The sequence below is a fragment of the Nelumbo nucifera genome, chromosome 1, assembly GCF_055504915.1.
Source record: "Nelumbo nucifera cultivar China Antique chromosome 1, China Antique-T2T, whole genome shotgun sequence".
NCBI classification, from domain to species: Eukaryota; Viridiplantae; Streptophyta; class Magnoliopsida; order Proteales; family Nelumbonaceae; genus Nelumbo; species Nelumbo nucifera.
This window is the reverse complement of record NC_142649.1, coordinates 178,596,239-178,715,203: the sequence shown is the minus strand read 5'-3', so window position 1 is coordinate 178,715,203 and position 118,965 is coordinate 178,596,239. Positions and strand designations below refer to the sequence as shown.

General features: G+C 36.6%; 4 protein-coding genes, 1 long non-coding RNA gene and 2 pseudogenes across 14 annotated transcripts; 5 read left to right on the top strand and 2 right to left on the bottom strand.

Annotated features, from left to right (window-relative positions):
* Nucleotides 1-13,375: 13,375 nt before the first annotated feature.
* Nucleotides 13,376-26,317, bottom strand: LOC104600351 (Pentatricopeptide repeat (PPR-like) superfamily protein). Of its 3 annotated transcripts, none has more exons than XR_016080723.1 (3): nucleotides 25,254-26,317; nucleotides 23,313-24,510; nucleotides 13,376-13,751 (listed from the first exon to the last, which is right to left on the bottom strand). XR_016080723.1 is itself a non-coding variant. In XM_010263246.2 (2 exons), the coding sequence occupies exons 1-2, from the start codon at nucleotides 26,162-26,164 to the stop codon at nucleotides 23,562-23,564; spliced, it is 1,860 nt and encodes a 619-aa protein (XP_010261548.1). In that variant the 5' UTR covers nucleotides 26,165-26,317; the 3' UTR covers nucleotides 23,199-23,561. The 3 variants fall into 3 exon arrangements, 1 of the variants encoding a protein (XP_010261548.1); XR_016080722.1 differs by lacking the exon at nucleotides 13,376-13,751 and adding an exon at nucleotides 19,658-22,566; XM_010263246.2 differs by lacking the exon at nucleotides 13,376-13,751 and having other exon boundaries at nucleotides 23,199-24,510.
* Nucleotides 14,294-19,552, top strand: LOC148804203 (UV-B-induced protein At3g17800, chloroplastic pseudogene; annotated as a pseudogene).
* On the top strand, nucleotides 16,967-19,261 carry LOC148804204 (uncharacterized). Its single transcript, XM_088900007.1, has 2 exons — nucleotides 16,967-17,030; nucleotides 18,528-19,261. The coding sequence occupies exons 1-2, from the start codon at nucleotides 16,967-16,969 to the stop codon at nucleotides 19,259-19,261; spliced, it is 798 nt and encodes a 265-aa protein (XP_088756133.1).
* A 22,406-nt stretch (nucleotides 26,318-48,723) lies between the features above and the next one.
* Nucleotides 48,724-79,805, top strand: LOC104600353 (bZIP transcription factor 1-B). Of its 7 annotated transcripts, none has more exons than XM_010263252.3 (15): nucleotides 48,732-48,878; nucleotides 48,984-49,053; nucleotides 49,216-49,305; nucleotides 49,395-49,497; nucleotides 49,607-49,663; nucleotides 49,743-49,829; nucleotides 65,689-65,778; nucleotides 65,880-65,939; nucleotides 66,024-66,193; nucleotides 66,305-66,359; nucleotides 69,044-69,083; nucleotides 69,172-69,473; nucleotides 78,426-78,503; nucleotides 78,600-78,725; nucleotides 79,206-79,805. In XM_010263252.3, exons 4-15 carry the CDS (start codon nucleotides 49,441-49,443, stop codon nucleotides 79,323-79,325), a joined length of 1,242 nt encoding a protein of 413 aa, XP_010261554.1. In that variant the 5' UTR covers nucleotides 48,732-48,878; nucleotides 48,984-49,053; nucleotides 49,216-49,305; nucleotides 49,395-49,440; the 3' UTR covers nucleotides 79,326-79,805. The 7 variants fall into 7 exon arrangements, with proteins under 7 accessions (XP_010261558.1, XP_088751548.1, XP_010261554.1 ...); XM_010263253.3 differs by having other exon boundaries at nucleotides 48,765-48,906; XM_088895423.1 differs by lacking the exon at nucleotides 49,216-49,305 and having other exon boundaries at nucleotides 69,181-69,473.
* Nucleotides 79,806-80,349: 544 nt separating this feature from the next.
* On the bottom strand, nucleotides 80,350-81,067 carry LOC148804202 (FAS1 domain-containing protein SELMODRAFT_448915-like; annotated as a pseudogene).
* A 9,311-nt stretch (nucleotides 81,068-90,378) lies between these two features.
* Nucleotides 90,379-115,653, top strand: LOC104600354 (UV-B-induced protein At3g17800, chloroplastic). Its single transcript, XM_010263258.3, has 3 exons — nucleotides 90,379-90,808; nucleotides 91,610-91,884; nucleotides 114,611-115,653. The coding sequence occupies exons 1-3, from the start codon at nucleotides 90,674-90,676 to the stop codon at nucleotides 115,428-115,430; spliced, it is 1,230 nt and encodes a 409-aa protein (XP_010261560.1). The 5' UTR covers nucleotides 90,379-90,673; the 3' UTR covers nucleotides 115,431-115,653.
* Nucleotides 115,654-116,329: 676 nt separating this feature from the next.
* LOC104600355 (uncharacterized) lies at nucleotides 116,330-117,901 on the top strand. Of its 2 annotated transcripts, none has more exons than XR_002022815.2 (2): nucleotides 116,330-117,147; nucleotides 117,228-117,901. It is a non-coding gene; the product is annotated as an uncharacterized LOC104600355 (long non-coding RNA). The 2 variants fall into 2 exon arrangements; XR_002022816.2 differs by having other exon boundaries at nucleotides 116,330-117,150.
* The last annotated feature ends 1,064 nt before the right edge of the window (nucleotides 117,902-118,965 follow it).

Here is a 118,965-nt window from a genome sequence, read left to right as displayed (position 1 = left end):
TACTGTGCATTGGGAATATCTTCCAATGATAATATCATTATCCGGAGATATTTCCAATACACAGAGGGAATGTGCTCTAGGACATTGTGAGAGACAATCTTGTAGGGGGCTGATTTAATCACAATCAATCAATACCAATTCATACTTTATAGCATGATAGAGGTCATATTGTTATATATGTTGGATCTCATAACCTACTTTAACCCTCAAGGTTGAATATTGTTATATATGTTGGGTTGATAAGTATTATATTGTTATACAAGTTGGTTGTTGGGCGTGGGCCGAAATAACCAAACTGTTTTTTTTGTTTTTTTTTGACATTTTTTATTTATTTTTATTTCTTTGTTAAGTAAAACTAAAATAAACTTTTATTTGGGAATTATTTGAAAAAATAAAAAATATAACAAAGAAATGAGAAAAAAAACTTAACCAAATAAGAAGTCAAGGAGACAAAGACTAAATTGAATAACAAATTGGAAGAAAAATGGGAATTTTATTTCATTTAAATTTGAATGATACAAAACATACAATGGTTGGATGAATGAAATATGAAAATTGGATAGTGGAATAAATTAATAAAATATAAAAAAATATAATATAGTTACAAATTGAAAATAAAAAACTATGTTATTAAAAATATCAAATAAATTAAATAAAATTAAAACAAAATTTACAATAATTTGAAAAAAAAAATGCTATACAACTATTTAGTATACAAAAATGTTGATTTCCATCATTTTCTCCTATTGTTCTTGACTTTAATCATCTACTTCAGGTGAAACATCAGTGTCATGCCCTCTTTTGTCTTGTAATCTATCTTCAGCATCCAACCAATCTTTAAAGTAGATGTACATCTCTAAACTTTCATCATTTATACATCTTCTCTTGTCGTCCAACACCCTAGCACTTGTACTAAAACAAGACTCTAAGGGAATTGTAAACACCAAAGGGGTTAGTAGATCACGTGCCATAGCGACGAGAACTGGATAATTTTTTGCATGTTCACTCCAATAGGCTAAAATATCAAAATTATTAATTCCTTCCAAGGTTAAGAAAGAATCAGATAAAGTAGAAAAATTTGCTTGTAAATAAAAATTAAGTTTAGTAAATGAACTTGTTGTCGAGGCAGTGGATTTTTGCCTCTTACTTATTAAATAAAAAAAGTATTTCTCTTCCACTCCTAGACTCAAGTTCAGAAGTAAAAGATGCAGCTGTACAAGTTATAGAATTTTTATTATTTCCTATTACTTCAAATTCATATAAATTATACATTTCAAATAATAAACTATTAACTTCTTCTTTTTTATTTCCAATTTCAATATTCATATTTTCACAATATGTTTCAAGTAAAATATCTAAACCATCTTTTCTAATCCTAGGATCTAATATTGTAGCTAAGTAGTAAAGAGGAGAAATATTCTCTCGATATTTTTTAAAATTTATTTTTTCATTATTTCAACAATACTTTTAAATTGTGGATTCTTTCTATATTTTGCAAAACAATCAATAATCATCATTAATTGATAAGTTAAATTACAACTAGTTGGATAATAAATACTCGATAACTCATTAGTTACATCATAAAAATGTTTTAAAAAAATCTCTTATACAAATTGCCACTTCTCAGTCTTCCTCAAATATAATATCAGTAGCCATTTTTGCATTACAAAAATCACTAAAAATTTGTTTATGAGAAATAAACTTTCCAACATAACATAGGTAGAATTTCATCTATGTTTAACATCTAATATAAAATGTTTATATTTTAAAACATAATTTTGACATAAATATTTAAATTCTTGTTTTTTGCTCCAAAACTTTTAATATATATATATATATATATATATATATATATATATATATATATATATATATATATATATATATATATATATATATATAAAATACAATTTCTAATTTTAGAAATATGAGTAGAAATAATATTTAAAGCATGCTAAATACGTAAATTTAAGATGTGATATGCACATCTAATATGAAATAATTTACCATTTAAACATGATTTTAATTAAGATTTTAAAACATTTATTGCTTTATCATTATTACTAGCACTATCAAAACTAATAGAAAAATAATTTATTGTTAATTACATAAGCATGTAAAGTATTTAAAATACTTGCAACAATAACCGGCTAGTATGTGGCCATTCAAGCCTAGTAAAACTTAAAATTCTTTTATTTAAAAGCCAATTTTCATCAATAAAATGACCAGTAACACAAATATAACTTATGTTAAACTTAGAAGTCCAAATATAAAAAATAATTACAACTTTAGAATTAAGATTTGATAACATATAAATTAAATTTTGTTTATATGAATAAAAAAAATTTTAAAGCATCTGATCTAATAGTATTCCTAGAAACTTTTTTAAATTGTGGATTTGCAGAATTACATAACCATTTTTCAAGTTTAGTATCTTTAGCTAACAAAAATGGTTGTTCAGCATGTACAATGTATTTTGTTAATTCTTGCCTCATTTTTTCTTGTGAATATTTAAAAGTATGGATAAGCAAATGTCTGCCCATGGGTAAGCAAATGTCTGCCCAAATGGCCAGTACCACCCTTGCTACAATAGCTAAAGTCTTTCCTACATTTTTGGCAAACAACTTTTTTTCCCTTCCCTTGAACCTCCTCTACTTTAAATATTTTCCAAACCAGGCTAATCAACTTAGTGGCCTTCTTTTTCTTTCCCCTAGTATCAGTACTAGGGGTAGAAGTTTCGTCAATATCAATAACATCCATATTGGTGCTAACACTACCATGCTACGACTGAATATTGTCAACATTGAACATGTTGGGGAATTGGTTTTGGGAGGAGCAAGCCATTTTTTTTAATTCTTAAATAAAAATTAATTTAATTGCACTTACCCGGATTGCTGGTTAGGAATCCCAACTTAATTTCGACGGTTGAAGCCTTTCAACTCCAAGAGTCCAAACCTCCCAAATTGCTAACTTGAGATACTTGAGTTATTGAGCAAACATTCTTTTTGAAACTTCAATAAAGTTGAGAATTGGAGAATCAGAGAATGTATGAGAGATTGAGAAATTGAGACTTGAGAGAGTATGGGAACTAGAGAAGAGATGAAGAGAATTGTTGAATTGGTGTGATGAGAATGGTGGAGGATATGGCTATTTATAGGAGTTGAAAATAATTCAATTGCCCAAAATACCCTAAAAACTAGTCAATTTTAGTTGCTATGAGGGGTACTTTGGTCATTGCAAAGTTATTTATCATTTTACCCAAAATGCCCCCAAACTAGCTATTATAGAGTTGTTAGGGGGGCATTTGTGTCATTCTTTCTCCCCCCAAAACCAAAATACATAAATACCCCCTAATGGCTGAAACTAGTCGTTGGGGACCCCCTAATGGATAGTTCATTAGGCAGGTTGAGCGTGACCTGCGGGCGGCACGACACGCCCAATCGTGCCGTGCCTTGTCGGGCCGGACCATGGGCAGCACGGTCCAATTTACACCTCTAGAGAGTAGAGACAAGTATGGGGAGTGAAGTCCCTACCCCATCCATGGTGAGGAACCCATTTCCATGGATTGGGGTCGGAGATATAGTGGATAAAGCTTGAATGATAATGATTGAAAGTGGTATGTCAATATTGGTTAGCTAAGTTAGGTTTGACAGGCACCCATGAGTTCTCGGAATTACCTTGGGACCTGGCTCCATCTGTGTAATGGATTTTTGGGGTAGAGCCCTTCTTCGTTAGGTTTTCTGTATAATAATAATAATCCACAGCTTGCATACAACTGTTATTTGAGGCTCTTTATAGTTGAAAACGACATTACATTAAAAATGCATGTTTAGATCTATGGTTCAAAGTTTCTCAACCTCTGAAATTTGCCCAGAAACATTCCAATTTTTTTCTCAGTTTGGAAAGAATACGAATACAAATATATATACAGTATAAATTCATACAAATTAATACAAAATATAAGATTTTGAACTTTACGTCTGAACCTAAAAAAAAAAGAAAAGAAGAAGAAAAGAAACAGCCCAATTTTAATTGTCTGAAAAACCATTTTAAAAGGATGTTATCGTAGGACGTGATATATAACTGGGGTTGAACTGGACGAATTCTTGGTTCAACTGTCCGAGTCAATGGCTCAACCCATAACATCAAGCACAACAAAAGTTTGAAAAAAAAATAAAATGAATTAAAAAAACCTGGTGACCTGGTAAACAGATCTGGCGGGTCTGGTTCAGCCAATTTGAGTCAATGAATCAATCAAGCCAATGTTTTTTTTATGTTAACCCAAATCTGAAGTATGACTGGGTCACCCGTTAAACCAGTTGGATCAACAACCGGTTGAAAGCAGTGGTTTAGTTGACTCAAGGATCAGGCCGCTTTTTGGCTCTGCAGGTGGTGCATGTAGGAGCGAGCGAGCGGGCAAGAGAGAGAGAGAATAAGGATGGAATGAAAAATTGAATGAAAAACAGGGGGCATCGTGGCATACACTTGGGCAGTGTTTGGTTTGAAGGAAAAGGTAGGAAAAGAAAGTTTCCAAATCAAATACAGCCTCAGGGATCATTTGGTTAATTGGGTCAATCAAATTGTTTATGATGTTTTTCCTTTTTTTTATAATTTTTTTCACTTTATTTTCTCAAAATTAGCTGAGATGGTAGGTTTAGATAGAGGTACTTATGGTTTGGTTAACCGAACCGTGGAACTATTTTTCAAACCAATCTGATATTACCAATTTTTGGAAAGCTGAGAACTGAAACCAAACTGAAGCCCACAGGTTAGCCAGTTGATCAGTTCAGTTTACAACTATTTTGGTTTGTAGGCTTTTAGATATTTATAATATATATTATATGTAAATATATAATAAAAATACTAGAAATATATATAATCTATTATATTATAAATAATAAATAATACATTAATATTATAATTATATATAATGCATATTTATTCATTATATATAAACAGTATAAAATATATAATATATATACCAGCTGGTTCAATTAATCGTAAATTATATTGGTTAACAACCAGAACTTTTTATTCGTAATTTCGTTTCATCAGCTAGATTTGGGTTTTTGGTTTTTTAATTTTTTATGATCACCTCTATATTTAGACTGCATTTAGGAATCCAAATCTGTTGGGATAATATGTTGATATTATTAATTTTAAAGGTAGCTTTTTCTACTGAATTGGAAAAGCTGAGTTGCTAATATTAGTTAATAAGCATTTCAGTAGGGTGTGATGAGTTTCTCATTTGCTGAATGCTGAATGCTGAATGGAATTTCGGCTTATCCACAAAAAGAGAAATGAATAAGCAGTCAATTCAACCAACTCCTTATTCGCTTTTTCAATAGGCAGACACCTTTTGTTCTTATTACAATTTATTCTTGTTTGCACATTCATTTTTAGGGATAGATCCTAATTCATTTTTTTTAAGAGATGAACGCTTCCTTCATTAATACATTTTTTTTTTGAAAGATGAGATTAATACCTCTGTGTTTGGTGAATTGAGATCTGTTCCTCATAGAGCGTTCCTCATCCCGACCTCACAGTTACATCCCATCATGTATTGGAAAAATCTCCCCATAAATAATAAATACTATCAAAGAAAACTTCAAGGTTTTCAATGGAAAGCAACCATAGGAATAACATAACACAGATTTTGATAATTGTTGATTCCTGCCAGTGAGGTTTAGTTGACAGATTTGCTGGTACATGATATTTAGATTAAGGAGATTTTTTGGTCATTAAAATCTCTAATTAGTTCAAGGCACCATCCCTTTTCTAAACCGTTGAGGAAAGGGGTCTCTACTTAGATCCTATAAGGTACCTATTAACATTGTTTGAGCTTTCAGTAATCTCAAAGTTTAATTAGTGAAAAAGCAAGCCCTAACCTCAACAATTTAGGGTTAATTTGATTTACAGTTAGAATTGGAATTGGAATCAGAATGATCTATTCCCATAATCTGTTTGATTCATACTGGAATGAGAATGAGAATTAAAATCAGCAGGAATGAGATTTCATTCTCAAAAAAGGGAGAGAGAATGGCCATTTTCCTCAAATGGGGAAATGCCATTCCAGTAGAAATGGAAATAAAATTCCGATTCCACTTAATCAAACAGTTGAAATCGAAATAATCCATTCCAATTCCGATTCTAAACCCTTATTCTTGTGAATCAAACGGGGCCTTATTGTCTTTTCTTAAAACATTTTAAAAAGGGTAAAAATGAGGCTTAGGCTCAAAGAGTGAAAATGCAATTATATACAGTAAAATATAAGGTTTAGAAACATCTTCTACAAGGTTTTGGACTGTAACTGAACATATTTGCATTTGCATTCTGAGGTCTTTATGTACAAGAAAATTAACTATCTCCATCCTCCAACATCGCCACAGGACTGTCATTAGCAATAGGCAGATCGGAATTTGAAACCATTGGCCTAAAAGAGCAATTCCAGGAGAATCTACAAATCCTTAGCCACGTGTTCGATAACAATTTTGGTCTATTGAAATTAGAAAAATCTAAAATATATTGGTTGATTGGTTACAAGTTTTTTCTCAATATCATTGTCGAATTGGAATCAAATTTTCGAGGTGGCATCTTTGGAAAATGAACTTTAATATGAACAGATCTGACCTGCCATGTAGACATGAATTTTGCCACATGTTAATCATCGCAAGTGAATCACCCGTGGATAAACTTGAAAGCTACCATTTCGTATATTTCAGCTATATTTGAAAGAACCAACCAAGGTTGTCTGTGCGACAGGCGACAGACCACAGGCAATTATAAATTTGCAATTTGTAATACTTTGCATTAATTAAGACTCATTTTGAAAGGAATCCAAATACAAATATGTATAGTATAAGACCTTGTATTTTGTATTAATTCATGGCGAGATATTTTTTATGTAGAGCTATGTAGTGGTTTGTTAGGAGCAGATAGTTATTCCTGTTATGAATACATTGGCACATAAAAACTTAGAGGAAGAATATGTCACAATAAGGCTCAATTCTCTTTTCGGTAAGTTATTTATTTGGATAAATGTATTAACTTAGGTAAGTATTTTTTAGGAAATACTCCCGTGTTCTTTTGTTTTTTAGGTAAATAAGAAAATGATCATTTTAGTCATAGAAAACCATTATTAAAAGAGGTAACTTTGTCTCATCTAAGTGTTGGCAACTTCCCCCACCTACCCACTTGGGAGATGAGTATCACTTACCCATAGGGCCATGGCATTAATTGGATCGGATTCAGCAAAATCCGATTACTAAAAACTTGATCCGAAATCCGATCAGATTTGAAGACCTCGGGTTCGAATTCAGATCTTATTGGATTCAAATTTAATTTGGCTCTACTTTATTTTTCTAAAATACCAAAAAAAATTATTTACTTTTCAACTTTTATATATAATAAATCAATGTAAATATAACATACTAGACTTACTATATATATATATATAAATTCATATATAATATAATATATAAAATATATATTTATATTATAAATATAATTATATAAAAATTACATATAATCAATAAATATTATAATATAATCGGATCGTATGTCAGATTAAGCCTTGGAATTTGGGTATCACTGATAGGCCTATTTACCCAGTTAAATAATACAGAGGAAAAATAAATTTTCCATAAATCTCACATAAATCTTAAAAAACACATAAATTTCTTGATTAATGAAAACCAAAAGCCTATTAAGAAATTTTTCCCCTCTCAAAATCCATAAAACGAACTGAACCTAAATGACCAATGCACCAGGTTAATGAATCCAACTACCGAGTCCCGATCTCCAGCTACTAACACACAAAAGCTGGGAACATTACAGTTATTATGTACCACCTATCCTCAACATATAAGATTCATCCACTTGTATGTAAGCAGCCTTGTTTTCTTTAATAGATCCTTACTCCCAACTACCACGGCCAACCACCAGGAGAGGCACTCTAGCCCAACTTCCCAGAAGACACACCACACGATGGTAGGGACGTAGGAATCTATCAACTTGCCGCAAAGGGACCAAATTTCTTAATCGGAATAAAACAGGGCTTAGAGTCCTTAGAGATATATGTCTGTTATATAACTCTGATACTTGCAGTACTTCAGACCACTCAACTTGTTCTATATAATGTTAAAAAAAGTACCACCACAATAAGAGAAATCTAATTCGCCTTTTTCTTGTCCATCTCGCAATAATGTTATTGAGACCAAATCAGCCCCCCACAAGATTGTCCCCTACAACGTTTCACATCACATTCCTGCCATGTATTGGAAATATTTTCCTGTGATAATATTAAAAATGATGATATCATCATCGGGAGATGTTTTTTATACACGACGAGAATATGCTGTGAAAAGTTGTGGGGGGCAATCTTGTGAGGGGCTGATTTGAACTCAATGTTATTATTGTTGGGGTAAGAGTTGAAAAATATAAACCCTATTTAACTTTGGATAAGGATTAGGTTAGGGTTGAGATCTTAGCCAAGTATGATATTTCTCTTTTGAAATACCATATATGGTTAATTGCTAAAGCATTATAACTTTGTCCAGGTATATGTGATGCCAAAATCAATGATTCTTTTTGATAAATTGCTATAACCTCCCTTGAAATTTGCTAGTTGTAATCATCTTCCTTGAACTTTTTGACATAGTTGCATATTGATCACCTTTGGTAGATTCTTCTAAAAGGAGATGAAAATGTCCAAAATACTCATACAATTACTTCTGATTAATTTGAAGGCAAAGCCTACAACATTTTTAAATTTGACATAGTTGATTTGCTTTTTTTTTTCAAATTTAACATTCATATCAATCATTCGAAGGCAAAGCCTACAACATTATATTATCCATTTGTTTTGTTGTTTATAAAATTTGTATTGTTTTTCTATAAAAACCAGCCTCAATGGTAATTGCATAGGTATTTTGGACATTTTGTGCCTCTTTTTAGAAGATTTTAAAGGGGGTCTACTTGCAACTGTATCAAAAAATTCAGAGAAGGTGATTGAAATTATCAAACTTGAGGAGGAGGTTTCAGTAATTTTTTAAAATGAAAACAATGAACTTTAAAGTTTAATCCACTATCTTGTAGTTTAAGAAAGGAAAACATTTTTAACAAAACGAAGCGAAGAAACAGAGCTAAACCATTCCAAATTACACCCCTAGCTATTGCTCAATGCTGATCCTATTGGAGTACTGGTCCGATGTCTTGGGATGGCAGAGTGTGTGTAATGATCCTAATCTCCAGACCAAGGTTCAAAATTTTGCAATGTATATGTATTGTTTCGGTACAAGTCCGATACACGAAACACAAAAATTATTTGTAGCATTCCTTTTCGTATGTATCAGTCCGTATCGGACCATTTCAGGCCTTGTATCAGACTATTTTGGGTCTGAATTGGACTATTTTGGGTTTGTATTGGCCGATACGGTTCCAAAACAGTCCGATACAGCCTGATACAAGTCCCCTTCTCTCTCATTAATTTCATTTAAATTATATTTAAGACCAAAAAATTACCTCTCATTGATTTTATACTTGCTCCTATATTTAAAGGGAAATTGTGAAAAACTAACCATGAGTTTTCAGCATTTCTCTTAAACTCACCACAACTTTTCAAAATATCTAAAACTCACCAACTCACTAAATTGAGGTTAAAGAGACTAATGGCTGTTAATATATTACCATTTTAACCTTCATAGAAAAATAAAAAATATATACATATATTTTAATATTTAGATATGAAAAAACGGAAAAATCTCAAAAAACATTTTCAAATATAAAATACATAAAAACACAGAACTTGCAAAAATATAAAAAATTATAGAAATTGCACACAAAATAAAAAAATTATTTTCAAATTATAGAAACTATAGAAATTGAAAAACAAAATCAGAAAATAAAATTGTAGAAAAAACACCAAAAATTATAGAAAAACACAGAAACTTCAAATAAATAACAAAAATACAGAAAATTTTATACATTGTAGAAAATAGAAAAATGTAAAAAATAGAAAAAATTGTAAAAAAAACAGAAATTATTAAAAAATATTAGAAATTATAACAAAACACTAAAATGTAAAAAAAATGAAAATGAAAAAAAAAACAGTAATTAATGCATAATTTTAAATTTGAATTCCAATTTAGCGCCTAATTGGAATTCTATTCTCATCAATTTCGTTAATTAATAACCCTCTTTCTCATTAAATTCGTTTTGTTGGTACAAAACTAAAAGTTAGCAGTAGCAAGATATGAACCTTAGCCATTAGACTTTAAGAACTAGAGGTACACCAATCACCACTAAGCCACACCCATTTGCTTACTATAGGTTTATGCATTTTTATTTTTAAGTAAATTTTCTCTTTTTCTTAGTATATGCTTATCAATAAATGTTAGAATTAATTATTAAAATTTATGTATTAATAAATATTAAGATAAACTATATTGATTCTTTTAAAACTAATGTATATCAATATGCATTTTATTTTTTTTCACGTTTTAGTTATTCCATCATTTGTCAATAGTTATTAAGTGTGTCTCGATATCTCGAATTTTATATAGACTATTGAGTTACAGTTTTTTTTACTTTTAAATAACTTATTTACCGTTATTAATATATTTTTAGGATTTATTTACACTTTTTAGCATATTTATACATATCATGATTTTTCTTCTGTATCTATACATATCCAAAACGTATCCTGATATATCTCTTAAAATTATTTTTCCGATACATCTTACGTTTCCGATACTTTAAACCTTGCTCCACACCCAAACTCTTGGCATCTTTGAAATGGAGTGGCTGCTCTTGGAACTCTGCATCCTCACAAAATTTTGCGAGGATGAAATCCGATCTCTGCTCTCGGACTCTTAACAGAGTGAGAGAACTTATTACTCATTGATAGGACCGTTAGACGTCAAGCTTTCACCGAGTTCGGACTGTGGAGTTGGTGTGGGGGAACCATTTTGTAATTTCATGAATCGAAGTCGGACCACTAGCATGGTAGCACCGATTGATCGGTTTCGATTCTTTCGTTGTTTATATTTATAACATATATTATAAATATATATAATAAATATAAATATATATACCAGTCAGTTTCATTAACCATATATTTTTGTTCGATTTTTCAGTTTTTTATGAGCACCCTAATGTCAGCTACTGGGTCATTCGCACAGCACCAACCGAAACCAATTTACTTAACAAGAGCATTCTAATCAAAACCATTGCTCTTTTATAACACTAGCTGAGAACGCACTTTCAAGTTTCAAGGGAAGAAATGGAGTATGGACACAACTTGGGCGGAGGAGAAAGAACACCGACACCTTAGATATGATAAATTAGTAAGAGAAGAGAAATGAAAAGAACAGGGTGGTAGCTCCAACTACACCACTCTACTCATGGAAATCTGTCGCAAGGACTGAGTGCATTGTTTATTTCTATGAACGGAACAGACTATCCTGTGGACCTTATAAATTACAATGAACCTATGGAGGATGTTCATTCTACGGAAGCCAAAGTTAGAGAATACAAAAGCAACTCCAGTTACAATTCCTAAATCCTAACCATTGAAGGTGATTCAGCAGACGACATTAGATGATGCCAAACTACAGGGAGTGGCCCCTGGAGACTGGTGTACCTCTGAAATGAAATAAGAGAAACTATAACAAACAAATCAAAACCAACTTGGATAAGATGCATCCCAGGAGAGCAGATAACTCAAGCCGATTATCTGACATTGAAACAATTAGAAGTTATATTTTGTTTAAGGCTTGCTTTAATTAGTTTAGATTTTAGAGGTGTAATGCCAAGGAAACTTCAGAATTCTGGTAAATTTTAACCCTTTTTTATTGGATTTGGAATTTATAATTGAAGATTAAAATACTTTGATTGTTGAATAATAATATAATATTCAAAGTGGAATATAGAAAGAGACTTGATAAGGAGGTTTGTTTTATTAGGAAACTAACTGGATGTGAATTAAAATTAGGGAAATTGTCTAAAACTCACCATGAGTTTTCAACATTTCTCTTAAAACTCACCACAACTATTCAAAATGTCTAAAACTCACCATTCAGTAAGTTTTTATTTTCCAAAATCACCTTCCGTTAGTGCACCATTAATGCTTCTTAACAGAGGTGTCCATGTCAGCATAAATAACAATTTTCATGACCAAATTACCCTTGAATGGTGAGTTAGAGGAAAAATGGTCATTTTCAGTTTTCAATTTTCTTGCTTTTTATGCAATTTTAGTGTTTTGTTATAATTTCTGTTTTTTTTACATTTTTCTAATTTCTACAATCTATAAATTTTCCTGTATTTTTGTTATTTATTTGCAATTTGTGTTTTTCTATAATTTTTGGTGTTTTTTCTACAATTTTTATTTCAATTTCTATAGTTTCTATAATTTGAAAATAATTTTTTATTTTGTTTGCAATTTCTATATTTTTTTATTTTTTTGTAACTTTTATGTTTTTATGTATTTTATATTTGAAAATATTTTTTGAACTTTTTCCTTTTTTTCATGTCTAAATATTAAAATGGTAATGTATTAACACCCGTTAATTTATTTTGTATATATTTTATATTTTTCTATGAAGATTAAAATAGTAATATATTAACACCCATTAGTCTGTTTAACGTCAAGTTAGTGACATGGTGAGTTCTACACATTTTGAAAAGTTGTGGTGAGTTTAAGAGAAATGCTGAAAACTCATGGTCAGTTTTACACAATTGCCCTTAAAATTAAGATATGGATTGTCCTAAATATATTATTTGGTAAGAGCTATATCAGCTGAACAATCATAGAAATGTACGAAGTTCAGATTCAATGAAATCTTTCTTTCCTAGTGGAAATGGGAATTAGAATGGCAAACTTGTCTTGGGTCTATGTTAAAAGGTCCTACATCACTGTGCATGTTTTTTTTTTTATTTTAAAAGAGCATGAGGCTCCCACCAATGCCGGGTCTGGGGAGGGACAGATGTATGCAGCCTTACCCTGCAGATACACAGAGAGGCTGTTTCCAATATCTGTACCCTGGTCACCCAGGTCAAAATGGAACAACCTAACCATTGCGCCAAGGCCCACCCTCAAGATTATTGAAAATAAACTTTTCTACAACTTTGGACTCTTAACCATATTGTGATGCCTAATGTGATCAAGAAATTGAATTTCACAAAGCACATGATTGTAAAGAGAAGCTTGTTGAAGGCAATTTCTCCTTACCTTGGCCAAAGAAGCTGTCCTGACCATGCTGTCCAAATTCAGGCCAAAGAGTAAGACAGAAGGAACCATAAATCAAGTTACCAAAAAAAGGAACCATATATCTTTTATTCATTCTAACAGATACAGTTTTCCAATTAATGCTTTAATAGAACCCGTAAAGGTCTTTAGTTTATGTTTACACAGTATTTTAGAGCACAATACATGGTAAGGTGTCATTACCATATGTAGTCTTGCCCATGCTGATAGTGCCACAAAGTCAGGAATTGGTATTTTGAACTTAAAAACTTGTTTTGAGACATAATTTGCATCCTCTAATATGACACCCAAATTCAGCCTCAGAATCCCAAACTGCAAATTTGTTTATAGGAGCAATTTTGCAAGAATTCTACTTAAACAACATTTACTCTGCCAACCAATCTACTGAATGTAGGAACTAAGCTGCTCAGACAAGTATTGTTTCTTACTGGAATGTAAGGCTCTTACCTATAGAAATTTCTTGCCACATTCAAAATCTATTTTCCACCTGAAAATTTATTATTTGGGAAAAAGAATTAGTTTGCTACAGTAAATTACAATCAAACAATTTAATATGAAGACCTTTCCTTAAGCTAATACCACATGTCTGAACCATTCATGTGGTTCTCTCTCTCTTGAAAGGAAAAAACTGAAACCATACAGGTGAGACAAAACCATCAGAGTAAGACTATATACTTGGGGCTCCTAGAGAATTATGAATTATAGACACTATAGTGAAGGTTCTGATTTTTAAGCTTCAAAGGAACATTCAATAATTGAGAGATATTATTCCAATTTCAAAAATATGTGGAATGCAATTCAAAAGGATTAACTTCCAAAGAGTTCCAATTATATGGGAAAATAATTAGGATATGAAAAATATAGAAGAGATAGGAGATAAAATCCATCAATAAAGCATTACTTAGGAAATAGCTTTGGAGGTATGGAATTGATAAGGATGAGCTATGACGAAAAGTGATACAGAGTAAATATAGCATCTCAAGCATAGATACAGTAACAACACTCATTCACAGCACATACGGCTCGGGCATGGGGAAGGGAATGATGAAAATAAAGGATGCTTTCTCTCCATACGTAATACTGAAACCAGGAAAGGTGACCAAGTATATTTCTCAAAGGATGCCTTTGGGTGAAACTTTCCCTGGACTGTTTACAATAGCACAAGAAAAGGACTGGGAGGCATATGAGGTTCAGACATTACTTGGATGACTTGGAGGTTGATGACCTGCTGGTGATGCTGGAGGAAATAGTCAAATTCAGGTTCAGCCATCAGGACAGCAGATGGAGGAAAGCTTAGAGGTTAGGTTCCTTTTCAGTTAATTCCTTTTAATAAAAGTTGGAAGCCAGAGGGATGGATGAATCTCGTGAAAATGGATATGGAATTCCACCACCCATCCAAAGTATCTTTCTTTGAACTGCTACATGGAGAAAATCCGGATGGTGGATCACCCTTTTGATTGGTAGTGGTTCACCATATCTCTAGAGGATTGACACTTGATAATTGTTTTCTTTGTGGCCAGAAGAGTAATTCAATTCAACAATTACTAATTCTTTGCAGTTTTGCAGTATCTGGCCACACTTTCTACAACTATTTGATAACAGTGGGTTATGACAAAAAAAATTAAAATGTCGTTTGATATATGGTGACTTACCATTTTATTTTAGCATGGAGCTGTTACTATTTAAAAGAACCCTCCCTATGATTGACCTCACCAAATTATATTGCAATCTAATTCATTCTCTACAGACCCAGCTATCTGAACTGACAAGGAAGAAAAATCATCCCTAATCTTGTAGAGGTAATGGAAAAGCCTCCAAAGTCCTCAAGAAATGCCAATATTTCACCTAACATCATTAGCTGAATCACCTTCAATGGTGGGAGAAGGTCACAATCTCAAAACAACCTACAATCCAATAGCAGAGCAACTATCTCTGTTTTAGTGCAATCTATTTTTTTAATACATCTGTTAATATACCAAAGTTCACTACATGAGATAAGTCATTAGGATGATGACAAGTGGTAATATGATGCACATGAACGCACTATTATTGGATATGAACCAATCTAATTTACCTTTATAAGCAAAATATACATGAACCTTTATAATTTATGTAAATCTATACTCAGGGTAATTCTATAAAATGCTTACACATGAACCCATTATTATATATTAATATACATAATGCATTCAAAGTTGAATAATATATTTTAATATATTTTAACTGTGAACTGTAAACCTTTTTCAAATTAACATACACAAACACACATATTTATATATAATATTAAATTTAATTTGTAAAAACAGAAAACCCTCAAATCAATCAGTTTAATATGCAAGATATTTATTCCTTCCACATTTTTAGAAGTACTAACATATAATTTAATATCATATTTTAATTACATTTAAAATGATATAAGTTTAATATGAAGCACTATTTAGATGTGTAGCAACCTGTATCAATCATGTGATATTGGTACTTTGAACCCTTTGCTTATTAATACCCAAAAAAAAACCTTGCTTATTGGTTGGTGAGATAAAACCATCAGGACTTACAAACTGAGTTGCAGGAAAAAAAGAAACAGAAAGCCCTTGAGGAGATAATCTACTGTTTGATTGTACAAAAATTCATGGAAATGCCATTTCAATGATACCACCAATATGAATGCCTTCTTCAGATCCTACTAGTAGGGTGGATTTATGGCCAAACAAAGAACGGAAACTGGAATCTGTTCACTCCCCTCAAGCCTTTGAGATGATTCAGAGCATCTCTTGTTCTTGGAGATTGGGTCCTCTTGATACTATTGTCCAAATCAGCAAGGTCAAACTTGGAAAGCTCTACGTGGCCTCTATAATGTATGGATATTTCCTCAAAAGATTTGATTAGAGGTTTCAACTTGAGAGAACCATGAAAGCCCTCCCTGATGATTTTAATGAAGATCATATAATTTATAAAGATCCAACACCTGAAAACCAGCTCTGGCTAGATAGTTTGATTTGGATCTCACCTGATGATGGTGACAGTGATGGCGATGGAGGTAATACTGGGTTCTAGTGAAACCAAGTCATACAGATTGAGGTCCTAAGTCATGTACTTGGATTCAGAGACACTGCAGAGGTATGCAACCATAAGGACTAACAACTAAGGAAGCTTCTTTGATAAAGTTGATTGGGAGTGTCTCCTGGAGGTTGAGGCTAATGAGATTTGGTAGAAGATGGATTTAGTGGGTGGATGGGTGTAAAAGCTCCATGTGGTTTTCAGCTCTGATTAACGGGCAGCCAAAAGGTTACTTCAATGCTAGCAGGGGCTTAGGCAAGGGTGCCCCCTCTCCCCTCTATTTTTTACTCTTGTGATGGAAATTTTTAGTCAACTTGTGAAGAGGCCAGAGGGCTAAGCTAACTCCTTGGGATTGGTGAGAGGTTATGAAGTTGGTAGAGAAGCTATTCAGATCTCGCGCCTTCAATTTGCTGATGACATTATTCTTTTTTTAGAGGCTAATGAGGACAATATTTCAAATGTGAAAAGGGTCATCACTTGTTTTGAGTGGGTCTTTAGACTTCAAGTTAATTTTTCTAAGAGCAGCATAGTAAGTCTGAACTTATCAGATGATCACTCCTTGAACAGTTTTACAGAGATGGTGAAGGCAGAGTTATTGGATTATATTCAGCTCCAATTCTAGGTGACTCCCTAAGGGCTGAGGTTATGGCTGTCATGGAAGGAGTGCAAAAGGCAAAGGAAATGGATGTTAAGAAGTTGATTATCAAAGGTGACTCAAAGTTAGTAGTGGAATGGTTGCAAAAGGAAGACAACGGTTTCTGGATCTACAGCAATGAGAAAGAAAAGATTTAAATGGCTGACTAAAGATATGAAAGTGCAATTCAGCTGGGTTAAAAGGACTGCAAATGCCTTTGCTGATGTTTTAGCTAAAGAAGGGGTGGGAAGGAATCATTTGTTTGGGGCTCAATTGTAATTGCATAGTTGTTGTGGAGAGGTAAGACGGTTTACCTCTCCCAATCCTGTAATTATTATTTTATAAATATAATGAATTTCAGTTATTGATAAAAAAAAAAAGATTTTGGGGTGTGAAGTGGAGAATCTCCCCATCTTTTACCCAGGGATGCCCTCTTGGAGGGAATCCAAAGAGTCAAAGTTTTTGGGACCCAATGCTGGAAAATGTGAGAAGAAACTGGCCACATGGAAAAGAAATTACTTTTCCAAAGGGAGGAGACTACTCTCATTAAAGCCTTTTTGGCCAGCTTGCCTATTTATTACCTTTCTACTTTTCGCTTGCCCGTCAAAATCTCTAACCAGCTGGAAAAACTTCAGAAAAACTTTCTTTGGGATGGAGGTGGGGAAAAGGGATCTCGCCTTGTGAGTTGATCTCAGGTGCGCAAATCTAAGGAGGGCGGTGGATTGGGAGTAGGTCACCTGAAAGAAAGAAATACAGCTCTTCTTAGTAAATGGCTTTGGAGATTCCCTCGGGAACCAAATGCTCTTTGGACTGCTGTCATCACTAGCAAGTACGAGAAGCATTCCAACGGTTGGGATAGCAATATTCACTTGAACCGGGTCAGAGACACCAACCTTTAGAAAGGTATAATCTCAACTTACAATTGTTTCATCTCTTCCATTAAACATAAAGTGGACAATGGGGATAGGATTAAGTTCTGGACAAATTTATGGTGGGGACTGGGACAGCTCTTCTTTGGCCAATTCCTTACCTTGTCTCTTCAGCCTTACTCTAAACCAAGGCGCTCACATCTCCCATGTTTTATCCTCAACCCTCCCCCAGTTCAACTGGGCTCTGAACCTTAGAAGACTGATAAGTGACTTAGAACTCAGCGAAGTGACTAGTTTTCTGCACACCCTTAGAGAGGTCTACCTCTCCCCTAACACCTCTGACCTTCAAGTCTGGACCCTTCACCCGGCAGGTAAGTTCTCAACCAAGTCTTGCTTCAAGGCTTTAATTTCCAAAGAGTAGACACCTGATCAGTTCCCCTTCAAGAGAGTTTGGTGCTCCATATCCCTTCTAGGGTTTGTTTTTTTGTGTGGGAAACCAACTTGAAGAGAATCAATACTTATGGCCTCCTTCAGAAAAAGAACCTTGGAAGATCTTATTTCTCCCCGCATGTTTGTTGCTTCTGTTTAAAGGGTGGGGAATAAGCCAACCATATCCTACTTCACTGTGAGGAAACCAGGAAACTTTGGAACTTCTTCCTCACCTTATTTGATTATAGTTGGGTTTTCCCAAAACATGTGGCAGACTTCTTAAGACAATGGATAGGGAGAGGATTCAATAAAAGAGGGAAGACATTGTGGCAATCTGTTGCAAATGCTACTCTTTGGAGTATCTGGGAAGAGAGAAACAACCGTGTGTTTAACAACAGAACTAGAAATCACAAGGAGCTCACTTCCATTATCTCCCACAGATGCTTCCTTTGGGCTACCAGTTCGGAGTATTTTAAAGGAATCTCTATCTCTAATCTTCATAGGAATGCAGCAAACTTTTTATTTTCCCAACATGTTTCCAACACTACCCCCCACAGTTTCAAAGTTGGGGAGGAAGCGCAGATAACCTTGTATTTCGATGGAACTGCTTTCAGTAATCCAGGTGAAGCAGGCATTGGAGGTGTTTTTAGAAGAAGAGATGGCAACATTAGTTGGGCTTTCAGTGGACCGATTGGGATAGTCTCTTCAACAAAGGCTGAAATCTTGGCAGCCTTAACTGGTATCCAGATAGCAAGAGACTTGGGTTATTCAAATATCACCATCAAAGGAGACTCAGCTAATACTTTCAATTGGTTAGCTGAACCTGAGAATGGCCCCTGGACTTTAGTTCATTACTTGACTGAAGTGAGAGACATCCTCTCCTCTTTGAATGCATACTTGGGCTGGATACCTAGGGAGCTAAACACTGTAGCTGATGGCCTAGCAAGGTCTGGTGTTCACAGGGATTACCTTTTTAATGGTAGCTCTCTCTTCCTGTATAACTATTAGAGTTATTAACCTCTTTTTGTACATCTTCTCATGTACTTTTTGTCTATTTTGAATGAAGTTACCTTTTTCTCAAAAAAAAAAGTAAACACAGGCCTTATATGGTAGGCCATATCATTTTTATGCTTATCTTGGAGGCAATTGCATTTTGATCATTTTTATGAGATGCGGAAAGTTATGTAGAACCCAAAGACGAGACTGTTACTAGTTGAGTAAAGTTTTAAGTGTAACTTTGTCTGCATCCTTGAAACGAATTGGCTTTCCAGTCTTAGGATAATGTTCAACTGTGTAAATATTGTAGTTGGTCCACTTGTTCACCCCTCCTCCCCCCCCCCCCCCCCCCCCCCCCCCACCTCCCCCAACCTGAAGTTTTCAGGTTGGGCTTGCATTTGGTTTGCGTTGAACTGATTTCTCTATTTCCCGTTTGTCCTCCTGGCCAACACTACTAGAAGGGAGAAGACCCTTTGGAGACCAATTTTTTTGGTTCTGTGTTGGTCTGTTTGGTTGGAGCACATAATAGAATCTTTGAAGGCAAAGTTAGCAGAATAGAGTTGATGATGGGGAACGTGGAAAGCTATATCCAAGCAATTTTCAAGGTCTTACATTTAAACACTTCCGATTTCATTAGAAGCAGATAATAGCAAAATGATTTTGCAGTGTGAGCTGGTCTTGTAGAGGAGTATAATTTTGAGAAAAGGTAAAGTATATGGTATTGTATTAGTATCAAAGATATATATCCTGTACAATGAGAGGCTGTGTAGATATAAAACCAATTAGGAACCCACCCTAAAAAAAGATGCAGAAAAGACATCATCTTTCAATACATTAGATATTAACATCTTTCAATGTTTAAGAACCCATCAGTTTCTGTAGAGCTGAGGTCTAGTCTTTTCCAAAAGTTGCAACACATCTGGTAAGGCTTTCTACATTTCAATCATCAACATCCCTTCTGAGCCGGGGAACCCAGATTTTCTGGTCTGCAACAGTCTCTTAACAGTCACTAATCTTGGCATCTTTATCCCAGGCTAAGGCAAAAATGTATGGAAATGCGTGACACATTGGCAATTTGGCGTCACATCACACCACTTTCCAGAAGCAAATGTTTTCACTGTTCCTGACTTTAAAGAGGACATGTTTGAAGAAGACTTCTTTGTTTTTGCATCACTCCTTTCCAGAGGCCTGTACCACAAGGTTCATTAATGGAGTTTGTTTTCCATCCCTGACCAGACTGCCCATACTTGTTCTTTATCAACACCCCCCCAAAATTCTGACTTTTCCGCCCCAAACCTCCACAACCACTTTGATAACAAGGCTATGTTTACTTGCTTTAGTGGTCTAATGCCCACACCCCCTTGATGTCTTGGCTTGCACACATCCTTCCGAGCAACCAAGTGGAACTTCTTTTTATCCTCTTCCTCATCCCAAAGAAAGTCTCTTCTAAGTTTTTCAAGGTAGGTGAGTAGGTAAAGTTGACAGCACACTTTGAATAAGAGTAATCTTCCCTCCTTCCGAAAGGTACCTCTTTTTCCGCCGGGCTAGCTTGTGTCTGACCCAATCAATCACTGGATCCCAAATATCTTGACTTGTAATTTTCCCCAAGAGGAAGTACAAGAAATTTGGCCAGGAGGGATCCAAATCTACAGCCCAAAACAGCTGCGAGTTCTTCAATGTTAGGTACCTCACCAACAGGAATCAATTCACTATTATGCAAGCTAATCTTGAGGCCTGATGCAGCCTCAAAGCAGATTAAAAAGACCAAAGCACCATTGGACATGGTTGTAAGCTTTATCCATATCTAATTTCACCCAAAATGTGTGCTTTAAGCCTTGAGTCAAAGCACTCGTTTTCCACTAGGGATCTGTCTAGAATTTGTCTCCCATCCACAAAGGCTCCAAGGGATGGAGAGATGATGGAACCCAGCACCCTTCTTAATCTATTGCTAGTACCTTAGAGATCACCTTGTATAAGCTTCCAATCAGGCTTATTGGCTGGTAGTCCTTAATGCCAGCCACCCCTTTCTTCTACGGGATTAAGGATATAAAAGTGGTTTTTGCTGCTTCAAACAGGTACACAGTGGCATGGGAATCCCAGCACTTCTTGTATAAAGGTATGGGGAAACCATCTGGCCTTGGGGCGTTTGTCTCCTACCAAATCATTCATGGTTTGCAAAACTTCAACCTCTTCAAAGGGCTTCTCCAGAAAATCAGCCTCATGATCAGAGATCTAAGAAAAGGAAATGACATCCAGCTTTGGTTAATGACATCATTTGCTGCAAATAAATTTTTATAGAACCTAACTATAGCCCGAGTTGCCTCCTTTTCTCCGTCATAATGGATATTGCCAATGTCAATCAGGTTTGTAGTGTTACACCTCTGTCTTGTGCTTGCCATCTTATTGGGAAAAGGATGTATTGCTATCACCAGCTTTCAGCCACTGGATCCTAGATCTTTGCCTCCATTGGATTTCTTCCATGTCGGCTAGACTACAATACTCCTCCTTTGCCAGCTCCCATTGCTTTTTGCCACCACCCTAGCAAAAAGGTTGACTTTTTAAAGGGGCAGCAGTTCCCCACATAGCTTTAAGGGAAATTCTGCCTTTGCTCTTCAATCAGGCCCTTGTAGAATTTCACTGAAAATAAACCTGAATTTTCCCATTCCCAGCTTCTTCAGTCCTCAGAAAGTAAGTCTAGTTGCTGGTTCTGGATCAAAGAGAGGAATTCATCCACTTGTTCCAGTTCCCAATCACTGAAGTTTCTTCTAAAAGCAGGATTGCACTACCTTGTTCCCCTCTAAATGATAACATTCTCCAGCCTTAGCTTGTTTGTTTTCATCAATATTGAAGTGTAGTGGAAATCTGTCTCCTAGATGTCTGTCTTTACACCAAGGGTCCAACCAAAATCTTAATTTGATTCCATCATCTACCTTGTATTTTACCCCTTTAATAAACTGTGGGTGGCTTTGTAAATACATTTCCACACACCACACCCATAAGACCAATGGGAGCCTTCTGCTTCCCCACCCAGTGACACTGGTTCCATACTTTCAAGCAATGATAGTTCTCCACAATTCAGTTTGTTCAGTTGAGAATTTCCAAAACCATCTTCCCAAAGTGCTATATTAAACTGTTTGACCTTTCTAATTCCCAAGCCACTGTGAGAAAAAGGTTTGCAGTTCTCATCTCAGTTGACCAAGTGGTTCTTGGAGGAGTCCTTCCAACCCATCCAAAGGAAATCTCTCACTTTTTTTTTTCTAGTCTGCCTGCCACCTCAGAAGGAATTGGGAAAAGGGACATGTAGAAAGCTTCGAGGGCTGCCAAAATACTCTTTATTAATCAATTCATTTTGTTCATTTTGTACATAAGCTGAAAAGGCAATCAATATATGAAACAGCTAACACCATGTAATTACATATTTGAGGAAAGTTCTCCCTCTAATTAATACAATATCCATTTGGCCTATCCAAAAGATAGGATATGAAGTACAGAATAACAAGAGACAGTGAAAGTTCATATAGGAGCAGTAAAGAAAAATGAGGGAGATGGCAAGGTGCCAACCATCTGGTTGGTAAGGTTTCCTGCTGGTTGTAGCAGAGACTTGGGATCGAATCCCACCAGCACCTGGGTTGGGAGGTTATGGGTTTGGGGATGGGCTACCCCCTGTTGTGTAGCCCTTCAAAAGAAATCAAAACAAGAAAAAGAAAAGAAAATGAAGGAAATGAGAGAAAGATATGGATTAAAAGAAATGTCAATTTTCTGCTAGATTTTTTTATCTGGAATTTGACCACAAAAAAAATTATGAAATTTTGGCCAGATTCTGGTGCAAAACCATGTTGTAACTTATAGCCTATTTGTAAACCAAAACTCAAAACCTTGATTAAAAGTAATCTAACCAAAACAAGTTTCAATCCATAACACCTCCCAACATACAGGTAACTGATTTATGTTTTTTTTTGGATCAATAACAGTAATTTTATTAAAAGAGATAGGTAACTGATTTATGTTATCAAATTGATGTAACATTAATCAAACTTATATTGGAGAGGAACCCAAACATTACCTGAATTGCTTTGTATGTCTCATCTGAGCAGATTACCTGTTTGTATTGGTACAATTTCCTTTTATCAAAGCAAACAACAATAACAACTTCCCAATTTTTTTGACCAAGCTGGCCCAAGCGCCAAGGCACTGTGACCTGGAGAGAGAACACATTCCCAACATATTATCTTGACCCACCAACCTGATAAAACCAACAACTCCAAGCATTTGATTTTACGGCCCTTCTCTTTGGTTGGGCAATGAAAGCTTCTCATAGAGAATCAACCTTTGGAATGTATTCCTCCATCTTCATCTCCTCATTCAGCAAGTCAATAACCTGGCAAATTTCTTGTGATCCAAGGCATACAGCGTCACCTGAACGAAATTCACGAACTTCATTTTCAACCTCAATCCAGCTACAACCAGGAGTCTTGGTGACTCCTTTCTCTCTCATCAATCCTCTCATCCTTGCTGAGTCATCCCACCTCTTCGAGTTTGCGAATAATTTTGATGAGATAATATAGTTTCCAGAGTTTGATGGCTCCAACTCTAGAAGAAGGTGCATTACTTGTTCACCAATCTCTACATCCCCAACATTCCGACAGGCAGCAAGAAGTGCCCCTAATGTGATTGCATCAGGCTTTTCTGGCATCTTCTTGACAAAATCCCATGCTTCATGCAAATATCCCGCACGTGCTAAAAGATCAACCATGCAAGAATAATGCTCAACTTTTGGCGCAACTCCAAAAACTTGCTCCATTAAATTAAACCAGTGAAGACCCTCATCAACAAATCCAACATGCACACAGGCAGAAAGGACTCCAACAAATGTGATGTCATCTGGCCGGACTGCACTGTCCTCTGACATGCGCTTAAATAGGGATATGGCTTCCAAGGCCCGTCCATTAAGCGCAAAGCCAGAGATCATGGCATTCCAAGAGACCACATTTTTCTGGGGCATATCTTCAAAGATTTTGATTGCATTATCTAGGCTTCCACACTTGGCATACATATCAATTAATCCAGTGGCAACATAGATATCATGGTTTAAGCCATTTTGTGATGCATATGCATCCACCCACCTCCCAATGTCAAGGGCCCCTACAGAGGCACTTGCTGACAACACTTCTATCAATGTAATGTTATTTGGGTTCACACCGGCCACTCTCATGTCATGGAATAGCATGATTGCTTTATCTGACGCTCCATTTTGTGCATATCTGTTTGGATCTGATGTAGTAAAAAGTTAGTATAAGTCAAAACAAAATTAACAGTTGTTCAACTAAAGAACATTATTATTCATTTTTGCTTTCCTGATTCAGTATTGCAGATTCTGCAAGGTTGGACAACTAAGGGCCTGAGCAGGAGCAAATTATTATGGAATACTTTCGGCACTGCCATCATTTGGGCAATTTGGAAGGAAAGAAACCATCGTATTTTTTTATAACAAATAATCTGATAAGGGAATTAAGAGTAATCTTATAGGTTTGCTTTGTTCTTGGTTGGATGTACAAAGAATATTCAGGGTGTCCAACTTTGTTCTTTTTTGCAAGTTGGACCTTTCTTTGGATAACTTTTCTATGCTTTCTTTTTGTATATTCCCAATGTACATGTTATCATTGTACATGGGTTGATGGACTGATGTACTCTCTTTTTGCATACTAAGATAATATAATACAGTACTTTACCTTCTTCAAAAAAAAAGGATAAAGCCTCCATTTTCAGACTGAAAATATGATTTCTTCAATAAATAGATGATAGATAATTAATTAATAATTGATAATCCTTCTGGTTTTCTTGGTCAAATAATCCTTCGGGTTTTCTTGGTCAAATAATCCTTCGGGTTTTCTTGGTCAAATAATCCTTCGGGTTTTTTTGGTCAAATAATCATTCGGTTAAAATTAAATAGAATCATCTTTTTAATACTAAAAAATCATTGAGGAGTCAAATATGAATTGCTTACCCGGTGATCATCGCATTCCACACGACTAGATTTTTCTTCGGCATTTTATCAAAAACTCTCTTTGCTGAATCCAAGTCCCCGCATTTCCCATACATACCAATCAATGAGGAGCCCACGAAAGAACTCAATTCAAACTTATTTGCATCCACAAATTCCTCGACCCACTTCCCCAAACTCAAATCCCCCAAATTCCCACACGCCCCAAGAACACTGGTAAGAGTCTTCTCATCTGGCTCAAAACCTGCTACCCTCATCCTCCTAAACAACCCCACCGCCTCACGTGCAAAACCCATTTTCGAGTACCCCGTTATCATCGAATTCCAAGAAACCAAGTCCCTATCCGTAATTTGGTCGAACACCATTCGTGCGGAACTCAACTCACCGCACATGGAGTACATAGTAATCAACGAATGCCTCACGTGAGAATCAGAGTTCAACCCAGTTTTGAAAATCATTGAGTGCGCGATCCTGCCTTGATCCAATGCCGCGAGGTTAGCACAAGACTTCAGTAGAAACGGGAAGGTAAATTTATTTGGCATTTGGTCCGAAAACTTCATGCGGTAATAGAACTCCAGTGCGAGAGAGAACTTGTGCCATGTATTTGTTAAGCCACGAATCATGACGTTGAAAGAGAAGTCATTGGGCTCGGGGATTTGAGAGAAGAGGAGAGAAGCGTACTCAAAATCTTTGAGGTCTACTAGTTTTGGGAGGAGGAAGTTGTCTAGCTGTATGGAGTTGATAAGCATTTGAGAGTGGATTTGTTTTAAGGATTCGGGGGAATCCGATTGCTTCAAAAGAGTTAAGAGTTTGTCTGCGAGAGATTCTTGTGGGTGGTATGGAGATAGATGGGATTTTTCGAACGTGAGAGACCGGGAAAAGGGATATAACATGGGTTTTGATTTAATGACCATTGTTTCAGGCCTAGCTTAGCTCGCTATCTTCCTCAGTTCTCAATTCTCGTAAACGTTGTCATTTCAAGTAGTCATGATTCATCCGAACGAGAGTCGGAAGATTCGGAACTGTGTAAGTGCAGCTAAGTGAAGGAGGTCAAGAATCAAGATATGGTCATATGGATATTAGTACGTAGACCTGTTCATAGGCCGGGCCGGGTCGGGCCGGGATTAGAAAATGTTCACGCCCGAGCCCGAAACTCCATCTGTATATAAAATGTCCTATTTTTTGTGTAATTTAATAAATTAATATTGTTTTTTGTGTAATTTTATTTACTATTAATTAATTGATAAATTAATAATTAAAAGTATTCAAAGTTATTATTAATATTTGAAATTTTAATAATTGTATTTTTCATTTAATGTTGATTTACAGAAAATAATTATTGTTAATTTAATAATAATATATCTAATTTTTTTGTCATTTATAGTAATTTTAATAACTTTTATTATTTTTAAATGAATTTTTGATTGACTTTAAATAAATAAAAATAATTACAAAAGCTAATATTTTTATTAATTTTACTAACAATTAACAATTATATAAGAATGGCAATGGAGCGGGTTTAGGGTAGGGCATCCCATCCCTGTCCCCACCTCTTACTCAAAATACTCTACCCCATCCCCGCCTCACCCCTAGTGTTAAGTGGATTCAAGGTAAGGCACCGCACCCTCTCCCCATTAGGAATGGGGAATCCTCGAATTTCCCCGCCTTGTCCTCCGTGTCAGGTGAGTTTAGGGCAAGGCACACACTCCTCATCAAGGATGGGAATCCTTGAATTTTCCCTATCCCATCCCTAATGTTGAGTGGATTCAAGACAAGACACCAACTCCCCGTCAACCCAATATTCAATTGGAAGATAAAAATGATCAAAATGATATATTGAGTATCAACCACATGGTAATGGTGTTCAGTAATGTGGAATGACCATGAAATATTGTGTTTTGGAACACACAACAATGATTTAGGGTGTTCAATTGGCCTGTGGCATAGACCAATCCACGCTATCTCGTGGATCAGTCCACACCATGAGCCAATTTTTCGTCCACAGATTTTTCTCGTGGATCAAAACACACTACCCCGTTGTATTCTATGAAGACTGATTCCATGCTTTGCATCTTATGTTTACTCTAACGTAAATCCATTTTTTTACCGTTATAACCTATCATACAGAGCACTACCATTGCCCCTTGCTTCTCCGCTCACCATTGTAACTTTAACCACCGCTGCTTGCTTCTCCCATTCTCCGATTCTCCGATTCTCTTCGTTCATTGAACTATAAAAAGCAATTAACAAATATTCTTTGCATTCGTAGAATGAAAAACGAAAGTCAGCAGCCCCATGGTGTTTTGGGTCCTTGATCTGAACTTAATATTGGGCTTTTGCAATTTACCTTTTGCCCCAACATCCAAAACCTACAAAAGGCTGGCACATAGTGTGATTATGGAAAGAGGCAGCCTTACTTTGTCAAGCATTTTACCTAAGGGTGTCAATGGACCGGTCCAAAATCATGGATTGGACGGACCAACAAGATATATTGGATTGGATCAATCCGGTCCAAAATATTAATTAGATTGGATTGGACGTGGTTCATCCACAACAAATTTATACTGGATTGAGTTGGATAAATCCAATATTTGGTCCATTGATATAAGACAAGAATACATGTGTCAATGGACTTGGGTTTGGGTTAAAACCAATCTAAATCAAAATGAATTTGAACAGATTGGATGGTCCAGACATTGAATTGGACCGGTCCAAAACATTCATTGGATTGGATTGGACCTTATCCATTTATAATGGACTCACAATGGACCGGATCAGATTGGACCAAATCCAATCCAATTGACACCCTTAATTTTACCTAGAAATCAAAACCCATCTTCACACTTACTCTGTGGGAGAAAGGGGCAACCTTCTATGACAAATGGGACCCGTTTATTTATCTTTACATGTTTTGTTTTGAATTTTCATGGGTAGTTTCAATATGAATTAAATGTTTAAGTCTTAGAGAGCCTTTGCCACAGCCATGGCTATGTATACAAACCATTTAACTCAGGTTTAGGTTTCCAAGTAAAATGCATGTGATAGATATCTGACATAGTATTCCTCATGTTAATTCCCTTTCATTATTGGTTCTCGCATACTAATCTTGGTGAAAATTTGATCACTAACTCTGTCTCTCCCTCTATTGGGACCCTATCAGTTCAACTATAAAGATGCAACCAACACTCCCAATTCTCTAGCTTAGTCGAGCTCGGGAATGTAATCTGAATTGAAATTTTCTGTTAAGGAGCTTCACTTTCTTAAAGGTTTTAAGAATTTGGTATCTAATTGAAGTTTTCTTTGAGGATGAATAAACTATGAAGGTCCACAATATACAATTAAAGTTAGAGTCTTGCATAATCTGAATTTTAGTTAGATTGGCTGTAATTTATAGTGTTTGATCTTGAGGTACAATTTGCTGTATGTAAGACTGTATACAATTTGATGTATGCAACAAATTACATGCTCCTTCTTTGAGGTTGGACAAACAATCATGATACTTATGCATTAGCTTAAATTTCTTGCAAGTTATATGTTTCTAATCCTCTGTGGCATGTTTTGTGAATATTATTTAGGTTCTTTTTATGCCTTCCATTTTCAACTTTTATTGGTATGATTTGGAAGCCGATACCCCTTGTCATTTGCTGGACCCTGTGGAAAGAACACAATCAGAGAGTGTTCAGTGAAAAAATCTCTCCCTGGAAGCAATAATAGGAAGAATGGAGAGATCCTACTTTTTGTGGGTGAGCATTTACAAGGAGTCCACATGCTTACAGTTTCCCTCTCTATCAGGTCATTGGCATCAAATCTTATGGGATGATTCATTCAATGTATTATGTGGTCTTTGTATGTTGCCTGTTAGTTGTTTGTGTTAGATGTTTTCTATTTTTCTTGTTGGTGTCTTATGTGGTCTTCGTATGTTGCCTGAGGAATGCTTTTCCTCCTTTTGATATATATAATTACCACCACTTCTCAAAAAAAAAAAAAAATCTCTACTTGGTGAATATAGAGCTAATAGTTTAGGAAACAAAGAAGAGAAATCTATTTGGATAACAACTACATTGAATTTCATTATGTTTGTAAATTAACTATGTATGAATAGCTACTAGATTTTTTGGTCGAGATTGCATCTTTGTTCATGCTTTGGTGGTGCATGTTATTTGGGGTAAGGTAGGTTAATAAGCATCTTATTTTTGGTAAGAAAAAGCATTTGATTAAAATCGAATTTCTGTTTAAATAATGTTAATTTATTAATAGTGAACTCTTCACTTCTTCACCTTTTCACCTCTTCACCTCTTCACTAATATTACTACTTAGTTCTAATTAATATTAATATCATTATTTGTTATTAAATATTAATGTTCTTACCAATTTATTAATACTTTTCTATTGTGTATATTACTAAAAATAAAATATTATTAGTGATTAATGGCATAGGTCATCTCAAATGTTGTAGCTGAAATGCAATGAATCAAACACAAGGTGTGGAGTGAAATGCACCACACCTTGTAAAACACTTGTGGAGGTGTGGTGTGGTTCGGTCCACACATTTTTGTCCATGGTGCAAAACTACTACCATGTTGAGGTATGGTGTGTTTTCACCCACAACACACTACTTATGGTGTGGATGAAAACACACCACCCAATTTCTTACCTACACGCTACAGAACACCCCCTAAAATTGTCTTTAATTTTCAAAAATGTAATTTTATGAAAATTTTAGAAAATTTATTACATTTGTGTAATTTTTAAATTTTTATTAAATAATTTATTTTCTTTTTAAGTGGTTTACTTATAGAATTACACTGATTTATCTTATATTTTCTAATATAAAATAATAAAGATTTTCTTTTTTTTTCCAATATTATACTAATTTATCTTAATAATTTGTGTAATTATTTGTTCAAATTATAATTTTCCCTTTCCCATATTCATTTATCTTTAATAATTTTCAATAATTTACAATGAAAATTACATAATTTTTCGATAGTTTTCCAAAATCTATCAAATGTAAAAAAATTCATATTTCCAAAATATTCCAATAATTTTCAATAATTATTTAATACATTTTAAATAAACTTTCAAAAATTTTATATCTTTTTATTTCCAAAATGTCATTTTACGAAAATGTACATTTATGATTTATTGAAAATTTTATTACATTTGTGTAATTATGGAGATTTTTTGAAAATTATTTTAAATTGTTATTAAATATTTATTTTTATTAGGTAGTTTACTAACAAAATTAAACTAATTTATCTTTTAATTTCCAATATAAATTATTAGTAGTTTCATTTTCCAATATTATAATATTTTGTTCATCTGCATTCGGTTATTAACTATAATAATAACAATAACTAAAACTTTATACTTTTGATAATTGTTAAATATAATTCTCAATTTTATATTAATTAAAGAGTTTTCAATTTATATAAAATGTTGTTAATTAATATGAATATAACAATATTTACCCAAAATACTTTAAAAAGTCATGATGAGTTAATTAATAACAATATTTATTAATTTTTGGTAATTTATTAAATTTTGGTAATAACACTGTTTAATAGTCATTCATTATGGGTTAGGTTAAATATTAACCATATTTAATTATTTATTAATTAATATGAATATTTTAAATGAGGGAGAGTGGATATAAATTGGGGGAGAGAGATTTTAGGAATATTTTTAGGTAATTGAGTTGGAAATGGTGACATGTCTTAACGGGAGTGGTGGGAAGAGGAGGGGAGAGAGAATTAAGGATAATGCATGGTGGGGGTAATGGAGCAAGGCATGAATCTTTTATATATATATATATAAGTTACTAATGAGAAAGAACTTTTTTCCTTATTTTGGATGACGAAGGATACGGGAAGATGAAGGAACTTTTAGACAAAAACCCCAACTTGAACGATCCCTCATCTCGTGTTGTAACATTTTCCATTTGAAGTAAGAAACAAAGAAACGTTTAAAAAAATAGAAAAGTAATTTTCTCTTTGACCTCGTTATTTTCCACACCAATAAAAGATGAGAAAGCAAAGAAAAAAAAATGGAGAGTGAAAGGCAGTTAAAAAAAAAAAAAACTAGCCCAACTCACTTCTAAAAGAATGCTTCTATCATGGTCGAACTCTTTTTTTTTTCTTTTTAGTTTTTCAGACTTCCTTTGGCAATATCAGATTTACTACTCACATGATGCTACACCTGAACATCACAAATATATTTTATGGTAAATCCATTAAACCCCCCTCAACTTTTTGACAAAGCCTTTAACCTCCCATCAATGTTGACCATTTGACATGCCCTTAAACCTCCTCTAACTTTTAGAGATAAAGGGATTTAAATAGGGCTGTTCATAAGAAGACCCAAACCGACCCAACTTGAGTTGGTCGGGTTTTCTTCAGCACCGGTCAGTTTCGGGTTATAAAAAATCATAAACTGACATGAAAACCGAAATCGACCCAAACCGAACCGACTTAGTAGCTTGTTCATAGTTAGTAGTTACAACCTACTTAGTTCCTACTTAACTAAGTTGTCTCTATCCTACTTACAACCTAACTTAATTTCTAGTCTTCTAGTTAGGAATGACATTAATGTCAAGTATTGTAAGACAATTAGACAATGAATCCCTAGTCCTGCATATTTTTGGAAAAGTTTAAAGAATAGAATCAAAGGATCCTAGTTTTTATGGTTTTTTACATCAAATAGGCAAACACTTACAATTAGAATTAGGTGTCCTTTTTTACTTAGATTAGAAGGTTTCTTGAAATATACAAATTTCAGTCTTCTTTCTCTAATAGAGTTTGACTTTCTATTTTCTTGATAACTTCTAACTTGGTCCACCCCTTAGCCCCTCAACTCAAGCACAATCTCTAATACAATTTGACTCTCAAGAATAAAAAATTTCAAATTTCAAATTCTCAAGTCTCAACTTCAAGACATCACTCGAACTTGGCTCTCCCAACTCCCATCTTCTCATTCTCTCAACTCAAGCTCAAGTCTCAACTCTCAACTTCTTAAGACTCAAGCAACAACTAACAAGCATCACATTCAGTCATTCAAAGGTTAGTATTTTTTATTCAATTTATTTAATTTAACTAATGTTACAAGTTGATATATTTTATTTGTGTTTTATTTAAGTTTAAGCTTTGAAAAAAATCCAGTTAATGATGATATATTTGCACAAAAAACTTCAGTTTTGTTCGAAAAACCTAATATATATAAATATATATTTCGGTTTTAATTTAAATATATTTTATATTTAAAACGGTTAAATAAAGATATTTCAGTTTTGCATAAAAACTGAAATATCTGAAAAAATCTATATCTAAAAATATATATTCTGAAATATGTCAGATATATATTTCCAGAAAATATATATTCCAATATATTTGTATGTATATTTTTGTATATATATATATATATATATATATATATATATATATATATATTTCTAAAATACATATTTCAGTTTTAAATATATTTTCAGAAAATATCTTAAAAACTTTAGTTTTCAGTTTTGTATGAAAAACCTAATCTATTTAAATATATATTTCGGTTTTAATTTAAATATATTTTATGCAAAACCGAAATATCTGAAAAAATATATATCTAAAAAGTATATATTCTGAAATATATCAGATATATATTTCCAGAAAATATATTTTTAAATATTATATATAATATGTGTATTTCCGAAATATATATATACTATGTGTTTTTATATTATTATATATTTCAGTTTTAATTTTTAAATATATTCCAGAAAATATATTCTAAAATTTTATATATAATATGTATATTTGTGAAATAAATAAATAAATATTATATATATATATTAAAACTGAAATATAGTAATATATATCTGAAATATATAATAAATAAATATATATATATATTTCCATAAATATATATCTGATATATTTCGGAATATATATTTTTCATATATATATTTGAAATATAGTAATAGATATTTATAGTAATTTCATAATTTGCACAAAAACTATGTATTTTTATATTATTATATATTTCAATTTTAAATATATTCCAGAAAATATATTCTGAAATTTTATATATAATATGTATATTTCCGAAATAAATAAATAAATATTATATATAAAGCGGAAATATAGGAATATATCTGAAATATATATATATATATATATATTAAAACTGAAATATAGTAATATATATCTGAAATATATAATAAATATATATATATTTCAATAAATATATATCTGATATATTTCGGAATATATATTTTTCATATATATATTTGAAATATAGTAATAGATATTTATAGTAATTTCATAATTTGCACAAAAACTATATATACTGAAATATATAAGATATATATATAATATAATATAATATCATATATATATTTCAAAATCTGAAACATATCAGATATATATAATATCAGAATATATATTTTGGAAACTGAAACATGTTTTAATTATTTTATATATTTCAGTTTTATTGATGTTAGATAAAAAAATAGCATATATAGTTTTTTATTATAACCAATTAGTTGCTTTTTTCTTAATTTGTTACATTAGGGATGTTCATCTTGAGAAACTCAATAATCATTATAAATTTATAATGGTATTTTGTTTTCAGATGGATCCTAAAATAAATGAAAATGTGCATGGGGTTGATGAAGTTGAAAATCCAGTAGCAATGGGCTCAAAGCAACAAGATTCTGATGCTGCAAATCCAGTAAAAAATCCCCATGGTCCTCGTAAAATTACTAGGACACACCCCACTAAGCAAAACAAAAGGCAAGGTTCTATATTAAAATCAGAAATTTGGGACCATTTCACTAAAATGGAGGATAAGGATGAACATAGGGTTGCATGTAACTATTGTGGCAAACACTACGCATGTGACACAAAAAATCATGGCACTAGTAACATGTGGAGTCATTTGCAACAACAGTGCATGAAATATCCCTATAGGATTGATAAAAGGCAAAAGACATTATCTTTTGAGCCTAAAAATGAAAGAGAAAAAGATGATTTCACTACTGGTAAGCTAAAAGTAGTGACTTTTAGTGTTGAGGAAGATAGAAATGAACTTGCTAAAATGGTTATAATTGATGAATTGCCTTTTAAGATTATGGAGGGGAAAGGATTTAAGAACTACTCTCGAGCTTTGCAACCTAAGTTTACAGTCCCATCCCGTATCACAGTTTCTAGAGATTGCATGAAAATTTTTCTTGATGAGAAGATGAAACTACAAAAAGTGATGAAAAATCAACGTATATGTCTTACCACTGATACTTGGTCATCAATCCAAAATTTAAATTATATGTACTTAACAGCACATTGAATTGATAGTGAATGGAATTTGAACAAAAAAAATTAAACTTTTGTCAAGTTCCTAATCACAAGGGAGAAACAATCGATAAGACTATTGAGGATTGCTTACTAGAATAGAGCATTGATGGAATTTTTACAATTACTGTTGATAATGCAATTTCTAATGATGGTGCAATTAAATATTTAAAAAGAAGAACTAGGATTGGAAATGCGCCATCTTAGAACATGAATTCGTGCATTTAAGATGTTCTGCTCATATTGTGAATTTGATAGTGAAAGAATGATTGGAAGACTTGCATGAGTCTATTCTCAAAATCCGAAATGTAGTAAGATATGTGAGATCATCCCCATCTAGGTTTCAAACTTTCAAAATGTGTGTTGAGAATGAGAAAATAGAAAATAATAATCTTGTATACCTTGATGTTGAGACTAAGTGGAATTCTACCTATTTGATGTTGAAAGTTGCTGAAAATTTTGAAAGAGCTTTTGACCGGTTAGGTGAGGATGACCCAAGATATCTCTTATAATTTGAAGGCAATGATGAGGATGAGAATGATGAGAGTGGAGGTGGGAATAGGAGAGGAAAAGGGAGAGGGAATAAGCATGTTGGGCCTCCTAATTATGATGGTTGAGATAACGGCAGATGTTTTGTGAAGTTTCTAAAGCTTTTTTATAATGTAACATTACGGTTTCCAGGATCTCTTTATGTTAATCAAATGCATTTTTTCATGAACTTGTGGTATTGCAAATTAGGTTGGTTCATTTGTCTAGAAGTGGAGACAGGCTCTTGAGTTCTATGGCAGAACGCATGAAACGAAAGTTTGATAAATATTGGGAGAACCTTGAAAATCTGAATTCCTTGTTATATGTTGCCATTGTTTTGGATCATTGGTACAAATTAAAATATGTGAAACTTTGTTTTGGTTAAATATATGATAGTTTGAGGGCTAGAGAGGTGACTAAGAGAGTAGAGGAAACTCTTAATCGTTTATATTATCATTATCCTGATCATGAATGCAATTCAAATTTGAATGTTGGACATGAAGCATCAAGTTCAAGTAAAGTTTATAATGAAATGGATTTTGATGATAATGAAAAAGATACATGGAGATTCTTAGCATCTTAATTTGCAAAAACACTTAGAAAGTAGAGATAGTGTAGAAAGTAAATATGAGGTTGCAAGGTATTTGTTAGAGAGTTGTGAAAAGCCAAGTGATTCATTTGACATTTTGATTTGGTGGAAAATGAATTTTCAAAAGTATCATATACTTTCTCAAATAGCAAGAGATGTCTTGGCCATGTCAATTTCTATAGTTGCTTCTAAATCGGCATTCAACACAAGTGGACGTTTACTTGATCCATTTAGGAGTCCACTATCTCCAAAAATGGTGGAGGCTCTTATATGTGGCCAAGATTGGTTACGGTCCAAACCAATCCCAATTGATGTTCGAAAAACTATAGATGAAGTGGAAAAATATGAAGAAATTGCATTAGGTAATATTTGTTATCTTGTAAATAAGCTTTATTTCATAATATTATTTATAACTTATGTAATTTTTTGGGTTACATACTAATATTTGTTTCTTTGTTTTAGATTTCTCATGAACAATGGAACAAGTGTAATTAAGTGATGATGATTGATATTTTGGTAAGACTTAATAATCTTTACAAGTGTAATTATTTTTTCTACAATTTAAAATTTCATTTTCCAAGTAATGTGACAATCTAAAACAAACTTTCATTGTTTGTTTCTTGATAGTTGAGTCATTAGCATTGTAGCATTTCTTCTTCAAACATGAAGTTCCAAAGCCCATTAGGCCACCTAGTTTTTTAATGGTTGCAAGCAACTTTGGATTAGTGATTAATGAACAACTTTTGTGATTCATTTATTTAAATTTTATCATAGGATATGGCTGAAATGATGTTCAATTTATGATTGTTTTTAAATCTTACTTGACACTTGTTTTTACATGAAGATTTATTCTTTACTTGAGTTGAATTCAGATTTGTCTTGGACTCTTGGGTAATGGGTTTGGATTGAAATGAAAGCTGGATTACAATTTTATTGATTGAGGATTCGGTAGTTCTTGTTTTTTGACAAATTTAACCATTGATTGTGGATGATTAATGATCATCTATAGCATATCCTATATATCTCTCATCTCTATAGTGCAAGTGGACAATAGTTAGCAAATAGTACTCTCAAACTCTGCTCCCTTCACAACTAGATCCATGGATGGGCCACAAAACATTAAGGAAATGTTGGTTTCCTTTGGGAATGTAGAGCAAAAAATGAACACTTGAACAACAACTAAGTCACCACTAAGTAGAGCCAAAACATATCCAAACCGACTCAAACCGACTAGGTCAGTTTTGCTTAACATAGGGTCGGTTTCGGTTTCAATTTTAGGTAACCCGACCAAGTCGGGTCAATTGGAAAAATCTTAGTAAACCAACCCAACCCGACCTGTGAACAACCCTAGATTTGAAGAGCCTTTTCATTATTTTTAAGTGGATAGAAACATTAAATGTCTATCATGCACATAGTAATTCTTTCTACCAAGTTAATAGATTTTTCCTAATTCCAACCTTATCCTTAAACTGTTAATGTGAGTAATATGTTTTAGTATTTTATTTTTTATAACATAAATAAACCCATTTTTGGGTAAAGTTTAAAAGGTTTTTTTGTTAAAGATTTACAATTTTTTATTCAAGATTTAAAGGTATTTTGGTCATCAACCATGTGATGATTTTAAAAAGGGCAAAATTGATATTATAATATATTTAAATCCATGACATCAGTAGTTGTTGTTAGATTCCTGACAGTGTAAAGTAATAGAAGGGGTGCATAAGTCCCTTTATCCCCGAAGGTAAGGAAAATCTTAATACCTTTATCCCCAAAGGTAAATTTTTATGATGGGGTTATAAGTTTTTAAACATTACTCCTTGCCAATATCATATGTGGATTCATTTTATTTTCTCATACTTTATTCATAAGATCACATTTGCTACATACATGATTTTACACCCGGACATCTCAAACGCTTTTCGCTATGTTGTTATAATGGGGTCCTCCATAACCATAAGACATGTTGTTGTAACATCCTGAAGACAACATCTTGTAGTTGTATTCCCATTGATGCAAGAAATTCTACAAATTAGGACATCCTGTTACTTTGAAGGTCAATCAGGAGTGCAAGTTGGGCGAACTCTGGACTGAATTCATACTTAACCTAGGCCAAATCCTAAGATTTGGGCCTAAGGTTTGAGCTCAAACCAAGCCTGATGTCAAGCCCAATGTTTCCAATCCGGGCCTAGGCTGAGTTTGGGTTGATCAATGAACCCACTCCAAAATATGTGTGCATGATTGTATTTATGCAAACCCAAAAAACAAAAAAGCCCAATGTCTTCGGCCTAGATTCAGCCTGAGGATCAAAAATCCAAGCTAGGCCTGTGTAGAAGTACGAACTAGGTTAATTTAGACTTTGGTTGGACTCGCTCGAGTTACATCCTTAGCATTAATACTCCTCCAAGATATGTACTAGTTCAATGCAACCATAGAGAATAAACAATATAAATGTGTATGCCCTTTGAATTGTGTGGTACACAATTTTTGCATATCATACATATTGATACCTTCAACTTTATTTTCTATTTCAAGTTCAAAATGATGCTAACTTGGTGTCCTAAAAAAAGTCATTCATTTTTAAATTGGAATGCCATATTTTGCATCAAGTTTGACACAAAGGGGCAATAAAAGAAACATCAAATAAGAAAAAAAAATTTGAGTTTTATGTTAAGATGTCTACCTCTATTGTCTGAAATACCACAATACCAATAAAAAGATGGTTGTTTACGTTGAACAACCACGTTGAATGTCATAGTACCAAGAGAAAAAAAATTTGAGTTTTCTGTTAAGATCTATCTATCAAAGATAGCAACATGCGGGTTTGAAGAGGGTTTTATAAATTTTAGACCCTATTCACTTCCTTAGATTTCCCAACCCATACCCTTCCAAAATCCATAACAGTTTGGATTTTTAAAATCTAAACTCTTTCCATGCATGAAAATGCAAATCCCTCCCTACATTTGACAGTGGACAGGTTGGGTCTAGAACCAACATCTAATTTCCTGTTATACATAAGCAATAAACAAGTAAAATAGCATAAACAAGCATCACATTTTCTAATTATTTGATTAAAAAACGTAGAAAACAAATAAGTTATTAATTGTCCTTCGCATGAAATTCAAAATATTATTAAATTCAATACCTAATACATAAGTTCACTTGCCTTTCAACAATATGTGGGTCGAGTAGGCTCGGGTTTAGCCTAATACTATATACCCTACCTATACCCGTACAAGTTGTGAAATCCCAAAACCTATACCCACCCCAAAATCTATTTTTCAAGAAAAAAAATCCAATTGAGATGGGTAAGGGTGGGAACCCACTATGGGTATCATTGTCAGCAACACCATCTTCCCTTGTTGGATCGGGGGCAATAGGGGGAGCATCCACAAAGGAGAAGATGTCCAATACTCCTCCGAAAGTGAGTTTCCTCAAATAGCCAGCTTATGAGCTGAACTAATTGAATCTCTATTTGCACAACAAAAGATAAGCCTGACATCTGAAAAAAACATACAAACTATGAAGTAGCGGCCAAACTTCAGGATCACAACCAAAAGACCTCTTGGATAACACATTAACGACATTATAGGAGTCACAAAAGATGCATAGGTTATGGAATCCAAAGTTTTTAGCAACAAAACAACTTTCAATAATTGCTATCGTTTTATCATAAAAAGCTGAAATCACTTTACACGGGCCACACTTTGCAAACAAAAACTCTTCATGACCATTTGCAAGCCATAAACCAAAACCATTGGGCGCCGAAGAGTTGAATTTACCATTAGTTAAGGCTTTAGCACCAAAAAAGTTGTTCCAATTATTCAAAAAACTAACTCTTGAGCCGGCTAATCTTTGAATAGACAACTAATTTTGGAGGGGAAACTCTCCTGACTTCCATCATCCACATGCAAATAGTAATTAGAAATATGTGTGGATTAGGCATGGAATTTTCAAAGACAATATCATTTATGGATTTCCAAATAAACTATAATATGATTGTCGAGTGCTCTAACACATAATCATCTGGGCCTTTGATGGAATCCTCTTGAGATAACCACCAGGCCCACCAATCAGTAAATGACCGCATTGGAAAAGAGCATGCATAATCTCTTAGAGGTTGTTCCACAAATTTTACATAGATCATCGGAAGAGACATTCCTTTTAAACAAGACATGATTCACAGCTATTCTATCTAGGCAACACCTCCATATGAAATGCTTCACTTTTTGGAGGGATCTTTAATCCCCAAGTTTTCTTCCAAAGTTTTGGGGTCATATTGAATGGAGACCTTCTTTGTAAAAGTTCTGAATTTTTGTTAACAACAAACCGGTATGCAAATTTAACAAAGAAATTTCCATTTGAATATGGGATCCAATTAAGATTATCTTCCCCCCACTTCTAGGGATATCCATTCTACAAATAGTATTAATTAAATTTTGATAAAAAAACTCTTGTAATTTTTGGACATCCCAAGTCTTAGAGGTATTATCAATTAAGTCTTTAACATAAATCCCATTTTCATTTTTGGGTCTTGGCCCCATTGGTTGAAAGTGTTGAGTCCCTTAGATCTAGGTCTCATCTCAAACATCAATCTCCTCACCATTCGCTATATTCCAACAAACCCCACCCCTTAGCACATCCCTTCCAACAAGATGACTCCTACAACCCCAATAACAATTTTGTGGAGATTCTAAACTCCATAAGTTTTTCCTATTGAAGTACCTCCCTTTGATAAATTTTCCCCATAAGCTCTCCTTATTGATGCAAAACCTCCAAGCTAGTTTAGCTAACAAATCCAAGTTAGAATATTGTTGGTCTTTGAATCCCAAACCACTCGTGAACTTATCTTACAGATATTAGCCCAACTAACCCAATTCATCCTTTTTTTTCTCTTTTGTCTCCCCCCACATAAACTTCCTTTGAATCATAGTTGGATTGTTACAAATAACTTTAGGATGTAAAAATCAAGACATAGCATACGAGGGGATAACTGATAGAACAACTTTTATCATGACTTATTTCCCTACATTGGACAAAAAACATGTTTTCCACCCCGAATATTTGGTTTATAGTCTTTCATAGAGGTAATTAAGGACATTGTTTTTTTTTTTTTTCAATTTTCCCAAAGAAGACCCAAATAATTTGATGGATGCTTAACTCTTTTAATTCCCAACATTATAGTTAGAATTTTTCAGAATCTTGGGTGAAATTTTGGACTAAAGTAGATTTCGGATTTTCAGTAGTTCACCTTTTGATCTGAGGCTTCACAATATTGTTTCAAAGATTTCCAGAATCACCCCTCATTCTACAATGTTTTTACTTGAGAAAATATAGGAGTCATTTGCAAAAAACATATGGGTGATGGCAGGACAATTTTGATTGATCTTGATGCCGGAGATACAACCTACTGAATGAGCATGGTTAAAAGTTAGAGATAACACTTCAGAGACTATTAGAAATAGGTAAGGAGATAGTGGATCCCCTTGTCTGACTTGAGGCCCCTACTTGGAAAAAAATTCTTACTAGGACTTCCATTAACAAGAAGTTGATATGAAATTGTGAAAATGCATATCATTACACACTTTACGAAAAGCTACCCAAAACCCATTTTTTCTAACACCCTTTTAATGAATTTCCACTCAACTCTATCATATGCCTTGTTCATGTTTAACTTTATTGCCTTGAAATTTTGTTTTTTTAGGGGGGGGGGGGGAGTTTTCATAAAATGTATAATCTCATGGAACTTCCAGGAACAAAAGCATTTTGGTTATGACTGATGAATTTTGAAATGATGGGCTTTAACCTATTAACCAAAATCTTTGCCATGGTTTTATACATTGTGTTACACAAGCTAATGGGCCTAAACTAATTTACACTTTTTGGGTGTTTGCATCTGCAGATAAGTGCTATGAATGTTTGTTGATTTTCCCATGGAACTTGCCTTCCTGAAAGAATTCCTTAATTGCTTCTTTGAAACTGGATCCCACGATGTTCTAATACTTTTGAGAAAATAAATTCGGATACCCATCGGGGCTTAGGGCTTTATTTGGCTTCATTTGAAAAAGAGCATCCTTAATATCCTCATCATCTATCTGCTTTTGCAACCAGAAGTTATCTTCTTCACTAATAACCTTCTGTATCACATTAAGAACTCCATTATCCACTCCAAGGTTTGAGGACTTAAACAAATCATCGGAATGGCTTACTAAAAGGTTGCTAATTTGATTTTCTCCATATATCCAATTCTCATTTTCATCATTTAGAGTTACAATTTTGTTTATGGCTCTTCTCCTTATTGTTGCTTGATGAAAATACTTGATGTTCTTGTCACCAAGCTTTAATTAGATTTGCCTAGATTTTTGAACCCACATAATTTCCTCTCTCGTAAGCTTTTCATCCAATTGGTGTTCAATTTCATTCACTCTAAACTGATTATAGGAACATCTTGGATCACTCTTCTAAAAGCTTAGTTGGGCTTGCAAAGCTTTGATTTTATCATGAATCTTTCCAAACATTGTTTTGTTCCACTTCCTTAACTCATATTGAATATTTTTTTACAAATTTTAATCATTAGCCTTTGACCTTCACTGTTCTCGACCTTTTTTCCAATTGTTTTCTATGATTATTGAGTAATCCTCATGAGTGACCTACACATTCTTGAACCTGAAAGGTCTTTTGAATTTTCTTTGTTCTGGAGACATGTCCAGAAGAATTGGAGTATGATTTGATCCTCCAAGAGCCATATGAATTACCCTTGCCTCTTGAAATAGTTCAATCCACTCTCCATTAGCCATTACTATATCTATTTTATCTCTCACATTATCCCAACCCTCTCTTTTATTATTCCAAGTAAATCTTGGTCCATAACTAGGCAAGGTTTTACAACCAATCTCTCTCAAAAAAAAAGAAGAAAAATTTGTTCATTCTTAAAACACTTATTCTCATAAGCCTCTCCTGTCTTTGCCCTCCCTTTTAAAAACTGCATTCATGTCTCCTATACACATCCAAGGACCATTAACTGAATCAGCCAAACATTTCCAATTTTGTAAGAAGTAATCTTTCTTTTTCTTATTCCGTTCACCATAAATAAAAGATACATACCATGGATCTACTATTCTATGATTTCAACAGTTATTAGTCTTTCACTTACTTTCTTAATTTTCAAATTTACATCCTTATTCCATAGCACCAATAAACCTCTAGCAAGACCTATTGCATCCACACCCCAGCAATCCCAAATATAGCATTTAGTTTCGATAAAAAAAATGATATTTGGTTTTACTTAAAAAAAAAGCTCTCCTTAAAGCTCGAACTGTCAAGCGGGAGCCCAGCCCTTGATAGTTCCAACTTATGATTAACAGTTTTCCTATGGGGGCTGAACTAGGGAAGCCTCCTACACCCTTTCCAGAGATACAAAGTTCATTCGATCAAAGTTTTTTATTGAACAAAATTCAGTTAATAATTTATAAGCTTCATGCATAGGTTTATTTTGCTTCCTATGGGACATTGTTTTATTCTAAGTTTCATGTTTTTTCACATATTTTAAAATTACCACTGTTTTTTCCCTCTCCTTCCATGTTTCTTATGATTTGATTTTTTCTTTTGAAAATTCTGTATTTTTTGTTTTTGATTTTTTCCAACATCCTGTCAATCACTTTCCTTTTCATTTTTTTTCCATTAGACATTTTATAGGTCTCTCCTTTCTCTTCTAGTAGACAATTTTGTATTTTTTTCATTCATTAACAAAAAAATGACAATAATATAACTTTGTGTTAGTGATGCATATCTCCATTTTTGTTGAGCCTTCGGTTTCACCTACATTCCTTTAGTCAATTGCTTCATGAGCCAGTTTCTATCTTAGTTTTGTTTCCTATTTCAACTCTTTCTTTCAACAGATCAGGCACTTGCATATCTTCATCAGAGCTTGAATAGAGACTATCCCTTTTCATTGGGTCCTCAGGTTCTTCGAGCATTAGTTGGGTGTCCAGAACATACTCCAGCTCAAGTCCTTCAGAAAATTCATCTTATTTTCTTTTCTTTAGTTCTTTCTACTCTCCTCATCACTAGAATCTATGCTTTCGGATCTAATCCTCTTATTGCCTTTTGTCAAATCCGATTTAGGTCCGACCCACTCTCTTCTTGGAAAACTCCTTCCCTCTGTCCCCAATATTTCTTTCTTTTATTACTTCTCCTTTTCCCTTTTCAATTGTCGATAGCCTTTCCTTTTCATTGGTACTTGTCACTCTTTTTATAGAGTCCCCGCCCCATTTATATTTTTCGTCCCCAAGAAAGTATATAGCACTTGAGTCATATCTAGGCCTTCTAGGTTTTGGTTATTCTTATTTCCTCCCAACTTCCCAGTTTGCATGGCTATAAGTCCTTTGGGTCATTGTCCAACAAGTAATCTAATAGTTTGATTTGTCTTCCTATCCACACAATCTTCCATTTGCCACTATTGATACCTGCTATCTCTATTTCTTAGAATTTTGTTGGCTGACTTGATGAGGGAAAAGATCACCTTGAAACTCGTTTCGATTGGAAAATTGGTTCAAACCGGTCTCAACATAGAACTTAGTTATTCAATGAACAATCTCCGGTGGGCTGGCGGTGATCCCTCTTTTGCTATAGGGTATAAATTGATCTCTCTCTCATTCTCGTGTGCGCACGCACATTGTTGTGTGTGTGTGTTGCAATCAGGTTACCTAGGGGTGCAAGTTGGGTGGGCTGGGTTGGGTTTTAGCTCAACCCAAGCCCAACCCACACTAAAATTTGATGCACTTGGGTTGGGTTCAGGCTCAGGCTGGGTTTGTGTTGGGCTTGGGTTGGTCAATTAGTTCGCACACTATATCTATATCTCTCTCTCTCTCTATACATACATACATACATACATATATTTTAAATCCACAATAAGAATTGATATACATGTGTGTATGCATATATGTATAGTTTTTTTTTTTTTTTTAAATGCATACATGTATATAATCAGGTTGGGCCATGTTAGAGCTTACCATGGGTTAATCCCAAGCTTAGCCTACAAATTTTAAAACCTGAACTTTTGTGCCCAAGCCCAACCTGAGGATTGAAAATTTAAGCCCAACTTGTGCAAAATTATTGGTGGGGACAAGGATTGGGAGTGGAAGTCCTCAACCCACCTCGATCTCAATTATATATATTAAATATACAATAGTATTTGTATTATATAAAAAATATTATTTATATTTTAATTTTTGAAAATAGCTATGTGCAATTATAATGCCACTACACAAATTTCAATTTATATGTTATTTATATTTTAATTTTTTTATTAAAAGTGAATATTTTCCCGAAAAGCATTTAATTAAAAAAATGAGGATTTGGGTCCTTGTTGGGGAGCCTATCTTCATTAGAGATCAGGGATTGAAGTTAATTTTTACCCTAATGAAAATTGTGATTGAGGACGGGGATTTACTTGAAAGTCAAGATCAAAGATGATGAAAATGATCCCCATCCTAAACCTGTGCCATTGCCGTTCCTATTGACATGCATGTGTGTATGCATATATTTATGTAAGCAAATGCTTATGCATAATTGCATATACACATATCTATTGTATATATATGCATATGCATATAATCATATTAGGTTAAGATTGGATTGGACTTGGGCTAGGGCCCATTCCCAACCCCAAAAAAAGTAAGAAAATCCCTAGTTCAAAAGTTTTGGGTCCAAAACTAGCCCAATGATTGAAATTATTATTCTAACTCACGTTAATTTTTTTTTGGTAAAATACAAAAAACCTCCCCTAAACTTTTTGACAATCATAAAAACCTCTCCTATAATTTCACTTTAACAAAAACCTCCATTTTATTTTTGAAAAATTCAACAAATACCTCCCTTCCATCAATGACCAAGATGAAAAACGTTAAAGAGATGATCATTTTTTCAAAATACCTATTTTACCCTTTTACGAATTAATGTGTATCTAATCCTCAAACATTGTTCATCTTTTTCAATTGATTCACCATTAAAGTGTTAGGTTTTGCCCTTCTTCGACAGAGGTAAATTTGTTGTGCCCACAACCTCAGCTTGTTCATTGCGGTTTCGCTTATTCGAAAGAGATAGTAGATCATAGACGGCCTTGAGAACTGGAGCAACAACAATAGCAGAAGAGAGACTCTTGCGACTTCGCTTTGTAGTGCCGGACCGGCTTGGAAGAAGCTGACATAGATTGAGAGTTGAAGTAGTTCTACCTGATGTAGTAGCAAAATCAGCCTGATCATCCATCTTCGGAGGAGGTAGGGCATTGGACACAGTGGAGGACGAGTTGTTCCTGGGTGTTGTGGTTGTTGAAGGGGGAGGATGAATACCACACCATTGTCTTTTCGGGGTGGCATCTCATGTGACTGAACAAGGACTTCATGGAGGGAAAGTGCTTTCCACAGATGGAACAAGTTTTTTGGTCATTGGATTGGCTGAGCCCGAGCCCAACCCAAGTGCATCAAATTTTAGTGCGGGTTGGGCTTGACATCGAGCTCAAGCTTTAGGCCCAATTTTTAGGGTTGGGGTTGGATTGAGCTAAAACCCAACCTAGTCCACCCAACTTTCACCCCTAGGTAACCTGACTTGCAACACACACACACATACAACAATGTGCACATGCGCATGCGCGTGAGAGAGAGAGAGAGAGAGATGGCAATTTCTACCCTATAGCAAAAGAGGGATCACCGCCAGCCCACCAGCGACTGTTCATGGAAGAACTGAATTCTATGCTGAGACCGGTCCAAACCAATTTCCCAATCGAAATGAAGGAAACATTACCTGCCCCCATTTACAGTTCCACTGAAGTTAGAGATTTTGATTGTTTTTCTTTTTCGGCCATCTCATGGGCCTCTTCTACTACAGTTCTATTTACATACACTATTTTAATATCAACAGAAAAAACTTGTTAGATGTTTGATGTGGTCCACCAGGTGCATCTAATGTTTCCCACAGTTCCTTTGAGATGAGATAGTACTGCCATAGCATCTGAAAACATAAAAGCTGTGGATATGTTGAGAGAGATTAGTTTCCTTAAGCCTCTTACAACTGCCCAGAGTTCATACTCGGCTGCTGAATTTGCTTGGCTAGGCTGTCCTTCTGCAATGCAAATGTTTTTTTTTCATAAGAATAAATGAGCAAACTTGAGGTGGCATAGTGTGTGTTGGTGTCACAAATGACTGTTTTGTGGAGGGCGACCATGTGGCTTCATCTGACTTTGGGATGCTAGCTACCAGACTCCCACTGTATGTGCTGCAAGTCAGGCATGTTGGAATAAGCGTTTGCTCTTCTGCTGACCTCCAGTCTCCAGGGGGATTTGGTTGCTTCCCTCTGAATGTTACTCAATTTTCTTGGGCTTTCGTGGTTTTGCAGCCACCAGTTCGTACATCCATTGTGTTTGACTCTATCAAAGATTCTGGCCGGATACAGATCTGTTCATGCAACCACACTGCTCTTGAGAAGTTGCACTCAAAGAAGAGGTGGAGTTGTGGCTCCAGATCGAGTCTTTTGTTCTAACAGCTTTATGATTGATAGTATTTCTAGAGGAGTATTTTGGCATCTGTGGGGAACTTGGAGCTTCCAGATCTCTTTCCATTTCATCTTGTTTTGGGAGGTCTGATTCTGATTAAAGGGTCTATAAGCCAATCGGAGTACTGAAAAGTCTCCATTGGTTGATCCTTTCCATAGGAGCCTGTCATGTTTGTTTTGAGGTGGGAGGGGAATTTGGGTGATCAAGTCAATACTTTCTTCTAGCGGCCCAAAAGGGCTTTGTTCCATACTCTTTAGGGAGTGGTGAAGTTGTTTAGGTTGCATTTGGAAACGATGTAAATGGAGTGTAAATCCGGTTCAGGGTAAATTTGTATTCTAGTTCACTTTTGATTGTGTTTGGCAATATTACATTTATGCATTGACAAATGACAGAAAACACATTTTCTAATGCATATTTATGTTGATAATAAGACTTTAAAGTATATCAATAAAAAAGAAGTAAATTTGCATTCAAGTGGCCTTTTGATAAAAAATACATGTTTTATTGGAATTCGTGTTTGCATCCATTACAGCTAAAAATCTGTTTGGTAAGAAGATAAATTTATTGATGCAAAACTAACCCAACTTTGCAATTTAGGCTGTGTTTGAAAACGATGCAAATAAGTGTGAATGCAAATATGTAGAGTGAAAAACGGTTTATACAAACTGTAAAATTAGGTTAATTTTGCACTAACAAATTTACCTTCTTACCAAACAGACTTTTAGCTGTAATGGATACAAACATGAATTCCAATAAAGATTAAGATTATTATTTTTATTTTTATTTTTTATCAAAGGCCCACTTGAATGCAAATTTACTTATTTTTTATTGATGCACTTTGACATCTTATTAATGTAAATATGCATTGATCTATCATTTATCAATGCATAAATATAATATTGCCAAACACGGGCAAAGTAAATAAGAGTACAAATTTACACTCTATATGTATCGTTTCCAAATACAACCTTATGTGGACCGTTTTACACTCTACATATTTACATTCACACTTATCAGTATCGTTGGGGCATTTCACCTGTGTTGGAGTAAGTTTGTGGTTTGGGATCCAAGGAATGCATGGATCGATGAGCGCATTCACCTGTGTTCCTACTCGTATCTGCCACAACATCTGAGAGCACCGTTGTTAAGTTAAATCAATCTGGTATGAGGTAGGCCCGCCCAAGTTGCATCTCTAATTCCTCTATTTATCAAGCACCTCCATGAATTTTATTTTTTACTTTTATCCCCAAGTAGGGATTTCATTTGATCACTGTGCTATCATTTTACTGGTACATCATACACGTGTTACAGTGTAATTTAAAAATGAAAATTAACCACTAACCAAAACAAAAAGGAGAGAAGTTCTATTTTCACTTTGTTTTTTGGTAATAAATATAAAAACCCTAGGTTTCTTGCCACCTCAGTGTCCAGTGTCCACTACCACTCTATAATTTATACAGTATATATTCTCTCCCAGTATTTCATGTACAGCTACATCTCGCGAGAGTATGTGGGAGGGAAGTAGTTAAAACAGACAAACAACACCAGTCGCTGAAGGATTTCACTCTCACTCTGAACTGAAATCCTATCGGCAACGGCGATGACGACGACAGCAATGGAATCTTCTCTTTGAAGAAGAAGTCTTAACCGTTTTTCCTTCCTTTCATCGTATTGTTCTTCATATTATTCAGTATGCTGGAATTAAATGTTTCCCGGTTCACGATTTTGCCCTAATTTGTTAGCAGATTTCGCCTCGTGTCGGGATTGCCTCATCGTTTCTCTTGTTATCCTTTAGGGAAAAGCTGCCATTTTCCAGTAAGTTTCAGCTATCTCGCGTATTTTTCTCAATTTCAATTGAATGAGCCTATTGGGCTTGCATTAGTTGCGTTCTTTGATCTGGAGTGGGTTGGGGTTCATACCTAGTCACGGAGCTGAAAGTTGCATTTTGTTTCGGCGTTACGGGTTCTGGTTTTGTAGTTTCTCCCCCTTCTCTCGTCAAGCGAATTTGAGACTATTTTGCGTTGTTCCTGATCGGTTGTAAAGTGTCTTGGTTGTTACTAATTATTTGTAAGGTTTCTGTTAAAATTTTTGGGCATCAATTTTTCAAATGGTTGCACACACATTAGAAACTAATTTAAGACATTCATGCTTCACAGAAACCTGATGTGTTGAGGGACATTTAATTGGAGTTGCTCTCAAGTTATGGGGAGCAGTGAGATGGATTCATCGTCAAAGGCGCCAAAGACGCCTACAACGCAGGTCTACTTCCTTGTAAAAGTTGTATTTCTTGGTTTCGTTTAACCATGATTTATGGTTTTATTATCTCAGGCGTTTTCTCAAACTGTTCTATATTTCATCTATTGTTCAGGAGCAGCCTTCTGCCACTACCACTGCCGCGGTTTATCCCGAGTGGGCTGGATTTCAGGTACTGGTGGAGAAAATTATCTTTTGGTCGTTCTATTTCGAGCTTCCTATTGTATTTAATCTTTTGGTTGGGGTAACAGGCATATTCGCCTCTTCCTCCACATGGCTTCTTTCATTCTTCGGTTGCATCTAGTCCCCAGGCTCACCCGTACATGTGGGGAGCTCAGGTATAAAATCTTTATCTTAGTTCCACTAATGGGGTTAGTACATCTAGATCCATATATTGATGCATATAATTTGCTTTATTTCACTTACAAAGCAGCTCGGTCTGGGAAAGGAAAGGAATGGAGTACATAAACCAGCTAAATGCACTCACATATTAACTACCTCATACTTGTATTGATTCTCTCCACAAGTCTTTAGACAATTGGGGCCATGTGGGTTTGACTTTAACCAGTAGAGGAAAAAATTCACTGGAAGAGATCTGCTGATTCTGCTCCTCTGTTATTTGGCCTCGTTCTTGCCTTTCTTCTTCTTAGTTTCTACATTGAACCTCCTTTTATGTTTCTCACTTCTATCAGGTGGAAGTTGAATCTATCAAGTGGAACACTTTCTTTAAAATTGGCTATTGCATGCTATTTCAAATTTTCAACTTGACCAGAAGCATCTGATAATCCCCATCCTGAGTTGAAAACCGGATCAAGGAAAAACTTCAATTATTTAAGTGACTTCATTATGTTGAAAATAATGTGATATACAGGGCTTGCAAATAATTGGATTAACCTATCTTCTGGAAGCTTTACAGGAATTGCACGAATAACCCCCTTCCAGATAACTCTTCATCTTCTGATTTCTAATACTGCAATTCTGATTTTTAGGGGTGGTTTCTAACAAAGCGTGCAATTTTTTTCAAGAAAACTTTTTTCTTGGTAACTTTAAGCTTTATTAATAATATCACCATTATCATAATTATAGAGAAGATTCAGGGCTTATGCAAATTCAGATTTGGTAGAGCTACTAAGTCCAATTGAGCTAGAGTCTACTGCTGCAATTTCCTCTCTCCAGTCCCTGAAGAGTGAAGAGATCCTCAGTACCTAATGGGCCAAGACCACCCCTGCTGCATCCAGCAAAGTTTAGTTTGACAATGTTCAATTCAGGGGGTCTCCAACATCTACTAGTGATATTGATTGCTGAAAATGAGTTTGCAACCCACTGCCAACCTGTAGTGATCTCATCCATGGTAACGTGGTGAAAGAGTTTTGTCTCAAGAACACAACATGTCACTCTAATCGTGATGCTTTCAATGATAGAGTCTCTTGATCTCTCTTTGTCATTAAATATCCTGTCGTTCCTCTCATCCCAAATGGTCCAAAGAATGATTTAAGGCTGCAAATGGATTGAATCAAATTCATATAGGAGTATATTTGAATTTAATTCGATAAAATATCCGCTAGATTCGAATTTGATAAGATCTGACAGATCTTCAAGATTAAGATTCAAATTTGATTCAACATCTTAATCAGATATAAGATTCGAACTCAATCATAGTAAAATTTTCATCTCATGAAGTTTACTGAAAATCTGAATAAATATATATGCAAAATACATATCCGGTTAAGCTATTAGCAGCCTCTGATTTTTCTAGAGTATCAGCTAGCATGTTTGCAGATCTGGGCACCCATTTGAATGAGATGCTTAAATTTTTGCTTAGGTTAAGTGCTGTCTCATCAAAGGTCTGTAACTCCACGGAATGTCCTCCCTTCCCTCCATCCAATAAGTTACGGTTTTACAATCTTGCTTCATTGTCACATCAGTCCAGCCATTTGTAATAATTAGCTTGAGACTTTGAATTAGTGAAGAACAGTCTCCTCTGCATCCTCACACAAGTAGCACCTTCCAGCTAAGTGAACACTTCTGCTCTGAATATGGTCTAAAGTCAAGATACTATCCAACACCACTGGCCATATAAATGCTTCTACCTTTGGAGGAATGGGGTTTCCCCAACCCAACCCCCGCCCTAACTCAAAACTTTCTGTTTCCATCCTCAGCAAAGCCTTGTAGAAGGATTTAACAGAGAACACCTCTTAACTCAGAACTTCCTATTTTTCTTACTCAATCTGTACTACTGAGGGCATTGACATTGGGTGGAACTACCCAAACACTCTCAAAAGGAATAAAGAAGTGTTTTCACACCTGAGTGGCATAGTGACAAGTCAAAAGGGGATGGTTAGTGTTTTCCCCACATTTCAAAGAATGCATACATGAGGTAGGGGAATAGGGGTATCCTATATAATTTGCTTTTATCATGCTTTTTATTTAGTTTTGAAGCTAATATCATTTCTCAAGACTTATGCCTTGCCAAATTTAATAAAATTTTTAACATATAAAGATTTATTTTTCTAGTATATATTCTAAAACATGCCATTTTGCATATTTCGAAAGTGTAAACACTATAAAATATATTTAGAAGTGTTCATGCTGTACTTGGTGTTTTATTGGGTATGTATTTTGTTTGACATTTGTGTGCTAGGCATGTACATATATCCATGTATAATTTATTCAAAAAAGTATAATTGCTCAGAATTCACTTTTGCAGAATTCATCGAGGTTCCAATTTTGTTCAAAGGTTGCTTTAGATGAACTAGAATGGAGCAATGATCTAAAATATAGATGTGTGAAATGAAGCACTAGGACCTTTAGATGCATGAGGCATATACCTCATGAATTAGCTAATTTTTTAAGAAAAACACGAAGCTTAAATGAGAAAGTGTAGTAATATAGGAGCCACTCCTTGCACTGTGATCATAAGGTGGAAGAGAGTTCTCCTTTTTGTATATCCAATCCAACTATCCTTTCTGTGAAAATGTAGTACAAGTTCTGTAGGTACTTTTTCTCAAAAAATTTCCGAAGTGAAGAAAACATTGGAGTAGCATGCTTTGAAAAAGGCAACCTAAAAACTAAAAAGGAATTGCAGTTGAAGTTGGTGGTGTATATTGTGAGGAGTTACTATATACAAAGTACAAGATCTTGGGGCTAGGAGATCATATCTGTGCTTTGGACATTGAAGTCAAGGAATTGAAAGAACAATTTGTCAAAACTTGTTGCAATGGAAGAATTGGAAATTATAGAAGAAAATGATGAATAATGATTCAATATTTATAACTTGCATATATATATATATATTTTTTTTTCTCAAAGAAAATATAGGAGGTGTTCATAATTAATATTATTTTTGATCAACAACAAAAACTTTTATTAATCATCATTAAAGAAACAAATATAATAAAGCAAGGGGAGAGGTAGACTCTGTTAACCCTCCCCGAAAAGAAATTCAAATTACAACAAAGCTCAAAACAAACAATCCCTTCCCACCCCTTGTTTTGTAAGTGTATCAACAAAAGAATTAGCACTTCTCTTTAGCCATTGCAATTTTATCTCCATGCCTTGGGTCAGTCACTTAAACTTTTTTTTTTTTTTTTTCATTAGCAATTTCCAAATTCCATTCTCCTCTTTTTGTAGCCAACATATGGCTAGCATTAAGTCACCTTCAACAATCAACTTTCTAATATAAGTTTCCTTTTCTCTTTTTGTTGCTTCCATTATTGCCAAGATCTCAACTCTAAATAAAGCAATAACTTTCCCTTCCTCATCCCTGAAAATTCTTTCAATGCTTGAAGGACCTAGGTTATCTTCATTGCTTCCATCAAAATTCAACTTAATGAAACCAACAACTGGTGTAGATCAAAGGGGACATCTCATGCTTTTGTGGGGGGCTAGACTAGCCACTTCCTCTAGTGCCTAAATAGTCCATTTGCAGAGATATCCTCGAAGATATCCAAATACTTCACCAAATAAGTGACTTTAATAGTAATGGTTTCAACAATGGCATCTCTACTTCTTTCCATTTTAGAAAAAATCCTTTGGTTCCTTTCTTCTCAAATTGTCCAGCAAGTAGCATCTGTTGCACATCTCCTTAATATTTTTACCCTCTTCTTTGACCACTTGACAGAGAAAGAAGCAAACGGGCTTTTTACATTTGGCAGGGGGTCCACCCGCAACCAAACAAAGATAGAAACCAATCCCAAATAACTGAGACAAAGGGGAATAGGGATTAACAAGTGATGGGAAGTCTCACCAGTAGCCTTACAAAGGATGCGCCAATTCAGGGATAAGCACCAAATAAGTCTTTTTCTTTGGAGTAAATAACATGTGTTGCGCCTTTCTAGGAAAGCTTCCTAACAAAATGCTCCAATCTTGGGTGGAACCGGTTTACCCCAAACTTCCTTAGTAGGGAAAGGTTGCTCACGGCCATCAAAGGGTTGAACTAGAGCTTTGAAGAAAGAGTTACAAGAAAAGGCACCGGATGAAAAGTCCAAATCCAGTTATCCACCCTTGAAGGGTCTAAAACCACCCCTTCCAATATTTGAATCAAGGCCAAAACATTGTTTAAGTCAAAGTCTCTGAGATCCCTCAATAAAGCTCAAATCGCACTCAAACTCATAACTTGAGTCAAAAGGACCCCCACCCAAATATGTTCCCAAAAGGAAGAGCTAGGCTGTTATGGGGAAAAGGATAAAGAGTTGAGGAAAAATCTGGAGGATATACTTTTTAAAGAAGAAATTAGTTGGAAGCAAAAATCTAGACACAAATGGGTGAAGGAAGGAGATAGGAACACGGAATTTTTCCATGCTATAGTTAATGGCAGAAGGAAGAAGAACTCCATTTCTAAGTTGGTGGTTGATGGTACAACTTTAACCCAACAGAATGAGATTGCAGGGGCTTTTGTGGATCATTTCAAATCTATTTTCAGAAGACCTCTAAATGAGAGATTAAGGGTTGAAGGCTTGGATTGGCCTAGGCTCCACGAAGAGTTGATTGAGTGGTTGGAAAGAGAGTTCGAGCTGGAAGAAATAAGGGATGCCATCTTTTCTATGGATAAAACTAAAGCCCTAAGACCTGATGGTTTCATGATGGCTTTTCATCAAGACTGCTAGGAGATAATTAAAGCTGGTATTCAAAGTGTGTTCTCAGAATTCTTTGAAAGAGGGGTGATAAATCCGGGTCTGAACTCTACGTTTATTTCCTTAATTCCAAAAAAAGAGGGAGCTTGCCACTCTAAAGAGTTCATCCATCGGATTGGTTAATAGCCTCTATAAGATCATTGCTAAGGTTTTATCCTGAAGAATTAGAGAGGTGCTTCCCTCAATCATTTCCTAATCAAGGTGCCTTTGTGAAGAATAGACAAATTGTGGATCAAATCTTAATAGCAAATGAGAGTGTGGAAGATTTAAAAAGAAGCAGGAAGAAAAGGGCTAGTGTGCAAATTGGATCTAGAAAAGGCTTATGATTTGGTTGATTAGTCTTTGTTGTTAGAAGTTCTAGAGTCCTTTGGTTTTGGGTAGAGGTGGTGTAATTGGATAAAAGGGTGTATCAGGACATGCCACTATTCCATACTAGTGAATGGTAAGGTGGTAGACCATTTCCCAGCTATTAGAGGTATTAGGCAAGGGGACCCCCTCCCCCTTCCTCTTTACCTTGATTACTGAAGTTGAAGTTTTAGGGAGGCTTATTGAGAGGGTAGATTCTAGGAGCTTGGTAAGTGGTTGGAGAGTTGGGAGGGACGGGGTTCCGGTCACTCATTTACAGTTTGCGGATGACACAATTCTGTTTTGTGGCGGGGATGAGATTAGGTGGGTTAGTAACTTAAAATGGGTGATTAATGTATTTGAACAAGTGACTAACCTTAAAGTCAACTTTGATAAGAGTTGCGTGATCGGCATTAATATGAGTGCTGGAGAGGTGGAAGAAAGGGCTCAAATATCGGGATGCGAGATTGCTCAGTGGCCATTGAAATATTTGGGGCTTCCACTAGGGGATAATCCTAGCAAAAGGAGCTTTTGGAATCCGGTGATTGATTGATTCACAAAAAGGCTAGCGTCATGGAAGAAAAACTACCTCTCTTTGGGTGGTAGGATAACTTTGATTAAATCAACCTTGGCAAACCTCCTTCTTTACTTTCTGTCTGTGTTTAAAATTCCTGAGGGAGTGTGTAGGGTGTTGGAAAAACTAATGAGGGATTTCCTATGGGAACCAGAGGAGGAGAAAAGGGACCATAGAGTTAGGTGGGATATGGTTACCAAAGCTAAAAGTGATGGTGGACTTGGTTTGGGTAACTTGCAGAAGAAGAATGAAGCTCTTTTGGGGAAATGGTTATGGAGATTGACAAAAGAAAGGGATAATCTGTGGTCTCAAGTAATCCTAAGTATTCATGGGCAAGAGGCAGATGGCTGGGATACGGGTGTTTCATCTAGGGCCACAAGAGCTTCTCCTTGGAAGTCTATTCATGCTATCCTTCCTTCCTTTTATCAGGTATGACTTTTGCTCTGGTAATTTTGTGAAATTTTGGGAACATATTTGGGTGGGAGACACTCCTTTGAAAGAGCAGTTCCCTTGTTTTTTTTTTTTTTTTTTGATAAATGAGTAAAATTTTATTAAATCAGCAAATAAGAGTTACATGCTACCCATGGAAAGGCACGAGATGTGACCTTTCCTTTAAAGCTAGTTACAGAATTATAAGTACAAAAGAAATTACACAGAAGCCCAAAATAAAGTATCCTGGAGAACCCCTTGTTTTGCAAGTGAATCAGCCATTGAGTTTGCTGATCTGCCTACCCACTGAACTCTGATTGTCATATTCCTTGTTAACCATTTAACCTTTTTGAGAAGATCTCTAAACCCCAAATCACCGTGTCCGGATCCTTCAGCCAACCCACTATCACTTGGGAATCCTCTTCAATAATCAGATGCTCTATGCCTAGTTGATTTGCAAGCTGGATTCCTTGTACAACAACAAGTAATTTGGCCCTTAAAGAGTCTCCCACACCCGCAAGACCCAAGTACAAAGATATAATGCTACTATCTTTGTTTCTAAGCACTCCTCCTATGCTTGAAGGTCTTGGATTTCCTCGGCTACTTCCGTCAAAGTTCAGCTTGATAAACCCCTCCCCTGGTGGCATCCATTCAACCCCATGTCTGTCCTTCCTGGTAGAAGTATTAGCCACTGCTAACCAGCTTCTCCATAGGTCATCAAAAGAGTATGCATCAAAGAGCTTTAGAGTTTTCAGCCACTGAATTTCCCTTGTCAGAATACATTCTTTAACTTCCGAGAAGTTCCTTTCTTTTTCACAAGAGATTCTGGTGTTCCTTTTCTTCCCAAACTGTCCACAACAAAGCTGCTCTTATGCACTTCCACATAATTCTCCCTCTTTTTGTGTGCCATTCAAAAATAGACAGACTAAACAACAAGCTAGTATTAGATGGCAGGTTCCACCTACACTCAAACAATGTAAGAATTCAATTCCATAAAGCTGTAGCAAAGGAGCAAGAGATCAGTAAGTGGTGATAGTCCTCATTCTGCGATTTACAAAGAACACACCAATTAGATAAGCACCAATTTGGTCTCCTCTTTTGTAGATTTTCAAAGGTATTAATTCTACCATAATAAACTTCCCAACAAAAGACAAAATCTTTGGGGGAATGGGCCTAGTCCAAAATTCTTTAACTGGGAAGTTTTGAGGTGCAGAAGTGGAGCAAAGGGACTTGAAGAAAGAGGAGCAAGTGAAAAAACCTTTTGGGTTAGGGGTCCAAAGTCTTGTGTCAGGTTTGAGGGGATCTAAACAAATAGACTCAAGCGAAGACAATATAGTTCTGAAACACAAGCACGTTCATCATCACATAACCCTCTATGGAAACCAAAATCCCAGTTTAGGGCCACATAAGAAGCTGGGGAGGAAATAAAACTAGAAACTGACTCTTCCTTATAAAGGGAAAGAGGGTAAAGAGAGGGAAAAAGGTCTTTAAGAGGTTGGTTGCCCACCCAAATGTCTTCCCAAAAAAGAACATTGTTTCCAGAATTAACATCATACCTGACCAGATTGAGAAAATGGGGTAGAATTCCGTGAATAGCCTTTTGGGGTGTTGCAAGAGTCACCCGTCGAGGTACCCCGACATCCCAACCATTCTGCAAATAGCCATGAATACTGTTCACTGCCTTGTGCCACAATCTCTCTCTCTCTAACGACCATCTCCAAAGCCACTTCCCTAGTAGAGCTTCATTCTTAAGAACTAGATTTCCCAATCCTAATCCCCCTTCTTCCTTACTTATGTTGACTATCTCCCACCTAATCAAATGATCCTTCTTCTCTTCCCTTGGCTCCCACAAGAAATCCCTCATCACCTTTTCTAGCTTCTTGGCTTCCCTTGGGGGTATCTTGAATATAGAAAGAAAATAAACCAGAAGACTAGCAAGTGTCGCCCTAATCAAGGTCACTCTACCCCCTATCGAAATGTAACTTTTTTTCCAAGAAGCCAGCCTCTTTTCAAACTTTTCCACAATTGGATACTAGAACCGATTTTTTTTTGGGTTACTCCTAAAGGAAGACCCAAGTAGGTTAAAGGCCAATCAGACATGGAACACTCTAGAGAACTTGCTATAGCCTCTACCTTCCAAACTTCCAAATTGATTACCACCACACAACTTTTGTCAAAGTTAACCATTAGGTTTGAAGCAAAGTCAAAGGATTTAATAAGATCTTTTAAGTTCCTCACTCTCCTTAAGTCTCCCCCTTCAAAAAAGATGATGATATCCTCAACAAACTGAAGATGAGTCACCGTGACATTATTCCTGCCTATCCTCCAACCACTTATTAGCCCTTCCCCTTCTACTTTAGAAATCATTCTACTGAGCACATCTGCCACAAGTGTGAACAAAAAGGGGGAAAGAGGATCTCCTTGCCTGAGCCCTCTACATGTTGAGAAGAAATCCTTGACCCCTCCATTAACTAGAACTGGAAATTGGCAAGATGTTATGCATCCGCTCATCCACTTGCACCATCTATCCCCAAATCCACATTTCCTTAGCACTTCTAATAGAAAATCCCAATCCATTGAGTCATAGGCCTTCTCAATGTCCAACTTACAAATAAAACCTTGATTGCCTGATCTCCTCATTTCCTCCACGCATTCATTTGCTATAAGGATTTGATCTATAATTTGCCTATCTTGGACAAAAGCTCCTTGGGTTTGAGTAATGACAAACTTCGAAGGACCTTTTTAATCCTTAAAGAAAGCACTTTTGCCACAATCTTATAGATGCTAGTCACCAAACTAATTGGTCTGAAATCTTTAGGGTGTTTGGCATCTGATCTCTTTGGGATGAGAGCTAAGAAAGTGACATTAACTCTGCAACTAATTACATGGTTGCTTTCAAACTCCCTAAACACCTCAAATAAATTTTCTTTAATAATGTCTCAACACTCCTGATAGAAAGCCATGGTAAAACCATCTGATCCAGGGGCCTTTGACTTGTTCATAGAGAAAACAACTTGTCTTATCTCTTCCTCTTCAAAGTCTCTTTCCAACCAAGCTGCCTCAACGACTGATAAACCTGGCCAATGTAGATCTTCCACTCTCACCCTTCTCTCCAGCAGCCTACTCGAAATGGATTTGAACTGAGTTATAAAGCAATTGGCTATCTCCTCTTGTGACTCAATTTCTACTCCTTCAACCTCAATCTTGGCCACAAAATTTTTTCTCCTCCTACCATTGGCCATAGCATGAAAGAACTTGGTATTCCCATCCTTCTTTGATCCATTCATGCCTAGATTTTTGCCTCCAAGATATCTCTTCCCTCAATAGGACCTCTTCCAAATCTTTCTTCAACTTCCATCTCAACTCTCTTTCTTGTGCACTCATGGTCCTTTGATGTTCCTTGAAATCTAAATCCTCAATTTGGGCTGTCAATTTGGCTTTTAACTCTTCCAATCTCCCAAATTCCTCTCTGTTCCAATCTCTTATTTTGGATCTTTGACTTTTTAATTTCTTGTGGAATCTAACCCCTTTCCACTTTACTCCCCTAATCTCTTCTCTCCACCACTCCTTCACTTTATGCACAAAGTCCTGGTGTGTCAACGACATGTTCTCGAACCTAAAGGGTTTAGGTATGGAACGAGTTAATACATGTGATCTACTTCAAAGAAAAAGACCCAACAGTTGTTTGTGTCCTCACTGGTGTGCTCTCTGCAAAGCTGATGGTGAGTCATTGATTTCTTGTCAGTTTACTAAAAGCATTTGGGAGTGGTGTACTTCTTTGTTTGGGTGCAAGTGGACCCTCCCTTTGAATGTGTAGAGTTTATTCAGGTTCATGCCGAGTAGGCCAACAAAAGGGGCCAAGGCTATGTGGAGATGTATGAGGGCTGCAGTATGCTAGACTGTTTGGGAGGAGAGGAACTCACGAATATTCTTAGAAGATGAGAGAACCTTGGAAGTAATTTTAGAGGTAATCCATATTAGGGTGATACATTGGCTGAAAATTTTGGCTTTGTTTGCAGATTTTTCAGTAGATGAGATGGTAAAAACTGGAAGGAAATTGCAGAATTAGCTTCAGCTAACAAGGCATCACTTTCTTGCTAGAGTCCTCCACCTAACGGCTTTATTAAACTGAATTTTGATGGAAGCAGTATGGGTAATCCAGGTCCATCTGGAATAGGGGGAGCAATAAGAGATGAACATGGAAATCTGTTAGCTATGTTTTCAGGATCAATTGGGGAAGGAGACTCCTTGAGGGCTGAGATTCTTGCAGCCCCTGAAGGGGTGCAAAGAGCCAAGGAGCTGCAAATTAGTAAGCTGATCATTGAAGGAGATTTTGAAGTGGTGGTGAACTGGTTAAAAGAGGATACTCAAGGATATGGAAGTACAACAATGAAAAAAGAAAATTTAAGTGGCTGGCTAAGATGTTGAAATTCAGTACAAATGGGTTAAGAGAAGTGCAAACTCACTGGCAGATGGTTTAGCTAGGCAAGGGGTTAATAGGAACTCTTTGTTTTGGGCTTTATTGTAATTGTATTTGCTACTCATAAACTGTTATAGGGAGCTAAGATTGTTTAGCCCCCTTGCTTTGTATTTTTTCTTAATATTAATTACTACATTTCACAGTTATTGATAAAAAAAAAATCTAAAGGGTTTAGGTCCAATCCCAAAGGTCTCTTGGCCTAGCTTTATAGGGCAATGATCCGAGGTAACTCTGGGCAGAGCTCTAGCCACCAAACCCCTCCAGTGTGCTGCCCAACTCCCTTCCACTTCACCCCTCTTAAATCTTCTCTCCACCATTCCCCAATCAAGTGCACCAAATTCGGGTGAGTTAACCACATATTCTCAAATCTAAAAGGCCGTGGACCAGAGGCTAGTGTTCTCTCAAGGTTTAAAAATGAGCATGTAGCCACCTTCCTAACCTTTTTCTAATTCTGCTTTTGATTGGAATTTGGGTTTTAGAAAGCGGGCTCTTAGAGACTCTGAATTGGACTCCATTTCTAATTTGCTTAAGATTCTGGATGAGGTAGTTATTGACCCCTCTAGATTGGATAGTAGGATTTGGGTTCCTACTCCTTTGGGTATCTTTTCTTGCTTGTCTTTTTTCAAAGAATTAACCCAATCCCATTCGGCCCTTGGTTTTCCTTTCCTAGTCTTGGAAGTTTGGGGTAGACCAATTCTTCCTAGAGTAGATGCTTTCTGCTGGGAAGCTATCTTAGAAAAGTGTTATACTTGTAACTTACTTCAAAAGAAAAGGCCTAATTGGTGTTTATCCCCGCACTGGTGCATCTTATGTAAGAATAATGGTGAGAACTGTTATCACTTATTAGTTTCCTGTCCTTTTGTATCAGAAATCTGGTTTTGTTTTTTCTCTCTTTTTTGGTTGCAGGTGGCCCTCCCCTCCAAGTGTGCACAGCTTGTTTAACTCTACTTTAGTGAGGGGTTTAAAAAAGAGAGGTAAAATTTTGTGGAGATGTGTTAGAGCAGCTGTATGCTGGACATTGTGGGAGGAAAGAAATCAATGAACTTTCCATGAAAAAGAAAAAAATAACGAAGCCATCATTGATTTAATCTATGTTAAGGTGGTTCATTGGGTCAAGACTATGAAACTCTTTGAAGGTTATTCGGCTGGAGATATTATTAGAAATTGGAAAGATAGCTTGGTCTGCTCCCTTGATTACTTCCCCTATTCCAGCTTGCACTCCTCCAACTTTGGGGTTCACTAAATTGAACTTTGATGGCAGCAGCGAAGTTAACCCAGACCCTTCAGGTATAGGTGGAGTGTTCAGGGATGAAGAAGGTCGAATTATTGCCATGTTTTCAGGCCCTATAGGTTGGGGGAATTCTTTGAGAGCTGAAATTTTGGCAGTTCTGGAAGGGAATAAAAGAGCCCAGCAGCTGAATATTATAAAACTGCTGGTGGAAGGCAACTCTAGGTTGGCTATTAAGTGGATGCAGAAGGAAGATTTCAGTCTGTGGAAGTTCTCAAATGAAAAAAAGAAAATTAACCAGCTTACTCAAAACATGCAAATTCAGGTTCAGTGGTCCAAGATGAGTGCTAATTCTCTAGTAGACTCTTTGGCCAAACAAGGGGTGGGAAGAGCTAGTTTCTTTTGGGCATTGTTGTAATTTGATATCTACTTTTAGGGAGGGTTAAGAGATTTTACCCCTCCCTTCCTGTTGTATTTTTCTCTCATCTTTTCTTCTTAATAAAAGTTTCTGTTATTGATAAAAAAGAATGTTCCCATAATTTTACAAGGTTTCTAGAGCACAGGTCATACCCAAGGTTCAAAATTTTGGTATGATACACCTCGTATTGTATTGTATCAGTGGCTTAACGATACGCCCCTACAGGGGTCCTATTGGTGTCTGACCTAGTTTAGGGGGTAGACCAGCCTTAGACTGATCCCTCTGAACCAGTTTCAAAGAAAAAAAGGGGAGAGCGAGCTTCAATACAGGCTGATATGCCCCTACCGGCATATCGGCCTGTGTCGATATTTTAAACCTTGGTCGTACCTGATAAAAGGCAAGAAGGGCGGAAGAATGACATAAATGGGTTTTCAAGGAGAAGCTTTTCTAGCCCTAGGCCCTAGCCAAAACTCCTGCATCCCAGCCATCAACTGCTAGCCCATGAATGCTGCAAATCATCTTGGCTCCAAACTTATCCCTATCCAATGTCAATCTCCACAACCATTTCCCCGGTAGAGCCTCATTTCTCTTTTGAATATTTCCTGTGCCTAACCCACCAACATTATTACTTTTAGTAACCACCTCCCAGTTGACTATGATCTCTTTTCTCTTCCCCTGGTTCCTGCAGGAAGTTTGTAATTAATACTTTCTTGGTAAATTGAAAATATAGATAACAGGACGATTTAGTTTTGTGGAACAGTTCTCTTGATAGCTAGTTAACTAGGTTTTTTGAACTGAGGCTTGGTAATCAGGTATGGGTCTTAAGGTCCGTTTGATAACAGCTGTAGTTGCTGAACTAAAAGACTTATTGCTTTGTCTTTTAGTTGGCATTTTGGCAAATAATTGAATATTAAAATTTTAGGGCATAGCAGTGATTTAAAAGGCGCGCCTAGGCGCTCAAGCGAGACGCATTTTAGGGTAGGCGCCTAAGTTAATATTTTTATTAATATTATGTTTTATAATTTTTTGATTTTTTTGATTTTTTTTTTAAATTGTGCGCCTTGTCTCAAAAAGGCGCGCGCCTCGCCTTGCGCTTTTTTGCGCCTTGCACTTTTAAAACACTGGGGCATAGTAATCTATTCAACACAAGTCTCAGCAATTAAGGAGCTCACGACCTCCTAAAAAACTTTTTTTTTTTTATCAGTAATGGTAATTTCATTAAGAAAATTAAGATGAGAAATAGTACAGAATCTGAGTAGCCTCGGCTACCCCACTAGCATTTAAAACTTTTCCACCCATTAACTTTGCCTTTCAGCCTTACAACTGAGCCCAAAAACAATATTCCCTGTTAACCCCTTGCTTCTCTAGCTGATCTGCAAAACCATTTGCTGCTCTTGGAGTCGTCCTCTACAACCAGCTTTCTCACTCCTTAAAAACTTAATATGACAAAGCAATAAGCTTTTCAGTTCAGCATCTTCAGCTTTTATCAAATGACCCCTTAGAGTCTGGTTATTGTTGGCTATTTTTCTGGAATTCTATAGGTGTCTGCACAGTCCTACAAAGAGGTAGGCTGGCTATCACAAGTCATCAAGATTTGTTAAATAAGAAACTGTTGACTCGAGTTGTGCTGAGCTTTAACTACTCTCATGTAGGGGGGGGGTCTATACATCTACAACTGCTCTCTCTCTCTCTCCTTCTCTCTATTATTATTTTTTTTTGATGAATGATAGAAATTTTATTGTAACGTAAAAATATCACATGATTACAGATTACAACCAGAGGAGGCGCGAGATGCAGCCCCAACTGGAGACAATATTACAAATGAGCTCAGAATAATTCAGATTTATGCACCCCCCATTTTGCAAAAACCTCAGCCATCCCATTAACTGATCCCCTCTCCTTCTCTCTATTATCTTTGCTTTACTTTAAATATTTCTTCGAACTCCTCTTTTATAGTTGATACCTTATACACACATATCCCTATTGTTTTGCTGGCATGTTTTATCCTTTATTTTTTCTTGATTTTGAAACTTATATTCTGCCGTGGTTGTATTTCTCTCATTATGCACCCTCCATTTTGCAAAAACATCAGCCATCCCATTAACTGATCCCCTCTCCTTCTCTCTATTATCTTTGTTTTACTTTAAATATTTCTTTGAACTCCTCTTTTATAGTTGACACCTTATACAATGGGCATGGATCAGTTCATCTCATACATTTTACAAATTACAACATTTGTTAAATGATTCTCTACTTACAAATCTTTTTTTTTTGACCAATAACAGTAACTTTTATTAAAAATATATACAAGAGAGATACAGTATAAAGGGAGAGGTAAAAACACTTAACCCTACTTACAAATCTCAGTCATAGAAGCATGTGTTTACCTGTCATTGGTAAGGTTGTTGTAGAATGTGGATGACATTAGGAAGTGGTTTGCTAATTAGGCACTATGTTCTTTTTTTTTTTTTTTTTGAAAAGGTAAGGTAAGGATTCAATCAAATAAGAGAAAGAGCAAGAAAATACAAGTAAAAGGAGTAACCCCAAAACCACAGCTGGGCCACACACTGCAAGAGCCAAAAACACTTTGACCTTACAACAAAGTGAAAAACAAAACCAGACCACAAAGGCCAACCACGGGAAAGACCTTATGAGAAACCCCAAAAAAATCTGGGCCAGCCCCAACCCTCACCACCTCACTGGGCACTATGTTCTTTACCCTTTTTGATACTACATATAGGCCAGGTCTTTGGTATTTTTTAACTACTGGCTCATCAATCATCACTGTTAGAAGTGGGAGTGGTGATGATGTTTTACACTGAGAGCTTGTGGGAATTCTGAGATTCTAAATAAGTCTTCTTCACCATAAACATCTCTCTCTCTCTCTCTCCCCTCCCTTTCTTCTGTATGATTGTTTGTGTTTTCATGTAGTTTACCATGATATTAGGTTCCTAGAGATGGGAAGAAGATTGTGGTGGAGGTTGGCCTTGTTTGGAACTTTGAAATTTTGGTTGTATTGTATTTGAGAAGAATGGTGATTTTAAATTGGTGGTGGGGTGGCTGCAAAGTAAGGAAGCAAAGATGTGTATTTGTAAGAATGAGTTAAAGAAGTATAGATGGTTGATGAAAGATATGGAAGTGAGACAATTTGTATCAAAGGGTTCTCCATCCAGCCCTTGGATGGTGGCAGATGTAATTTTTATCCATTATTATTAATGAAAGTTACAGTTTCCCATAAAAAAATGGAAGTGAGACTACATTGGATTAAGAGGAGTACAAACACTATGGCTGGCACACTTGCTAAACAAGGGGTAGGGAGAGACCATTTTTTTGGCACAATTGTAAGGAAAAGAAGGGATTTTGGGGGAGAGATAAGAGGGTTTATCTTTTTATAAAAAAAATAGATAAAGAGGGTTTATCTCACAATGATTGCTATACTTTGATGTAACTGTATCTTATTTTTGTCTAATTTAATGAATTTTATGGTTATCAATAAAAAAAGAGAATGATAATTATTTGGGTTCATCTTCTTCATTGCTTTAACCTTGCAATTTTTCTATTTAACTGTTTTTTTCCTCTTCTTTCTGGCAGCACCTTATGCCTCCATATGGGACCCCACCACCTCCATATGTTGCAATGTATCCCCATGGCGGGTTATATGCTCATCCATCCATTCCTCCGGTATTTTATTAGAGTCCTGTGGTTCTCAAATTTTATTACTGAGCCTTCTCCATTATATTGGTCTCTACTAACTTTTTGTCTCATGTGATAATATTGAACAGGGTTCTCATCCATTTGCTCCTTATGCAATGCCTTCTCCAAATGGCAATGCTGATGCTTCTGTGAGTAATCCAAACCACTGTGTTATTAGTAGACCTCTTTCTATATGAACAAAAGTGAGAAATAATACATGAAATATCTTTTAGGGAACTGCCCCTGGTGGGGCAGAGGCTGATGGTAAGTCTTCAGATGGTAAGGAAAGAAGTTCACTCAAAAGATCAAAGGAAAGTTTAGGGAGTTTGAATGTGATTACAGGAAAGAACAATGATCTAAGTAAAACAGCAGGAGCATCTGCAAATGGGGTCTTTTCCCAAAGGTATGTTGGATATGCCAAGTGGGTTATTTTCACAACAAGGAAACTTAAAGCTGCCAAGTCCTGCTAACACTGACAACTAGAACTGATATTGAAATTAAACATTGTCTTCAGTGCTGAGAGTGCAAGTGATGGTTCAAGTGAAGGAAGTGATGCCAACTCTCAGAATGTATGTATCAGTAAGCTTTGGCTTTTTTATTCTGCATGCTTGTTTTCTCTTGATGGTCAGGTTTGAGCTTGCTTGATTAGGAGAAATGCTCTATTGTCTATACACTATAAATGTGTACCAATTCTAAAATTGAAATACAACATAATGCTCTATACAATATAATTGTGTACCTTATAAAATTTTTCATGGATTAGTCACTTTCTTTATTAACATACTGCTTAGCTTGGGATATTTACAATTCAATTATTTCTATTATTTTTTGGATATTCAGACTGAAACCTGAAACTACAAAAAGCTTAGGTGGGGAAATGTTGACTCAATACTTCCCAGTCCTAAGTACATATGTTGTAGGACAGAGGGTGAAAAGTCCTACTAGGATGAACATGATGGATGAAGAAGGGGAAATTTAAGAATTGTGTTGTTTTAGGTACCACTGTAAAAATGTTGTTTGGGTTTGGGTGTTATCCAGCTGATTTAGGGGGATGCAAGATTTGTTGTATCCATAATTATGATTCTGATATATCAATAAAATTTTACAGCTACTGATCAAGAAAGGGGAAATTAAGAATTTGAATTATGAGAGAAAGAGGTTCAGATTTGAAATAGAGAAGAAAGGTTGCACCTTTTAGAAGAAAAAGGGAGGAAAGAGCTTAGGGTAACACAATAGGAAACCTTTCTTTTTTTAATGATAAAAATAATCCATACGTAATCCATATGGACACTCAAATAAGGACATCTGCTCCTAACTTAATAACACTTAAGTCCTACTATCAGAAATTGATAATTTGTGGTGTTGTCTTCTTTGGCTAAAATTATCCCTTCCATACCATGGAGCCCCCTATCCAAAATACAATCAAGATAACTTTGACGGATGCAGCTTAGGGAATCTAGGTCCCTAAGCTGTTGTTGACTTGTTGACTATAGATATTCTGTTTGGGCAGAATTTTGGGAAGTACTACATGGATTAGGGATGGAAAAATTCCTAAACTTAAGACATTTATTGACTGAAGGAGACCCAATGTGATCAGAGATGGATTAGAAACAGTATTGCAGGGCCATGGAAGTATAGATACATTTTGGAGATCAATGAGTTGGTATTGGAGCTGGGTACTAGCTACAATTTGACACCAAACTCTGCCAAAAGTCTTGCTGATGGACTGGCCAAAGCAAGGGTAAAGAGATATAGACATATTGGGGTTTAATCCCTCAAGGGGGTACTTGTAAATTTATTATGACAGCAAGTTGAGGGTAGATGCGTACAAGGGGTGTATGGCACATTATGGTTGTATTTATTTTCCTTAACACATCATTACCAAAAAAGTTAATTTCTGTTTCTCATGTGTGCTCCTGTATGCTTAATTTTAAGAGTATGATGTTTTCACAAAGGAATTGTGATCTTGGCCTCTTCATGCCTTTTCCTTTTAAATATCGGTATATTTCCTATTATGTATGCCACCAGAGGGATTGTTTAAATCAGTTTTTCCAAGAAGGCCATGTCTAATGCAGGAGTATCATTGTTGAAGACATCCCAAGAGTTTGCAGTGGATATTCCTAGTACTATTTGTAGTTCATTGGTTGGGCCAGCAAGTACAACCACAATATATATTGCCTCTTTATGGCCTTTTGATTTGTGCATGGGTCCCACATGGAAAGTGATAGAATGTAATCCTTTCTTGAATGGAATTACTTGGTATTAGTCAGCCTGGGGTTCACATGCATATTAAATTGTCGCAGATAGCTTCCTTTTCTTTTTGGGGATAGGAATTATTAAGAACTAAGAAGCTTTGTGAACCTTTTATTTTATTTCCTAGAGTGAGTAAATCAATGTAGTTTTAGGAGTTATATTTTAAGGAGAAATCTTGCACAGGAAGTCATACATAGGTTAGGTGTTTATTTCTTTGTTTGCAAGATTCCATTATTACTGGGAATCTTTAAATACATGTACTAGCCTGTCCAGCTGAAAACATTTTTAGAAAAGGACAATACATTGGCTCTTCTAGTTAAGGTTGGGACACCTCTTTTATTTTATCAGCTTTTTAAGGCTCTTTATTTGTCATCAAACAACATTGTTATTTAGTGCTGCAACAATCAAATAAAGTTTGACCTGTTTAAGTGGTGTTGTCATATAAAATACAGTCACATGCCAGGTTAAATACCAGCACCAAATGTCTTAATTGGTGGTATATTGTTTGATTTAAGCCATTAGCGGTTACATAACTATTTGTATTAGCTCTATTTATTATTTTCTTTTGCTGTTAGCTGTTTGCTATATTTTCTGCTAGGACCATTTTACATTACTGCATGGGTTTGATCCTTAAGCTTTTTAAGTAGCTCGACTACCCTCCATTGTTGTCCTGCTTCAGCCACACTAAATACACTTACACTATTGATTGGGCAATCCTGGACTTGCTGCAAGTCAAAATGATGAGCAATATTAGATATCTGGCCAAGACAAAAATGAATAAAACTGTGCAGCTACAGCATTCTTGCCATCAACACCCCCTCTCCCCAACAATAAAAGCCAAAGGCTTGAAAAGTCTACATCAATCAGTAGATGATTCATGAGTATCCTATAATTATGGTGGATAACATTTTCCTCACCCTCCATTTATTTGATGCAATTGCTTATAGTTTCCTCCTTGGCATTGATGTATCATATCTATAAATTTATTGCTTGTGTGCAGGATTCACAACAGAAAGCCAGTGAGCAAGATTCTATGGAAGGTAGAATTATTGTTCCTTTCACTGTGGGAAACATTTTAACAGCCAATGCTATTATTAATGAGAATATAGAAAATATTACAATATATAGGGGTCACAGGTGAGGCATCTCAGAATGGCAATGCAGCACGTGGTCCTCTCAATGGAGTACCTCGTACTCCACCAAGTGCAATGTTAAATCCAGCAGTGGCCATAATGCCAATACCAGCAGGAGCACCTGGAATGGTTGCTGGTCCGGCTACAAACTTAAATATTGGAATGGACTACTGGGGTGCCCCAACATCTTCTATCCCTGTACTACGTGGAAAGGTCCCTTCTGCACCAGTTGCAGGAGGAATGGTGCCAACTGTTGTTGGATCCCGTGAGGGTGTGCAATCAGAGCTTTGGATGCAGGTTTGTCTTAAATCATTGACTTTCCAAGTTCAGGATTTAAATAAGTTGTCTCGTATTCTGTATGGCTTAACTATCTTAAGACAAAAAACATATAATTAGAGCTTCAATAACATTGTGGAAAATGGACCAGATTAGCTGGCTGAACCAAAATAAGATCATAACCTGGTTCGTTGAAAATTGGATTCAAGTGGTTCCAAGGCTAACCAACTTGGTTTAACCGAGGAGAATTGCAACTGTGCCCCTTTCTAGTTCCATGTCCTGTTTGATTTTGAAAATGTTGAATTCCAGTTGAAACTTTGCATTTGGTTTATGTGTTTCACTTTAGTTGCTTTCATTTATAGAACTTTATATTATGTAAGATTTGAATGATGTGATGCCTTTCTTTTATTTTTTTTAAATTAAGAGAGGAATGAATTGTGGGAGGAATTAGCAGCCACAAGGGGTTTATTTGGGGGGGGGGGGAGCTTTGTGCTTAGGGGGAGATTTTATTGTGATTGGGTTCTCTCATGAGACAAACAATCCTAACCACAATATCACTACTAGGATGAGAAAGTTCAATCTGTTTGTGGAATCGTATAAGTTGAGGGACCTCCCTTTGTTGCAAGCTAGATTTACTTGGTCCAACTTCTAAGCCATAAACTGTGCTCTAAACTGGATAGGTTTTTTGATTTCCTCAAGTTGGGAAGGTGGGTGGAGAGGAATGGTAGCTAGAGCATTACCCAGACCTACTTCTGATCACTGCCCTGTTAGGCTTTCCCAAGAGAGAATCAGTGGTGGACCTTGTCCCTTACGCTGAAATCTCTTCATGGCCATGCCCATATAAAAAAAAGAAAAAGAAAAACTCTTCAAGACCCCTTGAAGCAAGTCGAAACAAGCCCATGCCAGGAGTTTGAAGGCAGTGCCATTGACCTGAATTTTTTACTCTTAGGGGGCCGTTTTATGATCTTGGTCGTAGTTCATTCCATTTCAAGGCTGATGCTTAGAGATCAATTGTATTTTTTTTTTGTTTCTTCTTTAGTGGAAAAGTTGCTATCTGAGATCCTTTTTTTTGGGGATCAATAACTGCATCAATTCATTAAAATCAGCAAAGAGGTACAAGAGAATACCAATAAGAGAGGTAAACTCTCTTAACTCCCTTGGGGTTAACACTAATTGCATTGATTACAGTTTACAACAAAGCCCGGAAAAGTTGATATCTTCCCACCCCTTGTTTTTCTGAAGCATCAGCAAAATAATTAACATATCTTTTCACCCACTGAAACTTAACTTCCATGCCTTGTGTCACCCACTTAAACCTTCTTTTCTCATTAACATAGTTCCACCAACCAACCTCCTTTAGCAGCCATCACACTACTAGCTTTGAATCACCTTAGATGATCAGCCTCCTAATGTTTATTTTTTATTTTTATCAATAACTGTGAAATGTATTAATTAATATTAAGAAAATTACAAAGCAAGGGGGCTAAACAATCTTAGCTCCCTAGAACAATCAAAGGGCACCAAATACAATTACAATAAAGCCCAAAATAAAGAGTTTTTGTTCACCCCTTGCCTAGCTAAACCATCTGCCAGTGAGTTTGCCCTTCTCTTTACCCATTTGTACTGAATTTCAATATCCTTAGCCAGCCACTTAAATTTTCTTTTTTCATTGCTGTAATTCCATATCCTTGAGTTATCCTCTTTTAACCAGTTCACCACAACTTCAGTCTCCTTCGATGATCAGCTTACTAATTTGCAACTCCTCGACTCTTCGTACCCCTTCAAGAACTGCAAGTATCTCAGCCCTCAAAGAATCTCCTTCCCCAATTGGTCCTGAAAACATAGCTAACAGATTTCCATGTTCATCTCTTATTGCTCCCCCTATTCCCGATGGTCCTGGTCCTCCTGGATTACTCATACTGCTGCCATCAAAGTTCAGTTTAATAAAGCCGTTAGGTGGACTCCAGCAAGAATTTGATGCCTTCTTAGCTGAAGCTAATTCTGCAATTTCCTTCCAGTTTTTTAACATCTCATCTACTGAGAAATCTGCAAACAATGCCAAAGTTTTCTGCCAATGTATCACCCTAATCTGGATTAAGCCTCCTAATGTTTAATTCCTTTGCCCTTTGCGCACCTTCCATCACAACCACGATTTCAGTCAAAGAATCACCAAAACAATTGGATCTAAATAGAAAGCAATGATTCTTCTCTCCTTATTTCAAAACACACCTCCAATGCCTGAAAGACCTGGGTTCCCTTCACTACTACCATCAAAGTTAAACTTGATGAAACCACAATTTGGCGGGGATCAAGAAGGTTTGACGACTTTTTTAGAAGGTGCAGAACCAGACACTCCCTTCCACTTTCTAAGCAAATCAACCATAGGAATGTCCTCAAAACAGCTCAGGACTTCACCTAGTGGACTACTCCGACGGTAATGGTTTTGATGAGTTCGTCTCTACTTCTCTCTTTATCTGAGAAGACTCTTAGATTCCTTTCTTCCCAAACCGTCCAGAAAATAGTTGTTCTTGTCCACCTCCATAAGAACATTTGGCAGAGGGTTGCACCTGCATCCAAACAAAGAGAGAATTGGTTCCCAAATAACAGAAACAAAAGGGCAAGAGATTAATAAGTGATAGCAGGTCTCACCATTAGCCTTATAGAGAATGCACCAATGAGGGAAATGGCACCAATCACGTCTCTTAGTAAATCATAGGTGTTAATTCCTTCCAGAAGAGCTTCCCAACACAAACCACCAACATTAGGAGGAATAGGCTTGTTACAAACCTCCATAACCGGAAAGGGCAGCCTGACACTTTCAAGTGGTTGGATTAAAGCAGAAAAGAAAGAAGCACAAGAGAAGGACCCAGAGAAAGAGTCCAGATTTAGCTATCCAGCTTGGAGGGGTACACGAAAACCCCTTCTAGAAGATGAAGGCTGGCCAAGACATTATTTAGTTCAGAGTCTCTGAGACCCCTGCTAAATCCCAAGTTCCAATCGAGCCCGGAGATTGAGCTAGAGGGAACCAAGAACAAAAAGGGCTTGATCCTTTCCACCACAAAAAAGGCTTCATGTATTTGAAGGGTCCTGGTTTGTTATTTATTTTAAAAGTTAGTAGACCATCATTAGTGCACAAGCACTGATAAAAAGGTAATTTTGAAGTTAATAGACCATTATAAAGGTGAAAAACACATATGAACATATAAATGGTAATGAAAAAAGCCTACTTATAAAAGGTACACACTTTGGCTAAGCTGCAAAGTTCAGTACACCAGGAGTGTCTTTGAAAGGGGCTGTGGCTGGGTAAAAAGCAAGGTGCATGCCTAAAAATGCACCTGGGCACACCTTTTCAAACACTGTGTGGCCTCTCGATCACTGAACAACCCTCTTATTTTCCTTTGCACACAATTTTCCAATTTATAAGATAAATCATTTTTAGTGTTTCCTGGTTCCTATTAGAAGGTTCCACTTATCCTTTTAACTTTTGGTCACCTGCACGAGAGATTTGAAAACTGAGAAGAAATAAATTAGAAGATTGGTAAAAGAGGACACGATCAAGGTGATATGTCGGTATGTCCTAAAGATACTTTTCTATGCTAATATATATATTTTTTTAATATGTGCAAAACTCACTTGATTTTGGGCTGCCACTTGAGGTATAGATGGTTTATTGCTTATTGAGGTAAGATACAACCAAGCAATTTTCTTAATCCTTGGCAGACTACTTTACCTAAGGCATCTTGAGGTTAGAGATCCCTTCAAATACTTTATTTGACTGATGTAGGTTTCACCTCTTCTACTCCTTGGTGGGAAAGACCATTACCCAATTCTGATCCTGGCTATCTGGCTGGTCCTTAATCCTTGGAGAGAATAGTTATGCCATCAGCAAACTGAATATCCAACTTTGGAACTCCATTTTCTCCAACTCCAAAACTACTCAGTCTGAACACCTTTGGATGGGAAGCTCCATGCTACTTGGGGTGAGAAGATTGAAAGATATGTTTGCTCCCCTATTGACTATACCCTCTGATGTTTTTAGTCAACCAATAATAGATGAATAAGAATTTAAGCTAGATTAATATAGCTAGTAAAATCTAGCAAGTAGCATCTCCCAATAAAGCATGATCAGAATTTGTCTATCCAAGGGAAAGCCCCAAAAATATAGAAATTCCCTTTGTTTTTCTTCTCCTATGAGATGTTGTTGATTAGCTAGAAGATCTTTGGATCCAGCTGAATGAATTTTTTGTACTGCATGACAAGAAGCTTCTTTTAGATGGTCTATGTTCGATAAAGGACCCTAATGATCACAATCATCCACTTGGAGGTCTCCCTCAATTTCCATCTCTTGTACCAACTACCAATGATAGAAACTCAGCGTGAATAGAGTTACCAAAGCCAATAGGACCTGCACAAAATAAATGAATGTTTCCTGCATGATTGTGGAAAGATCCCCCTTGTGCCTGATCTTGCTGGATTGCTAAAGCTGCATACATCAAGGTTCATGCTATTAGGCTACCTTATTAAAAATAAAAATAAGAGTTCATGCTATTAGGCTGAGGAGGCATCTCAGAAATATGTGCTATAACTCTTATTGTTGATGACTACCAGCTCCTTATGACATCATCCCCATCGAAAATTCTAAATTCTTCCTTAATCTGTAATTTGTATCCAATGAATCATTCTCACTGTAATCAATTTAATCTGGCCTTGTCTTTGGGGTCTTGAGGTTATCTTTTATGGTCTCTGGCTCCTTCAAAAATTTGTTTGTGCATCTGCAAATAAAGGAGCCACGGGAGTTTTGAAGTCAAGGAGAACCTTTTCTCCAATCATGATCTGATACCAGCAGCTTACTAATGGGTTGGTCTTTTGTCCTTGGGAATTTTAAGGATTTTTGTAGAGGGACTTTCTTTTCAATTGGCATGTCATTTTTAGTGTAGATAGTGGTACATTGTAGAGCTACTGTCTCTTTTCACATACCTCTACATCTTTATATAATATATACATAATATATAATACATACCTCCACACATTTCTTTCTTCCAACATGAACTAAAGAAATTTATAGAAATTGCTTCGATACATCTGCACATGTTTTTCACTCTTCTTTGGGCGGAAGAGAAGAAAGAGGGCCTAAAGGGGCCTGCCTATTATCAGTTGGGGATGACCACCTGGAACCAAACAGAGCCAAAGAAAAAAAAATCCCAAATGTAATGATGAACAGGCTGGAAATTATCACGAGTCTAAACAAAATTGTGATCAACTTCAATGATGTTCTGAGAAACCTTGTAAAATCCCAAAACTGAACCATATCTCCTTGCCACCTTGTGGTTTTCTACTTGTCCGTTCTAATTATTCTCTTAACTTCCTATTTAAAGGCTTCTTCCAATTTGGGTGCCAAATTCTTTGTAATCTAAGCTATTCCAGGTCATCTAGGATGGGTCTTGGAGGGGGTGAGGAGTGCCACGAGCATTGATCTGGTTGTATCATTGAAGTTTCAACTATTGATGCAGTTGTATGATCTTGGACTAGCCAACTGGAAATTACTATTTTCTTGATAACCATTAGGTCTGAAGGGTGGCAGTGGGTCTGACATAGTCTAGTGATGGTGATAGAGGTGATTAGGGATGTGCACTTTGACATAGAATCATTTAAATCAGAAATGCCTGCAAAAAGCAGAAATTTCTAGAGAGAGAAAAACATGGAAATTCGATAAATTAGGTTTGGCTAGGAACATTTTGGAATGGTTTTAGGGGATCGCTTGAGGTTGAAAACTATTTGGGGGGAAGGGGGAGGGTGACAGCTAGGTTACAGGTGGACTTCAATATTTTTGAGGGTGTGAAATCTCTAGATTCTTCATGGACTTCTCTTCAGATGACTTTCTTAGAGGCTGGAGTGCAATAGCTGTTTCCTCCTCTTCATCTCCCTCTGTTCAAGAAACTTGGTCCCCTCCTTTACATGTTAGGGTGAAATTGAACTTTGATGGGAGCTCTGCAGGTAACCCAGGTCCTTCCGGAATTGGGGTTGTTTTTAGAGATGAGGAAGGAAGAGTGCTGGCCCTTTTCTTGGGCCCAATTGGGGTAGGAGATTCTCTAAGGGCAGAAGTGTTGGCTTTACTCCAAGGCCTCAAATTAGCTAAACAATGGAGACTGCAACAGTTAGAAGTGGAAGGAGACTCCAAATTGGTAATAGGTTAACTGCAAACAAGGAGCTTGTGCAGGTTAGGTGGACTAGAAGACCAGCAAATGGAATGGCTGATGTTTTAGCAAAACAGGGAGTAAATAGGGAGGATTTGTTCTAGGCTGTTTTGTAAGAATCTTTCTTGAGGGTTTACCACCCTTCTTCGGATGGTGACAGTTGTACTTCCTTAATTTAATCTAATCAATGAAAGTTATTGTTTCTTATAAAAAATATTTTTATTTTGAGAAAAGGTAAGGTAAAATTTTATTAATATTGAAATAAGATACAAAGAGATCCCCCAAGGAAAAAACCTTGACGGGGTCCAACTACTACAACCCCCGGATTACAGTTCCGAAAAGTTACTAGAGTTCAGTCTAGGCCCCAATTGTGAGGCCTGAATCCCTTTAGTTGCCGACACCCAGGAGATTAGTTTTCCAACTGATATCAAAATTAGATCCTCCTGAGTTCTAGTAATATTTTGGAATATCCATTTGTTCCTTTCTGTCCAAATGATGCCGATCACCGCAGCTGGAATGTATCTCCAAATAGCAGCTGCAAGTTTTGGCAGCCCCTTTAAATCCCAGCTCCAAAACAGTTCCTTTACTGAACCAGGCATCACCCATGCAAGGCCTAGTGCAGAGAAATAAGGGTTCCAAACTTTAACCGAAACATGGCAGTGAAGAAACAGGTGACAGGCTGACAGCTATCCTTAACACCTTGTCTACATTCACACTTCTGATCCTGGAGTTGGAAGACCATCTGAGCTCCAAATCCAGTGCCATCTATCTTCCTTGAGCAGGTCAGGAGACTGCATGGAGATCAGCTCAAATAGTTCTGCCAAAGCTGTAGTTTCCCAATCCTGGAAGTTCCTTCTAAATGAAGGACATCAAACAACAGAGCTGCCAACAACCTAAAAACATTCTGCCACCACCGCGTCTTGATTCTCAGCAAGATGAAATAACCGAGGGAATAATTCTGCTAAATAGGTCCCTCCACATCAAGGATCTTTCCAGAAAGATAACCTGTCACCTTTTCCCAGTTTTGGAGATAAGCCTCTACTAACACTTGGTAGGAGATCCATAATTTTCCTCCACAAAGAGCAGCCTAAAGAGGGGAGAGAAGAAGAGGCTATCCAGTCTCCTCTATCTGTGTTATATTTGGCTGCAATTATGGTCCTCCACCAGTTATTCCTTTCCATTCTGAATCTCCAGATCCACTTGCCTAGCATTGCCTTGTTGAAAAATTTGACCCGTCTGATTCCCAATCCTCCTTTTTATTTTGGGGAGCATACCTGATCCCAGTTCACCAAATGAATTATAGAGAGATTTCTCTCTTTAAATAGTTTGAGAAGGTTATGGATTTTGGACATAGGTTATGGTTGTATGCAACTCACCCAGAATCCCAGATTGATTCAGCAGTCCTTGACCAAGTTGATGGCCATTCTCAAGGTGCTGATGGCTTGCCAACGGCCAGAGTCTGACAACTGGCAAGATAGAACTAGATAGAGGAGAAAAAGAAGTGAAGCTATAAATCACCCCTAGAGGTCCTGAAATCACTTGGAATCTCGTCATAATAAAACATGGATGGAAACTAAAAGCAACTTTTGTTGATTTAAACAAGTAATAGGAAAATGTTGACTCCTAGATGTTAGTCAGACTTACATTTGGACTAAAGGTTAAATTACAAGCATTTCTTCTGTGCTTTGGGATGAGTTACACGTAGTCTCGTGTACATTCTTTTGTGAAACTTAAATATGTTGTACTTACATAAAATTATTGTGTGACACCTTCTGTCACCATTCTGTCAAAGGAGTGGAGGGTATATACCCATGCACATCTCACTTACTTTGGTTAGACTCTGTAAAAACCCTAAAATTCCCTTGTCTTTCTTTAATGATTTGACCTTGCCTGTTTAATATTTACTAAGAGATATTTCTAGTGATGATCTTCTAACTGAAGATCTAGTCCATTGATCTTGTGCCTCAAAACCAGTCAATTTATCTTGAAAGCCCACGTGATGTGCAATGGTTTCAATTAATCAAGGTCATGGAAATGGTATAGTAAATCAGTAAATGATATATCAAATGTCCCAATTTTCTAAAAAAATGTCATATAAATGATGTACCAAATTAACCCAAAGGTCTAGGCTATCAAAGTAGTCTCTTATGATCAGTGCCTTAATCTCAACTATTGAATTGATGTACTAAGATTCCACTGATCTTAGGCATCTAAAATATAACATATCAACACAAAAATCTAGGTTATCAATGTGGCCTTCTAATGTCAAATAATCATTTTCTGAGTAACTTATCAAGATTTCAATTAATATCATTTTATTCAAGTAATAAACCAAAATTTTTAAATAATCTGAGCCAAAGTAAAGTGATACACCTAATGAACCTAAGATCTAGAACATCAAAGTGGCATGGGTTTACATCTGGTACTTGAGGGTGGTTTGGGCAGGTTACCTTTTTAACCTGCTCCAGTTCCTTACCTGTTCAAACACTTCTCTCAACCTTCTCCAGAAAAAAAAGTACTTGTTCTCGGTTTTCCTTGTTATAGTTAGTGCATGTTGGATTCATAGCATGACCATGGTTTTAATCCTTTTGTTACTACTAGTAGTATTCTTTTCTGATTGGCAATAGCTACTAGTACTATCCTTGTTATAGTTAGTGCATGTTGGACTCATAGCATGACCACGGTTTTAATCCTTTTGTTACTACTAGTAGTATTCTTTTCTGATTGGCAATGGCTATTAGTACTATCATCATTATCTGATGCATCCTGTTTGATGCAGGACGAAAGGGAACTGAAAAGGCAGCGAAGAAAGCAGTCAAATAGGGAATCAGCCCGTCGATCCAGGTTGCGTAAGCAGGTATGAATTTCCTTCCAGTATTTGTTGTGGATTTCCTATTAGTTAATTTTGTGCTGCACTCTTATTTGTTAAAGTAATTACATGTGATTGTTTCAGGCGGAATGTGAAGAGCTAGCCCAAAGAGTTGAAATTCTAAGTGAGGAGAACTCCACACTTAGATCAGAAGTCACTCGTATCAGGAGCGAGTATGAGCAGCTTCTCTCTCAGAATGCTTCTCTGAAGGTGATGTTTGAATTTTGAAATATAGTTTGCCTTCATTCATTATTTATTTATTTTTCTTCCCATTGGAAGTTTAGATATGTAGTGTGTGGCATAATGACTTTAAGGAAGAAATGGCAGACATACAGGCACATTTCCCCCATTTTATTGGTTACTTTTCCCCAGTCTTGAACACGTTGAAAGTTATAACCTGATATGATGACCACTAGCTTGTTATTTCTCATGGTCCTTAACACACTCACAAATTTGGCACTTCTACTGAAAAGTCTATTCCATCTGATGGTTCTACTTTCGTGAATGTGTACCACATCTTGATATCAGTCTTTACACAGTTAATTGCTATCAGTTCTCAAACTGTTGTTATTGTCTTTTTTAATTTGGTAACTGTAAAGTTTTATTATATCATAAAAAAGAATGGAATTTTCTGCAACATGCTAATGGATTGTGTTAGCTGATAATATTCACAAAACTGGGAACTTACAGGAGAGGCTTGGTGAAACTCCCAAAGGACAAGAAGATTCAAGAACTGGCAAGAATGACCAACATTCAGGCAATGATAATCAACAAGCAGTCGAAACAGAGCTTGTACAGAGTGGTCACTAAGACCAAAAGCCCTGCTTCAAATCTGTTTGCAGGAGCATAAACCTAACCCATTAGCAGCAACAAAGTCCTTGTCTATGTAGTATGTCTTTTAAATTCATCAAGCTGACTTTCCAGTCATGGATAGCTGTTTCTACCATAACGTTACCATTCCATATTTTTTCTTTTGATAATTTTTTAATAGTCAAAGCCCTAGAAAGACATCTAGAGAGCAGTAACCTGTCTTAGACTTCTATGTCACAGGGAGGGTGGTAGGAACATTATCTTATCTGCTTTTACTTTTTTTGCCTTTGGTATTACTTATGGTTGATGCAATATATAGTTGAGGGGAGAGAATAATGAACTACTGAGTATGTTGTACTGTTTACAAAGTTTCTTTTAACATATCTGATGTTTTATTTTTTTTACTTGTACTATCTATACATTTGTTCAATGGAATAACTTGATGAATTTATGAAAGATCTCTTTAGGTGTTTCAGCGGATTTGTGTCTTGTAGTCAAAAATATCTTTTAGATATTATAAATTTGCATTACAACTTTGATGCCTCAGTTGATGTAATGGGTAAGTGATCGAGCCTCAAACTTGAGCTGTTTGGATACTTAGAAACACCTATTTAACTGGACGTTATATGCTTATCTTGTAACACTTTAGGTCTCATCATATGAAGTTACATTAGAGACATTGGGGATTTTAAATTATAAACTACATCTGTTGCATGAGTGGTTTGGATAAAATGGTTATTTAAAATGCATGGTGGACTCGCATCATAAAAAGGTAGTCTAGATGAGAAAAGACCTCTCAATTTTACACTTTTTATGCATTTCTTCAGAACAAAATTAAATTGCAACAACCAGGGTATATTTCACAGAGAACTCTAACATCGGCGAACTTTGCAAGGTGATATTTGACTTACAAATTTATTATCAGGTACCTATCAGATCCTTGGGTCCATAATTTTTTTTCAACTCAATCCACTTTTTTGGCGTAATTCTTGCAATCGCTCAATTATATCTGAAATCCCACTAGGGATAAATGTCATGCAGGTTGTTGAGAGGACTGATTGTATGAAAGGTAGGTGAGAATTGAGTAGAGCTTGATGCCTTGATCTATGTGAACTGATTACAAAATCAAGGGATGGACGGCAGCCATGGGTCTTGTAAACTAGAGATCTACTGGGAGTGTGGACAGCAATGTCCATGGAGTTGTAGGTGCTGATGCAGACTGAGGATTTGCAGAATAGCTGGTTGGTGGCGAAAATCTTGTTTTATGGTCTGATTCTATTGCCATCTGCACCCCATTTATGCCATGGCATCTAATTGGAGGCCCTGCTGTGCAGATATTTGGGCTAATGAGTTGTATGTTGTTGAGATAGAAGCTTCTTCTGCCATAGTTGGAGATCCTGAGCATGAAATCTCGCCTGTTGATTGGAACTATGGAGCCAGTTTGGAAATGATTTAGGTCATCAAAGAGCAATGGAGAAGCGATCAAGTGTCTCAATAGGAAGTTGAAAACCTCATCCTTAGGTATCGTGATCTTTGACAGGGAGTCTTGGGGCATCAGGAAGTGATATTTCCTGGTATTTTATTTCGGGGGATCATATTAATCAGCACGACGGAAGTGTAGTGGTTTGCAGTGACATCCCTTTGATTGCAACTAGGTCTTCATTTCTGGAGAGTCCATCTGCAGCCGTGACAGATAAGATTATATTCATTAGGAGGACCAGTACGGCAAAGTAAGTCATCATTGAGTGTTTCTTTGATAATGATAAGATATATGCTAACTCTTGTCAATGGTTCTTATCAGCAAATGATAAAATTTGGACCTTGGCACCTTTGTAGGTTAGCTTGGCAATGCATCATTTCTTCAACAACTATGTGACATGCCTAATGCATAATTGAGAGGCTTTTGCGGTAGGATTTATCAGTGTATGTGATAACACTCCCTATTAGAAACCGTTTCTCTTGTTTTTTTCTTACAGAACTTGGTGGGAATATGGGATCGTTATCTGTTCCTTAAACTCATCTGATCAAAATTTTGTGGTTCGTACGTTCTTGCCTTGTTAAATTGCTTGAATTGTTTTATTTTTTATTTTTAATCATCTGTTTTTTAGGTGGAGGTTGGGAATTGGCAAGTTTGGAATAACTTGATCGTATGGTTGTCATTTTGTGGAGATTTAACCCTACCTCCCACAGGGGGATAATTACGGGAACAGGTGTTTTTTTTTTTTTTTTTTTTGGTGCAATCATAAAAAAAGGGTTTCCCTTTCTGGCTCTAGTCCCATGCAGAAAAGGGACAATGACGGGTTTACCGTTTTACGAGCAATTATTTCACTTACCAAGTCCTAATCCATGGATAAGTAGCCAAAAAAAAGTCCAAATCCATGTATGTGGTTATGTCGTCTAAAATGATTTTCGGTTCAGGAAGATCTTTCCCATAATTTTCGCCAGTCATCTTTTGGTTTAGATCATCTAATTTTAAACTTGTAATCCATCTACTGATGCCATGGCTCATTTCACCGTCAAGATGGTAGAATCATGGATTATGGAACCGGATGGAAGTGGCACCGTGTAGGTAGATTACACTTCAGGAACACTTAAATCAAGAGCTATGGACTCGTTCATTTTATTAAAAGTCCCCTTGGACCCGAGGCTATGGCCAAGATGGGTTGATAAATTACTCCCAATTTGGTATCGTTCTTCAGGAACATTTCTTCCGCTTTGAAAGTTCTCGAGGCTGTTGTTTGGAAACGATGCAAATGGTGTGTAAATCTCGGTTTAGGTAAATTTGTACTCTGGTTCACTTTTGCCTGTGTTTGACAACATTACATTTATGCATTGACAAATAATAGAATAATGCATATTTATATTGATAATAAGATGTAAAATACATCAATAAAAAAGAAATAAATTTGCATTCAAGTGTGCTTTTGAAAAAAAAGCATATGTTTTATTGGACTTTATGTTTGCATCTATTACAACTAAAAGTTTGTTAGTTAAGAAGGTAAATTTGTTGGTGCAAAACTAACCCAATTTTGCAATTTATATGAACCGTTTTATATTCTACATAAAGGTTCAAAATATTGATATGTCCGATACGTTGATAAGGGCGTATCAATACACATTTTGGAGTTTTTTTTTTTATTATTTTTTTTCACAACCGGTTCAAGGGGGTCGGTTTAGGTCTCTACCCCCTGAACCGGTCAGACCTCCGATACACCCACTATAGGGGCGTATTGGAGGGGTATTGGAACGATATGTATCGGCCGATACGTGTCAATACTTTGAACCTTGCTCTGCATATTTGCATTCACACTTGTTTGCATCTTTTCCAAATGCAGCCTAAGGAATTTTATCAAAAAAAATGTTCTCAAGGAATAGAAATGTGTATGAGATGCCACTTACGCCTTGTTCAGTAAATAAATTCATTTATTTTAGTAAATGTGCTTTCTTAGAGAAATCTTCCTTGGGTTGCGTTTGGAATCAATGTGAAATGTCATTGGTGTAAAAGTACATTGATGATGTTTTACATCGAACTGTAAAAAGTGCCAATTTGAATTGCGAAAAGCAGAGTTTTACATCGGTTTATGATGTAAAAGTCCATTCCATCCAAATGTTGACAAAACCGAATTGGAGTGGAGTTTTACATCAATTTTGATTTACATTCCTTCCAAACATTAATAAAACCGAACTGGAGTACAGTTTTACGTCGATTTTGATTTACATTCCTTCCAAACATTGATAAAACCGAACTGGAGTAGAGTTTTACGTCGATCTTGATTTACACTCCTTCCAAACACCAACAAAACTGAATTGGCATAAATATTTACTTTACTTTCAAATGCATGATTGGAAACACTTGCTTGGATATGTATACTTTGCTAGTGTTCTTTTGTTTCTCAAGTAAATTTATACAATGACTATTTTAGTTGATAAAAATGTCATTGTTGAAGAGAAAATGTTGTTCTATCATGTGTTAATAAATTTTTGCTTGAACGGTACTTATCCAAGGTAATGAATTGCTTGGGACAAGGTTTAAAATTTCGCAACATATCGGCCCATATTGGTCGATATGTATTGTTTTGGAAGAGTCCTAATACATAAAACATATACAATTACATAGTTTCGTAGTTTTTCGTTTGTATTGCACCAATACGGGCTTGCATTGGCCTCATATTGGATCATTTCAGATATGTATCCGCCTATACAATCCTAAAACGGGTCAATACACATTATGTATCAGCTGAATTTAATTTCTCTCTCTTTTTTTAAAATTCAAATTTAAATTTAATTCATCTATTCTTGCTCTCATTTATATCAATTTTAATTAAGCCTTTAAATTTGAGATGTCATTAAATGTTAAAATTATTTAATTAAATGCTCATTTGAGTTACTTGTAATTTAATATGTCATTAAATGTTATTTAAGTCAAATAGTTTGTTAAAAATCATAAATTGAAGATAACAACAATCAATTAACTACTATGCTAACTTTAATTACTTATCATAACAACATTTTGGTTATGCTTAAAGTAATTTTTCTTGCCTTGGTAGATGTTTCCCAACAAATGCTAAAATTTATATAATAAAAAGATTAATATAAATTATATTTATTTATTAAAAATTAAGGTATACATGTATTAACTTATATACATAATAAATATAATCTAAATCTATATATAATAAATATTAATTAATAAATGGCTTCACAAATATTAAGTAATAAATATTAGTATATATATACACATACATTTTAGTTCTTATATTATCTTTTAACAATTACTAATTATGTCCCGATACTTTATATAGATCATTAAAGTATGGTTTTTATGTTTAAATAAATTAGTTATAAACTTATAATCACATAAAACTTATTTTATTTTATTAATATTTTTAATAATTTTTTTGTTTGATTTTCTAGCGTATCTATGTTTATCTTGATTTTTCGTTCATATTTATGTATTTCCAAAATGTATTTCAATGCATCTCTTAAAATTACCTTTCTGACACACCTTGCATTTTCCAATACTTTGAACCTTGGCTCATGAATTGTTATCTTTTGTGGGACCCATTGATATTGTAATAAAAACACAATTTTGTTTTGTTTTTATTGAACCCATCAACTTAACACAATTTTGGTGATGTCCAAGAATAGTCTAGATCTCCTGCCTACATCTACCCACATAATATCTCAGCCACACATGGGAAACATCTCATCCTTTTACACGGAAAGATGTTCCCAATGTACGGAGATAGTGTGTTGTGGATAGAGTTCTTGTGGGCAGGAGATCCGGAGTCCTAAGAACAAACTTCTAGAAACATGTTTTTAGGAAATCTAGGAAATGAGTTCATTTCTAAAATTTTTTCCAAAGAAATGCATGTGTTCCATGATTTCTTTTTATTTTTCTTTTAGTTTTTGATAGAACTAAAAAGGGACTACACAAAACCGGTAGCACGTTCCCAGACATCAAAGCAACAAATTACACTACAAAGGCCTAGGAATGGAGCTGTTAGAAACTTCGTTGGTGTGTTCCATGATGTGTTTTTAAATTTACTACATGTTTGTGTTGTTTTTTCACGTGGGAAGAGGGGCTGTGTGGTAATTTTGCATATCATAGACCTTGGGCATTAAGGTAAAAGAGCCATAGTGCCATAGTCTCATTCTCTCATGGTTGTATTTCATGCAAGGTTCAAAATATCAATACGTTCAATATGTCGGTAGAGGCGTATCATGGTATTAGACAGTATCGATAGTTTTTCTCAAATCTGGCTCAGAGGGACCGGTTTAAGGTCCGTTCACCCTTTGAATTGGTCGAAACCCTGATACACCTTCTATAGGAGCATATCGTAAAACCCCCGATACGATACATATCAGCCGATACGGCCCAATACATATCGATACTTTGAACCTTGGTTTCATGTTTTATTTCTCACATGCCTCTGCTCCAGCTTCCATGGTTGTCCCATAGTTCTCCTGCTTGGCAGTATGAAGTTGGCAAGCTTCTCGGCTATGCTACGTTTACCAAGGTCTGCCATGCTAGGATCACCAATACGCAGAGGACAGCGTTGCGAGGAAGTATTTCCAGCAATTGATGTTCACCATCAGGTTCTGTCATGTGAGAGAGGGGTTTTCCAGGAGTTTGGATCTGACAATGATACATTACTGACCACGTCACTCAGTCGCACATACGAAACATCAGTTGTGTTGTAGATGCCGATATTTTCAATGTACAGTTGGAATAACTGGATGAATGTATCCAACAATGTGTTGGGGTCAACAAATCTTATCTGCCGCGGGATCTTAAAGGGACAAACCTGTTTTTTAGGCGAAAACGGTAGCCTCAAGGTCGCCGATTAGACTCTCTAATCTTATCAGACAGGAGTTCCACTCCTTTCGTGGAATGCCAACCTATATTGCTCTCGAAGTTCCAAACAGAATGACTGAAAATGGATCATATACAATGGGATATATCCCTGCAGCCAAACTTCATTTTTTAATGTTCTATTTCTTTATAGCGACTGAAAGAAAATGTTCGGATTTCAATTGAATCTTATCTGCTGGATTAAGGTCAGACTGGGATTGGACTCATATACCGAATAATACGTTAAACTAAGTGATCAGAATATTGTATTATTAATAAAATGAACCAAATGATTTTTACAATGTATATCATGAATAAAAATGATTTAAAATTAACCTAAGCCGTTAATATATAAAGTTCAATCAATTTTTTCTAATCAATACACATAATAATTTTAAATATTATCAAATCAGAGTGTGGTAGAGAATCAGCTTTCATTTATCAAAATTCATGGGTGGGCTTTGATTGGTCAAAACTCTTTCTGTATTATATTTTTAAAGGGGTCGCAATACCCTTTAATATATATATATATATATATAAAATATTCTTTATTAAAAATTCTCAAATTACAAAAAAATGAAATCGTTCTATCCATCAGTTTTTTGGTCAGTGATTTGACTGTCCGATTCAAATAGATGGCCCATTCTGACATCGGTCAACGGTTTGATCATCTGGTTTGAACGAATGGCCCATTCTGACAACAAAAATTATAGGCAAAAAATTGAGTGTGTTGTCATTCGAGTGTGTGACTCATACAACCCGAAAATGGAACTGTTCTGACCACCGGTTTTCAAATCAACGGTTCGACTGTCCGATTCAAATGGATGGCCTATTCTATAAGAAAATGGAACAAAAAATGGAACCGTTCTAGCCATCAATTTTTGGGTCGACAATTTAACCGTTTAGTTCAAACGGACGGCCTGTTCTGACATCGGGTCAACGGTTTGACCATCCTGTTTGAACGGACAACCCGTTCTGACAACAAAAATTACAAACCTTTATGGCCACCGGTTTTCGGGTCGACGGTTTGATTGTTCGGTTCAAACGGACGACCCGTTCTGACAACAAAAGTTACAGGCACAAAATTGAGTGTGTGAGGTCCATTAAGCAATATCATACGTGTTATGTAATTTGAGCGTGTGACTCATACGACCCGAAAACGGAACCATTTTGGCCACCAATTTTTGGGTTGACGGTCAACTGTCTAGTTCGAACGGACGACCTGTTGTAAGAACAAAAATAAAAAAACAACCAAAAACCATTGAACACGGGTCGACGGTTCGACCACTTGGGTCAATAGGTTGTTGACCATTTCAACAGTTTTTAGCTAGGGACCGAGATTGGGGTAAAGCGGAATCGGTTGCCTGGACGGTTCCCAATTAAAAAAATAAAAAAATGGCCAAAAGCCATTGAACAGGTAAATGGGTGGACGGTTCAACCACTTGGGTCAATGGGTCGTTAACCGATTCAACGGTTTTTGATCAGGGACTGGGGTTGGGGTAAAACGGAACCGATTGCCTGGACGGTTCCCGGGCCAAAATGTCCAACCGTCTGAGTCAACGGCGGTTCAAAAATCATGGTTCTTTTATGCTTTTGGATTTTCACTATTCAAAGGTTTCTTTTGCTGTGAGCTTTATTCGAGCATGTGCGGTATGTTCCTTTTTTTTCATTTTTCGCTTTTGTTTTTGTTTTTGTTTGGTCTTCTTCTTCAAGATCCTCCAAAATGGTATAGGGTTTACCACCATTTTATTTCTTCCATTTTGTTTTTTCTTTGGGTTTTCTCGTGCAATGTTTTTTTTTACAAGATGATATGCTTCGTTTCTTTCTTTGATTGCATGTATGTTTAACTCTATCTCAAAGCGGAACTTTGGACTCGATTTTTTGATTTTTTTCCTTGGTTTTTTTAGTTTGGTGGATTTACCGCCAATTTTTTTTTTTTTTTTTTTTTTTTTTTTTTTTTTTTTTTTTTTTGTGTTTAAGGTCACTTTGGATTTATCTTTCAAGGTTTTTGGAATCCCTTGCAATATCCACCCTTCCCATGACTATGACTATAATGTTATTTCATCTAATTATTGACATCTAGAAAAAATGGCCCAGAAACGAAACCATTTTGGCCACCAATTTCCAAGTCAACAGTTTGATCGTCCAATTTGAACGGATGACCCATTCTGACAACAAAAATAAAAAAATAATTAAAAATAAAAATGGCAAAAAACCGTTGAGCAGGTCGAAGGTTCGACTGCCTGGGCCAACGAGTCATTGACTGATTTAACAATTTTTTGCTAGGGACCGAGTTTGGGGTAAAATGGAATCGGTTGCTTGGATGGTTCCTAGGCCGAATGGTCCTATCGTCCGGGTCAACTGGGAGTTCTCGATGTGAAACAAAGGACAACTATGAAGTAGAACTCAGAACTATCAATGCATGATCATGTTCTTTTATATGAAATGCTTTGCTGAAACAATATTTAAAAAATAAGCACATGATGATCTCTTTCAAGTCTTTATATGAATTTCAAGACTTGGGTACTTATAATTGCAAGTTTTTTTATTAAGAAACCATTATCTTTTTTAATATAGCAAATATCAATGTTACAATTCCAATCCAACCCCTACGAAACAGGGGCCCCTCCGCTAATACAATTAAATATTATGGATGTATTTGTGGGATTTATATGAATCTTTCTAAGGATAAAAAAATGAAAATACATTTAGATTGCAGAAAATTTTATTGCACTAATACTTATTTGAAGGTTAAAATATTGGACAATAACTATTTGCAAGCACTGATATTATATGAATACTATTAGGCTGTGTTTGGTTTTAAGGAAAAAGGTAGGGAAAGGAAAAAGGAAGAAAAAGGTAGTGATATATATACAAAGTTAAAATATTGGACAATAACTATTTGTAAGTATTGATATTGTATGGTACAACGAACCAAGGGCTGGTTCGTTAGTGTGTTAGCTAATTTGTTCCTGTTAATGCGGAATCAAATAATGCAATTGCAACCACCATTTTAGGAAAAAAGGGGTAAAGTTCAAACCGAATACAACCTTAAAATAATGTATGATACTGTTATTGGGCCCATTACTTGCTACATGGTTCTGGTAGGACCCATTAAGAACAGTACAGTAGTTCATGTTGGCCCAACCATCCAGTATCTGTGGCCCAGTGTCGCCCGGTTCCAGGTTCTTGTAGGGCGAACGTCTCTCAGGCTCAGCCTCAATTGACGATAAAATATCTTGTGCATTCATGACCATGACTCCAGATCTTCTTCCCACAAGAATTCTGCCAACTTCTATCCACAGTATATTACCTCCCTGCATTGAGAGTATCTTTGATTTCCCGTGCGGAATACTATACATAGAGGTGTAAATTGGGCCATGTTATCTGTGGCCTGACATGACCCGACCTGACTTTGGACCAGTCCAACATGATGGCATGTGGGCTATATCAGGCCCAGCATGATCATGTAGACCATACTGGGCCTGGGGTTTTAGGTCCACAGGCTGGGTTGACACGATACGGCTCAGCCCAACATGATCCATATATATTATTTATATATAATATAATATAATATTATATATTTATATAAATTATAATTATATAATAATATATAGTATATAATATATTAACAAAATAAACAATTGTTTTTAATTTTATTATATTAATTTATTTAATTATTATATATTTAAGCAATTATATACATCAAAATTCATATAAAATTAAAATTTTAAGTTTTTTAAAATTTTAAATAAATAGCTTTGGCCCAATCCATGTCCCGGTCTGACCCACGACATGACATGACACAACATGGGCTTGGGCCATTGGGCGTGCCAGGCTGACCCCCAAGTTATCCCAAGGGAGGGTGGCACGGCCTAGGATGGCCTACACTTTACATGGGCCGCCTGTGAACAACATGGCTTGCTTTACACCTCTAACTAAACATGCACAGAGTTATTGTGAGCCAGACTAATTTATATACACAAACAAAATCACAAATATATAACTCAATAAATTAAAAGGTTTTTAGTATATAAGGGCAACTTTTGGGGTTTAATATCAATAAAAGTAATATACTTAAAAAAATTTAAAAAATAGGTTAAATTTTTAAAAATAATATCAATAAAGGGCAAAAACACTTTATCTTATTCTTGCCATTTGTTCATCAAAACCGCCATCCGCCGCCGCCCACCACCGCCGTCCGCTGCCACCTACTGTCACCTCTGCCTCTGGCAACGTTGCTGGAGGTGGCCGGAGGCAGAGGGGACGGCAGCGGCGCTAGTGGTCATTCCTCTGCCCACCGCCACCGCCACCTCTGTCTCCACCCATCTCCGACAACGTTGTTGGAGGCGGAAGCAATGGTGGCGGCGTTGAACAGAGAAATCACTAGTGCTGCCACTGCCACCTCTACCTCCGGCCACCTTCGACAACATTGCCAAAGGCGGAAGCGGACGACGGTGGCAGGTGGTGGCGAATGGCAACAGGCGGCGGCGAACGACGACTCTTACGAACAAATAGCGAGAAGAAAATCAACACTGTCTTTGCACTTTATCGATATTATTTTAAAAAAGTTAATTTATTTTTGAAATTTTCTTTAAATATATTAATTTTATTGATATTAAACCCAAAAGTTGCCCTTATAAGCTATTACCCCTAAAATAAATATCTGAGTAAAATCCACAAAACCAATATCTTCTCCTATCAGCATCTGCCACGTCATCACCTTTTACATTTGTATTTTGTAAAGGACATCATCATCATCCAGGTCTCTGTGCTCTACTGCTCTCTAGTCTGTACTCTCTCCCATCATTGGCACTGAGAAGAATCGAAACGGAACCCTGGAATTAGGAGTCCAGAGTTAGCAGAGAGAACGTGAAACAAAATTTCGATTTTTCTCATCTCCCTTCCCGATTCTTCTTCTCATCGTAGTAACAACTCTCTACCGCGATTTGGTGGTGTGAGTTCAGGGGCTGAATTTAGGTTTTTGGAGAAGATGATGCAGATCTCAGGGGTTATCAGCGACGGTTTGGTGATTCTTCCGTCCTCCGGGGGTTTTAGGTCGCTGGATTTTAAGAGTTTCCCCCCATTTTATGATACCAAGTCCCTTCTTTCCGGTGGAATTCTCAAGGTTTGGCTCCAACTTTCTTCAATTTCTTTCTTTCACTTTTTATGAACATACTCGCCATACATAAATTCCATTTTCATCATTTCTATTGCTGTATAAACTTTCTTTTGGCATGTTTTGCACTTGTATCCGCTTCCCAAGAACTATAGTTACTACTCTACTAACTAATAATCATGGTCTGCTGTAAGTCCTTAAATCAATTTTTACCACTTCAGACCACATTTTCTTTGGTCATTGATCGTCTATGCATGTGACCAAGCCATTTTAGGCTTTCTAGCTGACTTTCCTTGTCTAGTTGTCTTGTCAGTAAATGGAGCTACTCTTAAGTTCTCTCTAAGGTTTCACTCGTTCAGTTCAACAGCCTCATCTCAACTACACTTTATTTTGTAAGCATGTTGCTTCTTCATTGCCCAAAGCTCGTCTCATATAGCAATGCTAGTCTTGTAACTATCTTGTAGAATTTTCCTCTTAGTCTCATTGGTATATGCCAGTCACACAGCACAGTGGATGCACCTTTCCACTTTAATTGCCTTATTCTATGATGACATCCTATTTGGTTTCTCCCTCTTTATCGATTATTGATCCAAGGTACCAGAAGCAGTTAGTTTGGGATTATCTCTGATTGTAAATATCTTAGCCTCCGTTACATTAAAAGTGTGTGCTAGATGTTTACTTAATGCTTTGTTTCTCTGGTAAGTGGAATTTGGGGAGGGAAATTGTTAAAATTTTCTTCCTCAATGTCATTTTTCTAGACTTTCTATAATACTTATTGCTTGATTTCTTATAGAATCTTTTCTTTTCTAGAGATACCCTTCTTGCTTTCTGAGGTTAGGAGCTGGACTGGAAAAGTGCCGAACAAGGAGCTTATCAGTAAGAGCTTCAGGGCATTCAAACAATGATACAACTCCAATTGCTCCACTTCGCTTTGAATCTCCAGTGGGCCAGCTTTTGGTGCAAATAATGCAAACCCATCCACATCTGCTGCCTGCAGCCATTGATCAGCAACTTGAGAATCTTCAAACTGATCAGGGTGCCCAAGGAGAAGAATCTCTGCCTCCTCAGAATGACCTCCTCTATAGGTATGCCTGTGCTTGATTCATTTCCTTGCCTTAATTAGTGTTTGGAATCAGGAATTATCCTTTGGTTTTTGTGCTTGAATTTGCCAGTTTAGTCAACTTGTAGAAACTCTTTAATGAATCCTTACTTGCCAAGGACAGTAATGCCTGGTCTTTTATCAATAATACCATTTTATTTAGCCTAATACATTTGCTTAAACAACTTAGCTTAGAAGCTAACTATACTTGATTAGATAAAACGAAGAGAAATATGTGTATATGGATCAAAAAAAGAGAAAGGTGTCCACTTGAGAGAATCTACATTGATAATACAAAAGGGTATATATGAATATTTAAAAACTGTCACTTTTTAAAAGAACCCTTCCTATCACCAAATCATCCTGCAACTGAATTCACTTGAGAGAAAGATTATCCCTAATCTCATCAAGATAATGGAAAAGCCTTCGCAGTCGAGAACACATTTCCTGCGAGGACAAGCCCGAGACCCCCCAGTGAGTTTTGAACATGCCAGTGCTTTAATCCGACACCGACTTGATGTGATATTTTTTCTTTTTCACCGAACACTGGCGCGTTCAAAAATCAATGGGGTTTCAGGTTTATCCTGTGAATGTGTTCTCTTCGCGGTCCTCAAGAATTGCTGATATTTCACCTAATAGCATTAGCTCAATCATCTTCAATGGTGGGAGGTCACAATCTCAGAGCAGTCTGCAATTCAGTTGGCAAAGCAACTACCTCTGTTTTAGTGCAATCTACATTTTTAAGATACCAAGGCTTACTTCATGAGATAGGCCATTAGGATGGTGATATTAGATGATGACAAGTGGTACTAAGACTTACCATAAATAGTATTCAGATATTTACCAAGATTAGTAAAGTTCTATAAAACTTAAAATCCCTATTCCTAAGACACTAGCAAACTAACAGCTTAAAAATACCAAAATTCAGATGACCCAAAAATTATGGAATTGCCTTTGGTTTAAGAATATGAAGAATCTTGGTTTCTTCTTCCATGAATCGTTTCTTTGTGTCCAAGCTTGCATCACTCTCCCCTGGTAAAAAAGGACTTATTCTTGAATTTTGAAGTGAGGAAGAATGATTAACTGATCCAATTCGTGATCTACATGTCTTATGTTAGAGAGTGGCATGAATGATGAAATCAACATTAGATAAAATTATCTCTTTATGTTCAGGAATCACCATCTCAAGTTCTCAACATGAAGAAACTTTTCTTCAAGCATATAGTGATCATTATCAGCTTTTTTGTAGGTTATTGATACTGTGCAATGTGGTGTGTTACTTTTGAAAGTGTGCCACATCGTCCTAGAGTGACCTTGGCCCTTGGCAAGAAGGTGAAGCCTGATGGGTACAAGAGTACTTACTCTTTTCTTCATGGGAACAGTTAGACACTCTACCTACAAGCTAAAGACTTCAAAACCATCAAATTGAAGTGTGCTGCTTGGTCATTTCTTTTGAAGAGAGTTGACACCATTGGTGATGGAACCCTAGGCCTAAGACCAGATCAGATTGCATTGAATTGGCTAGAACATCAAAATCCATTATGGAAACCAACACCAAAGAGGCAATCCAAAGCAAAATATGAATGACCAAACTCAAGAACAAGTTTTGTCTCAAACTGGGTGAGAATAATGTGGGGGTTTAGGGGTATTTTGGGAAATTTATTTGGTGCCATTGGGACATAGTCTAGTAGGTATGTTATTTATTTATTTATTTTTTGATTGGTAATATTTAGCTTTCATTAATTGAGAAGTTTACTTAGCAGTACAAAGCTCTCAATTGGAGCCAAGCCCCCCAAGCATCTTAAGAGTACAAGTTGGTCCAAAAAAATTGCTCCCTTAACACCCCTTGCTCATCTAAGGTATTTGCAGATCTGTTAACCCACTTGAATGTGGTCCCTACCTCTCTTGCCAGACTCCTGATTTCCCTCATCATCTACCATTCTGCCTGTACACCCAAGGACCCTCATCATTATTGATCATCCAGGAGGATGAAATTGTGGATGAAGATTGAGCCTCTCTGCCAGGTTTTTAGCTCAAGTCTGGTTTAGTTTGAGTCTTTGGTATGTAAGTTGTGTGTTTGTTTTTTCAGGTGTTGTTAAAGGGTCCGGTCGTTTGTTTGTTGGGTCATTTAGTTGTTATCTCCTTTCAGATGATATCTTATCATAAATCATTATTGACCATCCAACCCACTAGCAACATGAAATTTCCTTCAACCTCTATTTGTTTCATATTCAGCTATGTGGCTAGTTTTAGTCCTTGAAGGAGAGCCATAATTTCTTCTTCTGATGACTTTGAAATCTAGTAGTTACGCTATTTGATTGTTATTTGTGTTTTTTGAAGATTAATAAAAAATAAAATTTATTCAAGAAAAGAAGAAGAAGGTACAGGAGAGGTGATGAGAAATCACCTGACCCCAAAGAGCTTGATTGTTATTTGTGTTTGACATTTCATAGTCACAGGATAAGTAGAATGAATTGAAAGAGTTTTCTGAAATGCTGCAAATATTTTCTGTGTTTTTCTCCATGCAAACCTTTATTCTTGCTTTTTTTCTCTCTCTCTCGTTTCTCCTTTTTATCTATATTCTCTCTTTTCCCTTCTGGTTCTCTATTATAGTCTTAAAGTAAGATCTTCTGCTTAACTTTTCTTTAAATATTAACAAGGTTTTAAAATCACTCTTAGGGATCTTCTAGGCAACCTAATTAAGTTTCTTTCCTGATGCAGGAGCTGAATAGTCAAAATTGGAATTTTATGATATTTTATGTATTTCTGTATTTTTGGACAGTAGGGGTATTTTTGTCATTTTTTCAATTTTCTGTGGGGTCCAATGATAGGGTTTAAATTTTCTAGTTATAGTTTGTTTATGTTTAAAATTTTAGAGTCATTGCATAAGTAGGATTAGAGTTATTGAGTCTTCTTTGAATTGAAATAGGATATGATAGCTTAGTTTGAGTCCTACTAGGATTATTGAGTCTAACAGTTTGACTCCTAAGATTATTATAAGTCTTAACAGTTTGACTCCTAAGGTTATTATGAGTTTAGAGTCTATAAATATGTATGAACGTTTTACACAAAGGCAATGAAGTTTATTGAGTTTTCTTCAGCTTATGCTAGTAATGGTTAGTGATTCCCATGCCCTAGAGTGATTCTAGGCACCCTGTGAGTGATTCCAGGTATTTTCTCTCTTCTTTCTCTCCCTATTTTCTCTCTTATTCCTTCAAGAAGTCATTACAACCATCAACAACCATAAAATTCTGATCCAAGAAGACCATTCAACACTCTCTAAGGACTAGAACTGATCTGGTCCTACATCATTTCCTTATTTTTAACTTCTCTTGATTCTTTTCTCCTTGGAAAATGGTCTTTTGTGCAAGATTAGTTTAGTTCCTTCAAATTTAGTTCTCCCTGATTATTCTTCAGATTTTCATGCATTGCAATTTCACATACCAGCTATGGATATTGGCATTATCCTGTTTTGGTCTTCAAGGCTGCTTACCAAGCTCTTTATTGAAACTCTTCCAAGGACGGAGAATCCAAGGCTTAAGTAATAGAGGCAAAGTTCTTTGGAGCATATTCCCTGCAGCTATCATATGGGTAACTGATGTAGGACCAGCTCAGTTCTAGTCCTTGGAGAATGTGAATGGTCTTCTTGGATCAGAATTTGATGGCTGTTCATGGCTGTAATGGTTTCTTGAAGGAATAAGAGAGAAAATAGGAAGATAAAGAAGCGAGAAAATACCTAGAATCACTCACAGGGTGCCTATGTGAATCACTCACCATAGCTAGCATAAGCTGAAGAAAACTCTATAAACTACATTGCCTTTGTCTAAAACGTCCATACATATTTATAGACTCTAAACTCATAATAACCATAGGAGTCAAACCGTTAGACTCATAATAGTCTTAGGAGTCAAACTGTTAAACTTGATAATCCTAGTAGGACTCAAACTAAGCTGTCATATCCTATTTCAATTCAAAGAAGACTCAATAACTCTAATCCTACTTATGAAATGACTCTGAAATTTTAAACATAAGCAAACTATAACTAGACAAATTAAACCCTATCATTGGACCCCACAGAGGAGTCCAACCACTATATATTTTTTGGTGTTGGTTCTCTATTTTCTTAATTCTGTATGAAAATATTTTTGTACAGCCTCTGAATGCACTCAAATGAATGTATATTTGAAATGATCATATCAATACAATACAGTACTTTATTTTCTCAACAAAAAAAATCTTCATTACAATTCCAACTAAAACCCAAATTTTCAGACTGTTTGGGTTTCCTCTCATGGAGGATATTTGTCCTTTTTCTGTCTAAACAACCCAAACCTCTTTTTTTTAAGAGAAAGGAAAATTTTCATTATATAAAAAAGGAATTATAATCTGAGAGGCGACAAGACGACACCTCACCCATACAAAAATCTAAGTTAGTACACAAAATTTCATAGACTTTTCTTGGTTCTCTCAAATTTAATCAGTATAGGAAAAAACCAACAAATTGTTGAATCTGACCTAGAAACCTTATAGGTCAAATTGCAATTCTTAGATCTCTTCTAAAGCTGCAATTCACCTTATAGAGTCATTCCTTCAAAATCTAAGCTCAGTGGCCCACCTAGCTCTTGTAGGACAAACCATCCTATATCACTTTCTCCAACATTATCTCAGCCTCCTGGCCTTTCATTTGATTTTTGACAAAATAGAGTCATGTGGTGGAAGTTAAATCTATATCCTTTTGGAGTTTTGGATGCTGGAGAACAACTAGGAATGCCTTTTGGGTGTAGTCAAGTAAACCATATGTGAAAAACCTTCTTGATGGTAGTTCTTTCTTGATTTAACTTTGGAAGCATTTGGAGTGCTAGCATAGTTATCAAGGCATCTAGGCAACTTTAGGCGACAATGGAGCACCTAGTTGCCCATAGAATTTTACAAAGGAGAAATTAAATTCTAGGTTAATTCTGTAATTTTACATACTAATCAGCATGTGTTTAAATTGAAAAAACATTATTTTTTTACTAACAACATTAACTGTACTCTCAAAACATTGCAAATCACCATATCTGAAAGAACGTAGCATTTTAAATCAATTTGTTTTAATATTTCAAACACAACACTGTAATATAGTAAATATTTATTAGAGTAATTGCATGTCAAAAAATAAAATTATTAACATATAGAGAAGGGTGCCTTTTTATATAATCCATGACATTTGGGTAAGGTGTCCAACCAAGGGTGCATTTTCACCTAGTTGATGCCTTGATAACTATGGGTGCCAAGGTTAAAATGTTAACCTGGCAGTCAAGGAGGGCAAATATAGATGGTGTGCTTTAAATATGTGTGGCTTTACAAAGTTTTATCTTTGCAAATGCTTTAGTGTTTTTCTGGTGCAACTTTGTTCAGGTTAGTTTTGATTGGATCAATGAAAGAAACTCAAAGAAAAGAGATAAAAGAAGGGCTTAGTTCAGTTCCATGACACTGCATTGAGGGATGAAAAATCTAGCCCAAATTCAAATCTGGTGGGATTAGGGCTGAGACCCTGTGATGTAGGAGCTGAAGAGTCAAAATTGGAATTTTATGATATTTTATGTATTTCTGTATTTTGGGACAGTAGGGATACTTTTGTCATTTTGCAATTTCTGTGGGATCCAATGATAGGGTTTAATTTGTCTGGTTATAATTTGCTTATGTTTAAAATTTCAGAGTGATTGCATAAGTAGGATTAGAGTTGTTGAGTTTTCTTTGAATTGAAATAGGATATGACAGCTTAGTTTGAGTCCTACTAGGATTATCAAGTCCAACAGTTTGGCTCCCAAGACTATTATGAGTTTAACAGTTTGACTCCTAAGATTATTATGAGTTTAGAGTCTATAAATATGTATGGACGTTTTACACAAAGGCAATGAAGTTTATTGAGTTTTCTTCAGCTTATGCTAGCTATGGTGAGTGATTCCCATGCTCTAGAGTGATTCTAGGCATCCTGTGAGTGATTCCAGGTATTTTCTCTCATCTTTTTCTCCTTATTTTCTCTCTTATTCCTTCAAGAAACCATTACAGCCATCAACAGCCATAAATTTTTGATCAAGAAGACCATTCAACACTCTTTAAGGACTAGAACTGAGCTGGTCCTACATCAGTTTGGTATCAAAGCTAATGGTTTATTCACTATGTTCTCACAAAGTGACCGATTCTATAGGTCTAGGGTATCTTCTAGACAATCTTACAGGTCTAGAATCAATGATGATTGGGTTTCTGAACCATATGAAGGGTCTTTGGTTGACTTATTTGAGAAGATGGTGGAAGAAAACAGATCTAATAATGTTGGTTGCGGGAGCAAGGTTTTCAAACATGTTAGAAGAGAAAAGGAAAATACCAGATTTCAATGGAGATGATGATCCGCAAGCATTCTTTGATTTGGTTGCTGAACTAGAAGAATATTTTGATTGGCATGATATGCTTGACAAACAAAGGATTAGGTTTGTGCACATGAAGCTGACGGGTCATGCTAAAGTATGGTGGAGAACTCTTGAGCAACGACTAGAAAATAGAGGCGATGATCCAATTAGCACATGGGCAGAGATGAAGAGGTGTTTGCAAGAAAAGTACATGCCACTAGACTTCCATGATGATCTATATATGGAGTTGACTAATTTCGAGCAAAAGAAGAAACAACAAGTTACAACAAAGAACGTGAAGTCGATGGGAAGATGGTACAAAGTTGAAAAGAAAGTAGATGATTCCGTGCATGTATATGCCTATCCTATAGCTGAAGTTGAGGATGAAGCTAAAGAAGAAGAATTTCAAGCTTTAAAAATTGTAGAGCTAAAGAAGAATTTCAAGCTATAAAGGTTGAGGATGCCTATCCGTGCATGTTTGCAAGAAAAGTACATCTGATTACATTGAAGTCACCTCCCAAGCACCATGGCCCATCCCACAATCCCCTTATGTCAACCAGTTCTTCCCATAATTTCCTCCTCTCTCTGTGGTCGTTCGGCCCATACACATTGGTTAGCACCCATTCAAATCCATCCTCCACTTGCCTAAACTTCAATGAAACTGAATATTGTCCTATCGATTCCTCCATACCTACCAATACCTCATTCTTCCACATTGTCACAACACCCCCTGCAGACCCTCAAGAAGGTAAAGCTACCCAACTAATCCCCCTACCTTTCCATACACTCATTGCCCACTTGATGTCAAATTCTACTCTTTTAGATTAGTAGAAATCTGCTGAATTAAAAAATATGAAAGAAAGTAGTTTCTTGAAGAGAGAAGGAGAAGAAGAGAAGAAGAGAAGTTGAAAGAAAAGAGAGCAATTAATCTGGCCGCCCCCTTCACTTATTATTTATACTAAAATAATAGAACAGTACAAAGACAACTATGCCCTTATAGGGCGGCAAAACATAAAACAACATATATAACACTCAAAAAACATAATAAAATTTGGACTCACATAACTATTGTGGTCCCCACCTCCTATCTAACAACTAACATAAACATCTACTCAGAAAAACATCTTAAAATTAATTAATCTTCAACACTCCCCCTCAAGTTGGGAGTAAATGTCACACATTCCCAACTTGCGTAGATCATGTTCAAGCTTATTCCTTGCCACCCCTTTAGTGAGAACTTCAGCCAGCTGCAACTCTGAAGAGACATAAGGCAAACAAACTTCTTCGGTTGCTACCCTTTCTTTTATAAAGTGTCTATCAACTTCAATGTGTTTTGTCCTATCATGCTGAATTGGATTGTAGGCAATATTGATTGCAGTCTGATTGTCACAGTATAACATCATAGGTTCTTCTGCTTTCACCCCAATCCCACTCAAAAGAGATCTAACCCAAAGAAGTTCTGAGACACCATGAGCCATGGATCTGTACTCAGCCTCTGCACTTGACCTTGCCACAACCGCTTGCTTCTTACTCTTCCAGGAGATCAAGTTTCCACCTACATAGGTGCACACTCCTGATGTAGACCTCCTGTCATCTAAGCATCCTGCCCAGTCTGCATCTGTATAGGATTCTAGCTTCAGATTCTCATGATTTGAGAAAAGAATACCTCTGCTAGGGTGTTTTTTCAGATATGCAAGTATTCTCTCAATAGTTTCCCAGTGTTGAACCCAAGGTGCATGCATGTACTGACTCACAACACTGACAGCATAAGAAATATCTGGTCGTATCATACACAGATACAATAGTTGGCCCACCATTCTTTGATATCTCCCCACATCCTTTACCAATTCACCATCCACACCATTAATTCTGTGATTTGGATCAATAGGAGTGTCTGCTGGTTTGGTCCCCAGCTTTCCAGTCTCTCGTAGTAGGTCAAGTACATACTTTCTCTGTGAAATGAAGATCCCATGCTTGGATTTTGCAACTTCAATTCCTAAGAAGTATTTGAGTTCACCAAGATCTTTGATCTCAAGTTCTTGCTGCAATGATATTTTGAGATCATCAATCTCTTCCATATCGTTTTCTGTCACCACTATATCATCCACATACACAATCAGAATTGACACCAAAGCATCTCTCCTCTTCACAAAGAGGGTGTGATCAGACTGTGTTTGTGTGTATCCAAAACGGATGAGTGCCCCTCTGAACCTGTCAAACCAAGCCCTAGGTGATTGTTTCAGTCCATACAAAGATTTTTTGAGTCTGCACACCTTTCCTTTACCAACATTTTCATAAAAGCCTGCTGGAATGTCCATATATACCTCCTCCTGTAAGTCACCATTGAAGAAAGCATTTTTGACATCAAGCTGGAACAAGGGCCATGAATAGGTGGCTGCTAGAGATAAAAGAATACAAACTGAACTCATCTTAGCTACTGGTGCAAAGATTTCCAAATAATCAACACCATAGGTCTGAGTATACCCTTTTGCTACCAACCTTGCTTTGTACCTCTCTATCTTGCCATCGGCCTTATACTTCATTGTGAATACCCATCGACATCCGACTGTCTCCTTGTCTGGGCGAAGATCAACTATTTCCCAAGTTTGGTTTTTGACCAAAGCATCCATCTCATCTTGCATGGCTGTTTTCCACTCAGGTTTGGAGAGAGCCTCAGTAACATTCTTGGGTAGACATAGAATCTAGGGAAGAAAGAAAAGCATGGTAGGAGGGTGATAAGGCACTGTAGGAAAGATGGTGTGAAATGCAATGGGCTGTACACTTTCTCTTCCCCTTACGATGTGCAATGGGAAGATCAAGGTCAGTGGGATCAGCTGCAACAGTGGTGTTAAGGACATAAACATTATTATTAGAAAACATAACAGGCTCAAGAGGAATACTTGGAACTGTATCTGCCGAATCTGGAGTTTCAGAAGGACTGACAGAGAGTGGTGTGGGTCGAGGGTGTGTAGAGTCAACCATCGTCTGCCGGCGCTGATATTGCTGTGAGGCTGCCCGTAGTGGCTTAGGTAATGAAACTAGAGGTGCAGGTGGTGGCTGAACCAATGCTGGCTGAACCGATGGAGGCACCACAGAAACAGGAAGAGGAACAGATTGTGAATTCTCCTCCCCAAAACTCTCCCCCTGAGGAGAACCACTCGAGAAGAAGAATGTGGATTCAAAAAATGTAACATCCATAGTGACAAATCTGATCCTTGACACTGGGTCATAACAACAATACTCCTTTTGGTTCTGAGCATACCCAAGAAAAACACATTTCTTGGCCTTAAGATCAAATTTCTTGCGATGAGGGCCAAGAATGTGAAAAAAGAAACACAACCAAAAACCCTCAGAGGTATATGAAATATCTCTCCATCTAGAAAAAAGAGGTAAAATGGCACCTTAAACCCCAAAATCTGTGAAGGAACACGGTTAATCACATGTACGGCTATAAGAACTGCATCTCCCCAGAACTGCACAGGGACTGAAGCGCGCACCATAAGACTCCTTGCCACCTCCACAATGTGTTTGTTTTTCCTCTCAGCAACTCCATTCTATTGCGGTGTATATGCACACTCTGATGAACTACACCATGTTCTAAGAGATACGTGGTTAGATCCTTCTCAAAGTACTCTCTGGCATTATCTGATCTAAAAACCTTAGTTCTCATTCCAAATTGTGTGAGAACCATCTGGTGGAATTGTCGTACTAAGTTAGGAACCTCATCACGTGATTTCATCAAATATAGCCAAGAATATCGTGTATAATCATCCACAAACAAGAGAAAGTAACGGAATCCTCCCATGGAAGGGATTTGATATGGCCCCCATACATCAGTGTGAACAATATTAAAAGCAAAAGTACTTCTTTTATTACTTGGTTTAAAAGGCTGTCTACAATGCTTTCCTAACTGACAACTCTCACACTCCAAAGTAGATAATTAAACAGACTCAAACAACTTTGGGAAAAGACATTTCAAAGAATTAAAAGAAAGATGTCCAAGTGATTGTGCCAAAGCATAATCTGGTTTACTGACTCTGACTAACTACTACTGCTACTGCTAACATGATGGCCCTGATGTCTTGTAATCTCATCCAGAAGGTAGACTCCATTCACCTCACGACCACTCTCAATCATCTTTGACTCTAGATCCTGCAAAACACAATTACCAGGAAGAAAGGTCACAGAACAATTCAATTTTTTTGTCAAAGAACTAACATACAGTAGGTTGGTATGAAGTCTAGGGACATGTAAAACAGAGGATAGAGTTATATCATTGGTCACTCTAACTGTCCCCTTCCCAGCAATGGGCATATGTGAACCATCTGCTGTAGAGACTCTGTCTCTACTAGAGCACAACTGATAAGAACTGAAAATGGTAGGGGCATTAGTCATATGCTCAGATGCTCCTAAGTCTATAATCCAGGGAGGTCCCTCCTTACCTGAAGTGGATGCAAGATTCACAGTTGCATATGGACTACCTGTATGTGCAAAGGAAGTGGTGTAGTTGGCTCCTGCATTCTGCTGTCCATCTGGAAGGCTAGGGCTGGGTGAATCTTTCTTACTCATAAGCTGTCCAAACCTCTCCAATTTTGGGAGAGAGGGGCTGAAGAGTCTCCTGTAGTGGCTACATTTGCATTTCTCTTCTTGTTTCTTATCTGATCAGGCATAAGATTTGGATGAACCTTCCAACAAGTGTCCCTGGTATGCTTAGGCTTCTTGCAATAATCACACACCAAGTACTTCTTATCTTCCCTTCTAGTCTCTACTCCCCCTGTCTCCATTCGACTTAGGTTTTGTTGTACCAACCATAGCCGACTAGTCAATCCCAGGTTGTCTCAGCATTACATTCCTCCTACTCTCCTCTCCAGAGACAAAAGCATAGGCCTGAGAGAGTGTAACACCCTCCCTAGAAAGAATATGCTGCCTAGCAATGTCAAATTCAGGGTTCAGCCCTGCCAAGAACTCAAAAACCCTATTCCTCTCTATCAGTTTGTGATAAGTTGCTGCATCATTTACACTTTCCCATACCACAGTTTCTAAGTGATCTATTTCCTGCCATAGGGTTTTCAGCATGGAGAAATACACAGCAAGAGGTTTTTCTCCCTGTTTCATACTTATAACCTGATTTCTTAACTAATAGGCTCTGGCTTCATTTTGTTTCTGAGAGTAGGTTTCAGTCACTCCACATCCCAAATCTCCTTAGCAGTATTAGCCCATAGGAATTTTTTTGCAACATGAGGTAACATAGAATTACACAGCCAAGACATTACCATGTAATTCCCTTGCACCCATCGGGAAGAGTCTGTATCAGGTTTCTTCTCCTCCCCAGTGAGATACCCTAATTTTCCACGGGCACCAATAGCCATCTTAGCTGATTGTGCCCACTCCAAATAATTTGTGCCATCAAGTTTTACTGTAGTAATGATCCCAGACCCAAATATATCACTACTACCTCCAACACCCAGTCCCACAGTACCGGTAGATTTCATCTTGGTATTCCAACTCTCCATTATACTTCAAACAGTTCAATAGTAAGAAAAAAATAGATTGGAGACCAAAAAATAATTTAATACCACACACAGAAACCAACCCTTCCGGAAGAAGAAAACCCTAGCTGGAGGGAAATCTCTCTCCTCACGCCTCTCAACAAAGAGAAAAGTGAATCGATCATTCCAGGAGGCCTAGAAAATTTCAGAAACCAAACCGCCCTCTTCAGAAAATCAAAAGAAAACTAACAATACCTGGGCGCCCAAGATCAGATAAAACACAAAGAATCCAACTTTTCTGGGACTTTTCCCCGTACTCCAGTTCTTCCTGATTTTGATGCCGAACAGTAGATCACCTTCCTGATGTCTAGATCCCACCAAAAACTCCAAGAACTGGGCAATCTATAGCAGATCGATTAGCCCTTTACTTCTTCATGCAATCGGTTGATCTAGGGCTGCATGAGAATGTTTCAAGAAACCCTAGCCGATGCTCTGGTACCAAATAGAAATCTGTTGAATTAAAAAATATGAAAGAAAGTAGTTTCTTGAAGAGAGAAGGAGAAGAAGAGAAGAAGAGAAGAAGAGAAGTTGAAAGAAAAGAGAGCAATTAATCTGGCCGCCCCCTTCACTTATTATTTATACTAAAATAATAGAACAGTACAAAGACAACTATGCCCTTCTAAGGCGACAAAACATAAAACAGCATATATAACACTCAAAAAACATAATAAAATTTGGACTCACATAACTACTGTGGTCCCCACCTCCTATCTAACAACTAACATAAACATCTACTTAGAAAAACATCATAGAACTAATTAATCGTCAACAAGATTCTTGCAACAGTACCACATCTAGATCTATTTTTCTTGATGGCCTTTTTTATTACTGCTCTCTTCCTTGCACTCCCTAGTCCTCTAATATTCTAATTTATGATCCTCATTTATCTCTATTCTCCACCCCTCAACCCTATCACTCTCACTTATTTCCTTTTCTCCTTTCCCCTCTAACCCCAAAGCTTTTATCTCCTTCTTCCACATCCTTCAACAGTCTTTCAACCTCCCTCATTGTTCTCCTTTTGGCCTTAACTTCTCTCCATCTCTCTTTTGTAGGAACACTTTTAGATCATTTGGATATTTTAATTTACACCCTAACTTCTGCACAAACACTGCCACAAAGTCCTCATTAGTCAACTCTCTTGTCTATCATTCTATTTCTCTCTTCCTGACCTGTTTCCCCATCTCTACCTTCTTCCTCCTAACTTCTTCTGTTAAACAGTTTATATGCCCTTAGCTCCAATCAGTTTTAATGTACTTTAAGACATTTAGTGTAAATGAATAAAGTGCATGTTTGATTCATGTTGTGTGGTATGTTTCTGTGTAAGACCCTTAAACTGGACACTTAATGAGACTCATGTTAGTTTAAAATGTTCACAGCCAGTGGGTCGGTCTGGGGAGACCTATCCTGATAAAGCTGTCACTGATGTGCCGCCAAGTTGGTTGGGGAGGCTTGTCTCAGCCGCCAGGGTGAGACCCGAGGTACATGCAGTGAGGGTTCAACTTGAAACCTTGAACAGGACCAGATTTCCAGTATTGCCCTGAACCTTGGTGATGAGTGGGCAAAACTGGAAAGTTACACCTGACCCCTAGACTCGATTATGATACTGCACTAGGTGGCGGATTTGGCTGTCTTTGATATGTCAATCAGTGAGATCCTTAGAGGGGGTCAAAACCTGGGTATGTTGGGATGGTTCATGAACCCATCTTAGTGGGTGATCATAGTGACAGGATCAACCCCTTTGTCGGACAAAGGTAATGATCAGGGATGCACTCTCTCTGATGGAAACCAAAACTGTCGGCAATCGATTTCAACCGTTGGAATTTTGTTTTGCAAAATATATTTATAATGATATAATATATATGTACGGTTTCAACTCGTTTGCAAAAAGGTTTTAATCCCCGGGGTCCATCCTAGAGGAGAGTGCAGCACTATGCCTTGCAGTCGAGGGAGAGGTCGTCTCTTGTCGGGTAGTGTTTTGGATCATTATGAGCTGAGAGGTTAAGTGTAAGGCCATTTAGGGTTATACCTGATGGGCTAATCTTGCATCTGCCCACAGTCCTTGGGTTTTTATAAGATGGCTTGGCTCAGGGACTACTTGGTGTAAGTGTTGGGCCCATAGAGTCCATATGATGGGCTCAAGGGGTTCACTGGGCTTTCTAGTGAATTCGGCTAGGCCTTGTAACAGTGGCTGGGTCGAACCCATGTGGCTGATGTGTAAATCAATGCTTGGGTCCCACGCTATACAAAGAAGCCCAACTGGACAACAGTTGGGCCTAAAGCTCATTTCGAACTAGGCTGATTTGATCAGTCACTTAAAGGGGTGGATCTGAGGTTAGGTCAGGCCAAAAGGATTGGGTCTTAACCCTATCCACTCATGGAGACGAAATTCAAATTAGGATTTGAATCTGGTAAACTCCTGATAAGATCAGGAGTGGGCTGATCTAATATGCAGATAGGATTAAGAAGACTCCTTATCCAAATACAGATTTGGACTAGGAGGTTTCTTAATCACTAAGAAAAGAGGAGAAAACCCTAATTTCGAATTACAAGAATTCGAACCTTAAGGGTATTCGCAGAACACACTGCATCTTGAGATAGGATCTTAGAGAAAACCCTAGAGAGAAGAAAGCTATTCGCCACCTTCTGCTCTAGCTCTCTCCTCCAACAGCCGCCGCCATCTATTGCTAGTTCATTTTCTCTGTGAGGGAAAGATCAAGAAAGGTTCTTGATATCAATCTTTGCTGAAAGGTTGATCGTGTGTGGTGCTTATTGCTTCCATCGAGTTCTTCAGAAGGACCTGGTTCATGGGACGAACACTACTGGTTCTGCTTCATTATCACTGTGTCATCTTCAGTGGGAGCAGTTCTTGGGATTTTCTTTGGGCGTGAAAACCGACATTGGGAGATACTGTTTCTCCGGATCAGGTATATCCCTTCCCTTCTCTTTTGGTTCCGATCTGATTCGGTTTTGGTTCAAGTTAGATCCTTGAATACTGTATTCTAAATTTTAGGGAATATAATTCCTAGTTGGAAGAAAGGTATGAAATTTTTGAAATTCGCCCACCCATTCCGCAACCTTTTGGTGTCCATATCATGGATCTTACCATTCTTTCACCTTCTACACTAGACTCCTCTATCCCTCCTTTCTGTGACTTCTTCTCCTCAACTTCATAAATCAGGCTCTCAAGAATTTCCAAAATTCTGCTATTTCTTTTAGCTTCCTCTTCTCTTCCTATCTCTCTCTCTCCTGTTCCCTACCTTTGCTACTCTCTCTTGCCCCTTCCTCTCCTAAATAGGCTGCAGCCTCTGGACTGGGATCGGTGTCTGGCACAGAGCAAACATGAGTACCATAAACTAAATGGACACTGTTACTTGTGTTAAACTGGGATAGGATAGGAATGCTGGAACTGAAGGCAAACACTGTCAGGTCCTGAATTGGAGTGGGAGAGTCATCTAACTCCTTGGCTCAGTTCTGATGAGTTTTCCTTCCCGTCTCCTTTGTTATATAGTGATCTTTCCCTCACCCTCCTGTTTGTCCCTCTCTACTGTACCCTTGTTTTGTTCCTGGAAAGTCTCAAATATTTATTTTGATCAATAATAGAAACTTTTATTAATAAAAGGAGATGGAAAAGATACAACAAGGGGGGTAAAATCTCTTACCCCACCCTAAAAAACATCACATTATAATACAGCCCAAAAGAAACTAGTTCTTCCCATCCCTTGTTTAGCTAGATAATCTGCAAAAGAATTGGCACTCCTCTTGGACCACTGAAACTGAATTTGCATGTCTTGAGTGAGCTGGTAAATTTTCTTTTTTTCATTCGAGAACTTCCATAAACTAGCCTCTTCCTTCTACAGCCAGTTAATAGCCAGTTTAGAATCACCCTCCACCAGCAGCTTCCTAATATTCAGCTGTTTGGCTCGTTTAACTCCTAATACTGCTGAAATTTCAGCGCCTAGAGAATCCCTCCAACCTATAGGCCCTGAAAACATGGCCATAATTCAACCTTCTTCATCCCTGAACACTCCTCCAATACTTGAAGGGCCTGGGTTCCCTTCGCTGCTGCCATCAAAATTCAATTTAGTGAACCCCATGGTTGGAGGAGACCAAGTTGGAACAGGGGCATTAATCAACCGAGCAAACCAGGCAACTTCTTTCCAATTTCTAATGATATCTCCTGTTGATAAGCCTTCAAAAAGCTTCATAGACGTGACCCAATGAACCACCCTAATGTAGATTAAATCAATGATAGCTTCTTTGTTCTTTTCTTTTTCCTGGAAAGTTTGTTGATTTCTTTCCTCCCACACTGTCCAGCATACAGCTGCTCTTACACATCTCCACAAGATCTTACTTCTCTTTTTTAAACCCCTCACTGGAGAAGAGTTAAACAAGCTTTGTACACTTGGGGGAGTGGGCCACCTGCAACCAAAAAGAGAGAAAAACCAACACCAGATTTCTGAAACAAAAGGACAGAAAACAAATATGTGATAACAGCTCTCACCATTCCTCTTATATAAGATACACCAGTGCGGGGATAAACACCATCTTGGCCTTTTCTTTTGAAGTAAGTCACACGTGTTACACTTTCCTAGGATAGCTTCCCAGCATAAAGCATCTACTCTGGGAGGAATTGGTCTACCCTAAACTTCCGAAGCCGGGAAAGGAGGATCAAGGGCCGAATGGGAATGGGTTAATTCCTTGAAGAAAGAAAAGCATGAAAAAATACCCGAAGGAGTAGGAGCCCAAATCCTACTGTCCAATCTAGAGGGGTCAATAACTACCTCCTCCAAAATCTTAATCAAATTAGATATGGAATCCAATTCAGAGTCTCTAAGAGGCCTCCGGAAGCCCAAGTTCCAAACAGGGCCAGAAATAGAAAAGGTTAGGAAAGTAGCAACAGGCTCATTTTTAAACCTTAGGAGAGAGAACAAAGAAGGAAACTGTTCTTTCAAAGGTGTGCTACCCACCCAGATATGTTCCCAAAATCTTACAGAATTACCAGAGCAAAGGTCATACCTGATAAAAGGAAGGATGGAAGAAAAGCATGAATAGACTTCCAGGGGGAAGCTCTTGTAGCCCTAGATGAAACACCCGTGTCCCAGCCGTCTGCCTCTTTCCCATGAATACTTGGGACTATTTTAGCCCACAGATTATCCTTTTCCTTTGTTAGTCTCCATAACCAACTATGGGGTTCACAGATTATCCTTACACATCTCCTGTCTGGCAAAAGTAATTGGTGGTGGAGCTTCTGAGTGTGGGATAGGGTTTTCGCCCCCAACATTAGTAATGTGTTCAGCTTTGTTGATTGGTTCATGGTGTAAAGACTGTTCTTTGCAAAATACTTCTTCTATTTTTTCTGTAAACAACGTGCCAGGATTTAGAGTTGCTACCATTACTTCCTCTGACATCTTTTCGGGCTCAACGCTTCCTATGCTGGACTGATCATCAGAATCAACTTCCACTTCTGCTTCTTCCTCTTCCAAAATACAGCCTACCCAGCCCTCACCAACGCCCTCCTCCTCATTGTATTCCCTTGCGTATCTGGGATTTGGCCGATCCTATGATGCTTGGCCCTCCCTATGTATTTCAGAAACTGGGCAAGAAATCCACTATAGAAAACCTCTGGTTTTCTCAGTCTGCCTGGTCAAAGTTGAAACACCGCCAAACTTTTTAATCGAGGAAGAAAATAGACGATTTTTATCGTCTATAGTCCCCAATATCTGCCCCCGGTCCACGTGCTCACTTAAACAGTCACATGGAACAGGTTTCGACCCTTTGGTTGGACTGTTCTCCCCCCTTTTTAACCACATCAGCAAATGTAACTCGGGCCCCTAAATTTTCAGTTATTTCAAAAATTTTCAATTTTTTTTCTTTTAAATGTTTGCGTTTCTTTCGGTTTTCCACTGCCGACTTCCCAGCTTCCCCTCTAGGCCGGTGCTGTTCTTCGCCTGGTTTTGCCAACGCCTGTGTGCCACATGTAACCCAGCCTGCCACGTCCTCATCATCTTCTACCTTGGTACCTCGCCCCCGGAGCTCCATCTCTACCTCTGGAACCAGTCAAACTCTATACCAAACTCCATCAGCAAGAACTTCAATTGTTCTTGGGAGCGAACCTGTTTCCACCCCTTGATTCTAACCTCCGCAGCTCGAAGATCTTGCTGCTGGACTTTCTCCATTACCCCACCCAGCAGCTTGACTATGTTTCCCAGGTTCGATTCGTTCCACAGGTGGAAGGGAAGTCCTACCAGTTTTAGCATAAAGCTTCCTCTGGTATGTACCATCTTATACATAATGGCTTCCAGTTCTGGATATAGACCAAACCTTCTTCACACTCAAATGCTGTGAATTCCCTATCCACCTCACCTCATCATCAATTCTTAGCACCGCCTTCCTGTCTGAGAATGCCTTCAGAGCAACCTCAGTTTCCAGTTTCAAGTTATGCACACAGATTGTAGTATCTTCCTCAATCCTGTACCTCCTTGGTGGCTGTTATCACCATTCTCCTCTCCCAGTCATCTTGCACAGCCTCAAACCAGAATTTCACCCCCCTATTTGAGCTTGTTAACGTTTTAAAGGAACTCTGCTTTAAGGGCTGGCTCGATGGTTTAGGAGGGCTATCTCCTGTACTATGTTCTTGCTCATGTTCCTTGTGTACGTGACTGTCAACAGAGACGGGGAACTGCTGTAACCCACCTGCAAAGGCTGTCCAACCTTGTGTCTTCTTCCCTTCCGATAAGCAAGCCATTTGTTTCCTATCGCCGAAGTGTTCTGTGATGGTAATGAACCATCCTTTCCTGTTAAGCCTCAGCTCCACTTTGTATTTCTTCCTTTCCAGCTCTAATATATTTTTCCACCCTACTATTCTGGTTGATTGAAGTACTCCGTTGATAAAACCTTCACCCTTAGGACTGCTTCCTCAACCAAAAGTATCATCGCCTTCCTGTCTTCTCTAACCTTTAGCAGATTTTTACCTCTGGCCCTTCGGCTCTCAAGTAGTACTTTCTTCGCTTCGATATTCAATTCAGTCTTCCACCTGTTCACCGCCTGAAATTCCTTATCGCTTCCTCTTCCCATTTCACCACTTGAATATTCATCACAATGGTTAGTTGATGAATTAAGTGTTCAAAAAACTAATGTTATCGATGATTTAACAAAGATGGTTAGGGAAGGTAGTGTTTCAGAAATACATTTCTTTCAAGATCATTTTCTAGTTCTGTGTGTGGCCTCTACTCTACAGTCCAAGCATGTAACTGTGGGAAGTCCTACTCCCTTTGTTGATTGCCCAAGGGAGAGCTGCAATAGGACTGAGCCACTATCATCTGAATGCAGAGGATGCTTCTTTTGCATTCCAAGGTGTGTGGAGTGCGGTGGATGCATCGACTTGACAGAGATGGGGCACACCATTTGCATAGATTTCTTGTGTTTGGACTGCTGGATTCCGCTTCCAAAATGCAATATGTGTAACAAGGCATACTGCAGTCTCCATGCTGATCAACAACGAAATCCGGGTGATGTTACTGGATTTATATGTGAAGCTTGTTTTACCTTATCAACTGGAGCTATGGCCCGAACTTCTTCAGAATCAGAACATGAAGAAGATATAATCGAGGATTAATGTGCTTACATGTAACAAACACAAACATTGTTTTGATTACTATGATTTTTGTTTGTCTTTGTATCAGAAATCGTAATTGGGTTCAAAAGCATGAAAATATAAGGCCGAGCTTCCATTAGTGCTTGAGTAGGCATTTCACAAGCTCCCCACATCAGGGGAAAAAAACAAAACAGAAACACTAAGGTGATGTTTGGCATCAATGATGATTTTTCCTTGCTGATTATCCAAAAAGTGGTGATATAAGTGATTTCTGGAATCAGTGATTTTTTGAAAAATCATAAAAAAATGTTGTTTGGTATAATTTCTGCTATGTAAGCTAATTTTTGAGAAATTGGAAATCGGCTTTGAGGGTTGATTGTTTTGTATTATAATTATTATTCAATGCCATGTCATCCTCAGAATCAGTTAAAAACCAGGAAATCATCAATCCCTGAAAAAGGGCTGATATCAATAATCGATTTTTGGCTGCTTTTCAGAAATCGGCATAATTGGCCAACCAAACAAGAAAAAAAAAAGCATTGATTCTTTAAATTCTGATGTGGATCTTACTTGGTGCTGATTTCCAGAAAATAATCATCAATGCCAAACATTACCTAAATAAATGTGCTTGGCAATTTTTTTTTAATTGTTTTGCAATGATTAACTCCGTGATAGTTAAAATTGATGATTTTTTAGTATATGTTTAGTATCGATGCTTCAAAAAATGGTGTTGCTGATGTATGGGTTAAGTATTTATTTTTTTTTGAAATTGTTGCTGCCAGGTAGGATGTTCCCTGGAGCAACAACAACGTTTTTTGTTTGGTACCAAATATCAACTTTTCATCCTCAATTTGACAAGTTTTTTTTCAACCGGGGGAGAATGATGCAGGAGTTGAAGAGTCAATTGGATTTTTATGATATTTTATGTATTTCTGTATTTTGGGACAGTAGGGATACTTTTGTCATTTTGCAATTCCTGTGGGATCCAATGATAAGAGTTTAATTTGTCTGGTTATAATTTGCTTATGTTTAAAATTTCAGAGTGATTGCATAAGTGGGATTAGAGTTATTGAGTCTTCTTTGAATTGAAATAGGATATGACAGCTTAGTTTGAGTCCTATTAGGATTATCAAGTCTAACAGTTTGACTCCCAAGACTATTACGAGTCTAACAGTTTGACTCCTAAGATTATTATAAGTTTAGAGTCTATAAATATGTATAGGCGTTTTACACAAAGACAATGAAGTTTATTGAGTTTTCTTCAGCTTATGCTAGCTATGGTGAGTGATTCCCATGCCCTAGAGTGATTCTAGGCACCCTGTGAGTGATTCCAGGTATTTTCTCTCTTCTTTCTCTCCTTATTTTCTCTCTTATTCCTTCAAGAAGCCATTACAGCTATCAACAGCCGTAAATTTTTGATTAAGAAGACCATTCAACACTCTTTAAGGACTAGAACTGAGCTGGTCCTACATCACCCTGGTCAACCTGACCCAACATGAACCTGATCTTGTCCTTTATGATACATTTCTTTCAACTGCCATTATTTATATAATATTAGATGCCACATATAGACTATAAATACATATTATTGAGTACTGGTATTTAAAGATTTTGGAGTGGTATCATGTAATTATAGAGGTAGCTTTGAGGCCTCCATTACCACTCATATCCATGTGATAGGGATATCTGTGTCTCATGGGAAATGAAGCAAAACTGAGTAATGGATGTTCTTTGTCAATTGCAGACTTTTAAGAATCACGTCTTTGGTTCTTTTGAACTGTTGAACTTAAACAATAGCAAATGGTCTTTCCATTGTACTTCTTTTCACCAGTTTCTAGGATATGCTTTTGGTTCTCTTAGCCAGAGTATCTCTATGCTTCTCCTATCATCCTATGAGTACTAGAATTAACTATTTTGTTCTGGCTCATATCTTTTTTGGTCGTCTTAACCAAGAAAGTATCTCTATGCTTTCCCTTACGAGCACTCATGTTTTTTCTATCTTGTTCTGCCTTCAAGTCTTAGGGTTTTAGGATCTCTATTTGGTAGTACTTTGTATCTCTTCCCAATTTCAGTTTAGCCTGACAATGTCTGAAGAACTTTTATCTGCAAATGGCACAGGCTGCCAGAGTCCTTTTCCATTTGAACAGTTATTCATTTAGAATCAGTGCAAGATAGAAGAAACATAAATGGTTTTATGATAGTTAATTGGCTTGATTGGTTATATACTAATAGAGCTTGTAGTATCATGCTATATCTTACCACCTCGGAATCAACCTCATCTTCCTATTGGACCCTGAAATCAATGCCATTGAATATTGTTGATTTCCAATTTGTCTCTAGAAATGTTGACCAGATAATTTTAATTGCATGTTTTATATCTTTTTTGAATGCATTCTAGGAATTTCAGTTCTATAAGCATCTCATCCTTTAAAATTCTATCCACACTTTGAACTTTTTTGACAATAAATCTCAAGTTAGGCAACAGAAGTACCAACAGAACCCAAAGTGCTGCATATATCAAGTTAAAAAAGAGAAAAACATATGCAACAATTTGGTTTTGGCTGTCTCTGCATATCAAGGTCCTGCTCATGTTAAGTACTTGGTATTGGACCTGCAGGAACACCATCTGTGGCTTATCCTTTTATGAGGTGGTGCAGTGCTACTGTTCAATATTTTTCTGCATCAGTTTCTAGATGAATTCTTATCGGCAAAGTTCAAAGGGTTTGGTATTGGAAAGAGTTTTTGAAAGGCAATGTAAGAGAATATTGGGAAATGCTAGGGTATGGTGCAATAATTAAGATACTTATACATGAACCTGCTATTATGAAGCAATATGCCTAATGCATTCAAAATGGAGTAATATATTTTAAACATGAACAGTAAGTCTTTTTCAAATTAACACACACACACATGGTATTAAGTATAAATTTGTAATGCATAATGGGAACAGAAAACCCTCAAACAGCTTAATATGAAAGATATTTATTGCTTATGCATTTTAGAAGTACTGACATATAATTGCATATTATATTTCAATTAAATTTAAAAATATGTAAGTTTAATATGAAATTCTATTTAGATATGTACCGACCTGTATCAGTCATGATATTAGTACTTTGAAACTTGCCTATTGATTGGTGAGATATAAACCATCAAGACTAACACTCTCAGTTGCAGGAGAATAGCTGAAGTCCAGGAGAAAGAAAGACGGAAAGCTCTTGAGGAGATAATATACTGTTTGATCGTACAAAAGTTCATGGAAAATGCCATTTCGATGATACCACCAATATCAGTGCCTTCCTCGGATCCCACTGGCAGGGTGGATTTATGGCCAAACCAAGAACAGAAACTGGAGTCTGTCCACTCCCCTGAAGCCTTTGAGATGATTCAGAGCCACTTATCTCTTGTTCTTGGAGATCGGCTTGTGGGTCCTCTTGATACTATTGTCCAAATCAGCAAGCTCAAACTTGGGAAGCTCTATGCAGCCTCTATAATGTATGGATATTTCCTCAAAAGAGTTGATCAGAGGTTTCAACTTGAGAGAACCATGAAAACTCTTCCTGATGGTTTTGATGAAGATCAGGTACTTAAAGATCCAGCACCTGAAAACCAGCTCTGGGATGCAGATAGCTTGATTCGGATCTCACCTGATGATGGTGACAGTGATGGTGATGGAGATATACTGGGTTCTGGTGAAACCAAGTCATATAGATTGAGGTCTTACGTAATGTACTTGGATGCAGAGACACTGCAGAGATATGCAACCGTAAGGACTAAGGAAGCTATTTCTTTGATAGAGAAGCAGACACAGGCCTTGTTTGGTAGGCCAGACATCAGGATTGCTGAGGATGGTTCACTTGATACATCTAATGATGAAATGATTGGACTTACATTTTCAGGATTGACTATGCTCGTCTTGGAGGCAGTTGCCTTTGGATCATTTTTATGGGATGCAGAAAGTTATGTAGAATCCAAAGACGAGTCTGTCACTAGCTGAGTAAAGTTTTTAAGTGTAAATTTGTACGCATTATTGAAATACAGTGGCCTTCCAGTCTTAGGATAATGTTTTAACTGTGTAAATATGGTAGTTGGCTCTCTTGTTCTTATGGGGCTTTATCTGAAGCAGAGGTCTGAGCATCTGAAATGAACTCTGAAAAAATAAAAGATTTTTCAAAAGATGTATATTTGGTCAATATAGACATTAGCGCTGCATTTGGAAACATGCAAATATGTAGATTGTAAAACGGTTCATATAAATTGCAAAATTGGGTTAGTTTTGCACTGATAAATTTACCTTTTTACCAAACAGACTTTTAGCTGTAATGGATGCAAACATGAATTCCAATAAAGCATATGCCTTTTTTTTATCAAAAGCCCACTTAAGTGCAAACTTACTTTTTTTTTATTGATGTACTTTTACATCTTATTTTCAATGTAGATATGCATTGGTCTGTCATTTCTCAATGCATAAAGTGAACTAGAGTGCAAAAGTGAACCCTGAATTGGGATTTACACTCTATTTGCATCATTTCCAAATGCAGTCTAAAGAAACAAAAAAAAAAGGTCAAGTAACAAAGACAAATGGTATTATAGCATAATTATAGCATACCAACCAGAACCTTATGTGAATTTCATTTAATATCAGTTGATTTTTAACCAATTAGATGATGATATACTGGTTGATTGGTTATGATACCTTTTTGGTATCATGGACTCAGGCAGGCTCTTGTCAATAAGAGGCCATGAGTTTGGTTCCCCTTGCCATTTTACAATATATGATGAATTAAAGACTTGGATTGGTTATTGAAAATTGGCCGGGTTAACTCAACCGGTTTTAATACCAAAAAAAAAAAAAAAAACCAGTCGGTTTTCAACAATTTACTTCTGGGGCTCTAATGGAATAATCTCTTCCTCCGTGCATTTGAGACATAATAGTTATAATTAGAAGGATGCCAAATAACTCTTATAATGACAAAACTATGTTACAGGTGAATTTAGGCAATGTTTGGAAGTGTTAAAAAATAAGTGTTTATTTAGGTTATTAAGCACTTATTGGTGTTTGGGAAATAAGTCCGAGATAAGTGCTTATTTTAAAAATAAGGGTTTATTTTTAAGTCCAAATTTTCAGATTTTCTTAAGTATTTATATAATAAGCAGTTATTCAATTTTTTTCTTTCAAAATTATTCCTAATTGAATTTTGAAATAGGGAAAATTCTCGATAAGTACCCTTGTACTTTAGGTTTAATGTCAATTTAGTATCCCAACTTTAAAACGCGACAATTTAATACCCAAACTTTCAACAATTTAATATGCGAACATTCAATTTGTGACAAATCAGTACCTGCCATTAATTCACAGTCACTCAGAACCATGACGTGAGGTGAGGTGCGATTTATATGTTTTCATAATGCCAAAATTAACCTCTATGATAATTTTCAGACCATTTTACCCTTTTCTCTTCTTTTTTTCCCTTTTCCCCTTTCTCTTCAATCTAGTTGAAGAAGATCAAGAGAAGTGGTAAGCGCAGCCCTTCATTCCGAACACAGTGTTCATAGGTGGTAAGCGTAGCCTTTGATTCCGACCTCCACGGTAATTTTCTGACCTCCTGCTCTTGCTCGCGTAGGTGGTAAGCTTCGATCAACTCCAACTTGAAGGAACATAGACGAGAGGAGAGGAGACTGTTCACGCGCAGGTTGAATGAACGCCAAAGAAGGTGGTAAGCTTTAAACTCCTAACGTCTGATCAGTTTCAAATTAGCTATCGTGCTAGAGTGGCTGAGTGGCTGCCTGTCAGGTCGTCCGTTAGGAGAGAGCGCAAGGTCCAATTCTGAGAATTGATGAGGGTGAGGAGCTTGCCGACTTTTGGTATGCTCTAGCTAGTGCTCCGCTTCTTAGTGATGATCTTGACAAAGTGGCCGGCAAACTCGATTTTTTTGCCGGTAAAGATCAGGTTGCAGCGGCAATTCGTCTTGGGGTTGGTGGGAAGAAGGTGGATGAATATGATTTGGACTATGAGATTTTCCAGAAGGCGCTTTCGGGTGGTGTGGTTATATAGAGAAAAATAACCTAATTTTTCAGGTTGAAAAAGTCCCTTTCCCTAATTTTCTTCCTCTTGTTTTCATTTGATTTGTTTGGAGGGGCAAGGTGGCTGTTTATGAAGTATATATGTAGGAAAATAAATGGATGCGCAACAAGAAATGGATGGGGATTGGTACATTGTCTAGGAAGAAATGGATGTCCAGCAATAAATGTCTCTGCTTTTTGTCTGATCAGTGCTGGCCATTGGTACGTTGCCCAGCAAAAAGTGGATGGGGATTGGGAAATTTTGATTTTTTGACAAATGGTTATGAAGTATATATGGAAAGAAAGTGTGAATTAAGGCTCTCCATCACTTCGAAACGGTCTCACCTGTGTCTCTGTAATTCGATCAGTTTGTTTAATCAGATTCATCTGGAGCTCTCTACAGAAGCTACAACCAACAAGTTAACAGAAACAACTTGGCCAAACCCAGTAGTTGCACAGCTGGACCTTGAACCCTCTAAGAAAAACCAAATTTTTCCGGAGGCATCAGAGATGGTGGACCAAAAGGTTCAGTAGCTTGACCTTGAACCCTCTAAGAAAAACCAAATTTTGCCGGAGACATCAAAGATGGTGGGACCAAAAGGTTCAGTAGCTTGACCTTGAACCCTCTAGGAAAAACCAAATTTTGTCGGAGGCATCAGAGATGGTGGGACCAAAAGTTCTCAGTAGCAGTAGGTTCATATAGGCTGATCAGAAAATCCCTAAAAATCTTGCATTAAAATCAACCAGAAGTCAATGTAATATAAATACAGTAAAAAAGCATAGAGAATAATAGAAAAAAGCAAAAAAAAAATCCCTAGTCGTCTCTTCCGGCACCAGCAACAAGGGGTCTTCTTCTCTGGCAACGGTTAAGTTAGAAAAAGGGGTACCATTATGAGATGTGATTTCTTCCGGCAATTTCTTCCACAATACACGGAGCATATCTTTGTATGACGCTGTCTGGTTTGTCACTCGTCGATTTCAACTTTTCCGGCGTCGCATTCCTCTTGACATTACCGACGTGTGGAACTGGTTTATTCGGAACTTCAGGTAATAGAGTGGGTGAACAATGGTTCCCACTTGTAGAGAAAGGATTAAAGGTGGGGTCATTTTCATCATTTCAAAAAATATTTCATACATTGGTCGAACTGCTGGGTAGCATTCTGACTTACGTGAGTTAACGCCGGGTATTGATTTGTCGCAAATTGAAAGTTCAGGTACTAAATTATCGCGTTTTAAAGTTTAGGTACTAAATTGGCACTAGACCTAAACTATAAGGTACTTATCGGGAATTTTCCCTTTAAAATACCACTTATAATATTATCCCTAGTTAAATTTTATAAAAGTGCTTTTATGAAATAACATTTAGGAAAGCACTTTTAAGAAAGTATTTTTTATGAAAACACTTTTATGAAAGCACTCTATAAAAGTGCTTTATAAAAATACTTCTACAAAAGTACTTTAAAGTAAAA

Coding starts and splice junctions, on each gene's coding strand:
- LOC148804204 (XM_088900007.1), top strand. CDS start 16,967: ATGGCTGTCATGGAAGGAGTGCAAAAGGCAAAGGAAATGGATGTTAAG. Junction 17,031..18,527: donor TAAGAAGTTGATTATCAAAG/GTGACTCAAAGT, acceptor AACATGTGGCAG/ACTTCTTAAGACAATGGATA.
- LOC104600351 (XM_010263246.2), bottom strand. CDS start 26,164: ATGGTCATTAAATCAAAACCCATGTTATATCCCTTTTCCCGGTCTCTC. Junction 24,511..25,253: donor TGGAATGCGATGATCACCGG/GTAAGCAATTCA, acceptor AGATCCAAACAG/ATATGCACAAAATGGAGCGT.
- LOC104600353 (XM_088895422.1), top strand. CDS start 49,441: ATGGGGAGCAGTGAGATGGATTCATCGTCAAAGGCGCCAAAGACGCCT. Junction 49,664..49,742: donor CCGAGTGGGCTGGATTTCAG/GTACTGGTGGAG, acceptor TTGGGGTAACAG/GCATATTCGCCTCTTCCTCC. Junction 78,504..78,599: donor GATCCAGGTTGCGTAAGCAG/GTATGAATTTCC, acceptor TGATTGTTTCAG/GCGGAATGTGAAGAGCTAGC.
- LOC104600354 (XM_010263258.3), top strand. CDS start 90,674: ATGATGCAGATCTCAGGGGTTATCAGCGACGGTTTGGTGATTCTTCCG. Junction 90,809..91,609: donor TTTCCGGTGGAATTCTCAAG/GTTTGGCTCCAA, acceptor TTTCTTTTCTAG/AGATACCCTTCTTGCTTTCT. Junction 91,885..114,610: donor CAGAATGACCTCCTCTATAG/GTATGCCTGTGC, acceptor TCTCAGTTGCAG/GAGAATAGCTGAAGTCCAGG.